This window comes from Schistosoma haematobium, chromosome 1, assembly GCF_000699445.3.
Source record: "Schistosoma haematobium chromosome 1, whole genome shotgun sequence".
Taxonomy (NCBI): domain Eukaryota; kingdom Metazoa; phylum Platyhelminthes; class Trematoda; order Strigeidida; family Schistosomatidae; genus Schistosoma; species Schistosoma haematobium.
Window position 1 is genome coordinate 2,709,770 of NC_067196.1, and position 144,179 is coordinate 2,853,948.

Consider the following 144,179-nt stretch of genomic DNA (forward strand, 5'->3'; position numbering starts at 1 on the left):
CAAGATGCACTCAGAGTCTTTTGTGACGATTCACTATGAAAAATTCAATATAATTGTCCTTACACAAATATCTTTTAAATTATGCTTCAGAAATACGAAATAACAGAAACAGTAGACACGTTTCAACTTTATTATTAAACATAGGTTTAACTGTAACAAATTTACGCAGTAATCAATATGGAGGGAATACGAACTGAGTTGGACAGTCGCCGAGGGAATGGCAGTCCACGTAATGATGTGTAAGATTGAAGCAAATCCTCACCTCTTCCAGGAGACGCACTCCACTCTGGAAAAATGAGAGAACGGCAGAGTTAAGCCAATATTTCACAATGATCGAAATCAAGTTCAGCTCTAAAGGTATCAATTAACATAAGTGTATTATAAACTTCATGTGTCGGAACGATTGTTTGTCTACCCATTTCATTATGACTAGATGTTGTGCATAATTCGTAAATGACAAATATCTAAAAATTGTTATTGAACATATAATGCGTAAGATTACTACAATTATCGCGTTCGCAATTAGCAATATCTGATTGTTATAAGCAAAGATGAATGCTGCCTGGTAGTGGACAAACGTTTCATCCTATTTAGGACTGCTCAGCTGGACGTACTTGTATCCCTGGGTTGATGTTCACTTCAAGACTCGAACCTTGTAGCCATCGCGACAATCACCATCACGTTATCCACCTAGTTACTGAATCCTAATAATCTTCTGTTTGTGCAATGGGGTGAAGTTTGATTCCACTTGCATTTGTTTGCATCCACTGTTAGTCACTATCAATATTTGCTTATAAAGCTTGTGAATTAAGACAATATCGAGATAGGTTTCTTGGTCCATATTTTCACTTCAAATCAGTTACAATATGCTTTCAACTTCACTTGTTGTCTAAGTAAATTCTTATTAACAATCCACTCAAATACCGTTTACCAGTTATATAACATTCTGAAAAGTCGAATGGTACGATAAGTAACCGTGTTTTATTTTTACATCCGTAAAGGAATCGATTAATGATTACTGATACACTCACCTGTCCGGTCACATCGGTGCACTTTAAGAAACCATGGTGACCGTATTCTTTCTTAAGCACATTCTGGAAAGCGTTTGCCTGCGAAAAATAGAACGAAAATTCATTTCTAATATGTATGAAATATAATGATTACAATGCTTTTGCAACAATATTTAAAAGTAATTGAGGTGGTAAACTAAATGACGCAACGTCAGACTCAAGTGCGAATAAAGTCGTGAAGATATGAGACACAAGTGAAGAGAGGTGGATATTTTCAAATGTGAAGTAGTAGTGGCACACAGAGGCGATCAGACGGGGAAACCATCCTCCACATATAAAGAAAACCACCACCACTACTACTACTATTGCTATCAGTAGTTGCTCACAAATCTCCTCCTGAAAAAGGCTACAGTTTACAAAATTACAATTCTGATGTGAACAGATTCACGTATCTTTCACTGTGTTGGGTGTGTAACTATCCAAGTGTACCTTGGTTCCTGAAATAATAGTCGTTTGTCTAGAGTAGCAAAACTTTTACTTTGCTTGCCTGTTAACTAATGGAGTTCTAAATCCTTGTTTTGTGAATTCTAATTGACGTCTACATTCGATTCATTCAGTGATCACACGAGTTTGGTATCACTGATCACACTGACAGATTTCATACAGCACTCGCATCACTTTAAATAGTTAGTAAGTATCTCTTGGAGTCAGCCAATTATGTTGAAATTTCCCCCTCAAGTTCAATGGAAATTCGTTATTTAACAACAAACGGTAACACGGTTGATTGTTCAATGAAATGTTCCTTTTAAATGAGTTCACACTCTTTCTGATCATGCATAATTATAGATGTGACCGACGTTTGAACTGGGTTAGATCCCAACCATTATTTTATCGAGCATATATGATGGTGCAGTCAAGAAAATTGATTTTTTCTCTAAGACTTACATCATATTTCATGAAAGCATGCGGTGTGATACCATGTTTTTTCAGATTACTAAAATAATAGAAAACAAATATAAACAAAGATATAAGATGCAATGGGCTAATTTAACAAGTATTCACTTACACAGTAATATTAGACATCCGGTTTTTACTCATCAGACATCGGTTGTTTAATCAACCGATACGCATGATCAAATTATATGCTCTTCTCAGTCGTATTACTGAAACCAACTGAAGAGCCTCAGTTCAGTCGAAAATGGACGTCCTAGATCCCACTTATAGGGCATAACACATCTGTTCATAGTCAACATGATTAGTTTGTTTCACAAGTTGAGGATGATCAGTATGGCTAAATACATGTTATCATAAATTTATTACAACATGGATCACTTACTTCAGTAGTCTCAGTTTTTTCATCTCGTCAATACCAAATTTAAAGTACCGATATTGATTACCGATTAGAGGGTCCTGTAGTGCACACCTGCCATGTATGTCAAATTCATATTTCCTATAAGTGGACACAGTTGAAAACATTTCATAAAGTAACCAAATGTAATTTAAAGAATACACGATAATGGCTTAAAACTGTCTTCGAAAAAGAACATCGTGATTTTATTACTTGCTGAAAGTTCCCTAATTTGAAACCTCTGAAAGTTGAAGATTCAGCATAAAGTGCTTTATCATTTGTAAGTTGATTTTTGTGTGATGTTTTACTCGCAAGACTTATACACAACTGAGATTTGCTCGACGACAAATCGGAAAAATGAGTGACAACACGATGGCTTCTAACAACGTCAATTCAATAAAACGATACAGGAAGTCTTTGTCGATTCTGTCGCATTCATCAGTCAACAAAGCATATCGTCAAGAGTTGTTCACTACTTGCAGATCATTCTGCTTTCGACAGAACACACATCGTCATCTGAAGTTCATTTTCCGAACCAAGATATCATCGCTGCACGGCTTCTCTACTCAAAAACACTTCAACTTAGTAACTATCGAGCGTTTTCATCCGCTCAATGATGTTCGCGTTTACAAAGTGTGGTTTAATTGCCGGTTACATTGTGGGACATGGCCAGAAAACTATATCGTCTAATCGACAGAGAACGTTGTTTAATCCCCGGAAGAAATATTCGGTGAGTGAAATATCATTAGGTCTCTTACCTAAATGCAGCTGAATAGCTGTAATTTTTCAAAAATGGCCACAGTTTTTTTAGATCGCTTAGTAGTCCCTGAAATAGAATGAGAGAATGAATTTAAAGAATGGCCTTAGTGAATTATTGCATCGGAAAATCTACTACGAACAAGCGAAATTAAACACTTTTGTTCGCAGCATCATTGTAAAATTCCAAGTTTATTCCAATCCGGTGATGAACATCGCTCGAGGATCGAAAATCGATCAAACTTTAGCATTATCTGCTTATAGAAAATAGCTATCAGCTCAATCATTACCAAGCAGTGGCTGATTCAAATGCAGTAGTTTGCTTGACATTCGATAATTTAATTAAAATGAGATAGTGTGAACATGATTAAAAATGGCTGAAATTTATATCTGACTAACCCGCAATTGTGCTATATCAAATTGTTCTTTCGATTTACACTTTGGATCTTTATGACGTGCAGTTTTAGGCCTTGAAAAAATGATATACATAATACATTACAGTTAACCAAATATTTACATCCATTCACTGAGTTGTATATTTTGGAAATTTGATTGCTTATATTTATCACTAAACAGCTATAATTTTAGTGCGAAACGCGTGTATCATTCGGGGTAATTACATCATAGTAGTTAAAAAGCGCACATGAGTGTGCTCATTTAAATCTTTTCACCGCCATTATACTTATTCATAGCATGCAGTATTGTTGTTACGGTGATCAGAAAACTTACTGTTCCTCTGTGAAACAGTGGAACTGAGACAATATAGTAATTTGATGCGGATCAATGGGCTCCACAATTTAAATTTACTCAGCCGCATGGACTCACTGAAAACTACAAGCCAACGGTCGGCACTCACCTCATAATTCAACACTATTTCATAAATAATAAGTTCAATGTTTTCAAGAATGCTGTTTGACATGAGTGTACAACACTGTAATGTTGAAACCTGTAGGCATTTCGGATAAGCTCTTATTATAAAATCGTACTAATGGTCATTGGATCTAACATAGCAGGTCGGAAGTTTACAGACATAGTGCCCAATGATTATCCATGACATTGTTTGTGTATATTCGACAATATTACAAAGCACATATTTCATAAATTAGATGTAATCTTACCACATCGCATGAATAGTAAAACCATCTAATTCTCTCGGCGGAGCACTCTAAAAAGGAGAATTTCAAATAATAATTACTCAGTTGAACAAAGATATGTGTGAATGTAGTATATGTTGATGCTTATCAAATGCAATTCAAGTGACTAGATAATTTTCTAAAGTGAAATAAGTTGTTTCGGCCATTTGCTTTCAAAACCTGACCCTTGATATACACTCGAAATAACCCATATCCAAGTTGACAGACCTGAACACTGGAAATGTCATTGTGTTCAATTTCAAGCAAGTGATGTGCCTGACTGTCCTGACTCAATTCAATCAATATACAGTTAAAAACTCCATCTCTGGTGGAATAAAGTATTGCCTCTACAAGATGAGCACAACCTGTCAATGAATATCACAATGATCAGTACTCGATCAGCGTATGACTCTAATCCATGTCCACGAACGGAAGAGAATCGTAACGACTGATTTCATTGTATATTAATCAATCAAATTCATCTGTGAAACGTGAATCGATAGATTGATAGTCTTCATTTCTCTCCATGTATGCTTCTAGTCGGATCCAATTCATTAAACCATCAACTATCTGATAATCAACGAAGAAATACTGCATTATCATTTGAGCGTTCTCATTTTGATGTTTCTTGTCTCTACGAAAGTTCACTCACTAGCACAAGCCATGTCACATGTTTCACTCAAACCATCAGTTATTATCTGACAGTTTCCAAGCTCATCATTATCACATATATCATCTCTTCATACAATAAAGAATGATTGTTCTGTATTGTGTTGACTGACCTTTAGTTTAAGGCTTTGTTCTTTGCATAAGTCCAACCATTCACGCTTGGTTAACCACAGATTCACACGTATCTTGTGTAGGGTGAAAAAAATACTACACTGAATAGACTGATTGATTCTTCAGCGAATTATCAACTAGATAATTATTTTGCCAACAGACACTGACAGAAATGTGAAATAACGACAATTCGATGTGAGAAATTCTCTTTTTCACGAAGTTTCTTACTCATTCACCTCGGTAGTGTTAGAAGTTGATTTCATCATAAATTGTTTTGCGGCCTCATAAGTATTAAAGTTGGTACTGTTAAATATTTGGTCGAGTAGTGAATTTAGATGATCGACTCATGGTTGAGTGAGACCTGACCAATATTGCTTCTGTACACAGGGTTCAGGTAGAAGACGGAGACTTGACGATGTCAATCTAGTCTATAAGACATTGGTTTGTGCTGGTTTCGAAAACAGTCGCTTGACTTCAAGAACGATTTTGAAGCACATCTGTGGTGGTGTGGTGTGACTAGAATTCCCTAGATGACACGATGCACATATTGCACATGCTTAACTTCCAAGTCATCCATAAAAACTAACGAAGGCGAGTTCAGAATTAGATCGCTCTGTAATAATATGAAAACTCGTTAGCTGACATTGATTGTCATTAACCGAATTGTTTTTTCGGACGAACAAGCAAATCTTTGAGCATCACTACACGCTGACATTCAACAATCACATGAGTATTGGTGCCACATTACTATATTTTATTATCGCGATTTGGTGCTATTATGAATTCAAATAATAGTCTTTCATTGAACGTAAGTGTGAAACAATGCACATGTTAATCGCTGGAAACAAAGCGTGAGTGTTTAGATCAGCATTGCTTTATTGACTAAGCTCTTGAGAGTTTGTCCATTACTCAGTCACTGGACATCCGATCGAGATTTCATCTGATGTAGATTCTGTCACGGATCAAAAACTGGTTTCTTTCAAATACCTTTGCTAAGTATGTTGTTGAGTACTTTCAGCATTCTGAATATTATCCACACGATGATGTGTATAGATCTTGCAGCCGACAGGTCTTAAGTGTCTAGCCAGCAGCTTCGGATATCTGTCAACTACTCCCATGTGTCAAATGGAATTGTACAGAGAGTGCGCGAAATGCGATCAAAAGCTTTAATCCAGGGTTAGGTTATGTACAGTGAAACGTGAGTATTCGGACTGGTAGAATAGGCCAATAAACTCTGAAAATTTTCGAAGTTACATATGTATGTGTGAATATCAAATCAAGACCATATGATGTGATAATTTATCTTCTGCTTGTTTCATAGACGATTTATTACAACATTAATTTGATAAAACGTTTTCAGACATCTCTATAACGTGATTGACTTGGCTGGTTTTATTTTCGTAACAACTTTGACATTTCATTACTTTGTCACACATATTTATCTCGTATTTTTCTTCAAGATGAAACTATATGTTGTTAACCTACAGTTATGTACTCGAATTTATTCATATTTTACCGTTTCTTAAGCGGATGATGCCTGGCGTCGTTCAAATTATGATGAAAAAATGTATCACTGATGTTTTCTTTCATTTTTCGTAGTCGGTTAATTTCCTAACTAGCGACTCACCTTTATGTAACAACAGCATCGCCTGTGTTTAATCGACAGCATGAGTTGCGTTTCATCATTTGTCTATTCCGCACTAGAAGAACCTCTCACGTAACATTATTCTATCTCCTCATTTACGATTCGACAAGAAGAGTATACACTGTACTTTAATTTTGGTGAATAATGAAAATGACAAGTTCATTATGATCAGGCTATTTATGGATTGCCACAGTTCATCAGATACTTTTGAATGAGAAGTTTTTTACGACGGCCAATGTATACTTATAGATTAAAGTTGTCACAAGTAGCGTTTGAATTTATCGAGAAAACAGTAGAGAGATTATACGAACACTAGTCGACATTTTTAACAAGCATTTTGTTGAAATAAGGTATTATGGATCAAAAGGATATTACTTACATTCGTTGTCGAGTCAGAAGCTGTAATTTATAAGTTAAAATGAGCTCATGGTAAGCTGTTTGAAGCTTCAAAGAAACATGGAACATTTCAATTGTTATATATGTTTTATGATGAATGAGTAAGAAACTTCGTGAAAAAGAGAATTTCTCACATCGAATTGTCGTTATTTCACATTTCTGTCAGTGTCTGTTGGCAAAATAATTATCTAGTTGATAATTCGCTGAAGAATCAATCAGTCTATTCAGTGTAGTATTTTTTTCACCCTACACAAGATACGTGTGAATCTGTGGTTAACCAAGCGTGAATGGTTGGACTTATGCAAAGAACAAAGCCTTAAACTAAAGGTCAGTCAACACAATACAGAACAATCATTCTTTATTGTATGAAGAGATGATATATGTGATAATGATGAGCTTGGAAACTGTCAGATAATAACTGATGGTTTGAGTGAAACATGTGACATGGCTTGTGCTAGTGAGTGAACTTTCGTAGAGACAAGAAACATCAAAATGAGAACGCTCAAATGATAATGCAGTATTTCTTCGTTGATTATCAGATAGTTGATGGTTTAATGAATTGGATCCGACTAGAAGCATACATGGAGAGAAATGAGGACTATCAATGAGCATCACGTGATGTGCTTCATGTAAACGTGTGAGGAAATCGTGTTTTTATAGAACTCAGCACGGTGAGTGAGATTATGTGAGATTATGAGATCAGTATTATTAACTGCAATATTTGTTCTGTGAACGTGCCACCTTCTTTCACTGGTAAAAATCGCGTAAAATTCAGTATGTATATAACAGTGTTGGAAAGGTTGTATACTCAGTTATCACAATACATCAGCTGATTTGGATTGGTGATGAGAGCACAGTGAGTTTAAGTCTTGTTTTCATTGCCTGTTTGACAAACACTATTATGTGCGAATCAGGTAAGAGTGACCAGCCATCATTTATTTTTGAAATGAGGAGCCAGTCGTTTATTCTCACAGACGAAATTGTCGAATACCCTAGATCACTTTTTTGTTTAATGACTTTGTTCTTCACTTCATTCAGTGCTTGACCGAATAAGTCTTTTATATGGGTTAAATGAGACACAGATATTTGCCAATTCTATTTTGTTTTCGAATTGATTTTAATAGGTAAGTAGCATTTTATGGATTGTTGAATAATGTCTGGCAGTGGAATGCATCATTCTCGTTCTCTCGTATTTCGTTAGTTTTTAACTTGATATTCGTTCATATCTGAGTTGATGTTTTCGCTGTGACTTATACTCAGTACCGTTCACGTGAAACGCATTGGCGCTATCACAGTTGTTCAGGCAATGAAGACCAGTTAAATCTACTAAAGTATGTATTCGTTAATTTTCACATTTCTATTGACAATCCGTGACTAGTAGAGCGAAATCGAATCAGGTTGGGCCAGTATCTAACTTAGACGATGAAAATGGTTGCGCAATTTTGTAGATTGGTTCATGTTAAACATTATTACTTTTAGATTTTGGCTGGACAGTCTAGAGTCTAAGCGTTCGCACGCGAGACCATATGTCTTGGGTTTGAAACCTGCGTTCGGCATCATGGATGCGCACTGCTCAATAGTCCTATACGAGCGGGAATCGGTGGTCTAGTGCTTCCGCGTTTCGCACGGACGCATGATCTTAATCAATTATTCACACACTGTGGTTCATCTCAATGATATATGTACTCCATGTTCTTTTTCAAAGTTTACATACACCTTTCTGCTCCAATTTAACGTAACATGTGAGTCAATACGGTGTTAACTCCAGTTTATCGTATTCGAGAAGTTCAAAAGGTTTGCAAAATAGCGATCGAGCTTGTGCACTGCTAACTATGATGATTTCCATCAATCATTTATTCACATTGTCGGCATGCAACTGGATCTTTCTACGTCTTCGTTGGCTTCTTTAACGGGGAGTCTGTAAGGGATGATGAATTGTTGTGACGAAAAGCTAATGGACATGAGAAAGGTTTAGAGTGGATCTGTAGAATTATGGTCTGCTATGATATTAGTACTGCTCTAATAATAGGCCTTATCTTAAAATTGTAGACTTGTCATGATATAACTACCTAATATATAAGATCTTACGTAGAAATCATACCATCGTCTACACCAACTCATCGTATCATAACAATCACCAATACACGATGTAGAACAAGCTTAATCTAAAGGTAAAACAATATGTTTAATATGAATAAAAGATATAAGGTAATATTCAGCAGAGACCTCGCCTGCCATTCGATCAACTCCAATAAATTCGATTCCTTTTTCGCGCCTTCTCCATCGTTCGGTGTTTCTCCGCGTTAAATATTGACTATCTGTCTTCCGAGTAGTCTCATGTTCAGCTTTGAGGATTGTGTGATTACTGTTCAATGCCACTACAGGTCTTCTGATGTCAATATATTTTCATTCATATTATTAAAGTTATTTAATGATTGTACCATATAATATTGATCAGAAAACTCAGAAAACTAATGAGGTTCCAAAAACTCACTATTTTCTGGTAGGTTGTTCCTGTAGTTAAACACGTCTGGTTGTTTCCGGACTCTTTCCGCTTTGGCTGATGCAAGACCTCGAAATTATGAGATCTCTTCGATATTTATCTTAGCATTTCCTCATAATGCACTTCCTGGGATTTTCATGAAGAATTTTCATCTGTCTTAGAAATGATGTTTATTGTTTTTATCAGTTAGTTTGTGTTGTCTGACGTCCTATTTCCAAGTTGAATGGATTGTGGAAAGCAGAGGAAGTTACCCCAATCTACACTATTGGATGAAATTCATATCGTAATGGGCGCGAAAGTAAGTACTCAGTTTTGACGTGATAGAGACGTTCACAGATGACTGCAATGGCTAAATTGTAGAAATCTGTGATCAGCTACGATGTGGATTGTGCTGGTTAAGCATTGATGATATTTTGCTTAAGACAAGTAATCCTCAAACTTTCAGTTTTTACCTCAGTCATTCGGTGCTAATGAAGCGATAGTCAATCATATTTCCATCCAGTCAGCTGGAAATAATTCTATTGAACTGAGCTGTATTAACCTGATTAACTGTCGTGCAGACTATGCTGATGAATAATACGGTGGATTTGATATTACCTGCTGTGGTGACTGTGTGAAAGGAGGTATTATTACTCGAAGTTTAAAAGAAGACTAAACTGGTTGTCAAACGTATGGATAATGTAAATGTTGGCACCATGTCGAAGAAAAATCCTTCTCATGTTAGGAATTGTTCTGCGAAGCTTCACATTGTAAACCAAGATCTAAAACTGTATATTCATTGAAAAATCTAAACAGTCAATGTAATATGAACATCTAATCATCATTTAGTATTCATGTTCTACATTCTCACTTATGAACAAAACTATCGATACATAAATTCCTAACTGAATAACATGTGGTTAATACTAATTTATCTTTTCAAAGACTATTTCTGAACTCTTGAAATTGATTGACTTTACCTGGAGCTTGATAACAATTAAGTGAGGATCTGATAAGTGGTTGAGTTATTATTGATTTATTTGTAAAGTCTGTCTAAGTTTAAATCCACTTTGTGTTGTTAACTTGAATCTTCCAAATGATGTTTAGGATTACGATAGGTAAGTCTCTTATTTGCATATATGCTTCCTGTGAGGATAGTCGCGATATCGCCTTGATTCACAAACATTATGAGAAAAGATGGTTGGCAGCTGGCAGTGGGATCAAGGACTCAAACCTCGAGTGAACATGTACTCTGGGATGCAGGTACATACAACCGATCTGTCCCAACACAAAGGAAACGCGCATCGTGGACTCCACTGTTAGCCACTGTCCATCTTTTCTTAGAATGATTGTGAATTAATGTGATATCAAGTCAATCCGCACAGAATAAACATATGCAAACAAAAGATTGATCAATTATAGTTCGAAACAAAATCGGGAAGATACAGGCAAACAACGCCAAGAGTATATCGTTAATAATTCATTAAAATGTAACAGATAGACTAGACATATGGGCAGTGTTAGTTTGAAGTTTTTAAAAAATATAAAATACGCAGCTTGAAAAAGAAATGCAAAGTGACGTTTTATAAATGGATGTATAATAACAGCGATACAAGAAACAAAATTAATAAATGTATGAAGTGATCACTAGTGTTTTGTTGCAAATTGTTTAGACTACCACCTAATAAATTTCAAAGTAGTATGAATCTAACATTGAAAAACATTTATGTCATTAGCATAAAATTAATGAATAATAATTAGCGTGGAATGATGAATGCTGTGAACGTGTTTTAATTCATCTGTCAGACAAAAGTTAGTGTTCGTATGAGACAATCAACTGATTGGTAAGAGATTTGTAGAGAATAATCAGTGACTGTTAATGGAGGACGTACGGTTATACACTGTTTGGAAGATTTCAATGGTTGTTTGATTTATATTGATTCGTGATGTCAACTAAATAGTCCAGCTGGATAGTTTTCTATTTCTACCGTGGTTGTAAGACAAATAATTCTGCGACACTGAATATGGACAGAATTTCTAGTGAAGAACACTCCAAGTACTATTGAGTGTGTAATTCACCAAAGTGAAACTTATCCGTGTTCTTGCTTAGTCAACTAATTTCTATTCGTTTTACAGAAGCTATGTTGTCAATGATATTTTGAAGAAACCTTTAAAATCCACTGACTCATAATAGTCTTATGAACGATTTATGCATTGATTTTTTGTTGAATTGAAACATGAGTCAAATGTACAGTTTGAAGTATTTAGGCAAAATAGTATGGGTTTTAAGACATTTCAAGAATAATGAAGGCATACCATTCACAGGAGTTCAAGGTCAGCGGAACAGATGGGCAGATTATCCAGCGGAAAGGTCGAGGAAACCATTTTGTTGAATCCAACAGACACCAAAGCATCACATGCAGACATCACTATAGAAGTCCCTCCATGAACGATCGAAGTAATCAGGATGGCCATCAGACAAGTCGAAAGTGGGAAAGCAGATGAACCTGAAAATATACCAGGCAAAGCACTTATGTCAGGCATAAAAGTAACTGCGAACATTTTTCACGTTCTTTTCAGGGCAATTTCGGAGGAGGGACAAGTGCCGACAACACTGAAAAATCAAGATCTTATCAAGATGTCAAGAAAGATTTGAGCAAATACGAGACTTAGAGAGATATCACATTATGGTCAATAAGAGGAAATTTTTAAAACAGAGTGTTTCTGGACTGGATAAATGATTCATCAGACGCTCAGCTTTGAGATTTGCACACTATATTCCTATGATGATTAGGGGTATTTAAATTATATTACAAATTAGGAATTCTAGAAATAACGTAATCGATGAAGAAGTCGTAGATAAGCACGAAAGAATGTACTGTATTTGAAATTCGAAATCAAGCATTCAACAAGTACAAATGAATCTTTAGATCATTCAAACACCACAATTCGGTAAGGATCAGTCGTGCACAGACCAATCAGCAATCAGTTAAATGGAACTCGTAAATATACATCAACATTTGACAGCGTCGATAGAAAGGCGTTATGGAAAATTCATCATTACTATGGTATATCTGGAAAGATCGTCTACATCATAAAGAATTCATACGACGGACTACAGTCCAAAGCGATGCATGAAGGACAGCTGATAGACGTATTCCAGGTAAGATCCCTCTTTCTAATGATTGTTTACTGGATCATGTAGTCCTCGACATCAGTGAGGAAACGTGGAATACAATCGCCAACTCTGAATCAGTTACAAGATTTGAAGTCCAAAGTTGCACCAATAGCCCTCTCACATACACAAGTGAAAAACCAAGATCCTCAAATACAACATGGAGAGCGCCAACTCAACCTCACTTGATGGAGGAACTCTGCTACAGTTGGAAGCACTCACGTATCTGGGTAGCGTCATCGATGAACAAGGAGAATCTGAAGCAGATGTAAAGGCGAGGACAGAATTCCTACACTTGATGAACTTACGAAACTCAGAACAACTCTCAACCGACATCGAATTCAGAATTTTCAATACAAACGTCAAGACAGTCGACTGTAAGGCGCTCAAAATAAGAGTACCACCACAACCATCATCAAGATGGTGCAAAGATTTATAAACAAATGTCTGTGTAAGATACTAGCCTCTTGCACAGTGTGCATATTTGTTGAACCGAAATGTTTTGAAAGCACAATGCGTTAAACTCACGGTCTCAGAATCGATGGTTGTACTTGTGATTTTAGAAAAAATTAAAATACTCCTTGAGATTTCTAATCAGGATGGTCAATTAAAACGAGCTTATATGAAGTTACAGACACGTGGATTCTCATTTCGATCGTACCAGTAATCATCAGTCTACCATATGGTTATCGTTTGTTCAACCATTGACAATAACTTGGTTGGTTTTACGGACTCAAGATCCTTGGTCGAGATTACAATTTTTAGCCAGCTTACGTGATGTATGTAGTGGTTTGAAAGGTAATGCATTAGCATCTAGAGTGTTTGCTTACGCACAGCCTGCAGACCGGGAAGTAACCTCAAATCAAGCTAATAAGATACTTGTCACCTGTAAATTGATCAGCCTTCTAATTCATAATTGTAGCAAACACAAAGCGTTGAAAATCATGAATTTATTCATCTTTCACGCTCGGAAAAGGTTAAATCAAGATTGGATCAATATTTATATCAATAATTTGATCAAACTAGTGAACAATTATTAGAAACATTGGCAAGATCTATAACACAATTTTCACTTTTAGGACAAGGCGATTTTATTCAACATCTTGTGAATTTGCTAGATTCTAATTTAATTAAACCATGTTCACGAAGACTGATTAGTCGATTAGGTGGTATACGCGATTCTAATGCACAGTATCAGTAACGGGAAGTCCCTAAACGTCTGGATATTCACTTACTGGATCTATCAGGAAGTCAAGATACTGGATGTGATATATTTCCGCTGGATTATCATGTCGATGTTGGATTAGCTACAATATATACTGATAGTTGTCGTTTGTCGCATCTATTATCGTTTAAAGCTTCTTATCAAATGTATTTGCAAGATGTCTATTAGATGCTTAATCGTGTCAACTTCTTGGTCAGTTACGAGCGATATTTATTTCAATCTTAGTTTATAATCGGTTACATAAAGACTTTAAATTCAACTGCTATTCATGAAAATGGTGAATGTGAGATATATGCACCAGAGACGTGCGTAATATTTGTTTATTAGAAGGAACAGACGATTGAGTAGTAGAGTGTAGGAAGATTTTTCAGTGTGACTGTGGATAGAGCAAGTTGTACCATTGTCGCATCTGAATGTCTTTACTCTAAATATACAATCAGTAAGAGTAAGGAAAGAGATACTCTCTCTAGGGAGGGGGCGATGTTATTGGTTAAGCTTTCGCTTATTGATAAAATGTTACCAAGTTTAGACACAGCTAACAGCTGTATTTTGCACTATCGGAGTCCTTTTAGTTCGGACATAAAGACGCGGTAAACGTCACGGACACCTTTCAAATTGAGATTTATAACTAATTTATGTACGCCATTCAATGAAGAACCTCGATTTTATACAAATAATTGCTTTGTGAACTTCGATTTTTCATGTATCTGAAATGAGTAATCTGGAAATTTCGATAAATTTATTATATTTATATTCACACTTCTGTTTCCAAAACTTTTCGTTTGACTTATTTTTCACCGTTACGCGATTTACCGTTCTTGACTTATTACCGAATTTTTAGTTATCATATCGCACACACAGCCACTAATGGCTTGGTCTTGTGTAATGATGACTATTTTTCTTTTATGGTATGATATGGTCTGTTCTGCTTGTGTATAAAGCACAATCGTCTAAATGATGCTACCCATACACCTGATATTTGTGCCCTAAACTCAACAGACTGAGGTAGCGGAAACACAATTATTTTGAGCACCAATAAGGACTCATAGTTGACACTCGTTGGCCGCTCGTGCTGCTCAACATGATTATTTGTAACAACGAGTACTCATCACTCTTACTACACCGAATAACTGCAACAAAGCATTGATAGTATCAATGCACTTTGTTGCCAACGTAGTATTTATATAAAATATTTGGGTAATATTTACAAGGGATACAACCCCTAAGTCAGGTTCTCAGAAGTCGGAAAATTGAAGATTTCACAAATGCAATAAATATGATTTCGGTGCTCTTGTATTTGTATTCCTACACGAAACAATGTGTTTTAAGCATTCTTTAGGCCTTAAAACTTCAGGCTATGCTATTTCGTTTAGTAGTTTACATATGTACTGTATGCAGTATAAGCTATATTGCTATGTAGAGCTGAAGGTCTCATATGAGACTGGAAGTTCGCCATCGAAAGTGTGGAAGGTTTGGCAATAGTTTGGCAAGTATTTCTGACTGTTCATTCACAAAATTGGTTTGCTGGTTAACTGATTTCATTCTCACTGGTGGTTACTTTTCAGTATCCTCGATGGCCATTTTCAATAGGACAATGTAAGGCATATCACCATTGCCAACATTAGTGAGTTTGACTGCCGTGTAAGTGGAATGTGTCAACTTTGGCATGTTTATGGTGTGTATAACTAATTTACGCGATCATTGTACATGTGATGCGAATGTGTATATGAATGATCCGAATGGTCCTCCAGGATGCTTTGTATCTGTGTGGTTGAGCCACAGTAATGAACTCTACTGTCCAGATTGTAGCTCTAAAGCCTATATAGTGCCTGGCTCTGCTGTGAATCAGAATTAAGCTTTACTGCTCGCGTTATAAAGTTTAGGCATGGATGGTGTCTAGTTCTTCTGCAAACGGGATTGGGCTGTACAGTTTAGGTATCCAGTTCTTCTGAAAACCATTATAACACTACCTCGTCCCATAAGGGTATAATAAATAACTGTAACATTTTGAAAAGATTACACGTTGTTATGACCTTGATCTGTCTACTCTAGATTAAGATCTTGAAGCAATAGGCTGGGCCGTCTAACCCCGAGGCTAGTACGCGTGAGTTCGAGGTAGGCTAGAGAGAAGAAAACTATTCTAGCACCTGACTGGCTGGTAAGCACGAAAATGTGAGAAGACAAGACAGTTGAAACACTACTGGCTGTATTGCGATAACCTGATTTCCTGTGAAATCTCTGAATTCAGATTAGTGCAAAAAGGTACATGAATAAATAGGTGATTTACCCGAACAGAACGTACAATAATTTGGAAAAACACAATTATGTCCAAAACTGGGAATTAGAGTAGAAAATAAAGCGCAAAATGAATTATCAGCATAAGCTTTACTACGCATTGAATTGGGATGACGTAGTCTAGCAGTAGTTCATTGAGAGTTACGTAATCGAGCAAAATAGACTTTTCCGTTAAAGGAGGAGTATTTTGGTAAGCTGTTTTCAAATTTCCGTTGGGTGTGAGGAAGCCTGCCACAATGTTAACATGCTCAACAACCATAGCTCAGGTTTCGGACATTTCAAAGTAATCCTCAAAAGCAAGTAGTGATAGGGACGGCAAACTTAGTTTGCAAATAGTTTTTGATATTATTTGCATTTATTTTGTTATTTTCTACAGTTTGTGCATTTACCACAAAATGACTGTAAAAGTTGTTAAAGTGCATGAACTTGCATTGCTTTGCTTTGCTGTGCCCTCATGAGAATTCAGTGATTTCAAACACCATTGAGATTTATATAATAATGGTTGACGAGTTGATCCATTTGCGAAGCATAACCACTATAATATGCAGAATATCTAATCGCACTCCACCAGCATTTGATTCTGAGCAATCTGTTGACCCCGAGATTACAACCCTTATATCCATTCATTGCACAGACGTATCGTTCAATGGTAAAAGTATAAGTGAAGCTATAAACTGTCGTAGGACTACAACAATTATATGAACCGACAATATTCCACTCATATTCGTTATTGATGAGGCGATAATACATTAAATATACTTCTTGGTGTGTGCGCTATGTCATACGATCAGGAGTGTAGCCGAATAACTAGATTAACAACTACATCATTACACAAAATGAAACTAAACACAGAGGTGAAGCTACAAATTACGGATCAATAAATATCATTTAAGTTGTTGTTCCATTTCACATAAAGGTTTTAATGTACGGTATCTCGCGTTATTTGCCAACTGCAAACCTTATTTCTATGTAATAGTTAGTCTATGCTAGTAACATGACGAGTTTTTGACTGCCCAGTACCCAACTTCTTCAAGTAACAATTGACATTTCAAATATTATTTCAAGTCAAAAACCACTTCAAACTAACTTCCGTTCTAATTATTTCAGTTCGCCCTTGTGCTGGAAAACTTGATTCTAGTATTTCAACCACATTTGCAAACCTTATTGTTAAATAGATGTTAGTGGCAAAGAGGAACAAATACTTGAATCCTACGTTCAATTGCGCATACTTAACTGGCATAACGTCGAATGATCCATAAATTTCGTGATCAAGCGAACCAAAATCACAATAGCATTTCAGTACAGAATTGTCTCAATTTAATCTGTACTAATAATCTTGTCTGTATTCTTAATTGAACTTTGTCTGCATTGGCAAACTAGACATAGTCACATGCACTTCCTATGTGAGTGAGATTTTTAAAGGTCAATTCAAAACGTGAATGGAAGTGAATAAAGTAATTGAATAAGATTTCGGATGAGATGACATGTTGAGACCTGGTTCTCAAACATAAGTTGATCTTCAATGCTCGTACGATGAGATCTCATTATTTGATTTACGTTTAATTGTAATCGCTTCGCCTGCTGGATTCGAAAACTCAGTTTCTCTTGTTCGTCTGCCTTCAAACACTAGATTGAGTGTGAAGTGACGGAGGGAAGGAAACATTCAGAAATCCAGACGAAACATTTCAAATAATCATCCACTCAGAAAATAAAGTGCAATCATGTGTTGTGTTTTATAACCTGGTATATATAAATAATTAGTACTAAAGCATTTTCAAGATGAGTGAAAATATTTCAGAATTCCTCTCAACAGTGACCGTCAACCAATTCAGTGTCTGAATCAATTCATTCAATTTACATGACATGTTGCTTCCAAATGAAATCGCAACTGAATGTCATTTCTAAGACGATTTGATCGTCAGCTGGTGGTAACAACATACTAAATTTAATGAATTTATGGATGGATGTAAGCCAGCGTTTGCCATATTCAACATTGACTAAGTGAAATTTCCCGTTGGAAAGCTTTACAGTGAGATGAGTCATCAATTCTCGTATATGATTTCACAATCTAACTCGTTAACACATTTGAAGCAATAACGATTAGTTTTCCTACGACCTATTCAGACAATCAATACTTTAGTCTATTTGCTTAGACTGTAGATTCATCAATACAAATAGGTGCATTTATTGTGGTTCATTTGTAAAGACATGAATATATTTCATAACACTTGCGAAACGTTTTCCAGAGTTTAAATCACTTTCAATTAAAGAAAAAACGCACTATATTCGAACAATTCTGACCACGTACTTCACAACATCTAATTTTAAAGTCCACTGATTCACTGATATTACGCTGCAACGAGTTAGCGAGCACTAAAACAGCAGATGTTATATAGCATAGCAGTCATCATAACTGAAGAGATACCAACTTTACTGAGTAAACTTATTTACGTTTGCTATTTCATTAGTGAATCATTTGTCGTGCGGTGATGACTGACATGTATGGTTACATGAACGGAATACATCCAACACAAATCTATTCGTTCTACGGTTCCAATACTTTCGGAGTCAGATGATCATTATGAGGTTGACTGAATAGGGTTAGTCAATCTAGAATATATATGCTGAAAATAATACGTGATGCTTCGAATATCCCACTCATCGACAGATGTTACAATGTAAGATCATTCTAAACAATAATTCGTCATTGTGAAGCAACAACTTACGTCATTTAGTATTTTTTCATTATGATGTGAACCAATTGTGTGATCTATGAACTACTGTTTGCAGGATGCATTCAAGGTTTTATGCAATTATTCAATATAAAACACTGAGTTTAATTGCCCTCACATTATTATCCCTCAATCTTTACGCCAGAAAAATTAGATAACAGAAACAATAGACATAAGTAAAGTTTACCAATAGCATCATTACATTTAACTGTTATAAATTTCTCACGTTTTGGGATATGGAGGAAAGAAGAACTTATCAGGACATTTATCAAGGACCGGGCAGTCCATGTAGTTGTGCGAAACATTCAAACAAATACGCACCTCTTCCAGGCGTCCCACTCCTTTCTACAAAAATGAGAAACCGGTAGATTTTAGACATTATTTGACAACATCCACTATCAAATTCAGCTCCAAAGATACATGTGTTAGAGAATCAACTACTGGTTAATTATACGCTTACCTTCCCTTTTATATCGGTGCACTTCAAGGAACCATTATAACCGAATTCTTTTTTCAAAACGCTCCTTAAATTGCATGTCTGTGAAAGTTAAAACAGGAGTTTATTTATGATGTTAATGAAGTGTGCTGATTCAAATGATTTCGTAACAATAGTTAAATGTAATAGAAGTGGTAAATAAAATGAAGTGCTGTTCGAAACAATTTTGAATAAAGTCATTGCGATATGATATAGAAGTGAAGAGAGATAGTTATATCTTCGAATGTAAAGTAGTAAAGGCATACAAAGGCGACCAGACATGAAAGCTCACACTCCACATATAGATTTCTACCTACTACTACTATTTGTAGTAGTGGTTCACAGCTAGCTTACTGTGAAAGACAAGAGCTGAGAAACTAACGACTCTGACATGAACAGATTGAAGTACACTTCATTCTGTCGGATATGTAAGTATTCAAGTGTACGTTGTTTCGTGAAGTAATAGTCAATTATCTAGAGTAGAAACAAATTTACTGTTGATGCTCGTTAATCAATGAAGTTCCCAACCGTTGTTTTGTTAAATTCAATTCATTCAGTCATCACCTGAGTTGAATATCTTTTATCACTGTGACAGACTTCACACAGCATTCGTATTACTTGGAGTCAGTTTAAAGACCTTTGAATTCAATAGAAATTCGTTATTTATTAGTGAACAATAATACGGTTGAACATTCAATGGCATATTCCTTTTAAATAAGTTCACATTCCTTCTGATCATGCACAATTGGAGATGTGGCTAATGTTCGTACTGACCTCTATATAGTCGAGCATACATAATAGTGCGATCATGAAAATTGATTTACTCTCTCAGACTATTTATCAGTTGGCGAGTAAACTTACTTCATATTGTTTAGAATCATGAGGTGTGATATTATTTTTCATCAGAGTCCTAAAATAATAGAAAACTATTAGAAGCAAAGATGCGAGATGAGATTGTTTCAGTTAAAAAATATTCGCTTGCACAGTAACATTAAGCATCAAGTTTTCACTCAAACAGACACTGGTTGTTTGATCGACCGATAGGCATGTCAATTTATTTGCTCTTTTCAACCTAATTGATGTAACCAACTGAAAAGCCTCAATTCAGTGGAAAAACGGCATTCTAGTTTCCACTTGCGGGCCACAACACTTCTGTCCATAATTAATATGATTAGTCTGTTTCACGGGTTGACTGGGATTGTGAGGGGGATCAATATGGCTAACTACATGTCTAATCGGTACTGATCTACACACTTTTCAAAGTTTTTGAAGACATTTAATCACTTACTCTAGTAGGTTCAGTTTCTTCATCAGATCAATACCAAATTTAAAGTACTGTGTTTGATTACCGATTAGAGGGTCCTGTAGTGCACATTTACCATGTTTGTCAAATTCATGTTTCCTATAATTGAATACAGTTCAAAATACTTCATACAACAAGCACATGTCATTGGAAGGATACACGATATTGGCTTAAAACTGTATTCCAAAACGAACATCGTGGTTTTATTATTTGTTGAAAGTTCATTAATTTGGAACATCTGAGAGTTAAATATTCAGCACAGTGTGATTTATCAATTATAGGTTGCATTTGGCGTCGTTTTTATCCACAAGATCTGCACACTTTTGACGTCTATTCGATGATACGTCGTAAATAGTAACGACAATATGATAGCTTCAAAAAAAGTCAATTTAAAGGTAGCCTTTGTCACTGTGATCGCACTTATCATTTAACAAAGCATATCGTCAAGAACTCATTACAATCTGCAGATCAATCTGTTTTCTACAGAAAACAGACTTTCATCTGGACTTCATTATACTGTATTATATTATATGATATCTTACCAAAATGTCTCTGGACTGCTGTAGTTACTCAAGCTTGGCCACAGACTTAATAGATCGCTTCGCAGACTCTGTAAAAATATGAGAATGAATTTAAAGATTGGTTTAGGTGAAGGTTTGTATTAAAACACGTAATACAAACAAGCGAGTTGTAAAATGTTTGATATGCAATCAATTTTTTGTTGTCAGCATTGTTGTAAATTTCTGAACTTATTTGCTTCATGTGACGTTGATCGCTCGAGGATACAACTTCAGCAGTATCTGCTTAGAGCAGAATAGCTTTCATGTCAATGACTATCAGTTAGCGGCTGCTTAAAAAACAGTCGTCCGCTTGATAAGTTTACTAGACGGTCGATCAATACACGAATTCTTACTGACAACTAGTAGGAGGTGGTGATAAAATATTAAACCAAACTGAACGTTGGATCTGACTCACATTCAATAGCGTAATATTGAACTGTTCTTTTGAGGTACAATTTGGTAGTTTTTCAGGGAGAATTTGAGGCCTGAAAATAATGATATGCATAATTAATTAATGAACCAAAGATTTACATGCATTCACGGACTTGTATATTTTGCACACATGATCACCCATATTTATCACCAAGCATCTATAATTTCATTGTGAAACGTGTGTATCATTTGAAGTAATTACATCATAGTAGTTGGAAGGCATACATGGAGATGATCATTTCGATACTGTCAACGAAATTACGCTGATTCACAGCTTGCAGTATTGTTCTTACCGTTAAAAAAAACGTTATGGTCTACCGTGAAGCAGTGGAACATGGACCATCTAGTTATGTGAAGCAGATCAATGAGTTCCACAATCTGAATTCAGCCAAAAACATGGGCGTACTGAAAACGATAAGTCAATGGTAAGTATCCATTTCTTAAATCAACACTGCTTTGTCAATAATAAATTCAATATTATCGAGAACGCTGTTTGAGATGGGTGTACAGCGATGAAATGTTAAAACCTGTAGGTGTTTCGGATCAGCTTTCATTGTGAAATCGTAGTGATATTCATTAGATGAATCACAGCAAATCAAAAGATGACACAGATAATGTTCGATAAATTTCCATGCTATGGTTTGTGTATAATCGGAAACATTTTTATGCACACAGTTCACAAATCAAATGTAATCTTACCACAATCCATGAATGGTTAAACCAGACAATCCCTTCGGTGGATCACGCTAAAAGAGAGAATTTCTAATGATCATTACTCAGTTGAACAAAGATGTATATGAAAACAATGTATTCTGACGCTTATCGAATGCGATTCAATTGAATAGATAGATTTCAGAGGTGAAATAAGTTGTTTCGATTAGTTGCCTTCAAAAGTTGACCTATAATATATACACTCAAATTAACTCATCTACAACCTAAACACTGGAAATGTGATTGCATGACCAATAAATTGACAGTAATTATGTTTAATTTTGAACAGTCTGTGAGAGCAATGTGCTGAATTGCCCTATTTCAATGTGAATGAAATCTCCGTGTTCGGTGAAATATAATAATGCTTTTACAATGTGATTACAAATCTGTGCATGAATATCACAATGATCAGCGAATGACCCTGATCCGTATGCATGAACTGAAGAGAATGCTAAACATTGATCTTTTTGTGTAGTACTTAAAAAAATCATCTGTTTAACGTGAATCAATAGATTTGCGTTCATGAAAAAAGGACCACATTTTATGTAAACGAAACGTTTCTTACTTTTTTAACTTGGTAAAACGATGGTGGCCATGTTGTAGAGAATAAGTAGTAGTCAAAATTAACCCTACTGCATCCAAAACGTAGGATGATTACAAGTGTTGATACAAGGAAAAACAGTGACCTGCAACTAATATACAATTAACATGATCGATGAAGTTTAAAACACATCCATAAGAAATCCGAAGACATTGAAAATCCCTAATTGACTGGAATATTTTTATACGCAACTTGACAAAATAAAATCATTCATTCAATGAATTGTCGATGAATAAATTTGACATTGCAAGCTGCAATCTACAATTTGGAGCATTATTGTTTGTAACATCGTTTTGAATGCAATTTTTTTCTCAAATTCAATCAGCGAAATACATCATCGCGCCTTCATGTCAATGAAATCAAGTGTACGTTATATGAAGAGATGAATGATGGCAAGCCGTAGAATCAAGGACGTGCATCTCGTCTTGTTTGGAACTTGTCAGCTGAATTTACTAAAACCCAGTTACGTTCGCTTGAAATGACATCACATTTTTCACATCGCTACTGAGTATGGATAGCCACAAACTTGTAAAATCGGAAATAGTTTAATTTCGTCTCGTGTCGGTAGTTTGAATCTTCACACTGATGTCAAACGCAGATAGCAATGATGCAGTGCAATTGCAACACTGTGAAATAATTATTGCCAATGTTTTTACGGGTCATAGAATCGAATTTTATCTCAAGTAATCTGTATTCTCTTAGTTTTTAATCTCACTAGTGGAATTAATATTTCCCATGACAAACATTCTGCTAACTTTTATGTAAAACTGCTATCACACACTTCAGTGATTTCCAATCCAACTGTTTACTTCTTCAGCTACGCAGTTATATACATCACCAATTTGTACTATGTTGGTTATGCAGATCGACCATTTACTTTCAAGTAACATGAATGATTTTACCAAGAATTAACCAACTAATAAACATTCGACCAACTATCTCATCTTAAAAGGAATGTCATTACAATGAAATAAAACTATTTTAAAGGGACCTGTCACAAAACTTTAACACAATCCGAGAGAAATTGCTATTTAATTGATATTCAATACAATCCGATATATCAGTAAATGAAAATTCCTAACACCTAACAGAATTAGCCAATATTTGTGTCTCACATTACCAGTATGAAAAATATGTTCAGACAGTTTTTTAATCAAGTGAGAAACGAAGTCATTAAATGTGGATACGTGATAAATAGTAATGAAGAATTTTATCTAAAATGAACAACGACTGGCTATGGATTTCAAAAAATAAAGAACGGTTCATCACTTTTACCTTATTCTCAGATAACAGTCAATTTCAAGCAGAAGATGAAAACAAAATTTCAACTCACTGTGCTCTCATCGTCACTCTAAATCTGTTGATGTATTTTGATATCTGAGTTTGCGATCATTCGAACACCGTTATATATACACTGCGTTTTACGTGATTTTAGTTAGTGAAAGAAGATAGCACGTTCATGGAACAAATATTGCAATTATTATTGCTGATTGCATAACCTCTCATAATCTCACTCACCATGCTGTGTTGCATAAAATCACAATTTCCTCACACGTTTACATGAAACATAGCACATATAACTCATTGATAGAATTAATTTTGCGTCATGCATATTTTTGTCGGATCCAATTTATTGAATCATCAACCATCTGATAATCAACGAAAACGACTGCATTACCAATTGGTTGTTACATGTTCCACTGAAATAATCAGCTATAACCTCACGGTTTCAAAGCTTATCATTATCAAATCTATCACTTCTTCATACAATAAAAAGTGTTTGCTTGTATTGTTTTGACGGAGGTGTGTTTATCTGATTCACGTTTGTCAATGATCGCTTCGCCTGCTGCATTCGAAAACTCAGTTTCTCTTGTTCGTCTGCCTTCAAACACTAGATTGAGTGTGAAGTGACGGAGGGAAGCAAACATTCAGACATCCAGACAAAACATGTCAAATAATCATCCACTCAGAAAATAGAGTGCAATAATGTGTTGTGTTTTATAACCTGGTATATATAAATAGTTAGTACTAAAGCATTTTCAAGATGAGTGAAAATATTTCAGAATTCCTCTCAACAGTGACCGTCAACTAATTCAGTGTCTGAATCAACTCATTCCGTTTACATGTTATGTACTATAATGTGGGAATAGAACATTTTATTTGGTAATTTGCCATTTACTCATAATTAACGATACTTCGATGTTTTAGATATATTTTTTGACTATTTACGTATATTAACGGACGTTCAATATCACAAATTGATCCTATCTCTGTCACCATTGAAAACCAGAGAGCGCTTTATATGTTTTATCTCAACATGGCAATTCTCATCCGCGAGCATTCAATAACTCACTGCTGGATTTTGAATTCACAGCATCCTGTATAGCGTTCAAACCCCTTACATTTCAAAAACAGAGACTACATAAAATGGTGACAACGTGTTAATTCAAGTAATGATCTTTTAGTGCCTGCAATGGACAACTGTTTCTTGCCAGACAACGCGGAGATTCACTAGTCGTGGCTGGCTCCTAAAATGTCAGTAATAGCAACTTGAAGCTATTTATTAGCGATCTCACTAGTATTATCAGTACATCGAACAACGATAGGCTGAATGTGATTTTTAATGTGTGTGTAAGGATATTTTCCGCTGAAACTTGTATCTCAAGTGCTAAATATTCCTTTTAAAAAAATTACTTTCATCACCGACAAAAACTCGCATACAAATACACATTTTATTTGTTTAATTTCGTGAATTTTCTGTTTAATGGTGTTTTATCAGCTATTTAAAGTGTCTACTAAATTAGTTCAACGTTTATAAAGACGTGAAGATCAAACATGTTGGTACGAATTTTTAAACGAACTGATTAAATATAATCAAACATAATTCATGCCTAATTCTGATTTTCCATAAAGGATTGAACATAAGTGTGATGTCTGTTGTGAGGCAGTGATTCACTGAAGGCAATGATGGAAGGTGGCGCAATTTTGGGAATAAGTTGAAGTTAAACACTAACTGTTATAAGCCGGGTCAGTTGTCTAGATGCCTTGGACATGAGTGTGAATGCGCACTGCTGAGGAGTCTCATTCTAAGGCGAATGGTGTTACGGGAGAACTGAAGACATTTGGCGGATTAAAACCTTTTATTGTACATTAATAAGTCACTGTATTTTTGGATGCAATTGTCTTACTTAACTTTTGAACTTGTTTGTTGATATCATTATTTCGGACATTTTGCTTTGTCTTTGGTTTGGTATTTTGGTGCTGTCTTTGCTTTTGGTTTGGTATTTGGAAGTTTTACTCCGGGAACCTACAAATTTGAAGGTTTGTTTTGTAATTGTTATAATTATTGTTGTTAGAACGACATTTGGTCGACTATTTGTGAATTACGAATAAATTTGGTATCTAAATTGGAACTTGGTTCTGTTGTTAATTTGGGTTCGTAATTTGCAAGTAGATCGATAGTCCGTACTTCAATAACTGGAACGAGCAAAACTTGGACGTAACAAATGGTCCATCACGTGCTTCCATGTTTTCAATGATGGTCTGGTTTTTTCACACTCATGAATTCAAATAATAAATGCAATGCCTTCTAATGAATTGAAACCACTCTCTTTCCCAAATATAAATGTGTCCAACGAATTCGATATCAATTGAAAGCAGTTACTCACAAAGTCGGTAGGTCATATTCCCGTATTTTCGTTCAAAGTAAGATCATTCTCTAACTTCAGTGAATGATGTAATTAATCAATGCCTATTACTCCTCTTTTGTTGTACACTACCGTTAAATATCCCTGAACGATTGCTTACGTGAATATAGATAACGCTTGGAGATGAAAACAAAACTGCTGAATACTCCTTGACCTTAGATTCGGAGGATAGTTTGTTGTAAAGGAAACTGAGACCGATAACAGCTGTTAGTTAGTCACATATTTTGATAGTAAATTTCATGAGGAAAATTTGACTAAAGATCGTTATGTTAACTTAGACTCACAATCTTCGAATGACAAATAATTTGAACGTAGTAACTTGTGAGATTGTTTGTTGTCAATGTATTCTCAATAAGATAGGTTGATCCGTATAAACATATCAACAGAAGAAGTTGACCGTTTCGTAAATCGGAATCTCCTTCAAATTATAAATTTGAATGACCTCAACGCAGAGGCAGACCTTATTATCAAGTGAGAAGATAAGGCCTCACAATTTATGTTGATTAGAGTTAACCGAACCTCTATGCTGACACCTAAATATTTCAACCAGTAATCTATAGATATTTGTAATTAGACCCGGATGAAACCATCAACGTTTTAAATAGTACCGATTTGGCTGCCCTGAGTGTTAAAAAATAGACTGCAGTGAGGAGAAAAAGAAATGAAAAGAAAAAAGCTGCAGGCAGTACGCGGGTTGTTAGCAAGTAAATGGTGACCTCCCATTCTGAGTCACAAAATACACTTACAAATTTAGATAGTAAGGTAGAACTCCAACCTGGCATGGCTGAGAAGAATTTAATCTCATCGAATAATATCGTGAGCATTTTGCTGGAGTCAAACGATCCCGGTCCCAAACCTAAACACGCCAATGTTTTGGAGAAGATAGGAGAATATATTAGTAGGATCTTGCCAGATAATTCTAAGGGCGTTCAGCTGGAACGATTGATCAGAATAGGTAAGGGGACCAATGACAATGTTGAACCTCAATCCTATAGACTGCTTGAGCTACTCCTAGGGTCATGATATTCTGTTAAGTTGCGCTCGTAGTCACGACAATACCAGCATTCGACTAAGACCTGATATTTCTCCTGAAGGTAGAATAGAAAAGAAAACAGCGCTAGCTGAACTAGATTCCTGTCGACAAAACGATGAGGAAAATTTCCAATTAGTGGATTTTCGGATAACAAGCTTTCGGAAGTGAATGTTAGCAAAGCCTGTTTGGATTGGCTGTTCTCCTATTAGTTTTATATGTCAACGCTCGTAGTAAATCCTATGAACTAGGAGCATTGATGGACAAATTAGTGCTACTCATTGTAGCAGAGAGAGAAATGTGTTTACTGCGTGACTTAGATATTATTACTCCAGAATTATTCGTATACCGCTACCTAAGGAGTGATAGATATTGATGTAGAAAACGAGGTGGCGCCCTTTTATACATAGCCAGTAATGTAAATATTCGCTCCTCTGCTAGCAAATTGCATGATAGCTGTACTTGAGAAGTAATTAGCCGTGAATTGGCCATCGATGTGATACATTTATACTCAGTGTCATCTATCGCATCCTAATCTACTTAGCCGGTGACTTCATTTTGGAGAAAATTGAGCTATGCAGTGCAATTAACAGATGCTTGATAATAGGAAACTTTATTGCACCTGATATTAGTTGGACTGAGATGATCACGGAAGTGTCTATAAACTTCTGTGATAATATGTTCCTGATAACAGTAATGGAGCATATATTAGTACAACATGTATCGAAGCCCACACGTTTTGGTGCGAACCAAGTTTCCCAAGCACAATCCTTGGTCTTTTCTTTTGACTTTATGTAAATGAATTAACGTTTTTAGCGAAATCATCCGTTCTGTTTTTCGCCAATGACATTTGTATGAGATTTGGAGACCCATGCACAGCATGTCAGATGGAATAGTATTACAGGATGATCACAACCCATTGGTGGCATGGATGGGCCGATGGTCACTTGAGGTGAGTCCTAACAGCAGTGTGGTCATGCAGTAAGACAACTATGATGGCTCTTATAACTTCGCAGTATGTGAATTCGTGTTATCCAAAGTAAAATCTATAGAGGTTTAGTAGTAATACCATGTAGTGATCTCAAAACCAACTTTCACTGTAAAACTGCTGCTGCAAGATGCTTTAGGTCATTTTGGTATATACGTAGGTGTTTCTAGTGTTTGGATGAAGAGAGTTTTAGTTTATTATATCCGACGTTCGTGCGACCACATTTAGAATATTGGATTCAAGAAGCGAGACATCGTTTCAAGTATGAAGCGGATATGCCAAAATAAGTCCAACAACGAAGGACTAAATTGGCAAAGGGTCTATCTGGCCTATCTTATGAAGACAGACTGGAACACCTTAACCTATTTTCGTTATCTTACCATGCAATACAGGGTGATCTAGTACTGAACGATGGCCTTGATATTAATATGTTCCATTTTTTCCTTCCGTCTAGGACTGAACATTTGAGAGGACATTCGGAGAAAGTTCAAAAAAACGAGATAAAATCGTCTACATCTGGAGTTCTGTTTCTCGTACTGAGTAGTGAATTACTGGTATTCCCTGCCTAAACACGTAAGGTCAGAATCTTCTGTTGACATTTTTGAGATGAGATTGGACCTCCACAGTGTTACAAACTACAACGATTAATATATATATATATATATATATATATATATATATATATATATATATATATATATTATTGAAGACTGAAGGCTGAGGACTAATACAACATTATGTCTATTAACCATCAACACATTCAGATGTGTTTGTGAAAAGTTTATGATCTTTCGCTGTACAAGTCACACAAGGCAATGTACACAGAAAACGATGTACATTATGGAATTGTCCATTCCTGAAGTCCTAATATTTTATTAGTGATAAGTTAGTACTCATCGTCATTGTCGATTAAGAAGTAAGAAACAGAAACTCTCCACAAATACTTTTTGCTGAGAATGTTTATAGTGCAACGATAATAGAATAATGAGCGCAGTCAATATTGTTATTAATACACACAATATTTCACATGAATAAGGATCTTCGATTATTATAACAAGATAAGTGTGTCAAATAAAATGTATTATTGGGAAGACACATTATTGTATCTGATGTGTCTACAGTTGATCAATTACATCTTATCACATGTTACAATTTTGTATATGAGTTTTATTACAAAATGTCATATCTCTGCGGTTTGACAAAGACTACCGTGTAATTGAAAATGTAGACGCTTTTGTGATCGATGTTTACACGAGTTTTGTGGAATCGATGGTTTTTTAGGCATATAAGCTTTAATTAATAATCGTTAATGGTAATAAAAATGTTTTATGGAAAAGTGCTTGTAAGTGTTTTTTAAAGATTCATGAGAGTGGACACGCATTTAAAAAAATAGCGAACAGATGCACTACCAGCTTACTCAAAACAGCGTTAATAACAGTTAACTGTCTACTGTTTTCGACAGTAACATGTAGGAATATTATCATTGTCGATATTTGTTGCCTGTCAATGAAAAGTATTTGATGCTTGAAGATTGTGTTTGCGTCGACATCTTTATTACTGAAAATGCTGAAACGGTTTACTATCGGTCACCCAGGAGTGAAACGAATGAAGCACATAGTCCAAAGCTATGCTTACTGGCCACTCAAGAAGCAAACTATCATGGACATTGTAAGCAGATGCACTCAGTATCAAACAAATTATTCTTCAACATGCAAGGCTAAAACCTGAGTACTTTGGTCCAGAAAACACAAGAGATTTACATGTCAAATCAACCATTTACAATCCAATATTGATGCGGTACGTTTTTGAGACACATTTAAAGGGGCTACACTTAAATCGAGAGGTAGGTAGATGTCAATCGAGTTACTATGATACTTCTTATTTCACAATTACGATGTTTTAAAACGGCAAAAATATGACACGTTATATTAGAAATAACAATGTTATATGTTCAAAATGATGAACGTTTGAACTTATTATGACATAAAAACTGTTAAACTATGTCATTTGTAAATGACATAGAACGTTGAGTAGAAGTCAAAAGTACCTGACACACATGACATTATTCACCACCCACCGATCAGTTGTACAGGTCAGAATGATTTGTAGCAAAGTGTCGATTAAGGATATTTTGTCATATGACTATTATTAAGAGAATGACCCTTCTAATTTGCAAAATGACATAATAACGAAGTATGTATGTCGTAACAGGTATAAACGTTCACCATTTTGGACATATAGCACTGTCAAATCAATTCATGTATACTTCACTGTGGCCTGTGTAATATATCACAATATTTATGGAATTGTAACTGCGAAGCCTCATGGTGACGGTATGGCAGAAACAATTTTGGGCCCAAATAGTCTTTAGCTTTTTGAATGTTTCACGATAGTGAAATTTTCTACGTGATCAGAGTCATATATTCATCGGGTCAACGTATTAAATTGGAACAGAAGTCTACTGAGGTGTGATAACACCTACTATGTTTAGGTAAAATATAGGAATTTAAAGAATCTTACATAAGTAGCAATAGAAAGAAATCAGAAAACAGTTCAAATAACATGAAAACATAAGTGGAGAATTCTAAAGAAAGATTTATAATGGCAAGTCGTTTAATCCAGGATGCACGTTGTGTCCTAGTTTCTTGGAATGCTTGTAAATTAAGGCAGAACGAGGCAATCCGCTTGAAATGCGCATATGTTTATAAAAGACTGATCAATTATAGTCCTAAAGAACAATGGAAAGATACAAGTAAACAACACCAAGTGAAATTGAACTTCACTAAATTGCACAAATGGGTGGCTGTCGGGTCTCAGTAGCTAAGTGGATAACGTGATGTTGTTTGACGTGAAAGTTACTAGGGTCCAGTCTGGAGGTGAACATCAACTCTGAGACGCTAGTATTTCTGACTTGGGAGTCAGAAATGGGACGAAACATGCGTCATGGATTTCACTATTAGCCACTTCCGTCTTTGTACATATAGATGTTTTATAAATGAAAACGTTGATAAAAATTTGATGAGTTAATTTTATAATGCAATATTCAGTTAGTGTTAGCTCTAAACAAAGTTATGAAAAGTTGAAGGTATCAGAAAGAAAGGGTTTCAACCATGTAACGATATCTAAGTAGAAATTCAGTTTTAATTTAAGAGCTAATTATTGATGTTATGAACTCCAATGACCTCTGATGCTTGTTTTATATTGCTAACATCTGGTATATATTCATTAGGAATTTATGTATGACGTGATCAGAATAAACTCAAAGGGAAGGTTCGCGCCCTTAGAAGTAGCTGAGTAATAAATGGTCTAACATTACTTCCAAATAAATGCATGTACAGATCAAAGGATATTTCATTACTCACCCGAAAGAACATAATGTAAACCGACTCAGAGGATATATTAGAGCAACTATCCTACAATCAATTTCGGTTACGGTTAATATTGGTTGAACCCTTTTATTAACATACCTAACATACAATGCTATTTGAATAATAACTTTTTTTTTGTACAGTTATCATCACTAGATCACATGACAGACTCCAACTAAAATGTTGATAATTCATTCTCTTCCTTAGTTATGCATGAACTCAAATCTTATTATTAGCCTTTGCTTTGCCTTGCTGTTGTCTTATGCGATTTCACTATAAATTTGCCTGTGTATTTGCTCGCACATGCACATTCGCCTCTCTGTCTCAAATTCGCTCGAAGTGTTTGTAGCTTTGTGATCTGCACTATTCAATAATTATTTTTAGTTACCACTTCTCATTGTCTGCTGATTTTAAAGTTTATCTTAAGCTATAAAACTACTTAGGATTGCTACAAGTATATGAGAAAAGAAAATAATTAGGAAAAAAGAAGTTATTATTCCAGTAAGATATGACGCTGGACTAGGTGTTGTGCAGTCGTAGTTTAGAGTGATGCTATGAAAGTCTCAATTAAGTGCAAAGTTAATCACATATCCTTGTGCATGAGACATATATAAAACGTGTCTGAAAAGTTAGTTTAAGTGTAACACAAGTTTTTGTCTTAGTTAAGAACTTTAAATGCTTAAGGATGAGATATATTCAGAGATAAAAGAGAGAGAGCAAAGAATTGAACATCTAGTGAAAGGGTTCAACCAAGATAATAATGATAATTGTGTAATGAATATCGACCTCTGAATTTCATGGCATATGGGGGCTGTATTATTCCGTACCTCAGGTTGTTTGTTATCAAAGAACCTGATTTCTTTATCATAATATGGTTTCTTAAAGGGTAGTCACACATAATCGTCTGGTGTATGGCATCTATAACCCTTTACTCTGCAGGCACAAATCATTCTTGGTTGATCGTTACCGAAAAAACTAAATTTAATTCAAATACATCACATGAAGGTTTTAATTTACGGTATCTCGCGTTATTTGCCAACTGCAAACCTTATTTCTATGTAATAGTTAGTCCATGCTAGTAACATGACGAGTTTTTGACTGCCCAGTACCCAACTTCTTCAAGGAACAATTGACATTTCAAATATTATTTCAAGTCAAAAACCACTTCAAACTAACTTCCGTTCTAATTATTTCAGTTCGCCCTTGTGCTGGAATACTTGATTCTAGTATTTCAACCACATTTGCAAACCTTATTGTTAAATAGATGTTAGCAGCAAAGAGGAACAAATACTTGAATCCTACGTTCAATTTCGCATGCTTAACTGTGGCGTATGAATGATCTTATGATCCTTTTGTGCTTGTTGAACGCTTGATTTCGAATTCTAAATAAAGTGAATTCGTTCGTGCTTGTCTAGTACTTCTTGATTCCATGGCGTTATTTCTGGGATTCTTTGTTCATACTATAAGTCAAATACTTCTTAATATCACATTAACTCACATTGTTTCAAGTGACACAGAAATTTCGAGATGAAGCCAACCAATATCACAACAGCATTTAATAACAGAATTGTCTCCATTTTATCTATCCTAATAATACTGTCTTTATTTTTGATTGAACGTTGTCTGAATTAGCAGACAAGACGTGGTCGCATGTGCTGTCTATGTAAGTGAAGTTGTTAATGACCAATTCAAAACTTGAATGAACGGAAATATCTCGAAATTCGTCTCAACAGCTGCCGTTAATTAGTTCCATGCGGTAGTAGGCCCACGTTTTTCGTGACACCTTGCTTTCAAAAGAATTCAAAACCCGATAACATTACTAAGCTCATTTGGTCATGAACTAGTTGTCACAGCTTATTCACGGATGAATTTAAAGAAGCGTTTACCATGTTAAAAGCTGTTTAAGTGAAGGTTTCCTTTCGAAAATCTCGCAATCAGATGATTTGTAAATTCTGATGTATAAATTCATCATGTAACTCGTTAACTTATTGGAAGTAATGATGATTAGTTATCCCACGACCTTTAGTCAATTTGCTTTGATCGTAGATTCAGAAATACAAATCGGTTCATTTATTGTGGTTCATTTGCAAAGACATGAATATATTTCATAACACTTCCGATGCGCTCTATAGAATTTTAATCACTTCGAATTACAGAACGATCGCACTATATTCGAACAACTTCGACTACGTAAGTCACGACGTCTCCATTTCAAGATGTTGGGATATTCAGGAAATATCCCAGAAATTATTCTGTTAAGTCTAACGCTATCCTTGGACTTGAGATGGTATCATTTTTCTTATTGGTCATTATTCATTTCACGTGTCGTTTTCCTACTGGTCAATATTGTACAATGTTATTTCCTATTTCACGGTACGATGTGGTCTGTTTGGTTTGTATATAAAGCTATTATGTTTGAAATACATGATTCATATCTCCGAGGCTGAAACTTGTATTCTGGACGCAACTTTCTGGGCTAGACAGGGAAGCGTGACCAACCAGAACCCTAGGTCGTTCTTACGTGTTTACGCGTCTTTGGTCCGATCGATAATTCGCTACCCTTTTAATCTGCCATTACAGTTATAGCACAAGAGTTCACTGATTTACCGATATTACACTGTGACGTGTTAGCGAGCAATAAAACAGCAAGTGATATACATCATTGTCGTCATTATAACTAAATTGATACAAACTCTATTGGGTATAATTACTTATGTCTTCTATTTAATTAGAAAATCATTCGTCGTACGCTGATCACTGACATGTATGGCTACATGAACTGAATCCATCTGTTACTACTCAATTCATTCTACAACTCGGATACTTTCAGGCTCAGGTGATCATTATGAAGTTAACTAAATAGGATTAGTCAATCTTAAATATTTGCGTTAAAAATAATGCGTGATCTTTCCATTATCCCATTCTCCGACAGATGTTACAATGTAAGATCATTCGACAGAATACTTCGTAATTGTGTAGCAACAACTGTCATCATTTAGTATTCTTCATAAATATTTGAACCACTTGTGCGATCTATCAACTACTGTTTGCTGGATGCATTCTGGGTTTCATGCAATTATTGATTATAAAACATTTATTATAATTGCCTTCACATTATTATCCCATAATCTTTACATCACAAACACTGAATAACAGAAACAGTGAACATAAATAGAGTTTATTATTAAACATCTTTAGATTGAACCGTTATTCCTCACTTTGATGAATTTAGAGGAAAGATGAACTTATTAAGACAATTACCAGGGGTCGGGCAGTCCGTGTAGTTGTGCGAAACATTCAAACAAATACGCACCTCTTCCAAACGTCTCACATTTGGCTACAAAAATGAGAGACCGGTAGATTTAAGACATTATTTGACAACGTCCACAATCAAATTCAGCTCCAAAGATACATGTGTTAGGAAATCAATTACTGGTTAATGATACACTTACCTTTTTTCTTATTTCAGTGCACTTTAAAGAACCATTATAACCGAATTCTTTTTTCAAAACGCTTTGTAAATTGGTTGTCTGCGAAAGTTAAAACAGAATTTTATTTATAATGTGAATGAAGTGTGCTGATTCAAATGCTTTCGTAACAATAGTTAAAAGTACTAGAAGTGGTAAATTAAATGAAGTGATGTTCGAAACAATTTTGAATAAAGTCATTGGGATATGATATGGAAGTGAAGAGAGATAGTTATATCTTCGGATGTAAAGCAGTAGAGGCATACAGAGGCGACCAAACATGGAAGCCCGCACTCCACTTAGAGAGTAAACTTCTTTTTCTTTTTCTCATACTACTACTTGTAGTGGTTCACAGCTAGCTTACTGTGAAAGACAACAGCTGAAAAATCAACGATTCTGACATGAAAAGATTGAAGTACACTTCATCGTGTCGAATATGTAAGTATTCAAGTGTGCGTTGTTTCATGAGGTAATAGTCAATTATCTAGAGTAGAAACGAATTTACTGTTGTTGCTCGTCAATCACTGAAGTTCTAAACCACTGTTTTGTCAAATTAAATTCATTCAGTGATCACCTGAGTTGAATATCTTTTTTCACTGTGACAGATTTTATACAGCATTCGTATTACTTGGAGTCAGTTTAAAGACCTTTGAATTCAATAGAAATTCGTTATTTATTAGTGAACAATAATATGGTTGAACATTCAATGGCTTATTCCTTTTAAATAAGTTCACATTCCTTCTGATCATGCACAATTGGAGATGTGGCTAATATTCGTACTGACCTCTATATAGTCGAGCATACATAATAGTGCGATCATGAAAATTGATTTACTCTCTCAGACTACTTATCAATTGGCGAGTAAACTTACTTCATATTGTTTAGAATCATGAGGTGTGATATTATTTTTCATCAGAGTCCTAAAATAATAGAAAACAAACAGAAACAAAGACTCGAGATGAATTGGTTTCATTTAACAAATATTTGCTTGCACAGTAACATTAAGCATCAAGTTTTTACTCATCAGACACTGGTTGTTTGATCAACCGATAGGCATGTCAATTTACATACTCTTTTCAACTTTATTAATGTAACCAACTGGAAGGCCTCAATTCAGTGGATAAGCGGCATTCTGTTTTCCACTTGTGAGCCACAACAATTCTGTTTATTATTAATATGATTAGTCTGTTTCACGGGTTGACTGGGATTGTGAGGGAGATCAATATGGCTAAGTACATTTCTAATCGGTACTGAGACACAATTTTAAAAGTTTTTGTAGAAATTTATTCATAAGTTTATTACAACAATAATCACTTACTCTAGTAGGTTCAGTTTCTTCATCAGATCAATACCAAATTTAAAGTAACCATGTTGGTTTTTAATTGCAGGATCCTCAGTTGCACACCTACCATGTTTTTCGAATTCATGTTTCCTAAAAATGAACATAGTTGAATACATTTCGTACAATAACCATGTGTTAATTGAAATATACATTAAAGTGGCTTAAAGCTGTCTTCGAAACCTAAAATCAAGATTTGATTATTTGTTGAATGTTTTCTACTTTGAATCATATGAGTGTTGAAGATTCTGCACAAAGTGCCTTGTTATTTGTAAGTTACATTTAGGGTGATGTTTGATTCATAACACCTGTAAACCATTAACGTCTGTTTGACGACACATTGAAAACGGGATAGGATAGCTTCTAAGAACGTCAATTCAAAGAAATGATACAGGAAGACTTTGTCACTGTGGTCAGACGTATCATTCATCGATGTATATCGTTGGTAATTGCTTTCTACATACAGATCATCCTGATTCCTGCGGAACACAGATTTTCATCTGGAGTACACTCAAACAAACTTCAACTTAGTAACCTTCAAACGTCGTCGTCCACTCAATGGTGCTTAGGTTCATGAAGTATGGTTTTGATACCAGTTACATTGGAGAATATGGCCGGAAATCTGTATCTTTAAATCGACACCAAACGTTGTAAAGTCACCGAAAAAATATTTGATGAATGAAATATTATTAGATCTCTTACCAAAACGATTCCGATTCATTGTAGTTACTCAAACTTGGCCACAACGTCTTTAGATCTTCTAGTATATCCTGAAATAGAATCAGATAATGAATTTGATGAATGGTTCCTTTCAATAATTGCATCGAAACAGGTAATACAAACAAGCAAGTTTAAAAAATTTTGATCCGCAAACAATCATTTGTCGGCATTATTGTGAACTTCCTAACCTATTACCACCATGTGATGATGATCGCTCGGCGATCCAAAATCGATTCAACTTCAGCAGTATCTGCTTAGAGCAGAATAGCTTTCAGTTCAATGACTGTCAGTCAGCATCTGCTTCAAATTCGGTCTTCCGCTTGATAATTTTACTAGACAGTAAATCAATACCTGAATTCTTACTGGCAACCAATAGAAGGTGGTGAGAAAATAATTAACATGGCTGAACTTTGGATCTGACTCACCTTCAATAGTGAGATATTAAACTGTTCCGTTCCGTTACACTTTGGTTGTGTTCCATTGAAATATTGGGGCCTGAAATAATGTTATGCATAATTCATTATTGAACTGAAGATATACACGCATTCACTGACTTGTATATTTTCAATATCTGATCACCCATATTTATCACTAAGCATCTATGATTTCATTGTGTAACGTGTGTATCATTTGGAGTAATTACATTACCGTAGTTGAGAGGCATACATAAAAGTGATCATTTCAACATGGTCAACGAAAATACACTGCTTCACAGCTCTCAGTACAGTTGTTAAGGTGATAAGATAACTTATTGGCCTACCGTGAAACAGTGGAACGTTGACCACCTAGTTATGTGAAGCAGATCAATGAGCTCTACAATTTGAATTCAGTCAACACCATGGGCGTAATGGAAACGATAAGTCAATGGTCAGTATCGATTTCACAATTAGACACTGCTTCGTAAATAATACATTCAATACTTTCAAGAACGCTGTTTGAGATGGGTGTACAGCGATGAAACGGTAAAAGCTGTAGGCGTTTCGGATGGGCTTTCATTGTGAAATCGTAATGTTAGTCATTAGACCATTCATAGCAAATCAAAAGGCCACACAGATAATGTTCGATAAACCTTCATGCTATTGTTTTTGTACATTCGGAAACATTTGCACGCACACATTTCATAAATCAAACGTAATCTTACCACATTCCATGAATGGTGAAATTGTTTGATACTTCAGGCGGTTGACTCTAAAGGAAAGAATTTCAAATAATTATTACTCAATGAAACAAAGATGTATATGAACACTATATTTTCTGTCACTTACAGAATGCGATTCAATTGAATAGATAAATTTCAGAGATGAAATAAGTTGTTTCGGTTAGTTGCCTTCAAAAACTGACCCATAATATACCTTGAAAATAACGCATCTACAACTTAAACACTGGAAATGTGATTGCATGACCAATAAATTGACAGTAATTATGTTTAATTTCGAACAATCTGTGAGAGCAATGTTCCGAATTGTCCCGTTTCAATGTGAATGACATACACTTGAAATCTCCATGTTTGGTGAAATATAATAATGGTTCACAATGTGAGTACAAACCTTTGCATGGATATCTTAATGATGAGTACTTGATCAGAGAATGACTGTGATCCATATGCACAAACGGAACAGAATGCTAAGCATTAATCTTTTTGTGCATTACTTAACGAAACTCATTTGTAAAACGTGGGTTAATAGATTTGCTTTCATGGAAAAGGAACCACATTTTATGTAAACGAAACATTTCTTACTTTTTTACCGTAATAATACGACGGTGGCCACGTCGTAGCGAATAAGTAGTAGTCAAAATTAGCCTTACTGTATCCAATACGCAGGATGATTACAAGTATTGATACAAGGAAAAACAGTGACCTGCAACCAATATACAAATAACATGATCGACGAAGTTTAAAACACATCCTTGAGAAATCCAAAGACATTGAAAATCCCTAATTGACTGGGATATTTTTTATGTAACTTGACAAAATAAAATCATTCATTCAATGAATTGTCGATGAATAAATTTGACATTGCAAGCTGCAATCTACAATTTGGAGCATTAGTGTTTGTAACATCGTTTTGAATGCAATTTTTTTCTCAAATTCAATCAGCGAAATACATCATCGCGCCTTCATGTCAATGAAAAGATGAGTGATGGCAGGCCGTAGAATCCAGGACGTGCGTTTCGTCTTATTTGGAACTTGTCAGCTGAATGTACTTTTATCACAGACACAAACCCAGTTACGTTCGCTTCAAATAACATCACATTTTCCGCAACGCTACTGAGTATGTGTAGCCAAAAACTTGTGAAATGGAATAAAGTTTAATTTCGTTTCGTATAGGTGATTTGAATCTTCACACAGGTTTTCAAACGCAGATAGCATTGTAATGATCCAGTGCAATTGCAACACTATTGTCAGTGTTTTTACGGGCCATGGAATCGAATGTTATCTCAAGTAATCTGTATTCTCTTAGTTTTCATCTCACTAGTGGAATTATTTTTCCCGATATTTGAGCTCAGACATTATGACGTTGCACATGACACACATTCTGCTAACTTTTATGTAAAACTGCTATCACACACTTCAGTGATTTCCAATCCAACTGTTTACTTCTTCAGCTACGCAGTTATATACATCACCAATTTGTACTATGTTGGTTATGCAGATCGACCATTTACTTTCAAGTAACATGAATGATTTTACCAAGAATTAACCAACTAATAAACATTCGACCAACTATCTCATCTTAAAAGGAATGTCATTACAATGAAATAAAACTATTTTAAAGGGACCTGTCACAAAACTTTAACACAATCCGAGAGAAATTGCTATTTAATTGATATTCAATACAATCCGATATATCAGTAAATGAAAATTCCTAACACCTAACAGAATTAGCCAATATTTGTGTCTCACATTACCAGTATAAAAAATATGTTTGGACAATTATTAAATGAAGTGAGAAACGAAGTCAATAAATGAGGAAACGCGATAGAGAGTATTCGAGAATTTTACCTAAAATGAACAACGACTGGCTATGGATTTCAAAAAATAAAGAACGGTTCATCACTTTTACCTTATTCTCAGATAACAGTCAATTTCAAGCAGAAGATGAAAACAAAATTTCAACTCACTGTGCTCTCATCGTCACTCTAAATCTGTTGATGTATTTTGATATCTGAGTTTGCGATCATTCGAACACCGTTATATATACACTGCGTTTTACGTGATTTTAGTTAGTGAAAGAAGATAGCACGTTCATGGAACAAATATTGCAATTATTATTGCTGATTGCATAACCTCTCATAATCTCACTCACCATGCTGTGTTGCATAAAATCACAATTTCCTCACACGTTTACATGAAACATAGCACATATAACTCATTGATAGAATTAATTTTGCGTCATGCATATTTTTGTCGGATCCAATTTATTGAATCATCAACCATCTGATAATCAACGAAAACGACTGCATTACCAATTGGTTGTTACATGTTCCACTGAAATAATCAGCTATAACCTCACGGTTTCAAAGCTTATCATTATCAAATCTATCACTTCTTCATACAATAAAAAGTGTTTGCTTGTATTGTTTTGACGGAGGTGTGTTTATCTGATTCACGTTTGTCAATGATCGCTTCGCCTGCTGCATTCGAAAACTCAGTTTCTCTTGTTCGTCTGCCTTCAAACACTAGATTGAGTGTGAAGTGACGGAGGGAAGCAAACATTCAGACATCCAGACAAAACATGTCAAATAATCATCCACTCAGAAAATAGAGTGCAATAATGTGTTGTGTTTTATAACCTGGTATATATAAATAGTTAGTACTAAAGCATTTTCAAGATGAGTGAAAATATTTCAGAATTCCTCTCAACAGTGACCGTCAACTAATTCAGTGTCTGAATCAACTCATTCCGTTTACATGTTATGTACTATAATGTGGGAATAGAACATTTTATTTGGTAATTTGCCATTTACTCATAATTAACGATACTTCGATGTTTTAGATATATTTTTTGACTATTTACGTATATTAACGGACGTTCAATATCACAAATTGATCCTATCTCTGTCACCATTGAAAACCAGAGAGCGCTTTGAATGTTTTATCTCAACATGGCAATTCTCAGCCGCGTGCATTCAAGAACTCACTGCTGGATTTTGAATTCACAGCATCCTGTATAACGTTCAAATCCCCTACATTTCAAAAACAGTGACTACATAAAATGGTGACAACATCTAGCTTTAAATAATGGTCTTTTAGTGCCTGCTTTTCACAACTGTTTCATGCCAGACAACGCGGGAATTCACTAGTTGTGGTTGACTCCAAAAATGTCAGTAATAGCAACTTGAAGCAATTTGATAGGGATCGCACTAGTATTATCAGTACATCGAACAAAAATAGACTGAATGTGAGTTTTAATGAGTGTGTGTGAGGATACTTTCTGCTGAAATTCGTATCACAAGTGCTAATTATTTTTTTTAAAATATTTACTTTCATCACTGACAAACACTCGCATACAAATACACATTTTATTTGTTTAATTTCGTGAATTTTCTTTTTAATGGTGTTTTATCAGCTATTTAAAGTGTCTACTAAATTAGTTCAACGTTTATAAAGACGTGAAGATCAAACATGTTGGTACGAATTTTTAAACGAACTGATTAAATATAATCAAACATAATTCATGCCTAATTCTGATTTTCCATAAAGGATTGAACATAAGTGTGATGTCTGTTGTGAGGCAGTGATTCACTGAATACAATGATGGAAGGTGGCGCAATTTTGGGAATAAGTTGAAGTTAAACACTAACTGTTGGGTGCCAGGTCTGCGGTCTGGATGCCTTGAACACGAGTGTGAATGCGCACTGCTGAGGAGTCTCATTATAAGACGAATGTTCCATCACGTGCTTTCATGTTTTCAATGATGGTCTAGTTTTAATACACTGATGAATTCAAATAATAAATGCAACGCTTCATAACAAATTATAACCACTCTTTTTCTTGTACATAAATGTGTCCAACGAATTCGATATCAACTGAAAGCAGTTACTCACAAAGCCGGTAGGTCATATTCCCGTATTTTCGTTCAAAGTAAGATCATTCTCTAACTTCAGTGATTAATGTTATTAGTTAAAGCCTATTACTCCTCTTTGATTGTACACTACTGTTAGATATCCCTGAACGATTGCTTACATGAATATAGTTAACGCTTGGAGATGAAAACAAAACTGCTGAATACTCCTTGACCTTAGATTCGGAGGATAGTTTGTTGTAAAGGAAACTGAGACCGATAACAGCTGTTAGTTAGTCACATATTTTGATAGTAAATTTCATGAGGAAAATTTGACTAAAGATCGTTATGTTAACTTAGACTCACAATCTTCGAATGACAAATAATTTGAACGTAGTAACTTGTGAGATTGTTTGTTGTCAATGTATTCTCAATAAGATAGGTTGATCCGTATAAACATATCAACAGAAGAAGTTGACCGTTTCGTAAATCGGAATCTCCTTCAAATTATAAATTTGAATGACCTCAACGCAGAGGCAGACCTTATTATCAAGTGAGAAGATAAGGCCTCACAATTTATGTTGATTAGAGTTAACCGAACCTCTATGCTGACACCTAAATATTTCAACCAGTAATCTATAGATATTTGTAATTAGACCCGGATGAAACCATCAACGTTTTAAATAGTACCGATTTGGCTGCCCTGAGTGTTAAAAAATAGACTGCAGTGAGGAGAAAAAGAAATGAAAAGAAAAAAGCTGCAGGCAATATGTGGGCTGTTAGTAAGTCATTGGTGAACTCCCATTCTGAGTCACAAAATATACTTACAAAGTCTGATAGTAAGATAGAACTTCAACGTGTCAGGACTGGAAAGAATTTAATCTCACTGAATAATATCGTGAGCATTTTGCTGGAGTCAGACGATCCTGATTCCAAACCTAGACACGCCTACGTTTTAGAGAAGATAGAATAATATATTAGTAGCATCTTGCCAGATAATTCTAATGGCGTTCAGCTGGAACGATTGATCAGAATAGGTAAGGGGACCAATGACAATGTTGAACCTCAATCCTATAGATTCCTTGAGCTACTCCTAGGGTCATGATATTCTGTTAAGTAGCGCTCGTAGTCACGACAATACCAGCATTCGACTAAGACCTGATAGTTCTCTTGAAGGCAGAATAGAAAAGAAAACAGCGCTAGCTGAACTAAATTCTCGTCGACAAAACGATGAGGAAAATTTCCAATTAGTGGATTTTCGGATAACAAGCTTTCGGAAGTGAATGTTAGCAAAGCCTGTTTGGATTGGCTGTTCTCCTATTAGTTTTATATGTCAACGCTCGTAGTAAATCCTATGAACTAGGAGCATTGATGGACAAATTAGTGCTACTCATTGTAGCAGAGAGAGAAATGTGTTTACTGCGTGACTTAGATATTATTACTCCAGAATTATTCGTATACCGCTACCTAAGGAGTGATAGATATTGATGTAGAAAACGAGGTGGCGCCCTTTTATACATAGCCAGTAATGTAAATATTCGCTCCTCTGCTAGCAAATTGCATGATAGCTGTACTTGAGAAGTAATTAGCCGTGAATTGGCCATCGATGTGATACATTTATACTCAGTGTCATCTATCGCATCCTAATCTACTTAGCCGGTGACTTCATTTTGGAGAAAATTGAGCTATGCAGTGCAATTAACAGATGCTTGATAATAGGAAACTTTATTGCACCTGATATTAGTTGGACTGAGATGATCACGGAAGTGTCTATAAACTTCTGTGATAATATGTTCCTGATAACAGTAATGGAGCATATATTAGTACAACATGTATCGAAGCCCACACGTTTTGGTGCGAACCAAGTTTCCCAAGCACAATCCTTGGTCTTTTCTTTTGACTTTATGTAAATGAATTAACGTTTTTAGCGAAATCATCCGTTCTGTTTTTCGCCAATGACATTTGTATGAGATTTGGAGACCCATGCACAGCATGTCAGATGGAATAGTATTACAGGATGATCACAACCCATTGGTGGCATGGATGGGCCGATGGTCACTTGAGGTGAGTCCTAACAGCAGTGTGGTCATGCAGTAAGACAACTATGATGGCTCTTATAACTTCGCAGTATGTGAATTCGTGTTATCCAAAGTAAAATCTATAGAGGTTTAGTAGTAATACCATGTAGTGATCTCAAAACCAACTTTCACTGTAAAACTGCTGCTGCAAGATGCTTTAGGTCATTTTGGTATATACGTAGGTGTTTCTAGTGTTTGGATGAAGAGAGTTTTAGTTTATTATATCCGACGTTCGTGCGACCACATTTAGAATATTGGATTCAAGAAGCGAGACATCGTTTCAAGTATGAAGCGGATATGCCAAAATAAGTCCAACAACGAAGGACTAAATTGGCAAAGGGTCTATCTGGCCTATCTTATGAAGACAGACTGGAACACCTTAACCTATTTTCGTTATCTTACCATGCAATACAGGGTGATCTAGTACTGAACGATGGCCTTGATATTAATGTGTCTCATTTTTTCCTGCCGTCTAGGACTGAACATTTGAGAGGACATTCGAAGAAAGTTAAAAAAACGAGATCAAACCGTCTATATCTGGGGTTTTCTTTCTCGTACTGAGTAGTGAATTACTGGTATTCCCTGTCTAAACACGTAGTATTAGAATCTTCTGTTGACATTTTTGAGATGAGATTGGACCTCCACAGTGTTACAAACTACAAGGATTAATATTGGTTGATAGACCCCTTATACATATTATTGAAGACTGAAAACTGAGGACTAATATATCATTATATCTATCAACCACCAACATATTCAAATGCGTTTGTGAAAAGTTTATGACCATTCGCTGAAGAAGTCACACACGGCCCAATCAGAGATACCGTGGTTGCTGGTAATGTACATCGAAAACAACGTATATTATGCAAACATCGATTTCCGAAGTACTAATAATTCATTAGCAATCAGTTAGTATTAATCGTCAATACCGATTAAAAAAATATGAAACAGAAACTCTCCACAAATACTTTTTGCTGAGAATGTTTATAGTGCAACGATAATAGAATAATGAGCGCAGTCAATATTGTTATTAATACACACAATATTTCACATGAATAAGGATCTTCGATTATTATAACAAGATAAGTGTGTCAAATAAGATGTATTGTTGGGAAGACACATTATCGTTTTTGATGTATCTATAGTTGATCAATTACATCTTATCACATGTTACAATTTTGTATATGAGTTTTTTTATTTACAAAATGTCATATCTCTGCGGTTTGACAAAGACCACCGTGTAATTGAAAATGTAGACGCTTTTATGATCGATGTTTACACGAGTTTTGTGGAATCGATGGTTTTTTAGGCATATAAGCTTTAATTAATAATCGTTAATGGTAATAAAAATGTTTTATGGAAAAGTGCTTGTAAGTGTTTTTTTAAAGATTCATGAGAGTGGACACGCATTTAAAAAAATAGCGAACAGATGCACTACCAGCTTACTCAAAACAGCGTTAATAACAGTTAACTGTCTACTGTTTTCGAGAGTAACATGCAGTAAATGTACCATTGTCGATATTTAATGTCTGTCAATGAAAAGTATTTGATGCTTGAAGATTGTGTTTGCGTCAATATCCTTCTTACTGAAAATGCTGAAACGGTTTATTATTGGTTACCCAGTAGCGGAACGAATGAAGCAAATAGCCCAAAGCTATGCTTACTGGCCACTCAAGAAGCAAACTATCATGGACATTGTAAGCAGATGCACTCAGTATCAAACAAATTATTCTTCAACATGCAAGGCTAAAACCTGAGTACTTTGGTCCAGAAAACACAAGAGATTTACATGTCAAATCAACCATTTACAATCCAATATTGATGCGGTACGTTTTTGAGACACATTTAAAGGGGCTACACTTAAATCGAGAGGTAGGTAGATGTCAATCAAGTTACTATGATACTTCTTATTTCACAATTACGATGTTTTAAAACGGCAAAAATATGACACGTTATATTAGAAATAACAATGTTATATGTTCAAAATGATGAACGTTTGAACTTATTATGACATAAAAACTGTTAAACTATGTCATTTGTAAATGACATAGAACGTTGAGTAGAAGTCAAAAGTACCTGACACACATGACATTATTCACCACCCACCGATCAGTTGTACAGGTCAGAATGATTTGTAGCAAAGTGTCGATTAAGGATATTTTGTCATATGACTATTATTAAGAGAATGACCCTTCTAATTTGCAAAATGACATAATAACGAAGTATGTATGTCGTAACAGGTATAAACGTTCACCATTTTGGACATATAGCACTGTCAAATCAATTCATGTATACTTCACTGTGGCCTGTGTAATATATCACAATATTTATGGAATTGTAACTGCGAAGCCTCATGGTGACGGTATGGCAGAAACAATTTTGGGCCCAAATAGTCTTTAGCTTTTTGAATGTTTCACGATAGTGAAATTTTCTACGTGATCAGAGTCATATATTCATCGGGTCAACGTATTAAATTGGAACAGAAGTCTACTGAGGTGTGATAACACCTACTATGTTTAGGTAAAATATAGGAATTTAAAGAATCTTACATAAGTAGCAATAGAAAGAAATCAGAAAACAGTTCAAATAACATGAAAACATAAGTGGAGAATTCTAAAGAAAGATTTATAATGGCAAGTCGTTTAATCCAGGATGCACGTTGTGTCCTAGTTTCTTGGAATGCTTGTAAATTAAGGCAGAACGAGGCAATCCGCTTGAAATGCGCATATGTTTATAAAAGACTGATCAATTATAGTCCTAAAGAACAATGGAAAGATACAAGTAAACAACACCAAGTGAAATTGAACTTCACTAAATTGCACAAATGGGTGGCTGTCGGGTCTCAGTAGCTAAGTGGATAACGTGATGTTGTTTGACGTGAAAGTTACTAGGGTCCAGTCTGGAGGTGAACATCAACTCTGAGACGCTAGTATTTCTGACTTGGGAGTCAGAAATGGGACGAAACATGCGTCATGGATTTCACTATTAGCCACTTCCGTCTTTGTACATATAGATGTTTTATAAATGAAAACGTTGATAAAAATTTGATGAGTTAATTTTATAATGCAATATTCAGTTAGTGTTAGCTCTAAACAAAGTTATGAAAAGTTGAAGGTATCAGAAAGAAAGGGTTTCAACTATGTAACGATATCTAAGTAGAAATTCAGTTTTAATTTAAGAGCTAATTATTGATGTTATGAACTCCAATGACCTCTGATGTTTGTTTTATATTGCTAACATCTGGTATATATTCATTAGGAATTTATGTATGACGTGATCAGAATAAACTCAAAGGGAAGGTTCGCGCCGTCAGAAGTAGCTGAGTAATAAATAGTCTAACATTACTTCCAAATAAATGCATGTACAGATCAAAGGATATTTCATTACTCACCCGAAAGAACATAATGTAAACCGACTCAGAGGATATATTAGAGCAACTATCCTACAACCAATCTCGATTGTGGTTGGCATACTTACATACAATGCTATTCGAATAATAACGATTATTTTGTACAGTTTTCATCGCTAGATCACATGACAGACCCCAAGTAAAATGTTGATAATTCATTCTCTTCCTTAGTTATGTATGAACTCAAATCTTATTATTAGCCTTTGCTTTGCCTTGCTGTTGTCTTATGCGATTTCACTATAAATTTGCCTGTGTATTTGCTCGCACATGCACATTCGCCTCTCTGTCTCAAATTCGCTCGAAGTGTTTGTAGCTTTGTGATCTGCACTATTCAATAATTATTTTTAGTTACCACTTCTCATTGTCTGCTGATTTTAAAGTTTATCTTAAGCTATAAAACTACTTAGGATTGCTACAAGTATATGAGAAAAGAAAATAATTAGGAAAAAAGAAGTTATTATTCCAGTAAGATATGACGCTGGACTAGGTGTTGTGCAGTCGTAGTTTAGAGTGATGCTATGAAAGTCTCAATTAAGTGCAAAGTTAATCACATATCCTTGTGCATGAGACATATATAAAACGTGTCTGAAAAGTTAGTTTAAGTGTAACACAAGTTTTTGTCTTAGTTAAGAACTTTAAATGCTTAAGGATGAGATATATTCAGAGATAAAAGAGAGAGAGCAAAGAATTGAACATCTAGTGAAAGGGTTCAACCAAGATAATAATGATAATTGTGTAATGAATATCGACCTCTGAATTTCATGGCATATGGGGGTTGTAATATTCCGTATCTCAGGTTGTTTGTCATCACGGAACCTAATTTCTATATCATAATATGGTTTCTTAAACGGTAGTCATACATAATCGTCTGGTGTATGGCATCCATTACGCTTTACTCCGCAGGCATAAATCATTCTTGGTTGATTGTTACCGAAAAAACTACTACAGGTATATGAACTGAGACAATTCCAGTCGTGTTTCTTGCTGATGGGATGATGATACACCTAACAAACGTCTCTGAGTATGCGCTATAAAATCCGATCAGGCGTGTTTTTGAATAACTGGATGAACAGCTACATTATCACGCAATTTTAAACTAAAGACGGAGAGAATGCTACTAAATACGGATCAATAAATATCATTTATTATTATTAATATTATTCACAAACATTTTATGTGGACATCAGTGTTGTGAAGAAACCATTTCGGGTTTCTTAAAAAGTGCAATAATACACAAGTTTCATTAATGTTAGCATTATACTTGCCATATTTGAGCAAAAAGAGTAACAATAATAGAATAATATTAATTCATGTGAGAAGAATACTGGATGGAGTTTAAAGAAGAAAAGGAAGAAAATAAGGGAATGGAAAAAAGGCGACATGAAATATTACTTACTTACTTACTTACTTACGCCTGTTACTCCTGGTGAAGGAGCATAGACAGCTCATCAGCATTATTTTTTCTAGCTTACGTTTTCTCTAGTGAATTCGTTTTCTACGGGATAAGGTCACTAACCCCATGCCCAACCTTCCTCCTTTACCCGTGTTTGAAGCCGGCAGTAGCTGTAGAGGTGCTGCAGACGGAATTAGACGTAAAATATGCAAATACTTTAATAAGCATGTTTATGAACACATGACAAGAATGAACGACTATGTATGTATCGCCAAATTAATAACAAAAATAAAATAGAAAATAATTGGGAAAAAATAACTACTTATTGCAGTAAGACATGACGATAGAAAAAGTGTTTGTGCATTCACAGTTTAAAGTGATGCTATGAAAGTCTCAATCAAGTGAAAAAGATAGTGAGATATCAATATATATGAGTCATATATGAGCAGTGAAGATAAAAAGAGTCTGAGAAGTTAATTTGAGTGCAACACAAGTTATTGTCTTAATTACAAACTTCGTAATCTTACGAACAATAATTATTTAGAAGGAAAAAATATGGAGAAAAGAAATAAACACCTAATGACAGAGTTCAACCAGGATAATAATAATAATAATTGTGTAATGAATATTTACCTCTGAAGTTTCATGGCACACGGGAGTTGCAATATTCCGTATCTCCGTTTGTTTGTCAACACGGGACCGTATCGTTAAATTGATGTTAGCAACAAGGAGAAACTAATACGTGAATGATACATTCGAATTCGTATACTCTGACTCGGATTACCTCAATTTCATCAGGGTTACATGATGTGGCGAACCAACATCACAAAAGGATTTAAACGTGGAATTTTCTCGCTTTTATTTATCCTAATAATAATATCGTCTGTATTCTTATTTGAAAGTTCTGTGTATTAGTAGGCAAGACGTGATCACATTTATTGGTTGTGTAAGTGAAATTGTTAAACATCAATTCAAAACGCTAGTAGAACTGAATAAAGTGAATGAATGCAATTTTGGATGGGATGACATGTTGAGACCTGGTTCTCAAACATAAGTTGCTCGTCAACACTGGTCCGATGAAACTTTCTTTTCGTTTTAATTCTCCTTACACTCGCCTCAGCTGGTAGGTTGGAAAATTCCGTTTCTCCTATTTGTCTGGTTTTAGACATTAGATTGAGTTTGTAGTGATGGAAAGAAGCAAACCTTCAATCGTCCACACAGAACGTGGCAAGTAATCTTCCACTAACACAATAAAGTACAATCATATGTAGTGTTTTATAATCTAGTATGTGTAAATATACAGTATAAACGTCTATCTATAGTAAACGAAAATATTTCAGAATTCGTCTCACCTTGCGACAACCTATGCATAAGTTAATCATAATAAACATGTTATCTTCATTATTCACTTACAGTAAGGTCCAACTCCGCCTGTAGCACTTCTATTGTTACTGCCGGTCCCAAGCCTGAGTAAAGGAGGAAGGTTGAGCATAGGGTTAGAGTCCCCATCTCGTACAAGACTAACTCGCTAAAAAATTGCTTACCAGAAAAAATAATTCAAACCATTTTAACTCTGCCCTGGGAGTTAGAAGGTCTTTATATAGAAGAATTATGACACATTATGGTGAGAGCCGAGTTAGTTCGGAAGCCACAAAGCCGATGTCCCTTGTAATAGCCACAGCAAAAAATTTTATAAGTAAGTGGAACTTTCGAACAATGTGGGAAACCGGGAAGACCAGTCAAATAGCAATGGAAATGAGGAGATACAATTTAGCAGTACTGGGAATCAGCGAAACCCACTGGACCCAAGCTGGACAGAAAAGGCTAGCTACGGGAGAGATGCCGCTATACTCCGGTCACTAGGAGGACAATGCTCCATACACTCAGGTAGTCGCCCTTATGCTGTCCAAACTAGCACGAAATACACTTGTAGGATGGGAATCTCACGGATCTAGAATCATCAAAGCATCATTCAAAACAAAGAAGGAGGGGATCTAAATGAATATTATCCAATGTTATGCACCCACCAATGATAGCAACGACGATATCAAAGATCAATCCTACGAGCGGTTGCAGTCAATCATAGAGAAGTGCACAAGAAACGACTTCACCATTCTGATGGAGATTTAAATGCCAAAGTCGGAATAGACAACACCGGATATGAAGATATTATGGGACGACATGGACTGGGAGAGAGAAACAATAATGGAGAAAGATTTGCAAATGTGTGCATTCAACAAATTGGTCATAGGCGGAACAGTATTTCCACACAAGCGTATACACAAAGCTACATGGATCTCACTGGATCACACTACAGAGAACCAGATAGATCATATTTGCATCAACAAAAAATTCCGAAGGACAATGGAAGATGTGAGAATCAGGAGATGTGCTGACGTAGCTTCAGATCACCACCTAGTTGTAGGCAATTTAAAACTGACGCCAAAAAAGAACTGGACAAGTGGACAAACAGCACTACAAAGGTTCAATACAGCCTTCCTTCGAGATACTGACAAACTCAGTGAATTCAAGATAGCTCTCAACAACAGGTTCCAAGCCTTACAAGATCTACTGAAAGAAGAAGAAACTGCTATGGAGGACAACTGGAAAGGCATCAAGGAAGCATTAACTTCAACGTGTCAAGAGGTTCTTAGCCTAAAAAACACCATTATAAAGAATGGATGTCTATAGAAACACTGGACAAGATTAAAGAAAGGAAGAACAAGCAGACAGCAATTAACAACAGCCGAACACGAGCGGAGAAAGTCCAAGCACGGGCTGAATACATAGAAGCAAACAAGCAAATGAAGAGGAGCATTAGAGTGGACAGGAAGAAATACGTGTAAGATGAAGCAACGATGGCAGAAAAAGCTGCAAGAGAAGGAAATATGAAACAGCTTCACGATACAACGAAGAACCTAGCAGGGAAATACAGTAAACCAGAGAGACCGGTCAAAAACAAAGAAGGCGAGCCAATTACTGAAATTCAACAACGGCGTAACAGATGGGTAGAATACTTCGAGGAACTCCTGAATAGGCCGGCTCCAATAAATCCACCGGACATCGAAACAGCACACACAGATCCTCCTATAGATGTCAACCCACCAACGATGGAAGAAATTAGAATGGCCGTCAGGCAAATAAGGAATGGGAAAGCAGCAGGACCCGACAACATACCAGCTGAAGCACTGACGTCAGACATCGAAGCAACCACAAACATGTTTCACCTTCTATTAAAAAAGATTTGGGAGGAGGAGCAAGTTCCGATGGACTGAAAAGAAGGAAACCTCGCCAAGATTCCAAAGAAACGAGATCTGAGCATATGTGAAAACTACAGAGGCATTACACTACTGTCAATACCAGGGAAAGTATTTAATAGAGTTTTGCTGAACCGGATGAAGGGTGCGGTAGATGCTCAACTTTGAGATCAACAAGCTGGATTCCGTAGGGATCGGTCGTGCACAGACCAAATTGCAACACTTCGAATCATCGTTGAACAATCAGTTGAGTGGAACTCGTCACTATACATCAACTTCATTGATTATGAAAAGGCATTCGACAGTGTAGATAGGAAGACATTATGGAAACTTCTTCGACACTACGGAGTTCCTGAGAAGATTGTCAATATTATCCGGAACTCATACGACGGACTACAGTGCAAAGTAGTGCATGGAGGATAGCTGACAGATGCATTCCAAGTAAGGACCGGAGTCAGACAAGGCAGTCTAGTATCTCCCTTTCTCTTTCTTCTGGTGGTCGACTGGATTATGAAGACCTCGACATCTGAAGGAAAACACGGAATACAATGGACAGCTCATAATCAATTAGACGATCTGGATTTCGCAGATGACCTAGCCCTCCTATCGCATACACACGAACAGATGCAGATGAAGTCAGGCAGTGTAGCAGCAGTCTCTGCATCAATAGGCCTCAGCATACACAAAGGGAAAACCAAGGTCCTCAAATGCTAAGCAGAGAACAGCAATCCAATCACTCTTGATGGCGAAACTCTGGAAGATGTAGAGTCCTTCACATACCTAGGAAGCATCATCGATGAACAAGGAGTTTGAGATGCAGACGTAAAGGCGAGGATCGGCAAAGCAAGGGTCGCATTCCTACAATTGAAGAACATGTGGAACTCAAAACAACTTTCAACCAATATCAAAGTGAGAATCTCCAATACGAATGTCAAGGCAGATCTACTGTATGGAGCTGAAAATTGGAGAACTACTACAACCACCATCAAGAAAGTACAAGTATTTATAAATAGCTGTCTACGCAAGATACTCAACATCCATTGGCCGGATGCCATCAGCAACAGCCTTTTGTGGGAGAGAACAAATGGCATCTAGAGGCAAGCCCTGTAGGGAAGCGTAAAAGGAAAAAGGCCAAAGAACACATTACGTCGGATAATAGAAACAGATGTGAGAAGGATGAGTTACAACTGGAAGGAGCTGGAATGGATTGCCCAGGACAGGGTTGGATAGATAGTGCTGGTGAGCGGCCTATGTTCCTTCACGAGGAGTAACAGGCGTAAGTAACCAAGTAAGTACTTACATTAAAGTCTAGCATACTGACGGGCTTAATACAACTATTCACATTAGGTATGTTCAGTTCACATCACCATAACAACTGAACCTAAATAAAACCACCTCCTAATATTCAGAATGGTAGCGTGACGAAAAGCACCTCAATGGTCATCACGAAAATGTGTCTCACAATATATACTTCACGGAGTGTTGTAGATGTAAACTCATGTAAGCGGATTTTAAATGAGCATTTACGAATGATGTTACGTGAGGGCTTCATTTGAAGCGGATTGGACAAATGATGAAAAGCCATTCATGCTGTCGATTAAACACGAGTGATACTGTTTTCCACGCTGAAGGTGTAAGATCCAATCTACGGTTTGGAGTGAAGGACAGCTGTCTGGATGAGTTAGATACGCGCCCTCGCCCCATTGAAACCAAAACAAAGTAATTGGGTAAGTTAACGGTTCTATAATTTATCATAAATTTAAGTGTACATTATTACCTAAACAAATATAATTACTTAGCTATCCAACCAATAATTGTTCAATTGATCAAATCTAAACTACAATAAATCAGACAGTTGATAAAGGATGCAAGAAAATTACCAATCACCACAAATAAATGTTATTCTATCCTGTCTGAATAGATCACGTACAGATTCGTTCAAAAGGTAATAATTGGTCGCTCTATAACACAGATCGTTTTCAATTTTGAAATAGTGCTTCAATTCACAACCAAAATGCACAATTCCAGTCAACACAGGTCAAGCAATCAAAAGCAGGAAGAAACCAAAATGGCTGCCGCCCAGACTTGGTCTAAAGTAAAACAACATAAGTACGGTTCGGGAAGAAACACGAAGGATTAGTGAAGGTGTAGTAAAAACAAAAACTATAATAAAATACAAATATTAACAATTCAAATGTAGCCAAAAAGTTAACAATGTACAACTAGGAGGATCAATAGGCAAAAAGTGCAAGTATATACAGGGGGGGATTTTCACAAACACACAAAGCGTTCAAAATGGATCTTACAGAACGTGAGCTGCTAATGAGAAAGTTAACTGACTAAGAGTAATCGACACAAGTGTCAGAAATTCAATCTTTTATTACAATATATGCGACACTTATCGTATCTCAGGTAATGGAGAGATACATGTGCTTGCATTGGAGTAGGTCAGTGAAGGATTTGTAAATGTAGAAGTTACGGTGTACAGAAACAAATGCGATCAATCTGTGTGGCAAAGTGGTGATCGTTTGTTAAGATCATAACGAAAATACACCAGGTCAGTTAGCTTCAACGTAGAACTGAGCACATATATACCTCATTAGAACTGCAAGTTGAACAACGCATTCATAGAACCAGTTAATTCAATGAAGCATATATACAAAAGAAGTATTTTTTAGGTATTTAGTACATGGAAAGAGAATTAAATAGAACAATTATGGTATGAAACGATTTCATTCTCATTTGGCTTAAAAAAGTATCTAGAAATAATTAACCAAATCGGTGTTGGATCAAATCGTCTGTGGAACAAGCAGAAGGAAAAGAATGACCTTGCATTGTTTTGATTATACATTTTCTATGACAACTATTATATGTGATTTGATTTGAAAAATTTTAGGAACTTCTCTGTATATTGTACGACTCCGGCTACTCACGTTTTACTGTAGATAAACCAGCTTTGGAATAAAGCATTTGATCGTATTTCGTGCACTCTCTTTACAGTTCCATTTGATGCATGAAAATAGTTGGCCGATAAAGAAGCTGTGTTGTAGACATTTTTAAAGTTGTTGACAGGAGGAATTAAACATATCACAATTCTGGAAGATCTCAATAAAACTTGGAAACGGTATTTGAATTAAATGGTTTTTTAAAATAACCGATTTTGATAATTGACAGAATCCAAAGCGGATAAAATCTCGGTCTGATGTCGAACGAGCAATTAAGGAACAAACTCCCAAGAGCTCAATCAATATAGCAAAGCACATCCAGCCGCTACGCTTATCTGACCTCTGACTCACATGTAATTTGTTTCACGCATGCATTAAATGGAAGTTTAATATTTGAATTCTTGATAGCGCTCTATCCCTATAATAATTGTGATCATGTAGCACAAACATTCATGTGAGCGTCGAATGTCAATATGTACTGACCTGGAAATAATTGCTTGATTGTCAGGAAGGGTGATGTGGCTAATGACTATCTATCGCATCAACTGAATCAATGTGAGCTAAAGAGGTAACTTTTCTTTCAGAACAATCTACTTCTGAACTTGCCTTCATGAGTTTCCATTGATTACTTGAAAATTCAAGATGTGCACAGTTCTGAAGATTATCATCGTGTCTGCTAGGGTACCGTGGACACACAACACCACCAAAATCATCCTTCAAATCGTTCTTGAGGTAAAGCGACTGTTCTCGAAGCGAACACAAATCAATAAATTGTAAGTTATATTGACATCACGAAGTCACCATCTTCAAATTTAACTCTATGTACCAAAGCATTACTGGTCGGGTCTCATTCTACCGTGAGTCGATCATTCAAATTTACTACTCGACCAAATATTTATCAGTACTATCTTTAGATATTTTGTAATTTCTCATTAATTTCAGATGAAATCAACATAAAAAACTTCCGAACTGGATGGGTAAGAAACTTCGTGAAGAAAAGAATTCCTTAAACCGAAATGCCGTTATTTCATATTCCTGTCAGTGTCTGTTGGTAAAATAATCATCTAGTTGATAAGTCGTTGAAGAATCGACCCTTCCGTTTGATGACTTACTTTCTTCATCCTACTTGATTTCAGAACTTGTGCATTTTAGTTGAACGTTACAAAGGCAAAAAACAGGGATTCTTACTACAATTTCAATTCAGACGTATCCAATGAACAACGCTTAAAATTAATGGTCTATATAAAACAAATATGGTAATGATGAGCATTGAATCTGTGATAGTATAACCGATCATTCTATTGAAACATGTGCCATGGCTGGTACTAGTGAGAGAACTGTCGTGGGGTCAAGGAGCATCGAAATGGGAACGCTCAGATGATAAAGAGGTAGTTCTTCGTCGATTGTCATATCGTTGATGATTCAATGAATTAGATCCGACAAAAAACATGCATGGAATATTTATACTCCGTCTCACTTCAAAAGTATCCTGACTAACAAAATGATTGTTTCACAGAAAACAGATCATTTGAAAATTCGTGAATTTGACAAATTATCATTTTCAAAATTCTTATAACGGTGAATCTGATTAGATTGTCATCGAGCAGAATAATTGCATTTCAGCATGTGTACGCAAACTCCTCGAATTCACCAATATGTTGTAAGCACACGACAACCAAGGTCAACGTGATGCTGAATTCTTTCGAGTGTATCACAGCACTTCATTTGTTATACACAAAAGCATATTTCACACTACTGACTTTATCAAAGATTACCGAATGGACCTGTAACACAGTGATATTCATTGATTCCTTTTTTACTTCTTTGTATATTAATGTGAAGCAAAACTGAGCCTAAACTCAACATTTGCATATCGTTCTTTGCTTATCATTGGTGATTTGGAGGATCGAATATGTTTCAGGCTTTTCTTGGACTACATAGGATCCATTCACACGTTGTAGAATACTGATCATTTCATAGTGTTCAACATTGTTACGAGTGCTTACGCTGTCATTACTTACCAGTATTGACGGTTTCTTATAGTTTCATTCATAAGATGTACCAAACGTTGTACCGTAAATAAATGAACTACTATCATTTATTGCATGTTTCCGATTTACATAAAATTCCATTTGACGAAACCGTATACATAACAATTTATTTAAACTCCACATATTATTAATGCAAACATCCATGCAATGTAATATATTCACTTTTGACTTGGCTCATAATACCATATAAATTCGTGATTTTTCACTGACGTTGGTCAATTGGATCGATTTTATAGTGTTTATTGATTTTCTATCATCTTGAATGTCGAACTATTGAAAATGTTCTTGAAATTAATTTCGTTTTATGGAAAGACAACAGGTTTCCAATCAAAGAGTTACGTAATAAGCGCGAAAATGATTAGCTTCAAGAGAGAAATGGGTGAAACTCAGAAAAATTTCAACGATGTATATAGAAAATTATTCGCTTATTTGAATCATGCGTTATTAACCATCTTGATGATAGAAAAGTCAGCCACCAGTTCATCGATACAAACAAGATTTCTAATAGTCTTGAAAAATTGCTGTGGATTGTCAACGCAATAATTGTAAGGCAGATTGTACCCTTTTGACGCTTGATAATATTTGTGGGGATTTCACGTGGACAACATTTTAGCACATATCATAAGTGGTATTGGTAGAGAAGCATTTCGCGTTTCGAAGAATCGACCAAATCTTGAACAATCCATTCTTCATTAGTATTTGACAACTTGAAGATAATTTTGGAAAACACATTATTGGAAACACATGAAACTGCATCATTCAACAAATTAGGTTACAACACACTATCTATGCGCATCAATGGCTGATAAGCGTTATCTTAGAACAGAAGTGAGAAAAACATTGATTAAGAATGGAAAAGTTTATTGCTAAACCGAATAGGAGGCTTAAGCTGCTAAATAGCTGAAAAACGACCTAATGGATATTTGTTTCGTGTGGAAAACTTTACTCTTGCAGGCCGCACAGTGTCACCGTTTATTTTTCACAAATAAATCGCTTCATCAGTCATCTGTGGCCATCAACTACCTAACATTCAGTGAAATGTTTTGATTTATCAGAAGAAATACCTTATGCATTATGTTACATACTGCTCCAGAACATCACTTTGGCGGTAAAATCTATATAAGAATATATTGTCTATATGCTTTTGTTATCACAAATAAATAATCACAGTAAGCACTTCGTTAACATAATTCTTCACGGAAATCTTGTTGAACCGTTAATTTGCAAAACTGACAAATATGTAAGCACACATTTCGCATACGTTAATTTATGTATTGACAAGATAAACAACTGATTCACATTTTAGCGATTCGATGAATTGCAATCTTGATATTTCCACTAAATTTTCGTCGGTTTTGTATTTTACGTGTGCATTTTGTGCAAGTTGCCACAATTATACCTACTATAACACAAGTCTATATTTGATCACAGTTGGTCAGGTTATCTACAACTAGGTATATCCAAAGGTCATTGTTCGTCTATTCATGTCGTTATCTTAATTGCTATTGAATTTTGTTCTCATTGCTTAATAACTGACTCATACCTTTCACATCAGTTCATATAAGTAGCACACACGAAAATTCCTTTATTACTGCTCTGACGATTAATCATACATATTGGGTTAAAAACTGTTACTATTGTTTTCATTAGTGCATGAAGAATGTAACCCCTGCTCATTCCATATTACCGTTAATTTGTGAAAAATAATGTCTTCTTAAATTACTCACACACTTCTGGTTGTGTAGTGTGTACTACTGATATGGACAAATATAAGTAGGATGCATCATAAATGGAATATAAAATGTCTGGAAGAGGGTTACGAAAATAGAAGGAAAGAGAACTAGAAAAGAAAATGATTGTTGTGGAAAAGAAGAAACGATCAAGTCTGAGACAATTGATTGATATTTTACGAATGAAGTATGTTCTGTATGGTTCTTAGATTTTATCAAGACATCCTGTAATTTTATATTCAAACACATTGTACAAGTCTCCCACTTTATTCTCATTGAATTACATTCCGTTGACCGCATTTGTTTTCTCGTTCACTGGAGTTGAACTTCTTTGTGCACAATTTATCTCATCATTAGTTATCAACATTTAATCAATCAATGTTTGCACGTTTAGGGAGAAGTAATACATTCCAGACTTTACTATTAGCAATCTTATAAATATTACCTGTCTAAATGAATGCATGGGGAATTTCCGTATGGACTCATTCAATGAAATTTTGTAGACAACAGTGAAGTAATTCGTCTAACATAATTCATCCGTTTGTCACCACGGTAATCTGGATGAACGTCCTGTAAATAATTGAATCGACGATGGAATCCGTATTTTGGCGATGAATGTGTTTTGACACGTTGTATGAAATTGGTTCAGTGTAGTGATCTGAATATCTATCTGAAATATACAAACTGCGATTGTATTTACACAAAGTACTTCTACTGACAACAATATCAGAACCCGCTTCAACAAATGTGATATAACTAAAATATTGTGAAACGAGACCGCAAATTACTGGATATTTAGTCATGTCCAGCTTTCTATTGGTTCATTGTATCATGTAATTTCAATACGGGGTTCTAGCTGGTCTGCAAAATGATCTTAAATGAAAAATAACAAAGTATTGTACTACTTCACATTGTGAATGTGTGCTTAGCTACTAATTTGAGGCATACGTGCGATCAAAAATACCACGTATTTTATTGAAATCAATTAAAATTAGATTTTAAGAAATTGTAGATGATTTCTTCTCGTTAGTGTAACAAATTATTTTTCACAAATGAAAGAACAAACATGGAGATATAGTTTTATATGCGTTCATTCACGTAAAACTTAATATCGGAAGAACTATCTGAATGTCGAATGTAAAGACTTCATAAACACTAAGTATTCAGGACTTAATCATTATTTTTAAGATTAGTGTTATGGTCAATGGCGGAGAGCAAAATAGTAATGTCAGCAATCAACCGTAGTAAATTTTGATTAGATATACTTGGAACTAAATAACCGTTAAATTCATTTAGTGTTGTTTGATTGTATCTTTCCATTGACTTCGGGACTGCAATTAATCAGTCTCTTGTTGGAATATGTGCATCCTGTGCAGTTTGCCGCGATATTGCTTTAATTCACAAGCACTATAAGCAAATATATGATGGTTTGCAGTGGAATCAAATTTGATGCGCCTTTTGTGTTTTTTGGGACTCGTCAGCAGAATTTTCGTTCATCGCAGAGATGATAATAATTCCGGTATTCAAACCTAGTACCGTTAGCCTTAAAAGACTTCCCGTTATCCAGTTATCTATTTAGTCTTGATTGTCACCTGCTTGGTCTGTAGGGTGAAGTTTAATTACATTTGTTATTTTTTACTAGAATCTTCCCATTCATCAATCCTGAAACCAGTCCTCAACGTCAGTGGAAAGATTCATATAAACAGATCCAAGTTGATATAAATCTACTTACTTCAAAATTAAATCTAGACGAATAGATTCCAGACATGAAGTTTCAGTCTAATTCAAGTCGGCATGTACACAATTTTTCTAGTGTTATGCTGGATAATGCTGAGTTGAAAGCGTTTCTACTGTGTCACAGGTTTTGTGACTTCAAGAAAACGGTTAATAAAATGGACGTTGAAATTCAATTTCCTTCAGATACTTAATTCATGGATATAATTTGAATGGGATCTCGACGAAGTAACATATGGAAACATTGAAAAACTTTAATGACAATCTGTTAATCACGATACCAGACAAAAGTTATGGTGTAGTGCTCGTGCATGAAAACAACTACATAAACAAAATGAAAGCTTTTTAAATGACAAACTTAAACTTTAGAAACCGGTTGGGAATAATGACATGGAAACAAGATTGATAAACAAGTAGTAGGCTCACTGAGGCAAATTGAACAACAAGGTTTTATTTCAGAGAATGTGTTCGAAATGTTGAAACCTTCAGGAACGATTACATCAAGGCTATATGGCCTGCCAAAAGTACGTAAAACTGGCCAGCCCCTACGAGTCGTTTTAGATTTGAATAACTCAGCGTATCATTATAAAGCAAAACGGTTGGTGCCAATTTTCAAATCATTGCATAAAGGAATTGTGAAGCACAGTGTCAAAGATGTATCGTAATTATTCACTTACATTCCCTTTTTTCAAAAACAGTGGATTTCACTTGCAAGGAAGTAACAGAATGGCGCATAGAAACCATCATTCCCGCTTTCACTATGAAACAGTTAACTCTTAGATGCATGATGAATGTCCGATCTCAATTTGACAACGAATACTATTGACAACATGATGTGGTAGCCATAATGTCACTATTGGGCCCTCTAGTGGTGGACATTTTCCTTGAAAAACTGGAATATGGATCACACAAAAAACACAATTAGCCATTTAATATCGTACTATCGCTATATAGATGATACCTTCTTAGTATGGTAAAAGATCATGAAAAAGACAATTTACATAATATATTTAATAACTTTCATCCATCAATTAATTTTACATCAGACGATGAACAGAACAATAGCATATCATTTCTCGGTGCCCAGCTAACTAGAAGAGCAGATGGATTTTTAAAAAGAGGGTCACACAGGATATCTGTAGCCGGAAAAAACACTCATTTCTAAAGTGCAGTACCAATCAGATACAAAATAACTTGATAAAGATCCTGACTCATCGTGCTGGAATGATTTGTTCGGATGACACTACTGTAGATCAATTGGTGAATACTCATAAGTTACTTAGTAGGAATCATTACTCGATGAAATTCATCGACAAGCACATGAGGAAAATGAAAAGAGGGGTAAAGATATACACCGTTCCGAAGAAAGTATTGAGAAGGAATTTCTTTGCTCGATCCGTTCCTTCTTTATTTGACAAATGTAAAACTGGGAATTTTCACTATATCAAATATTGTTAGTCATATTTTTCTACATGTTCCGTTCGACATACGGCTAAACTTCAAATCCTTTGGGAGACGGAAGAACTTGCTCAAGGGATTGTATAGCATATAGTCAATAGATATGCATTACATTACATTATATACCGTTTATATATATTTCTTCAGGTAATCAGAAAGGTAAAGTAATTTGAGTATTCTATGTTCACTGTATTGATCAAACATCTACTTTCTAGTGAAATTTTACTGATTGTTTGAACTTGAGCATATTTTTTTGAGATGACGAAACGATTTAATTTAGTCACCCATTGAAAACCTGCAGGTATTACATGATGATGTCAGCCTAATATGAATTTAGTGCAGTTAGTTACGAAAAGTACTGTACGTTTGACAAATGATTTGCAGGTGAAGAAATTGTGCGCATAGATAAAGGTGTTTGATTTATTTCTTGGAGGACGAATAATAGATTAAAATCCCACAATGGAAACTGGCCACAATTAATTGAGTACATCTAGCTCACTTGTCATTGAAAATGAACTAGTCACTAAATACCAACCAGTAGTGATAAGCAATGCATAAAAATGAGTTGGATTATAATATGACGTCTGTTCAATAGAAAATAACTCCACAGCATTTATTCCATCAGTTACCTATCATTTAAATCGCGATAAGGTTAAAGTGCATATTGTTTTATAAACACATGGTTACTCTTATTGTCAGATTTACCTTAATTGTGTGTCAATGGAAGAAAATGAATTACTGATCGCTTTGTGTTTAAGTGCAGTTTTATTTTCTGAGATGAGTGGTTTGGTCATGGTACTGTACTAATCTTCCACAATACTCTTTTAAAACAGACAGTTTTACATTCAACCTCAATATTTAATTTGCCTGCAACAGTGACATACGCAGACAAAGTGAGTCGATTTGAACATGATCTCCGTCTCACAATGTCCTACCACTTTATTAAATGACCAAGAGTGAGAACGATTGGACTATTTCAGTCGTCAGATTCTTATATTTCAGAATAAAATTGTTTGAATAACACATTCATAATTTGTGACGTGAATTTTGAAATAATTGACATTCTTTATCTACTTATTACCTACCATCCAGTCTAAGACTACAAGAGACAAGGATATGTACATCGCTTATATCCCTCATTGACTTTCTGAACACAGAAGAATATAGATCATTCAAGGTAGTTCATGTAGAGATGACAAATATCATATGGTCAGCTGAACAATATCATCGAATCATTTGAAAGATAGAAAAATTTCGTTCGTCTCTTATATTACTAAACAGATGGCAATAGTGATGATAACTGTAATAATATATGTAATGATGAAACATCTGATTCGCCTTTGAAAATTCATATTATAGCTACTATTATATTACTAATTTCGATTAAAAGTAATTTTGGCTAAACAATTTTATTAAATTACTCAACAGACACTGTTATTTGAATGGTAAGAAATCTTACCTTTCTTTATACTGTTATGTTCACTAGATGACGTGACAGACTTTAGATAAAATGTTGATAGCTTAAATATCCTTCGATGATTCATTATTTTCCTCCTGTACATATGAACTCAAATCTTATTATTATCCTTCACTTTCCCTTGCTGTGCTCTCATGCGATTTCATGATACATTCGCCTTTGTATTCGCTTGAATACACACATTAGTATCTTTGCCTCGAATTCACCCAATGTGCTTGTAAATTTACGAACAGCGCTGTCCGCTAATAAACTGTATTTGACGTTGCTAACTGTCTTTTCATTTTATATAGTGTTGAGGTTTATATGATAATGGTTATCGAGATGATTGAATAATGAACTCAATAAACTACAATCGGAATAAGCTTTTCATGTGACTACGCTTACAAGACCACGTGAATTAACAAAAATAGGATCTCCAGACGTACCGTTCCAGACAAACATATTACGATGGATCTGTAACATTCGGGTTGAACGAAATTATGATGTGGTCGGGCACCATTTCGCCTTTAGCGAGGAAAGGCGCATTTTATATTCACAGAAACTGAGACTGGATTTGGAAATCGTAAAACCGCTTCATGTTTCTATAGTACGTAAGCTTTACAATTTAGTCGCTTCCATCTACATCCACCGGTCCACTTATTCCTGTGGACAAAGGCGATAATGTCGTTAGCATCCTAAAGTTCATTTACAAACAGAAAACTCAATACAGACTAGTTTTCCCATGATTACTTCAAAGACGAATATATATTATTTTCTTCTTAAAATCCTAGAACTATCAGCACATGTACACCTCAGGCTATGAATGATGAACGATAAATATATAGAAATATGTCTTCACTTTGAGTTGAGATAATTTTGTTTCCGAAAATGATTCTGATATTGTCTTGATCTTTATTTGCCACTGATAATATAACATTTCATTTAAATAGTCCATTGTTTACATGCTTGCTTACTTACGCCTGTTACTCCCAATGGAATATGGACTGCGGACCAGCACTCTCCAACAAACTCTGTTCTGCGTCTTCCTTTCTAATTTTATCCAAATGCTGTCCATTCCTCTCATATCTGTCTCCTTTTTTCAACGCAATATGTTTTTGGCCTGGAAGATTCCAAGTGAGGGCTTGCCCTGTGACGCAGGTGGGTGCTTTCCTCGATGTGTTCTATCCACTTTCGGAGCTTCTTACTGATTTCAATCTCCGCTAGGATATTGTTTGTCCACTCACACAGAAGGTTGTTGCTGATCATGTCTGGTCAACGGATCCAAATTATTTTGCGTAGACAGTTGTTAATAAACATATGTATCTTCCGGATGATGGCTTTCATAGTTCTCCATTTTACCACCCCATACATTTGTGTTGAAAATTCTGAATTTGTTTTTGGTTGATAGTTGTTTCGAGTTCCAGATGTTATTCAGTTGTAGATATGCTGCACTTACCTTGACAATCCGTGTCTCTGTAACTGCACCAGATCCACGATATCCATCAATGATGCTGCCCAGACATGTAAAGGTTTTTAAATCTTCCGAATCTTCTCCGTCAAGTGTGAACACAGCCTGGAGTCCATCTGGGTCTACAGCCGATCCGAAGCTCAGATATAGCAGTAAGGTTTGGCATAGGGTTAGCGAACCTTTCACGCAGACAACTAACTTGCTTGAAAAATGCTAACCAGGAAATTATGTTTCACACAGGTAATGTGAAACTGTTCTCAATACCCTTCTATTAAATTTTCTCAGATCAAGAACACGTGATTAGCCTGACGAGAATGTTAGTACATTTTCGCACATAAAAACCGATAACGACTAACAACTATAGTGACAAGAGAGTACATAAAATATCTAAAGCCTATCAGACTACCTGCAAGTATGACTAAAAGAACAACCAATCATTATAATTCTCACCTACACGTCACCACTGAGACTATTTGGGTCTGTTTGGAGAAAATATCGTTTGTTTCTGTTTTCTTGATAACCACTAGTGAGCTCCTGATTTCAGCTCATTACTTTTTGCTTGAAAATGTGTTGATGGAATATTTGCATTGGCAGGGGCTAACGTTTCGATGGCTATTTTACATTTTTTCTATCTAGCATTTGATCTATTTGTCTGATAATTAGTGCATTTTCAGACATCATTCTCAAACATAAATAGCTCGTCAACACAGGTCTGATGGGACTTTTCTATTTGATGTACGTTTGTTTATGATTGCCTCGCTTGTTGGACTCGAAAATTCAGTTTCTCCTGTTCGTCTCCTTTTAAACACTAGATTGAATTCGAAGTGATGGAAAAAATCATTTATTCAAGCGTCCACATAGAACATGTCATTTGGTCATCCAATCAGACAGTTGAATACTGTCATATATAGTTTTTAATAATCTAGCCAGTACGATTGTCTCTCCATAATGAATGAAAATATTTCGGGATTCGCCTCAACAATGACTATCGATTAACTCCGTGTTTACCATATTCAGCGCTGTTTAAGTGAATGTTTCCTTTCGAAAACCTTACAATTAGGTGACCCGTCAATTCTTGTATACGAATTCATTATGTAACTCGATAACGCACTCGAAGCATTCATGATTAGTTATACTACAACCTTTTCAGACAATCATAACTTTAGTCTATTTGCTTAGACTGTTGATTCACAGATACAAATAGATGCATTTATTGTGGTTCGCTTGCACAAATATGAATATATTTCATAACACTTGCGACACGGTTTCCATAATTTTAATCACTTCTAATTACAGCACGATCCAACTACCTTTGAATAACTTTGATTATGTATTTCACCACATTTGCATTTCAGGATATCATTGATTTATTGATAGTAGTCTGTGAATAGAGAGTGAACAATCAAACAGCAGATGTTGTTCGGCATTGCAGTCATTATTATAAAAGACAAAGTAACTCAATTGAGTGAACTTATTCATGTTTGCTATTTTATCAACAATTGTTTTTCAAAAATTTGATTACAATATGACGTTGTGAATAACTCGTGGATGACGATTGTTTCCTGATAATTATTCAACTTAAAACGTGTAAGATTACTACAACTTCTGAATCCTGATAGCTGCTTGTTTGTGCAATGGAGTGAAGTTTAAATTCACTTGTTGTTGTGCGTATTCGTTCCTAGTCACTATCAATCTTTGCTTATGAAGCTTGTGAATTAAAACAATATCGAGGTAATCCCCACAGGATGCGTACATTCAGCCGTGAGAGATTGATCAGTTGAAGTACTTAACAACAACGGGAAGATATGAGCAAACAACACGATTTGAAAATCTAATTATTGTTTTGTAATGTTGCTCCATATTAAATAGGGAGGCCAAAACTTTCTCTGTCACAAACCACTGTTGAGTTTTTCTTGTTTACTTATGGCTTGAATGGCGTAAAGAGTCTCTAAAGATTGTGCTAGGGGTTGTGAAATTGTTTAGATTTGTTGATCAATCTTTTCACTTCATATAATTTAAAACTTTCTACCAATCTCACTTATTTTCTAACTACATTCTTGTTGACGACTTAAACAAATACCGTCTGAGATTTATGTAACATTCAGAAAATTCGAATGGTACGATGAGCAAACGTGTTATGTTTACATCATCACTGATCGTTTGATCAACCGATGGGCATATCAAGTTATATGCTCTTCTCAATTTAACAACTTTGACTAACTGAAATGCGTCAATTCAGTCAAACTAGGGCATCCTAACTTCCCCTAGTGGGGCACGACACATGTGTGCATAGTTCAGTCTGTTTCACGAATTGATAGATATTGTGAGTGATCTATGTAGCCAACAACATTTTGAATCGGAACTGAGATACATGACTTCACAATCATTTTATAGAAATGTAATTTTAAATTTATTACAACATGAATCACTTACTTTAGGAGCTACAACTTCTCCATCTGTTCAATAACAAATGTGAAGTAACCGAATATATTCACGACTAGAGGGTTCTCTAGTGCACACCTACCATGTATGTCGAATTCATACTTCCCGAATTTGAACAAAGTTGAAAACATTCGATACAATAACCATATGTCATTTGAAGAATGCGTGATAGTGGCTTAAAACTGTCTTCCAAAACTAACATCGTGATTTGATTATTTCTTGAAAGTTTTCTTAATTTGATACATCTGAAAGTTGACGATTCAGCACAAAGTGCCTTATAATTTTAAGTTGATTTTTGTGAGATGTTTCACTCACAAGACCTGTACACTACTGACATATGTTCGATGAGACACTGGAAACAGGAGCGACCATATGATAGATTCTAACAGTGTCAGTTCAATGAAACGGTGCAGGAAGTCTTCTGTCACTGTGGTCGCACTCACCAGTCAGCAAAGCATATCGGTTTCTACTTTCAGATCATACTGCTTCCTACAGAGCGCAGATTTTTACCCATGTTGACTTTCCGATCCACATTATTGTCACTGCACGATTTTCTCACTTAAACACATTTGAACTTGTCAACTACAAAAAAGTCTTCATCAGGTCAATGATGTTTGAGTTAACGCAGTGTGGTATTAATACCGGTTACATTGGAGAATATGGTCAGAAATCTATATAGTCTAATCGACGTCAAACATTTTGTGGTCTCCAAAAGAAATATTCGATAGATGGAATGTCATTAGATATCTTATGAAAATGAGGCTATAGTGCTGTACTTATTCAAACTTGATCACAGTTTTTCTACTTCCTAAAATAGAATCAGAGAATGAATTTAGACAAGAATTTCAGTGAATGACTGTATCGAAATATTTATTAAAAACAAGTGAGTCTATAAATTTTTCATCTACAAACAATTATTGTTGGTGGCATTCTTGTAAACTTCTGAACGAGTTTCGCCCAAGTGATGATGATCACTCGGGGATCCAAAATCGATCCACCTTCAGCAATATCTGCTTAGAACAACCGACTATCACCTCAATCACTACTAGTTAGTGGCTGATTCGAATGCAGTAGTATGCTTGACAAACTTACCGGACAGTCACCCAACACCCGAATTCATGCAGATAACCGATAGGAGGTGGTTAGAACATAATTAAAAAAGCCGAACTTTGCACCTGACTCACCTGCAATTGTTTAATATCAAACGGTACCTTTGATTTACAACTCAGATCTTTATGACGTGCAGTTTTAGGCCTGTAAACAATGATAAACATAACACATTACAATTAACCAAACATTACATCTACATACTGAGTTGTATATTATGGTGACGTGATCATACATATTTACCGCTAAACGGCTATAATTTCAGTATGAAACGTGTGTATCATTTGAAGTAATTACATCCTTGTAGTTGAGAGGCGTACATGAAGCTGTTCACTTAAATCTTATCAACGATAATATTCTGTTTCACAGCATGTGGTACTATTGATACGGTGGTCAGAAAAAATAATTTTCACTTGTGAAACAGGGAAATGTGGACCACATAGTAATTTGATGCAGATCAATGGGCTTCACAATCCTAATTCAGTCAGCCGCATGGGCTCACTGAAAACGATAAGCCAATGCTCATCATTAATTTCATAGTTCAACATGGCTTCGTAAAAGATAAATCAAATGTTTTCAAGGACGTTGTTTGAGATGAGTGCACAGCGATGAAATATTAAATCTTGTAGGTACCATGGATGAACTCGCATTGTGATATCGTGGCGATAGTCATTAGATCAATCATACCAAGTCGAAAGTTCACAAAGATATTGTTCAATAAATTTCCATGCTATTGTTGTGTATATTTGAAAACAATACGGACGCACATACTTCATAAATCAAGCGTAATCTTGCCACATTCCATGAATGGAGAATTCCTCCAATCCGGGAGGCAGAGGACGCTAAAAGTAAGAATTTCAAATAATTTTTACCCAATTGAACAAGGATATATGTGAACATAATATGTGCTGTAGCTTATCAAATGAGATTAAAGAGACTAGACGATTTTCAGAAGTGAAATAAGTCGTTTCGATTGGTTGCTTTTGAAAAACTGATTTCTGATAAACGCTTGAACTTTCCAATATTCAACATAATAGACCCGAACACTGAAAATGTGAGTGCACCACTTCTAAGTCGATTGAAAATATGTTTAATTTTAAGCAATGTGTAAAGTGACGTGTCGAAGTTTCTTGTTTCAATGTAAATAATATGCAGTTGTTATCTCCATGCTTGGTGAAATAAAGTAATGCCTTTACAAGTTGAGTGTAACCTGTCAATCAATATCAAAATGATAATTACTCGAATAACGAATGAATCTGATACATATCCACGGATGGAAAAGAATGATTTCTTTGTATATTACTTGATTAAGACCATCTGTAAAACGTGAATCGACAGATTTTAGTTCATGAAAGGTGACAAACGAAACATTTATTACTTTATTGGCGGCACAAAACGTTGGTGGCCAAGTCACAACAAATAAGTAGTATTGAAATTTAATTGCGCTGTATCCTATATGTAAGGTGCTTACAAGTGTTGACACAAGAAAACACAGCGATCTGTAAACACTAGACAAATAACATGATCGATTAAGTACAGAACACATTCTTAAGAAATACGAAGACCATGAAAATCCCTAATTGACTGAAATATTTTTATACGTATTTATATGCTCAGATAATAGTCTGTGGCAAAGACGTAATGAAAACGAAATTCCAACTCACTGCGCTTACATCACCAATTTAAAGCAGTGAATGTATTATGACAACTGAGTACACAATTTTTCGAGCACTGTTATATATACACTGTATTTAACGTGATTCTAATCAGTGATAGATGTCACGTTCACAGAACAAATAATACAATTAATAACGCTGATTTCATAATCTCACAGATTAAGTTGAGATGCATAGAAACTCAATTTCCTCACACGTTTACATGACGCATAGCACGTGATATACATTGATAGTTCATATTTTACTACATGTATTTCCTTTTTTGTCGAATCTAATTCATCAAACCATCCATGATCCGAAAATCAACAGAGAACTGCTGCATTATCATTCGAGCGTTCCCATTTTGATGTTCTTTTTCTCTATGACAGTCTTGTCACTAGTTCCAGTCACGTTACGTGCTTGGCTTGAATGACCAGTTATAATCTCACAGTTTCAAAGCTTATTATTATCAAATCTATCACTTTTTCATACAATATAGAATGTTCGTTTTGTATTGTGCTGACTGATAATTAGTTTGAAGCTTTGTTCTTTGGATAAGTTGGAAGTGAAATTGTAATAATAACGCATATTTCCTGCTTTTGTAACATTTAACTAGAATGCAAAAGGGCCTAAATCAAGTAGGATGAAGAAAGTAATTCATTGAATAGACAGGCTGATTCCTCAACAACTCATCAACTAGATGATAAATTTACCAACAGTCACTGACAGGAATATGAAATAACGGCATTTCGGTTTTAGAAATTCTCCTCTTCACGATGTTTCTTGCTCATCCAGCTCGAGAGTGTTATAACTTGATTTCATCTGAAATTGTTGTAGAATTTCATAAGCAACAAAAGAGAGTACCGGTGAATATTTGATCGAGTAGTGGACCTCATTTAGATGAAATGAGGTCCAAGCAATAATTCAAGTTGAAAGCAGTGACTCGGCGATATCAGTCTTATCCATGAGATATTGATTTGTGCTCCTCTCGAGCACAGTATTACTCGCGAAAGAGTGCTCATCTTCAGAATGTTGAGCCTTCCTTACTTCCGAGTCATCGTGGAAACTCACGAAAAATATATCAGAAATTGATCGTGCTGTAAAAATATGAGAACTTGTAAAATCACATTGACCTAGTCGAATGCGATATTTTCGATTAACCAAACTGTTCTCCCTGATATACAAAAACAACACTAATGTTTTCTTGATCAGTACATATTACCATTCGACGCTAACATGAGTGTTTGTGCTACATTAATACATTTTATTATCGCGATTGAGCGCTATTACGAATTCACTCACCATCGAGTCGTCCACAATTTTTTTGTTAAGAGGTGCGGTTATTCTGAGAGTAAAAGAGTTTCTTGAAATTGTTTGCGTAGCACCAGAAAACTTAATCAAACACGGGTGAATCCCTGATGTTTCAGAAAGCAAGAATGTACCAAAGATCAACTAACACAAGTTCAAACTGTTCAAGGTTCACAACGCACAGAGCCTATACGTAACTCACTCAACATCAAATGACATGCCGTTTCGTGATGAAGAAAACCAACATCACAATAGGATATAAATACAACATAGTCTCTGTTTTACATATCCTAATAATACTGTCCGTATTCTTGATTGATCGTTGTCTACATCAGCAGGCAATATGTCGTCACATGTACAGGTTATGTAAGTGACATTATTAAGGATGAATTCAAAACGTGAGTGAAACTGAATAAAGTAATTTAATGCGATTTTAGATGACATGAAATTTTGAGACCTAGTTCTCAAGTATTAATTGCTAGTCATCATTGGTGCGATGAGACTTCTTTGTTTGAATTACTTTTGTTCAGGATTCCCTCGCCTGCTGGATTCGAAAATTCATTTTCTCCTATTCGTCTCCTTTTAAACACTAGACTGAGTTCAGAGTGACGGAAAGAAGCAAACATTCAAGCGTCCACACAGAACATGTCATTCGCTCATCCAATCAAACAGTGGATTACAATCATATGCACAGTTTTATAATCTAGTGAGTATAAATAGCCAGTACAATTGTCTCTCCATAATGAATGAAAATATTTCAGGATCCGTCTCAACAATGATTGTCAACTAATTCCGTGTTTGTTAAACAAGGTCAGTTGTGAGATATCAGTTCAGTGAAGACAATGGTAGTGGTGGCGCAATTTCTTGGATTGGTTGAAGTTAGATATTAACACCGTTGGACGTCAGCTCAGCGAAATCTTTACGAAGTAATAGTTGGTTTAATGTTTACTAGTTGGTGAACTTTTAATAAAAACATTCATGTTTCTTCGAAGTATATGGTCGATCTGCATTAGTAACTTAGTATTAGCTCGTATTGTATGTAACTACTGAGCTCACACAATAAACCGTTAGATTGAAAATCCTTGATGAATGTAATAGTAGCTTTACGTAAAATTTATCAATAGCGTTCCATGTGTATGGTCATGAGATCGGAGCTGAAAAATCGAAAATATTAATTCCACTAATGACTTGAGAACTAAGAAAATGCTTACGTCAAGAAAACGTTCTGCAGATTATTTGAGATAAAATAAGATGCAGTTACCTGCAGAAACATTGACATTAGATTTCGCATTATAAAGCTACCCGCATTTGACATCAGTGTGAAGATTTAAGCCACCGATACAAAACGAAATTAAGCGTCACATCATTTAACAAGTTAGTGGCTATCCGTAGGCAGTGGCCAAGTGAATTATCTGATGACGTTCGAAAGAACGGTAGTAGACATGCAATCATATTTTCAGTGTTCAGGTCTATGATGTTGGATATGGGTAATTTCAACTATGTATAAGGATCAGTTTTTGAAGACAACTGGCCAAAACAACTGGTTTCATTTCTGAATATTATCGAGTCACTTGAATCACATTTGATGGTGGATCTGATATTACCTGCTGAGATGACTGGATGACAGAAAGTATTATTACTCAAAGTTTAAAAGAAGATCAAACTGGTTGTAAAACGTATAGATTCTTTGAATGTTAGCACCATGTCAAAGAAAAATTTTCACATGTTGAGAATTATTCTATGAAATTGCTGATTGTAAACCAAGTTCCAAAACTGTATATTCATTGAAAAATTTAAACAATCAAAGTAATATGAACATTTAATAATCATTTAGTATTCACGTTCTGCATTCTTACACATGAATAAATCTATCGATACATAAATTCTTAACTGAATAACATGTGGTTAATATTAATTCATCATTGTAAAAGACTATTTCTGAACTCTTGAAATTGATTGACTTTACCTGGATATTAATAACAATTAAGTGAGGATCTGATAAGGGGTGGAATTAGTATTGATTTATTTGTAAAGTCCGTCCAAGTTTAAATCCACTTCGTGTTGTTTACTTGAATCTTCCCAATGATATTTAGGAATACAATTGATCAGTCTCTTATTTGCACATGTGCTTCCTGTGGGGATTGCCGCGATATCGCTTCGATTTACAATCATTATGAGAAAAGATGGTTGGCAGTTGGCAGTGGAATCCAGGACTCGAACCCGGAGTGAACTTCACTAAAGTGAAATTTACTCGTGTTCTTTCTCAGTCACATAATTTCTATTCGTTTAGCAGGGACTATGTTGTCAATAGCGTTTTGAAGTAACCTTTTAGTTCAACCCAATCATACTGGTACCACGATTGCTTTATGAATTGGTTATTTATTGAATTGATACATAAGTCAAATGTACAGTTTGAAGTGGATGATCAAAATAGTATGAGGTTTGAAACATTTTGTCAGAACGGATGGACATGTTGATAATAATCACATCTGGAGTTGTCCACATCGAACAGAGTAGTGATGTGACCTTTAATAACATGCAAACCATCTCAAAAAACATTGAGTTTAAGGACGACATAAAACCTAACAATTTAAATATCAATTGAAATCATGAACCGATCAATTTAAGCCCCTATTTAAAACGTGGAAGCACTGAACAGCCATTTCGTTCTAGTATGGAACTCGTCATACACGTTTCCCCATGTGAGACATTCGGTGTTGCGCGTCAATGCTTGAATATCAATAAGTTCAGACTGTTATTTTTTAGTTATTATCTCAAAATGTATCCAATATTACTATGATGTTTGAGATTGTTAAATCAGAGTCATTTCTTAATTGATACAATACTTTCTATTTGTAGAATCATGTGTGTTACTTTGTAAATCAGAGAGACAGATCAACAATAAAGAAGGCATAACATTCACTCGTTTTCACTGTCAGCGGAACAGATGGAAAGAATATCCAGCGGAACAGATGAGTAAACCATTTTGTTGAATCCAATGGACATCGAAGCATCGCATACAGACATTCCTATTGATGTCCCTCCATGGGCGATCATAGTAATCAGGATGGCCATCAGACAAATCAGAAGCGGGAAAGCAGATGGACCTAAAAATATACCAGTCAAAGCACTTATCTCAGACTTGGAAGTAACTGCCAGCATTCTACACGTTGTGCTCTGGGAGATTTCGAAGGAGGAACAAGTGCAATCAACACTGAAAGAAGAATATCTCATCAAGATATCAAGGGAAGGGGATCTGAGCAAATACGAGAACCACAGAAATATCACACTACAGTCGAGGACAGGAAGTTTTTTAGAGCGTTGCTGAAGTGGATGAAAGATTGGCCAGATGCTCAGATTTCAGATTAGCACACCGGATTCCATAAGGACCAGTCGTGCACAGACCGGACGGCAGCACTACAGATAATCGTTGAACAATCAATTGAATGGAACTCTTAAATGTACATCAACTTTCTTTATCATAAGAAAACATTTGATAGTGTCGATAGAAGGAAGCTATGGAAACTTTCTCAACACTATGGTGTATCTCGAATGATCGTCAACATCATTAAGAATTCATACGACGGACTACAGTCCAAAGCGGTGCATGAAGTGCAGCCGACATGCATGTTCCAAGTATGATCCGGAGTAAGGCAAGCCTGTTTAATTAATCTCTTTCTTTCTTCTGATTGCTTACTGGAACACGAAGTCCCTGACATCTAAGAGGAAACCCTGGAATACAGTGGGCATTTCGGAATCAGTTAGAAGATTCGAACTTCGCAGATGACCCAGTTGTTCTATTTCATACGCGCGAATAAATGCAGATGAAGACAACTAGTGTAGCTGCATCCTCTACAGCAAAAGCCTTCTCACATACACAAAGGAAAAACCATGATCCTTAAATACAACATGTAGAGCACCAAATCAACCTCACTTGATGGGGGAACTCTGGAAGAGTTGCAAGCATTCATGTATCTGGATAACATCATCGATGGAGGAGGAGAATCTGATGCAAACGTAAAGACGAGGACAGAATTCTTACACTTGATGAACTTACGAAACTCAAAACAAATGTCAATCAACATCAAATTCAGAATCTTCAATACGAACGCCAAGGTGGTCCTACTGTAAGGAGCTGAAAATAAGAGTACGGACTCAAGATTCTTGGTAGATATTACAATCTTTAGCCAGCTTATGTGATGTATATCGTGGTTTAAGGAGTGGAGTATTAGTATATAATGTGTTTCATTACACACTTCATGCAGATCACAAAGTAACGTTAGTTATACGACATTTAATGTTCGATATTGACACCAGTTTTTCTAATCAATACTTTCAAGATATTCATCTAGACGATCCATATCAAGAATTCTTTGTTGATGCAGGTACGCCAGTGAAAAATGGTCGTTTGTTGTATGGTAAGTGTAACCTACTGTGGTATGATATGACTTAGAGGTTTTTTACCTCGACCAAGCCAATAAGGTTCTTCTCACTAGTAAATTGATCGACCTTTTATTCATATTTGTGGCAAACAGAAAGTGTTGAAAATTGTGAATTTATTCATCCTTGACGCTCTGAAAAGGTTGAATCAAGATTTCCATGGATAACTTGATCAAACTAGTCAACATTTATTAGAAACTTTGGCATGACGTTATAATTGTTTCTATATTTCAAGAGCTACAAGACAATTTTCATTTTTAGGACAAGGATGGTATCCGGCCCTCCTGAAAACCAATGAATCACTGCGCTGGCTCATGAGTGTATAATAAATAACTGTAACATTTTGAAACGATGACATGTACGCAATTGTTTGAGTAAAAGTGGACTCACCTGTGTCCTGCATTTGCATACAGACCATATGTCGGTTGTGTAGAGAAAGTACTAACATCTAGATTTTGAATCAAAAACTTTCCAACACTATCGTCCCTCACGAAATAATGTTGGTTCTTTATATCCTCAAGTTGTAAATGATGTAGCTGCATAAAACATATTTCGCACATTGACTTGAGTATTCATTAGAAGTGACTTCGTGATAAGGATAAACGATAGTGGATATGCAAGCATCCGAAAAGTAATCAAAATTGACCTCGTTTAAGACCCTCGCTTCGCACTGACATCAGAATTTCATTCTTCTGAAGTATTTTCCTCAAATTTATTAGGAATGGCATTAAGGATCGATGAATCTTGATAAAAATCGGCATCTATCAAAACTGTATCGTGATTTGATTCACTCAATGTACTTTCCTTAAATTTATAAGAAATTTTGTCAAAAATATGTGAATCATTAGGAAACCCATAGCCGTTACGATAACATGAGAAATCTGATAAGAATTCGGTTGATTAGAAACTTTTGTCTCACAATAAATCTGAGTTTCATTTTCCACTGGAGTGCTATGTGACTCTATAAAACTTTTATGAAGTCGTGGATAAAGATAAATGATCATTAGAATTACCCGACTTAATAGGATCACAATTACGCATTTTAGCATTATTTGCAGTGGAATGGACTGTAGTATTACAAGCTAACTGAATGTGTCCAATGTCACCACATTTAAAGTATTTAAAACTACGAAAAACACATGAATTAAATGAGTAGAACATGCCACAGGACTAACATGGATCAAACGTGTTTCCCGTCCTCGTGAACTGCATCGCAAATCCTCAAAGAATCATTCGCATAACATTTGGTACGCATTGGATTGGGATGACGTAGTCTAGCAGTAGTTCTTTGTGAGTTGCGTAATCTAGCAAAATAGACTTTTCTGGTAATGCCGGAGAATTTTATAAACTGTTTTCTGTTTTACGATGAATGTAAGGAAACGTGCCACAACGTTGACATGCTCAACATATTCCATAACCATAGTCCAGGTTACGGACATTTCAAGGTAATCCTCAAAAGCAAGTGGTGGTGGGACGACAAACGCAGTTTGCGAATAGATTTTGATATTATTTGAATTTATTTTGTTATTTTCTACAGTTTGTACATTTACGACAAAATGATTGTAATCGTTGTTAAGGTGGATGAACTTGAACTCACTCTCTTCAGTTTTGGATCACTCATAGCACGACACACGCCGTTAACTGCTCGAAATACACTATTACACACACGTCCCTCGTTCTCCATTGCCTAGTGTTATGAAAACTGTGAAATATCTATTATCGACATTTTTAGACATTTATAAACTCTATTCTACGCCTGACTGTATCTTGTAATTACAACATCCTCATTTGAATTAATAATTAATAATTAATTGTAATTGTGGGCTATGGTAACAAATGGATCTCGAACACGCATAAGCCTGCTGATTTAAGTAGCGTCCAGTAACTTTTCTTTGTGTTTATAAATTGTAATTTGTATACTATAACATTAACTCTTGAACTTAATAACTTTATTGTCATTTTCGAGTTAATATAATTTTTGGTCCACCACAGGCATTAAAATCTGAATGTATGTCCAACCATGCCATCACAGGCTCCTTTGTGACGCTAACGTGATGATTAAGAGTATTGAAATTAAAGTTTAAACTAACAACAAGTAATAGATGTACACGAACGAATGTATTGTATTTGGAATTTGAAATCAAGCAGTCAACAACTACAAATGAATCGTTAGTTCATAAAAACACCACATTAGGGTTAATCATTGCGCAGGTATGTTGTGTGCATGTTTTTTATATATTTTTAAATACTGTAACAGTTCAAAATTCTCCACTGCTAGATCCTAAAGGGTGTTTTCTTGATTTACCGCGTATAACTGAGCACTAGAACACCAAAACTCTTCCAAGTCTCAATAAGAAGACAGAAGACTGATGAAAGGAATATTATTCCAAACAGTGTCGATTATAGTAGATAAAGCTCTTAGTAAGAACTAAATCATCATTACAGCCCACCAATCCGCATACAGTGGGTTATTAGCGTTGTCCGATCAGGAAGCTTAACGTAGGAATTCTCGAATGGTCTACCAGAAGGTGATTGGGTGGAATATCTTCGGCTCCTTCTGAGCCTCCTACAATGTAAACGAGTTCAGCCGCTGTCCGTCGTCACATCCACTTCTAAATTTTAAATGAACTAGAATACACTGAACATATTTATAGTTCCGACTGATTATCAAACCTATAACTGATCTAAAGTAGTCATGTGTTAACTTAATCTCCAAGTTGTGATAATTTAACTAACTTTGTAAATCATGTAATTAGTAATTAAATAACCGAATAAGTCGGAATACACAATATTTATTTTACTGTAAACCTTTACTGTAGACCTTCTGTTTGCGGTTAACGTTAAATTCTAAGCATGCTACTCGGTACATTGTGGTCATAATCTCTTGACGGTCTACGCAATACGATCTGGATATACTACATAAGAGACAAATTAGTAATTGGATGACTGAAACCGTGACATACAAAACAGTTGTGTTCATTAGTTACAGCAACGAAATTTGAGATCTAACATAGAACTGTCCGCATTTGATGAAGATACTATGAAAGTTTATAGAGTTTACGGAGATTAGACTAGAGATTAGGCGCTCACATGCGAGATGGAATCCCACGAGAGGGATGGTGGGTGCGCACTGCTTAAAAGTGGCGTACTGGGACGAATCGGTCGTGTAGGCCTTCCAGGTTTTTCATGGTGGTCTAGCATTATATAATTCATAAACTCAAATAATAATTCCAATTGTTTGAACAAATGTATAAAAAGTCCTGGTATTGTTAAAATGACCATGATTCCTGATAATGGGGAGCAATTTAAATGATATTACGTACTTGGGACAATGTAAAAATGGAGCTGGGCAATATAATGAAACATTTATTAATTGACCAATGATTTTGATTCAAAAAGTACAGTATTATATAAAATTATCCGGTTTTCTTAGTTGCCTGGATTTTCACAATGACGTTTCATAATGCAGTTTATCCGCATCTTTTTTAGTTCACGTGCATCCTGTGCAAAGTGAATTGGTATAACAATTTGATAACGAACACTTTTTAATAAAAGACTAATCAACTGCAGTTTTAAACATCAATATGAAGTTTTTCACAACTGAAATACGTCCGTCATGTCAAACGAGGCAGTAGCTACGTTGAGTTGGTAGCTAAGTGTACGACGCAATGGCGTTCGAAGCAGAAGGCACTAGTTGTAGAACCTAGAGTGACCATTAACTCTGAGTTGCGGAAACGTTCAAGTGACAGGCCATAAATGGATCGGAGTGCTAAGGAAGCATTGCAGAGCATCAAATGTTGGTCGGTGGCGCCATTTTTTGAATACGTTGGAGTTAGACATCAACACTGTTGAATGGCGAGTCAGTGGGCTAGAGATTAAGTGATCGTCCACGGATTCTAAAGTCCTGAGTTTGAGCGCGGCGTGCTGAATCGTGGATGAACACTACTGAGGAGTCTCGTACTATGACGAATCGTCCATCCCGTGCTTCCATGTTTTTCATGGTGGTCTGGATTTATTAGACTAATGAATTTAACTTAATGAAGGTGATGCTACGTAACGAACTGAAATCACTCCACTTGTTTTGCGATAAAATGTTCCACGAAATCGCTATTAATTGGAAGCACTTGAGTTCGAAATCAGTCGATCAGATTCCCGTATTTTTGTTCATAGTATGAGTATGTAGAACTATGGTCTACTATGATATTAGTACTGCTCTAATAATAGACCTAATCCTAAAATTGTAGATTCGTCATGATATAACTGCCTAATCTCGAAGATCTTACGTGGAAGTCACACTATTGACTAAACCAACTCACTGTATCGCATCAGTTAGCAATACATGATGTAGAACAAGGTTAGGCCAGAGAAGGAACGATATATTAAATATGAATGGAAGATATAAGGTAATATTCAGCAGGGACCACAACTGCATAGCCGAGCCATTGGATATGATCAACTTCAATTATTCCAATACATTCCTCCCGCCTTTTCCATTGTTATGTACTTCTCCGCGTTAAATATAGAATATCTATTTTCCCAGTTGTCTCGTGTTCAGCTTTGAGGATTGTGTGGTCATGGTCCAATGCCACTACAAGTATTCTACAAAATCAGTGAATGATGTTTTTAAAGACAATTGTAATTAATCAAAGCCGATCATTTTGCTTTGAATGGACACTTCAGTGAAATATCCCTGTGTGGTTGTTTTGATGATTGGAGTTAACGTTTGAAGATGAAAACAAGATTACTGAGAACTCCTTGACTTTAAATTTGGAGAGTAGTTTGTCGTAAAGACTGATAACAGCTGGAAGTTAGATCAATGCAATACAGTATAAGAGTGACATATTCTGATAGTACATTTCTCGAGAATAATGTGACTCAAAATCTCAGAACCACAAATAGTTTAAACGTGGTAACTCATGAGATCATTTGTGGTCAACATATTCCGAGTATCATAAGCTGATCCATATAAAACAATCAACAGAACAAGCAGACGGTTTTATAAATCGAGACTTCCTTCAAAATTATAAAGTTCGAATGACTTCAACACGAGGAAGACATTATTATCTAGTAGGACAAACAACGACACACAATTTATATTGGTTTGAGTTAACTGAGCTTCTATGTTTACATTTCGTGAGAACATTTTGTTTGATCATTCAATGTATACAAAATTCAAGCTAACGGAGTAGAACGTTGACTTCAAAATTTCTCTTAACCGTTCATCGTAATGAACAATGAAATGACTATTACTTCAGGAGTATTTAGGGCAACCGACCAACCAATCATCCGCCTCCAAGTATATGAGATTAAGCTGATCGTCAAACTGTCAGTGTGGATTTTGAGACCATATAATTTGTTGTAACTCGATGAGCTCAAGATTTGGTCAGCTAGTTGTTAATGGCTGCTACCAGTTAGAACACAGTGAATTATCGACCAGACTTATAACATATAAAACTCGTAGGAGCAGTCTAGAATTCTCATCGGTACTTTCTACTACCTAGTCCTGACTATTGGGTCCAGAACAAAACTCTCGGCCTCTGCAATGTGAATCATGTATTTCAAACATGCTGGGTTTATATATAAATCAAGCAAGCAAGACCGCAGCAACAAATACAAAATAACATTAGTACAAGAGCTATCCAAAAGTGGCTGTGAATGTGGAAGACTGTAATTGATGGACTGGGTATAACTGAAGAACGGTAATTTGCATAAGAATAGTCTATGGGTCAGAACGTGACAAGTGATCGTCCACTCAGACAATAGTTTACAGTCATATGTAGTGTTTTATATTCTAGTAACTATAAATATCCAGTGCAATTATCTATCCATAATGAACGAAAATATTTCATAATTCGTCCCAAACTACTGCCGTTAATTAGTTCCATGTGGTGATAAGCCCATATTTTTGCGTGACACGTTGCCTTGAAACGAATTCAACACCTGATAACATTACTTAGCTTATTTGGTCATCAACTAGATGTAACAACTTAATCATGGATGAATTTAAGGCAGCGTTTACTATGTTAAGGGCTGTTCAAGTGAGAGCTTTCTTTACAAAATCTTGCAATTAGATGATTCGTAAATTCTCATATATGAATTCATTATGTAACTCCTTAGCGTATTAGTAGCAATAACGATTAGTTATTCTACGACTTTTCAGACAATGGTCTTTGACTGTAGATTCACAAATACAAATAAGTGCATTCATTGTGGTTCACTTGCAGAGACCAAATTTATTGACTAAACGTATTTACGTTTGCTACTTCATTAGTGAACCATTTGTCGTACGGTGATCACTGACACGTATGGCCATATGGACGGAATCCATCCACTCCAAATCTATTTGTTCTACGGTTCCAATACTTTCGGAGTCAGATAACCATTATGAAGTTGACTGAATAGGATTAGTCAATATTGAATATATATGGTGAAAATAATACGTGATCCTTCGAATATCTCACTCATCGACAGATGTTACAATGTTAGATCATTTGACACAGTAATTCTTGATTGTGTAGCAACAACAGTCATCATTTAGTATTTTTCCCTAAAATGTGAACCACTTGTGCGATCTATCAACTACTGTTAGCAGGATGTATTCTTGGTTTCGTTTAATTATTCATTATGAAACATTTAATATAATTGCCTTCACATTATTATCCCTTAATCTTTACATCACAAACACTGAATAACAGAAACAGTAAAAATAAATAAAGTTTATTATTAAACATCTTTAGATTTAACTGTTATAAATTTCTCACATTTCTGAAGAAAGAGGAAAGGTGAACTCATTAGGACACACGCCAAGGACCGGGCAGTCCATGTAGTTGTGCGAAACATTCAAACAAATACGCACCTCTTCCAGGCGTCCCACCCCTTTCTACAAAAATGAGAGACCGGTAGATTTTAGACATTATTTGACAACTTCCACAATCAAATTCAGCTCCAAATATATCAGTCAACATAAGCTTTTTGGTAAAATCCATATACACGAAACGATTGTTTGTTTACGCATAATTTGTAAGTGAAAAAACTCCACTAGTCGTTATTCAACATATAACGTGTAAGTTTACTGCAATTTTCGTATTTGAATTCAGGAATATCTGAATATTATAGACTAAGATGAATAGTGGCTATTATTGGAATGCAGAACGCGTGATTCTTCCTATTTGGGAGTCCTTAGTTGGAAATACGTGCATCTCAGAATTGATGTCCGATTCAGGTCGCGAACTTTGTGACTTTCACATTAAACGCCACCATGTTACCCACTTAACCACTAATCCATTGTGCTTGTGCATCGAGGTTATGTGTAAATTCACGTGCAGTTGTGTGCACCCACTAATCGTCACTATTGATGTTTGCTTATAAAGCTTGTAAATTAAGGCAACATCGAGGCATTCCGCATATGATACACATATGCCAAGGGGGAACTGATCAAGATCAGTCTTAAAAAACAATGGGAAGATACAAGAAAATAACATCAAGTGAAAATCTAATTACGATTTAAGGATGTCACTAGTGGCTGTTGAATATTACCCGTTTACCGATTGCTTTACTAGCATCAAGCGTCTTTCAAGATTGTGTTATGGTTTGTGGATGTGTTAAGGCTTGTTGGTCCATCTCGTCACTTCATATCATTCGGTATTTGGGATCAGTTTCAATTATTGTCTAACTACATTCTTACTAACAATTTACTCAAATACCATTTACCAGATATGTTTCATTTTGTTAAGTCGGGTGGCAAGATAAGTAAACGTGTTTTGTTTACATCTGTGAGGAAACTAATTACTGATTACTGATACACTTACCTTTCCTTTTATATCAGTACACTTTAAAGAACCGTTATAACCGAATTCTTTTTTCAAAACGCTTCGTAAATCGCTTGTCTGTGAAAGTTAAAACAGAGGTTTATTCATAATGTGAACGAAGTATGCTGATTCAAATGCTTTCGTAACAGTAGTTAAAAGTAACAGAAGTGGTAAGTAAAATGAAGTGATGTTCAAAACAATGTTGAATAAAGTCATTGGTGCAAGATATAGAAGTGAAGAGCGATGGATATACCTTCGAATTTAAAGTAGTAGAGGCATACAGAGGCGACCAGACATGAAAGCCCACACTTCACATATAGAGTAAACTTCTTCTTCTAATACTACTACTTGTAGTAGTGGTTCACAGCTAGCTTACTGTGAAAGACAAGAGCTGAAAAACTAACGATTCTGAAATGAAAAGATTGAAGTACACTTCATCATATCGGATATATAAGTATTCAAGTGTGCATTGTTTCATGAAGTAATAGTCAATTACCTAAAGTAGAAACAAAATTACTGTTGTTGCTCGTCAATCACTGAAGTTCCAAGCCGTTTTTCTGTTAAATTAAATTCATTCAGTGATCACCTGAGTTGAACATCTTTTAACGCTGTGACAGATTTCATACAGCATTCGTATTACTTGGAGTCAGTTTGAAGTGCAATGGAAATTCGTTATTAATTGGTGAACGATGACACAGTTTACCATTCAATGGCATATTCTATTTAAATATGTTTGCATCTTATCTGATCATGCATAATTAGAGATGTGGCCGACGTTCGAACTGACTGAGATTCCGACCTCTATATAATCGAGCATACATTGTAGTGTGGTCACGAAGTGTGATTTACATTCTAAGTCTATTTATCAGTTGGAGAGTAAACGTACCTCGTATTGCTTGGACTGATCTGGTTTGATCCCATTTTTAATTAGTTTCCTAAAATAAAATAAAAAATCAAAACAATGGCACGAGATGAAGTTGTGCAATTTAACAAATATTCGCTTGCACAGTAACATTAGGCATCCAGGTTTTACTCATCAGACACCGGTTGTTTGATCAACCGATAGGTATATCAATTTATATGCTCTTCTCAACTTAATTAATGCAACTAACTGAAAAGCCTCAATTCAGTCGAAAAACGGCATTCAATTTTCCACTTATGGGCTACAATACTTCTGCTCATAATTAATATGATTAGTATGTTTCACGGGTTTACTGGAATTGTGAGGGGGATCAATATGGTTAACTACATTTCTAATCGAAACTGAGACACAATCCTAAACCGTTTTATAGAAATTTATTTGTATGTTTATTACAACAATAATCACTTACTCAAATAGGTGCAGCTTCTTCATCAGATCAATACCAAATTTAAAGTAACCATGTTGATTAACAATCGCAGGATCCTCAGTTGCACACCTACCATGTCTGTTGAATTCATGTTTCCTAAAAAGGTGAACACAGTTGAAAACATTTCGTACGATAATCATATGTCAATCCAAATATACACGATAATGGCTTCAAACTGTCTTTGAAAACAAACATCGTGATTTAATTATTTTTTGAATGTTCCTTCCTTTGAAATATATGAGTGTTGAAGATTCAGCACAAAGTGCCTTACTATTTGTAAGTTGCATTTAGTGTGATGTTTTAATCACAACACCTGTAAACTATTGACGTCTGTTTGATGGCACACTGAAAATGGGATAAGGTAGCTTCTAACAATGTCAATTTAAAAAAATGACACAGGAAGACTTTTTCACTGTGGTCACACGCGTCATTCATCAATGTATATCGTTGATAATTGGTTACTACTTACAAGTCATTCTCATTCCTACGGAACACAGGTTTTACCTGGAGTACACTCAAACGAACTTCCACTTAGTAACTATTAAACGTCCTTGTCCGCTCAATGATTTTTAAACTTATGAAGTGTGGTTCTGATCCCTAATTCATCGAAGAATATGGTCGAAAATGTGCATCATTAAATCGACACCAAACGTTGTATATTCACAGAAAGAATATTCGATGAATTAAATATTATTAAATCTCTTACCGAAATGATTCTGGACTTTCGTAGTTACTCAAACTTGGCCATAGCTTTTTTAGATCGCTTAGTAGATTCTGAAATAGAATCAGATAATGAATTTAATGAATGGTTCTCGACAATGATTACATCGAACCAGGTAATACGAACAAGCAAGTTTAAAACATTTTGATCTGCAAACAATTTTATAGCATTATTGTAAACTCTAAGCCTATTACCACCAGGTGATGATGATCGCTCGGCGATTCAAAATCGATTTAACTTCAGCAGTATCTGCTTAGAGCAAATAGCCTTTTGGTCAATAACTATCAGTCAGCGGCTGCTTCTAATTAAGTCGTCCGCTTGATGATTTTACTAGACAGTGGATCAATACCCGAATTCTTACTGGCAACCAATAGTAGTTGATGAGAAAATAATTAACAAGGCCGAACTTTGGATCTGACTCACCTCCAATTTTTTAATATCAAACTGTTCCTTTACGGCACATTGAGGTTGTTTTTCAGGGAAATCTTTGGGCCTGAAAATAATGATGTGCATAAATAATCTATGAATCAAAGATTTACATCTATTCACTGACTTATATATTTTGGACACCTGATCGCCCATATTAATCACTAAGCATCTATAATCTCATTGTGAAACGTATCATTTGAAGTAATTACATCATGGTAGTTGAAAGGCATACATAAAGGTGATCATTTCAATATCGTCAACTAAATTAAACTGCTTCACAGCCTGCAGTATTGTTGTCATGGCTGTCAGAAAATTTTGGGTCCAGCTTTAAAACACCGGAACGTGGACCATATAGTAAAGAATAGACTCTACAATTTGAATTCAGCCAGCCGCATGGCTACAACGAAAACGATAAACCAATAATCAGCATTCACTTCATAGTTCAACACTACTTCGTTAATAACAAATTCAATGTTTTCAAGAACGTTGCTTGAGATGAGTGTACAGCGATGAAATATTAAAACTCGAAGGCGTTTCGGATGAGCGCTCATTGAGAAATCGTAGTGATAGTCATCAGATCAATCATAGCAACTCAAAAGATAATGTTCAATAAATTTCTATGCTATTGCTTGTGTACATTCGAAAACATTTGCACGCACACATTTGATAAATCAAAAGTAATCTTACCACAGTCCATGAATAGTGAAATCTTCAAATAGTTTAGGTGGTTTTTTCTAGAAGAAGGAATTTCAAATAATTATTACTTAATGAAACAAAGATGTATATGAACACAATATTTGCTGACACTTATCGATTGCAATTCAATTGAATAGATAAATTTCAGAGGTGAAATCAGTCGTTTCAGTTAGTTGTCTTCAGAAACTGACGCATGATACACACTCAAAATAAATGATCTACAACCTAAACACCGAAAATGTGATTGCCAGATTTATAGATTGACTGTAATTATGTTTTATTTCAAACAGTCTGTGAGAGTAATGTGCCGACGTTTCCTTTTTTAACGCAAATAATATGAAGTTAGAATCTCCGTGTTCAGCGAAATATAGTACTGCATTAACAAGATGAGCACAACCTGCCAATGAATATCACAGTGATGAGTACTTGATCAGCGAGTGACTCTGGTCCATATTCAAGAACGGAAGGGAATGCTGAACATTGATCTTTTTGTGTATTACTTAACAAAGTTCACCTGTAAAACGTGAATCGACAGATTCAAGCTTATGGAAAAAGGTCAACATTTTATGTAAACAAATTGTTTATTACTTTTTCAGCTTGATAATACGATGGTGGCCATGTCATAGCGAAAATGTAGTAATCAAAATGAACTACACTGTATCCATTACGTAGGTTGATTACAAGTGTTGATACAAGGAAAAACAGTGACCTGCAACCAATATACAATTAACATGATCGATGAATTTTAAAACCAATTCTTAAGAAATCCGATAACATTGAATATCCCTAATTGACTGGAATATTTTTATACGCAACTTGACAAAATAAAATCATCCATTCAATGAACTGTCGATGAATAAATTTGACATTGCAAGCTGCAATCTACAATTTGGAGGATCAATATTTCTAAAATCGTTTTGAACACAACTTTTTTCTCAAACTCAGTTAGCGAGATACATCATCGTGCCTTCATGTCAATGAAATCAAGTGTACATTTTACGAAGAGATAAATGTTGGCAAGCCGTAGAATCAAGGACGTGCATTTCATTTTGTTTGGAACTTGTCAGCTGAATTTACTAAAACCCAGTTACGTTCGCTTGAAATAACATCACATTTTTTCACAACGCTACTGAGTATGGATAGCCACAAACTTGTAAAATCGGAAATAGTTTAATTTCGTTTCGTGTCAATAGTTTGAATCTTCACACTGACGTCAAACGCAGATAACAATGATGCAGTGCAATTGCAACACTGTGAAATAACTATTGCTAATGTTATTACGAGTCATAGAATAGAATTTCATCTTAAGTAATCTGCATTCTCTTAGTTTTCATCTCACTAGTGGAATTAATATTTCCGATCTTTGATCTCAGATCTCATGACTTCATACATGACACACATTCTGCTAACTTTTATGTAAAACCATCAGATTCATCAATGATTTTCAATCCAACTGTTTACTGTTGGAGCTGAGCAGTTAAATACATCACCAATTTGTACTACGTTAGTTATGCAGATTGACCATTTACTTCCAAATAACATGAGTGATTTTATCGAGAGTTAACCAACTAATGAACATTTTACCAACCATTTCCTCTTGAAAGGAATTTCATTATACTGAAACGTTATCTAAATTGAAATATCATTATTTTGAAGGAACCTGTCACAAAACGTTAGCACAATCTGTGAGATAATGCCATTCAATCGATATTCAATTCAATCCGATATATATCAGTAAATGAAAATTCCCCTACACAAGACCAGAACATTTGCTACTACATTCAGGACCACTGCATGTTTGATGAAGTAGTTTGTGGTTTGGTGAGGACATGCCTCAACAGAATAGAATGTAAACAATTCACCGAATCGGCAAATATGTATCTCACATAAACAGTATGAAAAATATGTTCAGACAATTATTAAATCAAGTGAGAAACGATGTCAATAAATAAGAAAACGTGACAGAGATTATTCGAGAATTTTATCTTCAAGAAACAACGACTGACTATTCATTTCAGAAATAAGGGAAGGTTTATCTGTTTTACCTGATTCGCAGATAATAGGCTTTGTCAAACAGACAATGAAAACAAAATTTCAACTCACTGTGCTCTCATCGCAACTCTAAATCTGTTGGTGTATTTTGATAACTGAGTACACGATCTTTTGAACACCGTTATATATAAACTGTGTTTTACGTGATTTTCGTCAGTAGTAGAAGATGTCACGTTCACAGAACAAATATTACGATTAATAATACTGATTGCATAATCTCACTCATAATTCTGGAGTGCATAAAAACATGATTTTCTCACACGCTTAAATAAAGTACAGCACGTGATACTCATTGATAGACTTTATTTTACTTCATGCATGTTTTTTTGTCGAATCCAATTCATTAAAACATTAATCATTTGATGATCGATGAAGAACCACTGGATTATCATCTGAGTGTTCCCATTTTTCCCACTATTACAATCCATGTTACATGTTCCACTCAAATAATCAGTTGTAATCTCACAGTTTCGAAGCTTATTGTTATCAAATCTATCATTTATTCGTACAATGAAAATGTTTGCTTGTATTGTGTTGACTTGTCATTAGTTCTAAGGTTTGTTCTTTGCATAAGTCAGAAGTGACATTGTAATAAGAATGTATGTTTCACGCTTTCGTAACATTCAACTAAAGTGCACAAGTCTCGAAATTTAGGAGGATTAAGAAAAAGATTCATTGAACGGATAGATTGGTTCCTCGAAGATCTATTAATTATATGATTGTTTTATCAACAGACAATGACAGGTGTATGAAATAAAGAAAATTCGATGTGAGAAATTCTCTTTTTCATGGATTTTCTTACTCGTAAAGCTCGAAAGTGTTTAAAGTAGCATTCATCCGAAATTTGGTTGAATTTCATCAATGTTAATAGAAAGTACTGACAAGTATTTTGTAGGGTAGTGAATTTGAATGATCGACTCACGATGAAATGAGACTTGACCAATAATGCTTCCATACACAGAGTTAAAGTTGAAGACAGCGGCTTGGCGACGTCAATCTAATCTATAAGATATTGATCTGTGCTCGTTTAAACAACAGTAGCTTGACTTCAAGAACGATTTTGAGGCACTTCTGTGGCTGTGTAGTGTGACCAGAATTCCCTAGATGACACGATGCTTAACTTCTAAATGTTTCACATACTTAGTTTCCAAGTCATCCACGGAAATTCACAAACACGATTTCATAATTAGATCGCTCATTTATATCGAAAAAACTCACAAGCTAACATTGATTTATTCGAATGCGATGGTTTTCGTTGATCAGACTGTTCTTCCCGATCAGCACATATTGACATTCAACGCTCACATGTGTGTTCGTGCTACATTATAATATTTTATTATCGCGATTGAGCGCAATTAGGAATTCAAACAATAGACTTCCGTTTAACGTAAGAGTGAAACAAAATGCATGTGAATCGGTGGTTAACTAAGCGTCAGTGGCTGAATCAGTATTGTTTTATTGATTAAGCTCTTGGATGTTTGCTTCTTGCTTAATCGCCGTTCATCAGACCGAGATTTGGTATGTAGTGTGAATTCTCTCGAGGATCAACAACTGTTTTAAGCATACTGGGTTTATATATCCACCGGACAGACCACATAGTACCATAAAATAGAAAACATTATTCGTACAAGATTTGACCAAATGTTGCTGTGAACGTGGGTGGTAGTGAATAATAGACAAGGCATAATTCAAGAATGGTAAATCGTAAAACAATAGTCCATAGGTCAAAATAAAGCTCATAATAATAAGGACATGAATATGAACAGTTAAGTTATTAAACAATTATACGATAAAAATATACGCATAGAATTAGAGCATAAATGGATCCCGAAAGTTACCATTCATTATACTTATCGTGACATAACATTCAGACAACTTTTAAAACCATATTGATAAATAGATGTTAGCGATAAAAAGAAACAAATACTTGAATCTTACATTCATTTGCGTATAATGAACTCACATAACCTCAAATGACCCATAAGTTACGTGATGCAGCGAACCAATATCACAAGAGCATTTAAGTGCAGAAATGTCTCCATTTTATCTATCCCAATAATACTGTCTCTATTCGTAATTGGACGTTGTTTATGTAATTGAGACTGATAAGGATCAATTTAAAGCGTCAATGGAAGTGAATTAGGTAATTAAATAAGACCTTGAATAAAATGACATGTCGAGAGCTGGTTCTCAAACACAAGTTGCTCTTCAACGCCCGTACGATGAGAATTCTTCATTTGATTTACGTTTATTTGTAATCGCTTCGCCTGCTGGATTCGAAAACTCAGTTTCTCCTATTCGTCTGCCTTCAAACACTAGATTGAGTGTGAAGTGACGGAGGGAAGCAAACCTTCAACCATCCAGACAAAACATGTCAAATAATCACCTACTCGGAAAATAGAGTAAAATCATGTGTTGTGTTTTATAACCTGGTAGATATAAATAGTCAGTAATAAAGGATTTCTCTTATGAATGAAAATATTTCGGAATTCTTCCCAACAGTGACCGTCAACTAATTCAGTGTCTGAACCAACTCATTTAGTTTACATGACGTGTTGCTTCTAAATGAAATTGCAACTGAATATCATTGCTAAGATGATTTCATCGTTAGATGGTGGTAACAACATACTAAATGTAATGAATTTATGGATGGATGTAAACCAGCGTTTACCATATTCAACATTGACTAAGTGAAATTTCCCGTTGGAAATCCTTACAATTAGATGAGTCGACAATTCTAGTATAAGATTCCATGATGTAGCTCTTTAACGCATTGTAAGCAAAAATGATTAGTTATCTTACGACCTATTCAGACAATCATCACTTTAGTCTATTTGCTTTGACTGTAGATTCACAAATACAAATAGGTGCATTCATTGCGGTTCACTTGCAGAGACCAACTTTATTGACCAAACGTATTTACGTTTGCTACTTCATTAGTGAATCATTTATCGCACGGTGATCACTAACATGTATGGCTACATGCACGGAATCCATCCAATACAAATCTATTCGTTCTACGGTTCCAATACTTTCGGAGTCAGATAACCATTATGAAGTTGACTGAATAGGATTAGTCAATATTGAATATATATGGTGAAAATAATACGTGATACTTCGGATACCCTACTCATCGACAGATATTACAATGTTAGATCATTCGACCCAGTAATTCGTGATTGCGAAGCAGCAATAGTCATCATTTAGAACATTTCATTAAAATGTGGTTCTTCGTTGATCATCAAATGAATAATGTTTTAATGAATTGGATTCGACAAAAAAACATGCATGAAGTAAAATAAAGTCTATCAATGAGTATCACGTGCTGTACTTTATTTAAGCGTGTGAGAAAATCATGTTTTTATGCACTCCAGAATTATGAGTGAGATTATGCAATCAGTATTATTAATCGTAATATTTGTTCTGTGAACGTGACATCTTCTACTACTGACGAAAATCACGTAAAACACAGTTTATATATAACGGTGTTCAAAAGATCGTGTACTCAGTTATCAAAATACACCAACAGATTTAGAGTTGCGATGAGAGCACAGTGAGTTGAAATTTTGTTTTCATTGTCTGTTTGACAAAGCCTATTATCTGCGAATCAGGTAAAACAGATAAACCTTCCCTTATTTCTGAAATGAATAGTCAGTCGTTGTTTCTTGAAGATAAAATTCTCGAATACCCCCTTTCACGTTTCCTCAGTTTTTTCACTTTTGTCTCCAATTGATTCCATACTTGTCTGAATAAATTTTTTTTATTTGTTATGTGATACAGAAATATTTTTCACTTCGGTGTAGTCATCAATTCAAGTTTTTAACTTCAGTAGCGTTTTAAGGAAAGTTGAATATTTTCTAGCAGCGGAATGCAGTACGCGCGTTCTTTTTTATCACGTGACCTTTTTCTTGATTTATGTACATCTCTTATTTGATGTTTTCTCTGTGACTCATACTCAGTACTGTTCACTTCAAACGCATTTGCGTTATCCTGGTTATTCAGGTAAAGAAGACCAATCAAATCCGCTAATATATGTATCCGTTTATTTTAGCATTTCTAGTGACACTTGGTGACTAGTGTAGCTAAATCGTGTCAGGTAGAGCTAGTATCTACCCCAGACAAAGAAAGATGGTTGCGCATTTCCGTAGATTGGTTGATGTTAAACATTATTACTTTTAGATTCCGGCTAAACAATCTAGAGTCTAAGTCTTTGCACGTGGAATCAAATGTCCTGGGTTGGAAACCTGCGTTCAGGATCGTAGATGCGCACTGCTGAATAGTCACATACGAGCACTAATTGGCCGTCTAGTGCTTCCACGTTTTTCACGGACTCATCATCCTAATCAATTATTCACACACTATGGTTCATCTCAATTATATATGTACTCCATGTTCTTTTCAAAAGTTAACATACGCCTTTCTGCTTCGATTTAACGTAACATGTGAGTCAATACGGTGTTCACTTCAGTTTATCGTATTCGAGAAGGTCAAAGAGATTATTTTGGTAATGGTTTACAAAATAGCGATCAAGCTTGTGCATTAGATGTGATAGTGATTTCCACTAATCATTTCTTCACATTGTTGGCATGCAACTGGATCTTTCTACATCTTCGTTGACTTCTTTAATGGATAGTCTGTAAGGGATGATGAATTACTTTGTCGAAACACTAATGGGCATGAGAAAGGTTTAGAATGGACCATCTGATGTCAATATATTTTCGTTCATATTATTAAAATTATTTAACGATTGTACAATATTATGTTGATTATAAACCTAGAAAATAATGAATTTCCAAAAAGTCACTATTTTCTGGTAGGTTGTTCCTGTAAACAAACACGTGCAGTTGTTTCCTGACTCTTTCCTTTCAGACTGACAAAAAACTTCGAAATCATGAGATCTCTCCGACTTTTATCTTAACATTTTCTCATATTGTACTTCATGGAATTTTCATGGGGAATTTTCACCTGTCTTATAAATGACGTGCACTGTTTTTATTAGTTGGTTTGTGAGGTCTGACGTCATATTTTCAAGCTCAATGGATTGTTGAAAGCAGAAGAAGTTACCCCAATCCACACTACTTGATGAACGTAGGACTAAGCACATATTTGTGTCGGTTCAAGTTGCTATAACTCATTAGCACTAAAAATTGAACACCGCATTCATAGAAGCAGTTAATTTAATGAATAATATACATGCAAATGAAGTATTTTGCTTAGGTATTTAGTACAGGAGGAGAGAATTAGTTCAAAAAATTATGGTATGAAGCGAATTCAATCTCATTCAACAAATCGATGTTGGATTGAATATTCTATGGAACAAGCAGAAGGGAAGAATAAGCTTGCATTGTTTTGATTAGACATTTTCCATGACAACTATTATATGTGATGTGATTTGAAAACTTTTCGGAACTTCTCTGTATATTGTACTAGTCCCGGTACTCATATTAAACCAGCTTTGGAATAAAGCATTTGATCGTATTTCGTGCACTCTCTTTAGACTTCCGTTTGATGCATGTAATTAGATGTCTGATATGAGATTCAATGAGGTATTTTGCATGATAAACCAGCATTAATACCTTAAATGTTAAGTGTTGAAGCGATAGATATGTTCACAATTGATTGAAATGGCCAAATTGTAGAAATCTTTGATCAGCTACGATTTGGTTTGTGTTGTCCAATAATTGGTGATATTTTACTTATATCAAGTAATCTTAAAGTTCTCAATTTTGGCCTCAGTCGTTCGGTGTTATTGAAGAGATAATTCATCATATTTACATCCACTGATAGTGAAATCATTCTGTTGAACTGAGCTGTGTTAACTTGATATTGTGTCGTGCAGAATGTGCTGATGATTATTACGGTGGATCTGATATTACCTACTGAGATGACTGGGTGACAGAATGTATTATTACTAGAAGTTTATAAGAAGATCAAACTGGTTGTAAAACGTATGGATTCTTTGAATGTTAGCACCATGTCAAAGAAAAATCTTTCACATGTTGAGAATTAACCTATGAAAATGCTCATCTGATCTAGCCACCATGACCTAGAAGGCCATCATAGTTTGATCGCTGTTATTTCACGACATTCATTCTGTCATTTTAACTTATAAATTTTGAAAACGCTTAGCAAGCTTCTTAACACTTAATGTTTTTGAAATTCTTTTTCAATTGAACAGTGTGATTTATATTCTCTTAACTGTCATAGATCCAATAATTAGAAAGATGGCTTTTCAATACGATGTATCTGACGGATGTTTGATTAGCTGGAGACGATGTTTGTCCGTCGAAATATGTAAACATTGCTCAATGCTGGTTGCTTTTTTGTCATCAAATACGTTAACATTGTGAGTTCTAGTGATTACGTGAAGATGAAGATATCCTGAACTATAATGTAGGAATAAAATAATTTGTTTGGTAATTTGACAGTAACTCAGAATTGACGATAATTTGTTTTATATCACAAATTGATCTTATCTCTGTCACCATTGAATACCAGAGAGCTCTTCATCTGTTCTATTCCAATATGGCAATTTTCAGACGTGTGCATTGAGTTATGGTCTTTTAGTGTCTGCAATGGACAAATGATTAACACCAAGCAACGCTGAGAATCACCAGTCGCGTCTGACTCCTAAAATGTCAGTAATAGCAACTTGAAGCTATTTATTAGCAATCTCACTAGTTCTATCAGTACATTGGACAACGATGGACTGAATATGATTCTCAATGTGTGTAAGGATATTTTCCGCTGAAACTCGTATCTCAAGTGCTAATTATTCCTTTTAAAAAATTCACCTTCATCACTGACAAACACTTGCGTACAAATACACATTTTATTTGTTAAGATTCGTGAACTTTTCTGTTTAATGTCATTTTATCAGCTACCTAAAGTGTCTACTGAATTAGCTCAACAGTTATCATAACGTGAAGATCAAACATGTTGGTACGAATTTTTAAACGGACTGATTAAACATAATCAATGACAATTCATGTTTAATTCTGATCTTTCATAACGGATTGAACAAGAGTGTGATGTCTCGTGAGGCAGTGATTCATTGAAGACAATGATGGAAGGTGGCGCAATTTTGTGAATTAGTTGAAGTTAAACATTAACTGTTAGATGCCGAGTCGGTGGTCTAGATGCCTTAGACACGACTGTGAATTCGTACTGCTGAGGAGTCTCATACTAAGACGAATGGTTTATCACTAGCTTCCATATTTTTCATGATGGTCTAGTTTTAATACACTTATGAATTCAAATCATAAATACGACGCTTCATAATCAATTAAAATCACTCCATTTCCTTTACATAAATGTGTCCAACGAATTCGATATTATGTGAGAGCAGTTAATCACAAAACCGGTAGGTCAAATTCCCGTATTTCTGTTCATAGTATAATTATTCTCTAACATCAGTGAATGATGTAATTAGTCAAATCCGATTACACCGCTTTGATTGTACACCACTGTTAAATATCCCTGAACAATTGCTTACATGAATATAGTTGACGTCTGTACATAAGAACAGAATTACTGAATACTCCTTGACCTTAAATTTGGAGGATAGTTTGTTGTAAAGGGAAGTGAGACCGGTAACAGCTATAAGATAGAGCTACATATTCTGATATTAACATTTATGAGAAAAATGTCACTAAAGATCGTTATGTTAACATGGAATCACAAAATCACTGAATGACAAATAATTTGAACTGTAACTTGTGAGATTGTTTGTAGTCAATGTATTCTCAAGAAGATATGTTGATCCGTATAAACATATTAACAGAACAAGTTGACCGTTTCATGAATCGGAGTCTTCTTCAAAATTATGAAGTTTGAATGACCTTGTGGAAATATGACTGGCAAGCTCATTTTGTAAATAGTTTTTAATATTATTTGTGTTTGTTTTGTCAATTTTTCACTGTATGTACATTTATCATTAATTGACTGTACGTGTTGTTTTAGTCAACGACCTTGAACACTTTTTCCGTTGTGATTCCAACATAGCGTGACATATTCTTTCTGGCTAACAAATACATTACTACTCACACACCCCTCGTTCTATTTTCGTTTGTGATTGAGTTAGCTGAAGTCTAAATCGAACATTGTCATTATTTATAGACTGTAATTGGAATATATCACATTCTACGTGGGATTATATCACTAGAGAGTTCGCCAACCTGCTCAGAATCATCAAACATTTATAATTGTGGATTTACATTATCGGACCTAATCAGAACACGCAACGTTTGGTCAATTTAAGTAACGTCCTTAATTTTTATTGTATTTGTAACATTTAACTTGTATATATTAATATGACTATTGATTGTTATTAACTTTGTTGATACCTTTTGCGTTTATATATTGTCTGGTCCACCACAACCTCAATGCAGAGGCAGACTTTATTATCAAGTGTAAAGTTAAGGTGACACAACTTATGTTGGTTAACTGAACCTCTATGTTGACGCCTAAATATTTCAACAAGTAATCTATAGACATTGGTAATCATGCATCTCTAGTGGAAATTGAAGACCCGGATATAACGATCAACGTTCTAAATAGTCCCGGGTGTTAAAAAATAGACTGCAGTGTGGAGAAAGAGAAATGAAAAGAAAAAAGCTGAAGTCAATAGGCAGGTTGCTAACAAGTCGTTGGTGAACTCCCATTCTGAGTCATAAAATACACTTAGAAAGTCTGATAGTAAGATAGAACTCCAACTTGGCCTGACTGAGAAGAATTTAATCTCGTCGAATAATATTACGAGTAATTTGTTGGAGTCAAACGATCCTGATCCCAACACTAGACACGCCTATGTTTTGGAGAAGCTAGGAGAATATATCAGTAGCATTTTACCAGATAGTTCTAAGAGGCGTTCAGGTCAAACGACTGGCTAGAAGAGATAGGGAGACCGATGACAGTGTTGAGAAGTAATAAGCTGTGAACTGGCTATCGGTGTGATACATTTATACTCGGTGTCATCTATCGCATCCCAATCTGTTTAGCTGATGACTCATTTTGCAGAAAATTGAGCTGTGGAGTGCAATTAACAGATGCTCGATAACAGGATACCTTAATGCACCTGATATTAACTGGACTGAGATGACCATGGAATGGTGTATAAACTCCCTTGATAATATGTTCCTTATAACAGTATTGGAGCATGTATTAGTACAGCATATATCGAAACCCACACGTTTTGTTGCAAATCAAGCTTCTACTCTGTTGGACGTGGTGATCACTTATGCAACTGATCATATTACCAATCTAAATACTTATCTACCGTTAGTAAATGGCAAACACGCTGTTTTGTAATTCACATTTAGAGCTAGTAACATGACGTGTGCCCATGGTAATCCTAGCACAAATGTATGTAGCACTAACATGTCAGCCATTTGTGAATGCGCTGCTGAGATAGGTTGGTCGATAAATGTAAGCCCATCAGTTGAAGAAGCATGGTCTATATTTAAAAGCAAGTTTACTTCAGTTACGTTCTCGTTCATACAATACCTGGTACCAGGTAGACCGAATAACAGTCCACTATGGATAGCTAAAGAAGTCAAAAAACGTCTTATATGTAGAATCAAGCGTTGGAATCTCTTCATGTCTACTGGCCTAGAACAGTACATCTGTTAAAAAATATTTTGAAGAGCACAATATTTAATGCAGCGAACAACATGGTTATCGGAAACACTTATCACTCATCTAAAACCTTCTCGTTGCAAGTGAAGATTGGACTGCTGCGAAAGATCGACATATTCCTGTAGATGTGGTTTTCCTAGATCTAAGTAGTCTTTGATAAGTTTCCCCATTTTTATCTCAAATTGAAACTGGAAAGCTTTGGAATCTTTTATGAAGTTATAAAGTGGATAAGTGACCGTTTACATGACGGAAGGCAAAGGTTCCTGTTAACTAGTGCTTTCTCATCGTGAGTTCCTGCGAATGTGCAGTTCTCGAGTGCAATCATCGGTCCTCTTCTCTTTTGACTTTATGTAAACGAATTAACGTTTTTAGCGAAACCACCCGTTCTATTTTTCGCTGATGACATTTGGACGAGATTTGGAGACCCATTCACAGCACTACAGATGGAATAGTATGGATGGGCCGATGGTCACTTGAAGTGAGTCTGTAACAGCTCAGGTTCGCTGGTTAAGAGTTGACCCCAAACAACCAAGCATATGCTAAAACAGTATTGTTCAAGTATTCATTCACTTCCTTATTTTTTATAAGCGTTATATTCCCTATTATCTTATATTGAATGTTGAGAGCCTTCGTTTGTCTGAACAGATAATCCCACGCTCCACTGTGACTGCGCGAAGATCGAAATAAAGACCTATTCACTACTTCTCTGGTTTCTTCTATCAATAGCACGAGGGTTACCTTAAGGTACGAAAGTGGTGATCCCTTTTTGAACACAAATTTAACCTCATTTTTGTTATTAACTTTTTTTTTACCTAATCGTAAAAGTAGACCTGATTATCCGTAAACTAAGTTGAGTATATAACCAGTTTATTCCGTATTATCTTAAGTTATTCGTGTTATAGTAACCATTTTTCGTGCTAACTTTATTGCTATATTTGTCACATACTCCATGTCAAACTCAATAGAAACACATAATCTGGAGGATTCGTCACCAGTGGAGATAGACACTGTTATGACTACGAAATCCCGACTTCCAGAATTTGATCGTAGTGATCCTGAGTTGTGGTTTGCTCAACTAGAGAATTATTTCACGAGACACAATATCAAATCTGAAGGGATTCGCTATAGAGACTTGTGTTCTATCCTTCCTCCTTCAGTCGCCAAAGAAGTCCGTGACTTGATTTTAGATCCACCATCACCACAACCATACACCATCTTAAGACGAGAGATAATGAACCGTTTATCATTATCAGATAGTCAAAGAATCCAAAGACTTTTTCAAGGTGAAACACTAGGTGATCGGTCGCCTTCACAGTTTTCACGTCACCTCCAAGTCTTAGTGGGTGATAACACAGTGGGTAAAGCAGTCCTAAAACAAGGATGGATACAAGCTCTCCCATGCTACGTCCAACACTGTTTGGGTGCACAAGATCCTGAAACCTCATTATCTCATTTAGCGCGTATAGCCGATAGAATAATGGAAAGAGGTCCTCCAACTGGATCAGGCACAATAAATCACACACAAAAAGTAGAATCAGCAAACGACCCCGTCATAGGACTCATTGCGAGTGTTAAGAGTCTCACTGAGGCTGTCACCAGAATGCAAATGGGTCATAGAAACAGGGGCAGGTCACCACAACGACCACGATCCATGTCAAAAAACAGGTCACAAATGTCCAGACAATCTGGGCAGTTTTGTTGGTACCACTGGAAGTTTGGTGTCAACTCAACCAAGTGCATTCAACCATGCGCCTGGCCTAAGCATAATTCTAAGACAGCGGGAAACGAGTAACCCCTCCCCAGGTCGCGACGACTGAGGAGGGGCGCCTAAACAGTCGCTTGTTTTATGTTAGAGACAGAAACTCTGGCTTGAATTTCTTGGTGGATACTGGCGCTGCTCTTAGCATCATCCCTCAAAATAAAACTGAGATTAGTCGAGAAACATCACCAATTACACTTCAAGCTGCAAATAAAACTAAAATTGCGACATTTGGGCAGAAAAATTTAACCCTAGATTTGGGGTTCAGGAGGCAATTCCCTTGGGTTTTCACGGTAGCCGACTTATATCTGGCAATACTGGGGATGGACTTTCTAGAGAGATACGAATTTCTATTTGACACCAAGAAACGGCGCTTAACACTTAAAGAAACTTCGTATTACACAAAAGGCAGAGAAAGTCACATCAGCTCTCTTAACTTGATTCAAACTCCTCCAGCAACAACAGCGAAATTCCAAGATATACTCGCGGAATTTCCAAACTTAACTAAACCAAACCCACAGCCTTCCAAAGACAAACTAAAAGTAAGTCACACTATCAAAACCGAAGGTGCACCGGTTTTTACAAAACCCAGGAGACTAGCACCAGATAAGCTCAAAATCGCTAGGGCCGAGTTTGATTATATGGTACAACTGGGTATTATCCGTCCCTCTGATAGTCATTGGGCATCCCCTTTGCATATGGTCCCAAAGAAGAATGAAGGTGACTGGCGACCGTGCGGGGATTACAGAGCCCTCAACCGTCAAACCGTACCAGATAGGTACCCAATACCGCATATCCAAGATTTCACAAACGGTTTACAGGGTATGAACATATTCACTAAATTTGACTTAGTCAGGGCATATCAAAATATCCCAGTGGCTGATGAAGATATTCCCAAGACAGCTATTACAACACCCTTTGGCTTATTCGAGTTTGTACGCATGCCATTCGGCCTGAGAAATGCGGCACAGACATTTCAAAGATTCATAGACAACCTACTTCGAGATATGCCATTTGCGCAGGGGTATATAGACGACTTGTTAATTGCCAGCCCCGATTTGCAATCACACGAACAGCATGTACAAACAGTGTTGAAAAGACTGGATGAACATGGAATAAACATACATCAAAGTAAGTGTGTTTTTGGTGTTCAAACTTTAGAATTTCTCGGTCACACAATAAGCCCAGAAGGGATTAAACCGATCGAAAAAGAAGTAGACACCATCAAACAATACACCATACCTAGTTCTCTAACACAACTGAGAAGTTTTCTAGGTCTAATTAACTTTTATCGCAGACTCATACCAGGTTGTGCACAATTAATGCAACCTTTGACAGATTCACTCAAAGGAAAACCAAAAGAATTCAAACTGTCTTCTGACGCCGTCGAAGCTATTAAACAGCTTAAAGATAAATTAGCTCAAGCAACTACGTTGATGTATCCGAATTCTCTTTCCCCACTTGCTTTGATGGTGGATGCTTCAGATAAAGCAGTAGGCGGTACCCTTAACCAACTGGTTAAAAACGCCTGAAAAACAATTGCTTTCTTCTCAAAAAGACTCGCTCCAGCAGAGACAAGGTATTCTACCTTCGGGCGAGAACGTCTTGCAATCTACCTAACCATTAAACACTTCCGACACATGTTAGAAGGCAGGGAATTTATAGTCTTTACGGATCACAAACCACTAACGAATGCACTAAGAGCGAGAGCTGATAAATACTCACCTCGAGAAGTCCGACACCTTGACTATATATCACAGTTCACAAGCGATATCCGACATGTCAAAGGTCAGGACAATCAGGCGGCAGATGCTTTATCTAGGCTAGAAATGAACGTGCTACAGCAGTCCACAGTAAACTTCGAGACGTTGAGAAACGAACAGGAGCAGGATCTAGAATTACAAAACCTGCTTAAAACAAACAATTCAAGTCTTAATTTAAAACAGTTCCCATCACCTGTCGATGGTATTCTAATCTACTGTGACACGACCAAGGCAATTCCGCGACCTTTCGTTCCCAAAAGTATGCGAAAGTTGATATATAATAACTTTCATTCTTTGTCTCATCCTGGCGCAAAAGCTTCAACAAAACTAATCAACGCCAGATATATATGGCCGAATTTACAGAAGGATGTACACAAATGGGTTAGAGAGTGTTCAGCATGTCAACAATCAAAGATTAATCGTCACACAAATTCACCCATAGGTGTTTTCTCGCAACCAGATGCACGTTTTGCCCATGTGCATATCGACTTGGTAGGTCTTTTACCACGTTCAAACGGTTTTAATTATCTGTTTACATGCATAGAACGATTTACCAGATTCCCTATAGCCATCCCGATAGCGGACATCACAGCGGAAACAGTAGCCAAAGTTTTCATGCAGAACTGGGTAAACATTTTTGGTACACCCATAACAATGACGACGGATAGAGGAGCGCAATTCGAATCCGAACTATTTAATAACTTGGCTAAACTTCTAGGCTCCAATAGGATACGCTGCACTGCATATCATCCTCAGGCTAATGGGATGGTAGAACGTTTTCACCGTCAGCTAAAAACAGCCCTTATATCTCACTAAAACCCCAATCAGTGGACAGAATTCCTACCATTAGTTATGTTGGGAATACGAACATCTGTCAAAACTGACGCACAGTGTTCAGCTGCGGAACTGGTTTTTGGAACAACTCTGAGACTACCCGGTGAATTTGTTAACCCTAATACTAACAGTCAAAAACTTAATTTAGAAAATTATGTAGATCAACTACGGGACCACATGTCTAAACTTAAGCCGATTAATACTCGTGAACAATCGCGCGCCGTATATATACCTAAAGACCTGAACAATTGCACGCACGTCTGGATAAGATGTGACAAAATAAAAGCACCACTCAGTCCTCCATTTGAAGGTCCTTTCAAAGTCGTCTCAAGAAAATCTAAATATTTCGTGATAGAAAAACATGGAAACATCGACACAGTAAGTATTGATAGGCTAAAGCCGGCTTATCTAGATCATGAACCACCATATGTGTTGTTAGATCGTTTAACTGACAAATCCATCACGGAATCGAAATGTAAAGATGATAAATCTTTACAAATGACTAAAACGGTTCGCTGGGCACATCCAACTAGTCAGTCAAGGATGTTGACAGTTTCGGCTGCAGGACAAAATCTAACCACGTAGCTAATCACACCCCGCATCTACTTAGAAAGAATTGTTTTCCTCATTCCGCCTCACCAACAACTCTCCAGACCTTTTACCTTTGATATATAAGTGTTATGTTTTTTTTTTAAATACTGGACACATAAGCTAGGTATTCCGAAGCGATGGCTGAGGATTTTAATCAAACTCATACAACTAACACTGGCAAATACAACGAATTCAAAAAGCAACCCAGGCGAGTTTTATAATTTCTTTTTCTGGTTAATTAACTATGTTGGCTGTACTTCTTATATATTTATATACATTTTTCACGTAGACTGGCTATACATATATACCATATGAACTACTTCTAAAAGTTTTCGGTTGAGGATATGTTTAGTAGCTTGATACGATTAATACTACTATTAATAAGTGGTTTTTTAGACAAGACATTTTGGATTAAACCATGGTCAAGTACTTATTAAAGTTCTCTTTTTTTCATGTTTAGGAAACTTACGTAATGACTTAACCAGTTTTCCTGCAGCATGCTTTTTAGTGTGATCATATAACCCATCTTTATTGGCAACATTCAGATTTTTTTTTAATTTCTGACATTTAAGAATCAATAACCGTGAAGATATAGTACAGTGCGTTACTGTAAGGTTACTATGTTAGCCGCATTGATTCCACATACCTAATTTTAAACACAACTTATAAGGGAACTGTTTAGTAATCATAACATTGAACTGACGATATGAATATCACGACTATGCTAACGTTAAACCAATTATTATTAGTGGCCCATACAAAGTCCTGGGACTTAACATTAGCGTAATAAAAAAGACATTTTATGTCAATAACAGATATATATATATATTCATTGGTTTAAATATAATGTAAAATGGAAATTTACTAAACTTGTAGTTTTTTTTCTATAGTAATAATATTAATGTAAACAAAGAACCTATACTTTTCCAATATGGCACTTTGATATATCAATCTGTCCTCTTGTCATTTTTTCTCTCATATGTGAGCGACTTACGGGCAACAAACATCGTATTGAAGGTGGGTCTGGTGAACAAAAACGCAGGCCCCACACGCACTCGAACCTCTGCCCTCCTGAATGATAGACCGCGTGCTTAGCCGTTAAGCCACATCAGACCACGGAGGAAGTGACTTCAATATTTCCTTACACCAATTAATCACTCATAATACTAATGAGTAATAGGACTTACACACTTCTGAGGTGCAAACCAATTCGTTACTTGGATGAATTGACGAAATATTGCTTCAATATATCATGCATACTTAAATCAAACCAGAAAAGGGTATTTGACACAACTGTACTTGATCCGCATACTCTACACAATTTTTTTTGCTTCTTAACCGTATATTTTTATCCGTTTTGTGGAGTATTCTGATGCACCCTTGGTTACGCACCTAGTTATAAAAGGCGGTCACCACAGGCTCAAGGTCATGCATTTGATCGATTTTGTCGAAGAGTCCAACTTCTAGCAAGTTCACCCTTTTACATATATGCATTACAAAAGAGTATTTTTTTGTTTTCATGGTTTTTCGTGCACAAGATATCTACACTATACCTATTTCCTTCCAGAATGCCAGTCCGTTCTGGAGGCCAAGCACTTACATGGAACCGAACAATTATCAATTACATTTATGTATTTCCATTTTGTATCTTATTATTTTATGCAGGCAGTGGAGCAGTTCTTCAGGTTTGCTTGATTTTCACCATTACCTTTGAAGTAGATTCTTCTTTACCTTTTACTTGAGGGCGACTCAAGAGGCAGGTGAGTAAACACCTGATAGCCGGTCTGAGCATGAAAAAAACGTACCTCACCAACATGGTGTTGGGAAGCCCGCTCGCGGCACTTCCTCAGATATTCTTATTCCACATTCTCACACTTTCTCTTGCAAGGATGCAGCAAACCGTCAGCGATAGTTGTAGAAGAGATCATATGCTACAAAATAAGATGACAAGCTAGTAAATGAAGAGACATCCATGGTCTATCGTTGACAGCGTTAGTCGTAACTGATTGTAAGTCAAATAGTGAGCGAGTTGATAATTTTCCCTTGGGATGAGAAATAGAACTAAGGTGTTTTCGATAGATAGGTTAATCGAACCGACGTTCCTACGGAAGTCGATTCTAGGGGGAAGCTAATGTAACAGCTCAGGTTGGTTGGTTAAGAGTTGACCCCAAACAACCAAGCATATGCTAAAACAGTATTGTTCAAGTATTCATTCACTTCCTTATTTTTTATAAGCGTTATATTCCCTATTATCTTATATTGAATGTTGAGAGCCTTCGTTTGTCTGAACAGATAATCCCACGCTCCACTGTGACTGCGCGAAGATCGAAATAAAGACCTATTCACTACTTCTCTGGTTTCTTCTATCAATAGCACGAGGGTTACCTTAAGGCACGAAAGGACCTCCATTAACAGTCACTGATTATTCTCCTGAAATCCCTTGCCAATCAGTTGATCGTATCATAAGAACACAAAATTGTGTCTGACAGACGACGTAAAACACGTTCACAGCATTCGTCGCGTCATGTGAATTATCACTCATCAATTTTATGCTAATGGCATACACGATTTTCAATTTTAGGTTTGTACTACTGTGAAATGTATTAAGTATTAGTCTGAACAAATTGCAACAAAACACTCGTGATCTCCTCATACATTTATTAATTTTGTTTCTTGTATCGCTACTATTGCACATCCATTCATAAAACTTTGCATTTCCTTTTCAAGCTGCATATTTTACATTTCCAAGAAACTTCAAACTAACACTTCCTATATGTTTAGTCTATCTGTTACATTTTAATGAATTATCTCAGAAATAATAACGATAAACCCTTGGTGTTGTTTGCCTGTGTCTTCCCAATTTTTTGTGGGACTGCAATTGATCAATCTCTTGTTTGCATATAAGTATTCTGTGCGGATTGCCTCGATATCACATTAATTCACAAGCATTCTAAGGAAAGATGGACAGTGGGTAACAGTGGAATCCACGATGCGCGTTTCGTTTTTTGTTGAGATTCATCGATTGTATGTACCTGCATCCCATAATACAAGTTCACTCCGGGTTCGTGTCCTGGATTCCACTGCCAGCCGTCAACCATCTCTTCTCATAATGCTTTTGAATCAAGGTGATATCGTGGCAATCCTCACAGGAAGCATATATGCAAATAAGAGACTGACGAATTATAATACTTAACATCACTGGGAAGATTCAAGTAAAAAACAAAAAGTGGATTTATACTTGGACAGACTTTACAAAAAAATCAGTAATAATTCAACCCATTATCAGATCCTCACTTAATTGTTATTAAGGTCCAGGCAAAGTCAATCAATTTCAAGAGTTCAGAAATAGTCTTTTACAAAGATAAATTAGTATTAACTTTGCTATTCAGTTAAGAATTTATGTATCGATAGTTTTATTCATAAGTGAGAATATAGAACATGAATACTAAATGATTATTAAGTGTTCATATTACTTTGACTGTTTAGATTTTTCAATGAATATACAGTTTTAGATCTTGGATTACAATGAGCAATTTCACAGAACAATTCTCAACATGTGAAGGATTTTTTCTTTGACATGATGCTAATGTTCAAAGAATCCATACGTTTGACAACCAGTTTAATCTTCTTTTGAACTTTGAGTAATAATACTCTCTTCCACCCAATCATCTCAGCGGAGAACAACAGATCCACCATATTAATCACCAGCACATTCTGCACAACAGCTAATCAGATTTAAAACGCTCAGTTCAACAGAATTATTTCCAGCTGACTGGATGCAAATATGATTGATTATCGCTTCAATAGCACTGAATGACTGAGGTAAAAACTGAAAGTTTGAGGATTACTTGTCTTAAGCAAAATATTAGCAATTTATTAGACAATCAATCCACATCGTAGCTGATCACAGATTTCTACGACTTATCCATTTCAGTCAATTGTGAACATCTCTATCGCTTCAACACTGGATGCTTACTTTTGCGCCCATTACGATATGAATTTCATCCAGTAGTGTGGATTGGGGTAACTTCCTCTGCTTTCCACAATCCATTCAACTTGGAAATTGGACGTTAGGCACCACAAACTAACTGATAGAAACAATGAACATCATTTCTAAGACAGAAGAAAATCTCGGTAAGTACAATATGAGAAAATGCTAAGATGAACGTCGAAGAGATCTCATGATTTTGAAGTTTTGCATCAGCCAAAGCGGAAAGAGTCCGGAATCAACTACGCGTGTATAACTGCAGGACCAACCTACCAGGAAGTAGTGATTTTTTGGAAATTCATTAGTTTTCCGAGTTTTCTGATCAATATCATATGGTACAATCGTTGAACAATATTAACAATACGAATGAAAGTATAGTGACATCAGAAGATCCATCCTAAAATTTTCTCATGCACATTGGTTTTTCGACAAATTAATCCATCATCCCTAACAGACTGTGCATTAAACAAGTCAACGAAGATGTAGAAAGATCCAGTTGCATTCCGACAATGTCGAGAAATGATTGGTGGAGATCATAATCATTCCTAATACGCAAGCTTGACGGCTATTTTTTAAACCAATAGCAAAATGATCTCTTTGATCGGAGCGAACACCATGTTGACTCAGATGCTACGTTAAATCGAAGCAAAAAGGCGTAAGTAAACATTTAAAAAGCACAAGCAGTACATATATCATTGAGATGGACCATAGTGTGTGAATAATTGAATAAAATCACCAGTACATGAAAAACTTGGAAGCCCTATACGACCAATTCGTGCTCCTATAGAACTACTCAGCAATGTGCATCCACGATCCCGAATGCGGTTTTCAAACCCAGAACATCACATCTCGAATGAGAACGCTTAGACCCCAGACTGTCAAGCCAGTATCTAAAAGTATTAATGTTCAAAATCAACAAATCTACGAAACTGCACAACCACCTTTCAGCTTTTGAGTTAGGAACTGACTCTACCTGAAACGTGTTTGCTCCACTGGTCACGGATTATCACTAGAAATGAGAAAATAAACGAATACATATATTAGTCGATTTAATTGGTATTCTTTACCTGAATAACTAGGATAACGCGAATGCATTTGAAGCAAACGGTACTGATTTTGAGTGAAAGAGAGAACATCAATTCAGATATGCAGGCACATCAAGATAAATAGTTCGGATAGGAGAACGAACGCGCACGATGCATTCTACTGACAGACAATATTCAGCTTTTTCCTAAAATGTTGATGAAGTTTAAAAATCGAATCAAAGACGTCAACGTATTGGCAAATATATGCGTCATATTCGGTCAAGCACTGAATCAAGTGAAGAACAAAGTCAATAAATGAAAAAAACGAGATTCAGAGCATTCGACAATTTTGTCTGTGAGAAGAAACGACTAGCTCCTCATTCCAAAAATAAAGAATGGTTTATCACTCTTACCTGATTCGTAGATAACAGTAATTGTCAAACAGGCAATAAAAACAAGACCTCAACTCACTGTACTCTCATCATCAATTCAAATCTGCTGATGTATTGTGATAACTGAGCACACAATCTTTCCAACACTGTTATATATACACTGAAATTTACATGATTTTAACCAGTGAAAGAAGATGGCACGTTTGCAGAACACATAATGTAATTATTAATACTGATCTCATAATCTCATATAATCCCACTCACCGTGCTGAGTTCCATAAAAACACGATTTCCTCACACGTTTACATGAAGCATATCACGTGATACTCATTGATAGACTCTATTTTTCTCGATGTATGTGTCTAGTCGGATCCATTTCAATAAACCACAAACCATCTGATATACAAAGAAGAATTCTCCTTTTCCCGAAGTTTCTTATTCATTCACCTCGGGAGTGCTCAAAGTTGATTTCATCCTGAATTGTTTTGCAGCCTCATAAGTATTAAAATTTGGTACTGATAATTATTTGGTCGAGTAGTGAATTTAGATGATCGACTCATTGTCGAATGAGGCCTGACCAATAATGCTTCTGCACACAGGTTTCAGTTAAAGGACGGAGACTTGACGATGTCAATCTAGTCTATAAAACATTGGTTTGTGCTGGTTTCGAGAACAGTCGATTGACTTCAAGAACCGTTTTGAAGCACATCTGTGGTTGCGTGGTGTGACCAGAAATCCCTAGACAACACGATGCACATATTGCACATGCTTAACTTCCAAGTCATCCATAAAAACTAACGAAGGCGAGTTCAGAATTAGATCGCTCTGTAATAATATGAAAACTCGTAAGCTGAAATTGATTGTCATTAACCCAATTGTTTTTCCGACGAACAAGCAAATCCTTGAGCATCACTACACCTTGACATTTAACGATCACGTGGGTAATCGTGCCATATTACGATATTTTATTATCGCGATTTGGCGCTATTATGGATTCAAATAATAGTCTTTCATTTAACGTAAGTGTGAAACAATGTACATGTTAATCGCTGGTAACGAAGCGTGAGTTGTTGGATCAGCATCGCTTTATTGATTAAGCTGTTGAGAGTTTTGTCAATTACTCAATCGCTGGTCATCCAACCGAGATTTAATCTAACGTAGATCCTGTCGCGGATCAAAAACTGGTTTCTTTCAAATACCTTTACTAAGTATGTTGTTGAGTACTTTCAGCATTCTGAATAATATTCACACGATGATGTGTATAAGTCTTTCAGTCGAAGTGTTTTTATTATCCAGCCAGTAGCTTCGGATATCAGTCAACTACTCCCATGCGTCTAATGGAATTCTACAAGGAGCGAGCGAAATGCGATTAAAAGTTTTAATCCAGAGTTAGGCTATGTACAGTGAAACGTAAGTATTCGGACTGATAGAATAGGTTAAGAAACTCTGAAAATTTTCGAAATTACATATGTATATGTGAATATCAAATGGAAACCATATAGGGTGATAAGTTGTCTTCTTGTTTCACAGATATTTTATTGAAACTCTCTATAATCGATTCGGTCATTCTGGTTCGTCTGCTTTTAAGCACATTGAGTTCGAAGTGATGGTGAGAAACAAACATTCAAGCGTCCACACAGATCATGTCAATTGATCATTCAATCAGACAATGAAGTACAATCATATACAGTGTTTGATGATCTAGTAAGTCTGAATAGCCATTTCAATAGTCTTGTAGTTTGTGCAGCAGCAATAAAACGAGATGGACATATCGTGTAAGAAGTATCAAGTCCAAACTAATCCTATGCCCGTTCTAAGTCGTATGCAGCAACCTGTGATTATATTTTGAAGTGGATGATATTCCAGTGTCTGAATGTTATATTATTATAGACCTTGAATTTTGGATGTTTACCTGACTTCAATTTTTCAACACATAACACTTAAGTTAGATCGACAGCACATGTGGGCTTCGTATCTTGCCATTTCCATGACAGTGAGTCTCTACTAGTAACATAGACAGTTTGTGTCTTCCCAACGCTAAGCTTCTTCAAAAGAAAACCTAACATTTTAAGTGTTATGTAAAGTCGAAAACAATTGCGTAGTACATCTGTTCCTAATTATTTCAGTTCGCCTATGTGCTCAAGGTGCCGATTTCAGTAGTTCACATCACACTTAGATGCTAGCAATAAAAAGAAACAAATACTGGTCCCTTGAAACTTCTTTCTATGTGTTAGGTTTTTATATTATCATCGTTGGTACTAGATTCGAAAATCCAGTGTCTTTGATTCGTCTGCGATTTTCATTGTCTTCGTATTTTTCAAAGATGTGTTTTGCACTTCATCGACCATGTTAATTGTCTATTGTTTGCAGGTCACTGTGTTTCCTTGTGTCAACACTTGTTATCATCCTACATGTAGGATACGGTCAAGTCAACTTTGAATACTACCTGTTTGCTGTGACTTGGCCACCATCGTATTATCTGGCGCAAAAAGTAATAAAACTTCCGTTTACTTGAAATGTTATCCTTTAACATGAACTTGAATCTATCGATTCACGTTTCACAGATGAATTTTATTGATTAATATACAATGAAATCAATCTGTACGATTCTCTTCCGTTCGTGGATATGGACCAGAGTCATTCGCTGATCGAGTACTGATCATTGTGATATTCATTGACAGGTTACGCTCACATTGTAGAGGTAATACTTTATTTCACCAAACATGGGGATTCTAACTGTATATTGATTGGATTGAATCAGGACAATTAGGCACATCACTGCCAAAGATTGCTTGAAACTGAACACAATGACATTTCCAGTGTTTAGGTCTGTCAGCTTGGGTATGGGTTATTTCGAGTGTATATCAAGGATCAGCTTTTGAAGGCAAATGGCCGAAGCAACTTATTTCACTTTGAAAAATTATCTAGTCACTTGAATCGCATTTGATAAGCTTCAACACATATTATATTCACATACATCGTTGTTCAACTGAGTAATAATTATTTGAAATTCTTCCTTTTAGAGTGCTCCACCGAAAGAATTAGATGGTTTTACTATTCATGGAATGTGGTAAGATTACATCTAATTTATGAAATATGTGCTTTGTAATGTTGTCGAATATACACAAGCAATGTCATGGATAATCATTGGGCACTATGTCCGTAAACTTCCGACCTGCTATGTTAGATCCAATGACCATTAGTACGATTTTATAATAAGAGCTTATCCGAAATGCCTACAGGTTTCAACATTACATTGTTGTACACTCATGTCAAACAGCATTCTTGAAAACATTGAACTTATTATTTATGAAATAGTGTTGAATGATGAGGTGAGTGCCTAGCATTGACTTGTCGTTTTCAGCGCGTCCGTGCGACGGAGTAAATTTAAATTGTGGAGTTCATCGATCAGCATCAAATTACTATTGGTCTCAGTTCCACTGTTTCACTAAGGAACAGTAAGTTTTCTGACCACCGTAACAACAATAATGCATGCTGTGAATCAATATAATGGCGTTGAATAGATTTAAGTGGACACACTCATATACGCTTTGCAACTACTATGATTTAATTATTCCGAATGATACACACATTTTACACTGAAATTATAGCTGTTTATTGATAAATATAAGCAATCACATTTCCAAAATATACAACTCAGTGAATGGATGTAGATATTTGGTTAACTGTAATGTATTTTGTATATCATTTTTTAAGGCCCGAAATTGCACGTCATAAAGATCCAAAGTGTAAATCGAAAGAACAATTTGATATAGCACAATTGCAGGTTAGTCAGATATAAATTTCAGCCATTTTTAATCATATTCACACTATCTCATTTTAATTAACTTATCGAATGTCAAGCAAACTACTGGATTTGTATCAGCCACTGCTCGGTAGTGATTGAGCTAATTGCTATTTTCTATAAGCAGACAATGCTAAAGTTTGATCGATTTTTGATCCTCGAGCGGTGTTCATCACCGGATGAGAACAAACGTGGAATTTTACAATGATGCTGCGAACGAAAGTGTTTAATTTCGCTTGTTCGTAGTAGATTTTCCGATGCAGTAATTCACTAAGGCTATTCTTTAAATTTATTCTCTCATTCTATTTCAGGGACTACTAAGCGATCTAAAAAACTGTGGCCATTTTTGAAAAATTACAGCTATCCAGCTGTATTTTGGTAAGAGATCTGATAATATTTCATTAACCGAATATTTCTTCCGGGGATTAAACAACGTTCTCTGTCGATTAGACGATATAGTTTTCTGGTCATGATCCCCAATGTAACTGGCAATTGAACCACACTCCGTAAACGCAAACATCATTGAGCAGATGAGAACGTTTGATAGTTACTAAGTTGAAGTGGTTTTGTGTAAAGAAGCCATGCAGTGATGATATTTTGGCTCGGAAAATGAACTTCAGATGAAGATGTGTGTTCTGTCGAAAGCAGAATGATCTGCAAATGGAAATCAACCCTCGACGATATGCTTTGTTGACTGATGAATGTGACAGAATTGACAAAGACTTCCTGTATTGTTTCATTGAATTGACGTTGTTAGAAGCCATCGTGTTGTCACTCATATTTCCGATTTGTCGTCGAACAAATTTCAATTATGTATAAGTCTTGTGGGTAAAACATCACAGAAAAATCAACTTAAAAATGATAAGGCACTTTATGCTGAATCTTCAACTTTCAGATGTTTCAAACTAGGGGTCTTTCAACAAACAATAAACTCATGATGTTCGTTTTCGAAGACAGTTTAGGCCATTATCGTGTACTTTTCAAATTACATTTGGTTACTTTATGAAATATTTTCAACTGTGTCCACTTATAGGAAATATGAATTTGACATACATGGCAGGTGTGCACTACAGGACCCTCTAATCGGTAATCAATATCGGTACTTCAAATTTGGTATTGACGAGATGAAAAAACTGAAGCTACTGGAGTAAGTGATCCATGTTGTAATAAATTTATGATAACATATAGTTAGCCATATTGATCATCCTCATATCCGTGATCGACTTGTGAAACAAACTAATCATACTGACTATGAACAGATGTGTTATGTCCTATAAGTGGGATTGAGGACGCCCATTTTCGACTGAAATGAGGCTCTTCAGTTGTTTTCAGTAATACGACTGAGAAGAGCATATAATTTGATCATGCGTATCGGTTGATTAAACAACCGATGTCTGATGAGTAAAAACCGGATGTCTAATGTTACTGTGTAAGTGAATACTTGTTAAATTAGCCAATTACATCTTATATCTTTGTTTATATTTGTTTTCTATTATTTTAGTAATCTGAAAAAACACGGTATCACACCGCATGCTTCCATGAAATATGATGTAAGTCTTAGAGAATAAATCAATTTTCATGACTGCACCATCATATATGCTCGATAAAATAATGGTTGGGATCTAACCCAGTTCAAACGTCGGTCACATCTATAATTATGCATGATCAGAAAGAGTGTGAACTCATTTAAAAGGAACATTTCATTGAACAATCAACCGTGTTACCGTTTGTTGTTAAATAACGAATTTCCATTGAATTTGAGGGGGATATTTTAACATAATTGGCCGACTCCAAGAGATACCTACTAACTATTCAAAGTGATGCGAATGTTGTACGAAATCTGTCAGTGTGATCACTGATACTAAACTAGTGTGATGGCTTCATGAACCGAATGTCGACGTCAGTTAGAACTGACAAAACAAGGATTAAGAACTTCAATGGTTAACAGGCAAAAACAGTAAATGTTTTGCTACTCTAGATAAACGACTATTATTTCACGAAACAAGGTACACTTGGATAATCACATATCCAACACAGTGAAAGGTACGTGAATCCGTTCACATCAGAATTGAGATTTTGTAAGCTGTAGCTTTTTTCAGTAAGAAAACTGTGAGCAAATACTACTACTACCACTATTATTATTATTATTATTATTACTAGTAGTAGTGGTTTTCTTTATATGTAGAAGATGGTTTCCCCAGTCTGGTCGCCTCTGTGTGCCTCTACTACTTCACATTTGAAAATATCCACCTCTCTTCACTTGTGTCTCATATCTTCACGACTTTATTCGCACTTGAGTCTGACGTTGCGTCATTTAGTTTACCACCTCAATTACTTTTAAATATTGTTGCAAAAGCATTGTAATCATTATATTTCATACATATTAGAAATGAATTTTCGTTCTATTTTTCGCAGGCAAACGCTTTCCAGAATGTGCTTAAGAAAGAATACGGTCACCATGGTTTCTTAAAGTGCACCAACGTAATCGGACAGGTGAGTGTATCAGTAATCAGTAATCGATTCCTTTACGAATGTAAAAATAAAACACGTTTTTTTATCGTACCATTCGACTTTCCAGAATGTTATATAACTGGTAAACGGTATTTCAGCAAACTGTTAATAAGAATGTAGTTAGACAATAAGTGAAGTTGAAAGCATATTGTAACTGATTTGAAGTGAAAATATGAACCAACAAACCTGCCTCGATATTGTCTTAATTCACGAGCTTTATAAGCAGATATTGATTGTGACTAACAGTGGATGCGAACAAATGCAAGTGGAATCAAACTTCACCCCATTGCACAAACAGGTGGCTATCAGGATTCAGTAACTAGGTGGATAACGTGATGGTGATTGGCGCGATAGCTACAAGGTTCGAGTCTTGAAGTGAACATCAACCCAGGGATGCAAGTACGTCCAGCTGAGCAGTCCTAAATAGGATGAAACGTGTGTCCACTACCAGGCAGTATTCATCTTCGCTTATAACAATCAGATATTGCTAAATGCGAATGCGATAATTGTAGTAATCTTACACATTATATGTTTAATAACAATTCGTGGACATTTGTCATTTACGAATTATGCACAACATCTAGTCATAATGAAATGGGTAGACAAACAATCGTCCCGACACATGGAGTTCAGAACAAACTTGTGTTAATTGATACCTTTAGAGCCGGATTTGATTTTGAGCGTTGTGAAATATTGGCTTAACTCTACCGTTCTCTCATTTTTCCAGAGTGGAGTGCGTCTCCTGGAAGAGGTGAGGATTTGCTTCAATCTTACACATCATTACATGGACTGCCATTCCCTCGGCAACTGTCCAAGTCAGTTCGTATTTCCTCCATATTAATTACTGCGTGAATTTGCTACAGTTAAGCCTATGTTTAATAATAAAGTTGGAACATGTTTACTGCTTCTGTTATTTCGTATTTTTGAAGTATAATTTCAAGGGTATTTATGTAAGGGCAATAATATTGAATTTTTCATAGTGAATCGTCACAAAAGACTCTGAGTGCATCTTGCAAACAATCGTTGATAGATCCCACTAGTTGTTCACATCTTATTGCAAGATTGTTCACTCGTTAGTTACAGACTACTAACGGTAAATCGGTGAACTCTTGAAAAGTAGATGTCGTGAAGCACATGGTCAAATTTGTTCATAGATGATGCAATGGTTCTGTAATTAAAAGTGATTTGAATTCTGGAAATCGTGTCGAAAGTTATATGAAATATATTCATGTCTTTGGAGGTGAACCACAATAAATGTTCTTATTTGTATCTCTGGATATCCAATGAAAGTAAATGGACTAAATAATAATAATAATAATTTTTATATTCTGAAAAATAATAATTACAGAATTCACGCCAGTTTACAGGCATGATCAATTTGATGTAAATAATAACGTTAGACGTGCAGAACAAACATGTGATAAGAGAAAGTTTTAAGTATACTAGTTCAGTAGTTGTTTAAGTAGTACATATATTACAGCGATCCAATGCATCAGCCGGGAATTTTTAATATTTCTTAAATGGACAGCCTGTTGATTTATGAACGGTGTAATTAAGGTCAATTCGTGTGCCAGATCGAAATAATGATAATTATCTACAACTGGAGAAATTAAAACGAAAAGAGAGAGCACGAAACAACAAAAAAGTAATTACCAAAATATATCAATCAGGTCTACCTAAATGCGTGTGTCATGTGACACAGTGATATACTGTTTATGTTGTTCAAATTAGTTAAAGTTGCTAGGGGAGGTGTTAACATATTGACAGCAAGTGGGTGGTTTAACTAAGAGAATTCACTAATAAAGATGGCTAAACATTTAAGGTTCCTAAAATATCACTTGTAGAATGAGATACACTTGAAGGCGCTAGACCATTCAATGCATTTTCAGAGGAGCAGTATAAATCGATGCAGCGAACAAATAATGGGAGTGATTTTATCGTGCGGATAGATTGTGGTAGGTTTTCAGAGTTTCTTAACCTATTCTACCAGTCCGAATACTTACGTTTCACTGTACATAACCTAACTCTGGATTAAATCTTTTGATCGCATTTCACTCACTCTCTGTAGAATTCCGTTAGACGCATGGGAGTAGTTGACTGATATCCGAAGCTACTGGCTGGATAATAAAAACCCTTCGACTGAAAGACTTATACACATCATCGTGCGAATAATATTCAGAATGCTGAAAGTACTCAACAACATACTCAATTTCAGCTTACGAGTTTTCATATTATTACAGAACGATCTAATTTTGAACTCGCCTTCGTGAGTTTTCATGGATGGACGATATCAGAAGCTGTTCGCTGCAGGGTACGTCTTAGTCCTGATGTAAAAATCAGAAGTGTTTTATATTTCACCTTCGTAGCATATTTACGGTTCCTTCATTTCTTCAGAATACAATGATGTCTTTTCTAAGTTACCTCAGCTACAGATGCTGTCAACGTTTATTACGTCTATTACATTCCCTTGAATAACCCAACTATTTTTTCTTTTAAATTCTGATGCATTTGAGTTTGTTAACGATCATCCAAGAATGATTAAAGCTAGCAGAGTAAAAGCCGTATATTCCATGTAGTTTATGATTTATCATGCTGTGTGATACATCACCGAATGACTTGAATATACCAGACGACTTTGTGCGACTACCTTCTAGAAAACCATGTTGTGGTTCAGGAATAAGGCATTCAGTTGACAAACAACTTGAGACACCGTATATAACAACCTCCATGTGTTATGGGATTACTGGAATGATATTTATTGATCTGTAGTTAGTAGCGTCACTTCGGCCTTCAGCCTCATACTGTGTGGTAATGTAGCCGTTCATCCAGTTATTCGGATGCACGCCTGATCAGATGATATAGCGCATATACTAAGAAGTATATTTGGTGTATTGTCGCCACATTACTAAGGAATATGAGGGTGATACCGTTGGTTCATATAATTGTTGCAGTTCAACGGCATTTTATAGCATAACATATAGTTTTAGCTTCGAACGATACGCCCAAGAGTTGTAATTTCTAGGTCAACAGATTGCTCCTAATTAAATGCTGGTAGAGTGGTACTAATTATTCTACATATTATAGTGGTTATTCTTCGTTCATCGATCACCTCGATGATCGTTATTATATTAATCTCAACAGTATTTGAAATCAGAGGTCGATGAGCAGCTGCAACTACAGTTTATTAGCGGATAACGCAGGTTACAAAGCTGTGAGCGCATCAGTGGAATTTCAGGTTGAGAGGCGAATGTATGTGTGCGAGCAAATGCCAAAAGTAATTATTGCAAAATCGCATAAGGTCACAACAAGGCAAGGACTTGAGTCCACATATATATGAGGGAGCGAATGAATATTCGATTGATATTTAAGCGATGAACAATTCAGTTAGAGTCTATCATGTGATCCAATGATCATATCAATGCAAAGGAAAAGACGAATTAATACTATTCAAATAACATTGTATTTTAAGCAAGTTATTCAATGAGATCAACCAAAACTACTCAATACTGAAATCCTTTGTTGGAAAGATGCTCTAAAATATTCCCTGAGTCGGTTTACATTATGTTCGGCCGGATGAGTGATGAAATATCGCTCAATCTACACATGCATTTATTTGTAAGTTATGTTGGACTACTTATTACAGAGCTACTTCTGGGGGAGTGAACATTCCCTTTGCTTTTATTCTCAACATGTCAGTTCTACATTTCGACTGAATATACTATACGGTAGTAATATATAACAAACACCAGAAGGTATACATAACATCAATATTCAGATTTTAAATGAAAATTGGATTTCTCCCTAGATATCGTTACATGGTTGAAAACCTTTCTTTCGAACACTTCCGACTTTTTATAACTTTGATTAAAACTAACGCAATTACCGAATATTGCATTGCAAAATGAACTCATCATATTTTTGCCCCCTACTTCGTTTGTGTAACATTTATACATACAAAGATTGATAGTGGAATCGACGACTTACGTTTCACCCTATATGTGACTTATAAGCTGGAAATACTTGCATATAAGAGCTGATGTTTAGTTCGGGATCCGAACCTTGTACCTTTTGTGTCAAACGCCACCACGTTATACACTTAGCTACTGATTCCTGATAGCCACCTGTTCGAACATTGGAGTGAAGTTAAATTCACTTGATATTGCTTACTACAATCTTTCCATTGTTGTTTAGGACAGTAATTAGTCAGTCTTTCATTGGCACACGTGCACACTATGCGGACTGTCTCGATTTGGCCTTAATTCACAAGCATTTTAAGCAAAAAAGACGAAAATTTATTCCTCGGTCGATTTCTTTCTTGAGGATTAAGTCGTGTTTGTATGTGCCTTGCATCTGTGACGTTGACAATGCATTAGTGCACAGTTTACATGTAGGCCTACTGAGGCTTCTTAACCGATGTTATGTTCGAGTTGGTTTCTGAATTTTAACGGAACCCATTTTACGAATATGAATTTGCGGGTCCTGCAACGATTTTGTTTGAACATACAAGGTCGCAACTAGACGTTGAAATTGTTTAGCAATATCACTCAGCTAGTTTTGGCTCGTGGTCCAAACGAAAAAGTATCTATGTCTTTATGAAACTAAACGTCTGTGATTGTATGCTGATGATGAGAATCAGTACTACAAACTGATCTTCTGTGAATGCCTTCGGCTAGAAACGTTCAAATTCACGGTTTAAGACGGTTACACGCGTAAGTAATTCAGCGTCCGCATACATCGCCAGCTTCAAACACAGATAATGTGTATTTGAAAATGATTAGTTATTTAAAATCTGTTGGCCTGGTGACTGGACAGTTTGAACAAACGAGCGTTTATGTGAGGTCTGTAGCATTAGTAAATATCAGCGTCACAATAGCTCATTTTGTCCCGATTTATGAAGTAGCGATCATACCTGCATTGGATCACTTTAATTTGCAAAATCAGAGTTAAACAGATCCTCCTTAAGCCAAATTTAATTATTAAAATTAACATCAGCATCACAATCGCAATGAAAATTAACAATACTCTTTACGATGCCATCAACTGACAGAGTGGAAATAGAAATTGACGAGCGAATCTGAGGAGTAAACGCATTTTTCATATCTGTCAGCATCTGGATAAATTGAAGTTGCTGTTGCAACAGCTGTTGCTCCTTAGCTACATGACCTAAGCATGCTCCTGGTTCGTATTGACTTCTTTGTTCGACAAACTAATAAGAGAATCTGTAGTAGCTCGACTGGCTTTAAAAGATCGTATAGCTTATTCCTGTTATTGCGTTGATGTTTTTCGTCCCGTTTGTCTGTTCAAGGTGACATCTTCATTTCTCAAACATAGCAGTATATATGTATTCATCTTGTCCACTGTCTTTATCACTACGTACATCACTGGTCGTCCTTTCCGAGTATTACAAACACATTTGACCACTAATAATCTGATTAAACTAGTAGTGATCTGTTTGCTGCGTGTCCACTTGCATGAATATTTCAAGTTAACGCATTCGAAACACTTTTCCATAAAAATATTTTATTATCATTAGCATCAACGACAATTTATTAAAACTTATCTCCCTTAACAAGCCGTTAGACAATTATTACTATCGCTTATAAAGATATCTATATTTTCAATAATACAGTAATCTTTTTCAGTTCGCAGAGATATACCATTTTGTGGAAGATCCCCATACAAAATTGTAACATGTGATATGATGTGCTTTATCGACCGTAAATGCATGAGGTACAATATTATGTGCCCCTCAATATTCTATAATATTTGATATACTTATCTTGGTTTAACAATCGTAGATTCTTTCTGTTGTGAATAATTATGAGTATTATTATAAACAATAATGGCTTTATTTAATATTCTGTTTTTGATACAATGTGGAATTCTCAGCACAAAGTATTTTCAGTGAGTTTTGTTTTCTCATTTCATGATGGATAATGACGACGAATATTGACTGATCGCCTATCAGCTGTTTGCAGTTCAGGAATCGACACCTTAATATTGTACATTCTTTCCTATACGCACTGCAAGAATCCACGGTATCGTTAATTGGGCCTTTTTTAACTTCTACAGCGGAAGCTCGTTAACTTTTCACAACCGCGCCTGAATAGGTTGGCGGTTGATAGACATAACAGTGTATTGAAGTACACAAAAGTAGACAACTTGTTGAGATTTCCAGATGGCAAAAACAGTTAGTCCACATATTCGGGCATCCGTCTCGTTTTTTCAACCAATGGATAGATGCAGTGACGCTATACATCTTCGAAATTGTTGGAATTAAGCATTTTACTTGACATGAAAGCCTACTATTGAAGCGCTCATATTTAGCGTGGATTGTTAAGTAGTGAGTACGGTAAAATGCGTGCTTGAAAGTAATTGACGAAATTGTTCAATTATTATTTTATTAAACTATCAAATGTTGTTTTAATTTTAATTAACAGTTACATCTTCATAAGGAATAAGAATGAGAACAGTTGGGATCTGTTTATGGAATAATATCATACATGTTTTGTATTGAATACTTGTTTGGCAACTACACTATAGATATTCATGTTCTTCGTATTACAAGCTTTATTTTGACACAGACAATTTTTATACAATTTACCGTTCTTCAGTTATGTCAAGTCCGTCAATTACAGTTTCCCACATTCACAGCCACTTTTGGCTAGATCTTGTACAAATGTAATTTTCTATTTTATGGTGCGATGTCGTTTTTTTGACTTGTATATAAACCCAGAATGTTTGAAATACATGATTCATCATGCTGAGGCTCGGATTTGTGTTCTAGACTCAACAGTCATGACTAGGTAGGTGGCAGATTCAGTAAAGACTCTAGATTGCACTAGAGGGTTTTATGCTTTGTTGTTGTGGTCGATAATTCACTGTTGTCTTATTGGTGGTATCATTACTTCATATATTGATAGGGGCACAAGACCACAAGTTAGAACAAATAGTGAAAGGTTTACTTTCATTTATGAATTAAATAGCAATGGACTTCAATTTTTAGACAGTAATCAATGCAATGAATAAGAAAATCGAACAATTAACGAACCAAGTCTTGAGCACACTAAGTTACTGCAGATTAGATTGTCCCAGAATCCATACTCACAAAATGAGCAGTTTCCAAAATTTCATGTCATGGTATTTTCACTGTTTATTAAGATGAATAGTTAAGAGAAATGTTGAAATCAACTTTCTATTCGATTAGCCTGAATTTTGTATAAATTAAACACTCATACAAAGCATTTCCACGAAATGTTCACATAGAGGTTCAGTCTACTCTAACCAACATGAGTTATGTGGCTTTATTTGTCCTACTTGATAATAAAGTCCACATTTGAGTTCAAATCATTTGAACTTCAAAGTTTGGAAAGAAACCTTCATTTATGAAACAGTCAGTTTGTTCTGTTAATATGTTTATAAACACCAACTTACTATATTGAGAATACGTTGACCACAAACAATCTCACAAGTTACTACTTTCTAACTATTTGTCATTCTAAGTTTGCGAAACGCTCAAAGCAGTGTTGAAAATCTAAGCTTCGTAATTTCTGAGTAAATGCCTAATAACCAAGCATAAAGTTTTGTTCTTTCATTATCTTTGGAGATATATACATCTTCAAGGTAACATTGGAACCATAAACGTTAACGCGCCTAAAGAGAAAATGTCAACCTGCAGTATCCATGATGAACCACAGCGCTTCCATAGCACTCCAACCTATTTATTGTCTGTTACTTTGACACTTCAATAAATGAACCGTGTCCATCAAGTGAAATCAAAAGTCGGAAGTCAGTAGATTTGAAGATATATTTGACAGACAATCAATCCATCGAGAAGTGACTCATCTGAACTTTCTAGAGATTGCAGGAGAATTTAGGCACGGCGTTCTCATTCGTGATCTGATACGGATGCATGACCGAGCACCTTCATCTAGGTGGGTCCATTATGACTAATGTGATCAGCATCCAATGTCGAAGACTTACAGAGCCACTGATATCGGTGATTTATTTACTACTGCAAGCGTTTCTATGAACTAATGATTCCTATTTACTTGTTGGCTGCTTCGTTTCGAATCTCAAGTAAAATAAGTCTATATGTCCTCATCTCATACTTCTCGGTTAAATTGCATTATATCTAGGATTCTTAGTTTGTACTATAATTCAAATACTTATAATCGGTACACCTAATCAAAACATTTGTAGTTGAAGAACGTTACCTATAAAAATAACAACAGAACTGAATACTAGTTTGGTTAGAATCATTATGGGATACAGAAAAATTTGTAAGCAAGGATGGATGGTTCTAAACAATAATTAGAAGTTAAAATCAAAGATACATAGTGAATTCAACAGGTCAAGATGTTTCATTAAGAAAGATTTTTTTAGAAAATGATTTAAGCTAAGAATGTATTAGGAATCTCTTAGTTCATCAAATAATTCAAGTAAAGTAAAATTATCCAAAAACATTTTTTTTAATCCACATGCATACTTTGATATATACGTTTTTGTAGATAATATTTAATCATCAAATATAGTGTTCTTACTACTTCTGAACGGTTATAGAAGCATGCAAAGTTCCAGCGAATAATTTCAAAAGATACCACTCCAGAAAACGGCCCCTAAACGTCTTAATACGGCAGAGAATCCATGCTCTCTGCCGTTTTGCAGCATTACTGTTGTTTATGAAATTTAGAGAGCGAAAAGCTAATTCTCAGCGCTTTAAACGGGTTGATGGATATAGTTTGTCCACCTGAGGGAGTTGGTAAACCCTGATTCTACACCAACGATACAAAAGACTCCAGGATCCTGAAAAGAAAAATGACGTATGTACCTATTAATAGTCACCGACTGCCATGGGAATGCATCTCTTAAAGTTGTTCCCTGCACTGTGGATTAGACCTGTAAATCAAGGGTTTGGAAAGCTGCCCTCGAAGTTAACCACCTGTTTAGGTTTGCACGTCCGAGCATTATTTCAGCCTTTACACAAATTGCATGAAGTGTGGCGCATAAATATTTGTTGCCACTTCGCATTAATATTTATTTGTTCAAATAAATAATAGAATAAACTCAACAAAATAAACGTTTCTGTGTCGTGTAGTAATATTAAACTTGCTTGTATTAATCAGAACAACATTCAAAGCACAGTAGTTGGACAGTTTTAGTACGAGAATTTGATTCACACTTGAGTATCATTTGATTTTATCCACTGCATCATACTTAAATGAAGAATGAGGTAAGTCAACACAATGCAGATTGGTGATTCTTTTGAGATTTGTTTGCTTGTTAATTTTAATTATCATTTTATGTTACAAGACATAATCACCATTTAGTTCATCAATCGCACTGCATGCGTTTTATATTCCAGTATCAATGAATACATGACATTTTGATAAGCTTGGGTATGAGTCTGTCAAATGTGGCATGGAGATTGCAAACAAAAAGACTGTCGACCAAGAAGTCGACACGATTCAGCATCTAATAGAAATCTTGTAAATACATTTGATAAGAATGTTTGATTAGCCTTTAACGAAAATAGATACGTCAACCGACAACTACAAGTAAATATTGTAGCTAATGTACCTCGATATTATAATCCAACGAAGGTATATCCATCCAGTAACCTGACCTGCTGACATATCCAGTAAACAAACATCGAGACGTTGAGGGATTTCCGATTGCTTATGCTCTTCATTAGAATCGCATATAGCTGTCTTCGACATACTACCTAATAGACTAATTAGTGTTCGTGAACATTGTTAACTGAAGTTAGAATCTAACAAATACACAACATGGTGATTGAAATCTTTTTATCTTAGGAGTAAAAAGTGTATTGGAGCTCTTAAATGATGTTAAATATTATAACGACCTAACAATTTTTCTAATAAATGTTGAATAGTTTGTTTACATACGGTAGATATCATTCGATCTAAATCTTCATGCAACCTTGATTTAACGTTTACTGAACCTGTACGATGAATAAATTCACTATTGTTAACCCTTTGTGTTTTCAACAAACATGAACTTAAATGCTGATCAATTTACTAGTGACAAAGATCTTGTAAGCTTGATTTGAAGTGATTAACCTTGAAATTATATTATAGTGCAGTGAGTTACATTTATCATACCATAAACGACCCATTTTCATTGACGTACCTATATCAACAAATAATTCGTGATATGGATCGTCTAGATGACTATCACAAATCCGTTGATTAGTAAAGCACAACAAAATAGAGACAATACTGAACATTAAACGTTGCATAATCAACGTCACTATGTCGTCTTCATGATTCGCATTAGCAAACACTCTAGGTGCTAATGCTTTACCTTTCAAACCACTACATACATCACGTAAGCTGGCTAAAAATTGTAATCTCGACCAAGGATCTTGAGTCCGTAAAACCAACCAAGTTATTGTCAATGGTTGAACAAACGATAACCATATGGTAGACTGATGATTACTGGTACGATCGAAATGAGAATCCACGTGTCTGTAACTTCATATAAGCTCGTTTTAATTGACCATCCTGATTAGAAATCTCAAGGAGTATTTTAATTTTTTCTAAAATCACAAGTACAACCATCGATTCTGAGACCGTGAGTTTAACGCATTGTGCTTTCAAAACATTTCGGTTCAACAAATATGCACACTGTGCAAGAGGCTAGTATCTTACACAGACATTTGTTTATAAATCTTTGCACCATCTTGATGATGGTTGTGGTGGTACTCTTATTTTGAGCGCCTTACAGTCGACTGTCTTGACGTTTGTATTGAAAATTCTGAATTCGATGTCGGTTGAGAGTTGTTCTGAGTTTCGTAAGTTCATCAAGTGTAGGAATTCTGTCCTCGCCTTTACATCTGCTTCAGATTCTCCTTGTTCATCGAATACGCTACCCAGATACGTGAATGCTCCCAACTCTTCCAGAGTTCCTCCATCAAGTGAGGTTGAGTTGGCGCTCTCCATGTTTTATTTGAGGATCTTGGTTTTTCGTTTGTGTATGTGAGAGGGCTATTGGTGCAGGGGATGCGGCTACACTAGTTGTCTTCATCTGCATTTGTTAGCGCGTATAGGATAGAAAAGCTAGGTCATTTGGGAAGTTCAAATCTTCTAATTGATTCGGAGTTGCTCATTGTATTTCACGTTTTTTTGCAGATGTTGAGGACTACATGATCCAGTAAACCACCAGAAGAAAGAAAGAGAGAGATTAAACGGGCTTGCCTCACTCTGGATCTTACTTGCTATACGTCTGTCAGCTGTCCTTCATTCACCGCTTTGGACTGTAGTCCGTCGTATGAATTCCTTATGATGCTGAAGATCTTCCTAGGTACACCATAGTGTTGAAGAAGTTTCCATAAGGTCTTTCTTTTCATACTGTCTAACGCTTTCTCATAATCAAGAAATTTAATGTATGATGACGAGTTTCATTGATTTTTCAACGATTATCCGTAGTGTCGCGATTTGGTGATCTCAGAGCTGAGAGTCTGTCGAACCTTTCATCCAGTTCAACAACACTCTATTGTAAAAATTTCCTTGTATCGACAGAAGTGTGGTGTCTCTGTAGTTCTCACATTTGGGTAGACATTCTTCACTTGTCATCTTAATGATATATTCTTCTTTCAGTGTTGTCGGTACTTGTTCCACCTCCCAAGTCACCGTGAACAGAATGTGGAAAACGTTAGCATTTACTTCTATGTCTGATTTTAGTGCTTCGGCTGGTATTATGTCAGGTCCATCTGCTTTCCCACACTTGATTTATCTGATGGCCAAGCTGATTATTTCGATCGTTAGTAGAGTGACATCTATATGAATGTCTATACGTGGTGGTTCGATGTCCGGTGGATTCAACAAAGCTGGTCTATTCAAGATGTATTCTCGATGTATTCTACCCATCTGTTCATCTGTCCTTGAACTCTAGTGATCGACATTCTTTCTTTGCACTTGTCCTGTCTCTCTGATTACTATATTTCATTGCCAGTTTCTTCGCTATATCATATAATGTTTCATATCTCCTCTTTCAGCTTATTCTGCTGTCGTTGCTAGTTCTTCCACATATTTCTGCTTTTCCACTCCAAACCTACTCTTATCTTGCTTGTTTGCTTCAGTGTACTCAGCCTGCTCCTTGACGTTGTGTGTTATTAGTCGGCTGTCGTTAATTTCCGTTTTATTGTTCTTCCTTCCCTCAATTTTTCCAGTGTTTCGACTGAGATCCGTTCCTGATGATGATGCTGTAATAAGCAAGAACACATGCGGTAATAACCGAATGTATTTCACAACAACATTACAGAATCGCTTAGTAAAATCTGAGAGCCATACAGTAAATAATTCATTTATGAAATACCAATCGAGCGTTTCAGAATTCATTGTTATTGTGCTTCTACACCAATCACCTTCTGTCCTCATTCTCTCTTTTGATCTTCTTAACCTTCTGCAACCAAAGCTTTCGATTTCTACTCGTGATACATACTTCTTATACCTGTCGACATCAGTAGCACAAATCAGAATGCTACATTGAGTAACAGCGTTTAAAACACAGGATTCTATAAATAGCTAGCACTGTATCAATGGAGAAATACATTTGATGTAATGATGTCAGAGATTATAATGTTATTAGGCTACATATTGAGATAATAGCCAGAAAAAAGCAGTCTGTATTTATTGATCTTCGGGAACTGACGCGAAAGACTGAAGGCCTTCGGTTCGAGTTTCATATGCAGGATCGTTCATGCGCAGGGTTGAGAAGTTCCATACTAGCACAAAATGGCTATCCAGTGATCCCAGGTTCTCAATGGCGGTCTGTAGTTGATAAGTTCATGATTTTAGTTGATACTGAATTTGTTAGGTTTCATGTTCTCTTTAAACTCAAATGGCCTATTTTGAAAAACATGGATATGAATAAGACCTTACAGCGACAGACAATATCTAATACATGAATATGTGCGTTTTCTCATTTCAACAAAATTTTCAGTATTTTTTAGATGATTGTATGTTATGAAATGTCACATCACTACTCTGTTTGATATGGACTACTCCAGATGTGATTATTGTCAGTGTCCATCCGTTTTGGTAAAATGACCCTAAACTCATACTGTTTTGCCTACCTAATTGAAATTGTACATTTGACTTAGGTGTCAACTCAATAAAATACCAACTCATAAATCATCCGTGAGACTTATGATTGAGTTGACGTAGAAGGTTTCTTGAGGACATTGACAACATAGGTTTTGTTAAACAAATAAAAATTAGGTGACTAAACAAGAACTCGAATACATTTTACTTCAGTAAATTACACACTCAATAGTACTTGGGTGTTCTTCACTAGAAATTCTGTCCATATTTAGTCTATCAGAATTATTTGTCTTACAACTACGGTTGAAATAGAAAACCATCCAGCTGAACTATTTAGTTGACATCACGAATCGATATAAATCCGACAACCATTGAAATCTTTCAACCAATGTACAGTTGTAAGTCCACCACTAATAGTCACTGATTATTCACCGGACTTCCATTTCGTGCTAGTACGGAACTCCTCAGCAGTACGCATACACGATCCCGAACGCAGGATTTGAACCAAGAACTTTCGGTCTAGCACGCGAAAGCTTAAGCTGTTGACCATTGAGCAAACGTCTAAAAGACTTATTGTCTAAATGTGACCGGTCTCCAAAATGCCGTGACCATCTAACACTTTCTGAGGTAGATACTTCTCTCTACCCTACAGGGATTGAAATTCAGTCGTCACGGCTTCTCAACAAAACTCCAGAAATCATCTTGGAGTCCAAATGAGGTATCTGTAGTGGCACTGGACCATAACCACACAATCCTCAAAGCTGAACACAAGACAACTCGGAAAATAGATATTCAACATTTAACGCGGTGAAATACCTAACGATGGAGAAGGCGGGAGGAAGGAGTTGAATGAATTGGAGTTGACTGAGTGGCAAGCCTCGACCATGCAGGCGTGGTCCCTACTAAATGTTACCTTATATATTTTATTCATACTAAATATATTGTTCTACCTCTAGCCTAAGCTTGTTCTTCATCATGTATTGGTGATTGTTACGATACGATGAGTTGGTGTAGACGATGGTATGACTTGTACGTAAGATCTTATAGATTAGGCAGTTATATCATGACAAGTCTACAATTTTAGGATTAGGTCTATTATTAGCTCAGTACTAATATCATAGTAGACCTTAATTCTACATATCTACCTAAGACATCGGATGAATGATTGCGCAGCTATTCATGGATCGAATGAAGGTAAACATTAACACCTTTGGATGCCAACTCAGTGGTCTACAGTCCGAAGGTCCTGGGTTCGGGTCCCGCGAGCAGGGTTATGAATACGCACCACTGAGGAGTCCCATATTACTACGAAACGCATATCCTGTAGTTCTATGTTTTTAATGATGATCTACTTTATATTGACTCATGAATTCAACCATTAAAAGATTACTACAATCTCCATAAAACCATCCCTTTCTGATCATAACAAAATGAATCAGTTAATTAATTTCAAAAAAAATTGATGAACAATGGTTTCTGTGAATATATTTTGCTGATCATCACTGAAGATTTAACAGAACAAATAAAGATTATCTTACATAAACTAAAATAGACTTATCTCTATAATCAACTATATGTATCAGTGTTCAAATAAACAAATGAATATGACACAATCAAAGTGATTTCAAATACACACACATAGTAACTATATTAGTTCATATGTACTTTGTATTGATTCCAAAATACATGAAACATAATTGAAGCGAGACTGCAATTAATGGACGAACTTTGAACGAGGATGTTCACCTCTTAACTAAGACCATATGAAGGTTATAAAGCAGTTGGCAGAATCAGAAATATGATTTACATTTGATGGTTAGGAATTAGATTCAAGGTTTTTATAGAGAACTGTTATCAGCTTTAATGCCAAAACGCTGTTTAACCGTATAAGTGGATAAATGAATTTCGCACCGAAATCCAAGATCTGTTATCTTAAATTTGATTGATTCGTAGATAAATTAGAGTTTTGCCGCTTTATTTGCAAATCTTCCGTCAGTTGTCCTTTAGATTCTGTCCGATTCTTCCGATTCACAGTTCCTTCCTGTCTTTTTTAAATCTATCTTCATGGCCTTCGGCTCCAGCTATTTTACCTTTGAATTGTGTTACATACAACTTGTGTCTGCCGATGTCAGAAGCGAACACCACATATATAACAAAGAATTCGAACTATTATGATTATTAATAATATTACTATTATTATTTTATTAACCATATTTTCGTCTCTCATTTAATTTCGGTGAACAATTTTTCAAGTTATAAACAGGTATGTTCTTGATTCAAAATGTTAATAATCTCAAATCTTTAATTTGCTTTTCACTGGTCGTTCTGGTTTGCGGCGATTTCCAGATAGTTTCTTTATTATGTCATACAGTTCTCGCATATTTCCTTCTCTTGCAGCCTTTTCCGCCGTCGTTGCTAAATCTTCCACATATTTACGTTTGTCAATCCTTGTGCTCCTCTTCACTTGTTTGTTTACTTCTGTGTATTCAGCTTGTGCCTTGACTTTCTCTGCTCTTGTTCGGCTGGTATTGATCGCTGCCTTCTTGTTCCTCCTTTCTTGAATCTCATCCAGTGTATCAACCTTGATCCATTCCATGTGATGGTGTTCCTTGTGGCCCAGGACCTCATGATATGTTGAAGTGATTATCTCTTTGATCCCCTTCCAGTTGCTCTCCATAGTAGCTCTTTCTCCATTGAGTAGATCATGAAAGGCCTGGAACTTGTTGCTGAGGACTATCTTGAATTTGTTGAGTTTGTTAGTATCCTGAAGAAAGGCCGTATTGAACTTTTGTGATATTGTCCGCCCCGTTGTCCAGTGTTTCTTGAGTTTCAATTTCATCTTGGCGACCAACAAGTGATGTTCTGATGCTATATCAGCTCCTCTCTCGATTCGAACGACTTCCATCGTCCTCCTGAAGGTTTTGTCGATGCAAATATGGTCGATTTGGTTTTGTGTAAAGTGATCCGGTGAAGTCCATGTGGTTTTGTGTATGCGTTTATGTGGGAATATGGTGCCGCCTATGACCAGTTTATTGAAGGCACATAGGTTTGCAAATCTCCCACCATTTTCGTTCCTTTCTACTAGTCCGTGTCGTCCCATGATATCTTCATATCCAGTGTTGTCCGTTCCAACCTTGGCATTGAAATCTCCCATCAGAATGGTCAGGTCCTTTGTTGGGCACTTCTCGACGATTGACTACAGCCTATTGTAGAATTGATCTTTAGCGTCTTCATTGTAGTCGTTGGTAGGCTCATAGCATTGAATGATGTTCATTGAAATGCCCTCTTTCTTTGTTTTGAAGGAGGCTTTGATGATCCTTGGTCCATGAGATTCCCATCCTATAAGTGCATTTTGTGCTCGTTTGGACAGCATCAATCCAACTCTTCGTGTGTGTGGAGCATTTTCTTCTTCATGGCCGGAGTATAACATAAGGTCTCCTGAAGTTAGTCGTTGTTGTCCAACTTGCGTCCAATGTGTTTCACTGATCCCAAGTACCTTTAGGTAGTATCTCCTCATTTCTGCAGCAATTTGGAAGTCTCTCCCGGTGTCCCACATTGTACGAACATTCCATGTACCTAAATAAATGGTTGCTCTGGTTGTCAAAATGGGCATCGACCTCGTAACTTCCGAAGGAACTCAGCATTCATAATGAGGCGTCATAGTTCTTCTAAATGAAGACCTTCTGATTCCCAGGGCAGAGTTTAAAAGGTTCGAATAATTTTTTCTGGTTAGCGTTTTTTAGCGAGTTAGTTTTCTACGGGATGGGGTCGCTAACCCTATGCCCAACCCTCCTTCTTTATCCGAGCTTGGGACCGGCAGTAGCCCCCGGAGGGACTCCAGGCTTATGTCTTGAATTTCTATTGGTTATCAGTAATGCACAAATGCTCTGTAATTCTTAGTACATGACGTCTTTTGTCAGCAACAAGAAAACACTTGTTTAAAGCAAGTACCAACCGGTTTATATTAGTTTAAATTGCAAGATTGTCGTAGTTTTGGACATTTATGAGAATCACATTACTTACGCCTGTTAGCCTACGTCGAAGAGTATAGGCTGCCAACTAACATTCTCCATCAAACTCTGTTCTGAACATTGTTTTGATATCCGCTTCCGATTCCTGAAACAATGTGTTCTATGATCTTCCTCTTTTTCTTTTCTGTTATCGCTTAAAGCCGTTAATCAGACGCAGCGAACTATCGACCGAACCAAGGACGCGTAAAACACGTGGGAGCAGCCTAGGGTCCTTATCGGTCCTGCTTCCTCCCTAGCTCAGCCTGTTAAGTCCAAAACACCAATTCCAGCCTCTGCGATATGAATCATGTATTTCAAACATACTGAGTTTACATACCAATCAAACAGACCACAGCGTACCAATAAAATATGAAGCAACATTTGTACAAGAATTAGCCAGATGTGGCTGTGAATGAGGGAGGCAGTGACTGATAGACAGGGTATAATTCAAGAATGGAAAATCGTATAATAACAGTTTATAAGTTAAAATAAAGCTTATGATAAGAAAGATATGAATATGAATAGATAATTAACAATTATACGGTAAAAATGTACTGGTCCACAAATGGATCCCAAAAATTACCACTCATTATTCTTACCGGGGCATAACATTTTCCCTTGACGGTTCCAAGTTACATCTTGTATCATGATGCAATTTGTTGATGTCCGTGATGTATGTCCCATCGACTACCATCGTAACTGCCTAATTTATTTTCAGCTTTAGCTTGTTTGTAGCTCTTCCAAAGCTACTGCCGGTCCTAAGCCCGTGTCAAGGAGGAGGGTTATGTGTAGGGTCAGCATCACCGTCTCATAGAAAATAATCTTGCTAAAAAACGCATACCACCTACGTAACACCACATTGTAATAACTTCTCAGTAATAAAGCATTTTCTACAATCGTTTTAATGGATTCTATCAACTGTGTTTGTAATATCGGGGCGAGATCACGTCCGAAACGTCAAAAGCGCCAGCTCTGTTCTATTACTGATTACCCACAATACAAGCATATCAAACAGTTGAAGTAGGGAATACATTCACAATTGTTGATTAATCAAAATACAACCCACTGTCATCACGTTACGGTTTAGTATTTAGTGATAATAATTCACTCTATGTGTATTAACAGCAGTAAATAGAAAACTCTATGGTTACCAGATTTGACTCAAGAGACTAAAACTACTGAATACATTTAAAAATCCAACAACATTTTAAACAAAGATGAATAGTGGCAGGCGCGTTTCTTTCTGTTTGGGATTCATCAGATGGATGTAGCTGAACCTCAGAGTTGATATCTAATCTGCGACTTGAACTCAGCATTGTTCGCTTCAAACCCACTCGTGTTATACAAATTACTCAAGTAAACAAGACCAAGTGAATCCAGTAATATAAGTTTTTATTTATTCTTGGATTTCCAGTGACAAATCGTGACCAGTGGAGCGAATCCAATTTCGTGGATTCGGCGAGATTAAACAATAACGCATGACGTTGAACTTTGCATTTGACTAACCTCCAGAAGTGTAATATCAAAATGGGACGGGACACCACATTTCAGTTCTTCATTAGGTCGAGTTTTAGGCCTCGAAATAATCACATACGTAATACATTACAACTAACCAAACATTGATATTCATTCAATAACTTATATACTTTGGAAAAGTGATCACCCATATTTATCACTAAACAGCTATAAATTCAGTGCGTAACGTGTGCATCACTTGAAATAATTAGATCATGGTAGTTGAAAGGCATACATAAAGGTACTCAATTTAATCCTATCAACAATATTACACTGTTTCACAGCATACAGTATCGTCGTTACGGTGGTCAGAAAACACAGTGTTCAGCTGTGAAACAGTGAAACGTAGACCATATGGTAATGTGCTGAGGATTAATCATCTCCACAATCTGAATCCAGTCAGCCACATAGGCTCACTAAGAACGATAAGCAAATGGTCAGCATTCACTTGATGATTCTACACCGCTACGTAAACAGGAAATTCAATGTTTTCAATTTTGTTGTTTGAGATGAGTGTACAGCGATGTAATGTTGAAACCTGTAGGCATTTCGGATAAGCTCTTATTATGATATCGTAGTGATAGTCACTAGATCAATCATAGCAAGTCGAAAATTCACAGAGATAATGTTCATTCGCTTTCCATGTTATTGTTTGTGTCTTTTAGAAAACATTACATATTTCATAAATCACAAATGATCTTACCACAATCTATGAGTGGTGAAATCATTCAATCCTGGAGGTAGAGGATGCTAGAAGAGAGAATTTTAAATAAATGTTACTCAGTTGAAGCTTATAATCAAATGCGGTTAAAGCGACTAGATAATTTTCAGAAGTGAGACAAGTCGTCTCGGCCAGTTAACCTCAAAAACTGACCCTTTTATGTACAATTAAAATTACCCATATCCAACATAATGGACCTGAACACTGGAAGTGTTTAAACGCCATAAAACTATCAACATGGCTACTGCGTACAAATATCCAATATTCTGTACATAATGCCTTTGCTACTTGTGGGAAACTTGTTCAATGAGAAGCACCTGTACTAAACGAGCTCGATTTTGACTAAAATTGGGATGGTTTCATATTAACTGCTGTTCATCCTTATCATGAAGTCACTTCTAATAAATACTGTAGTCGATGTGCGAAATATGTTTTAAATAAAGTCACAACATTCATCATTTGGGAATATGAAGATCCTACATTATTTCATGGGAGGGGGAGTTTTAGAATATCTTTGTTTTGAATTCTAGATATCAATGGTTTCAGTACACAACCGACAAGGTGATTGTATACAATTCCAGGACCCAAATGATCTCGTTGCAGTTTCAGTTGTTAATCTTAATACTAAAGAGTACATTCTAGATCATACAGAGTCTACATCCAATACATGGTCGGACAGACACGATGGACCTACGAAGGACAGGCCTAAGTCATTGCTGAAATTCGGAATCTTATTTAAGCTATGGCGGATGTGGTGCTTGTATGAGCTAATGATTCCTATGTACTTGTCGACTGCTTGACTTCGAATTTCAAATACAATACGTTAGTTTGTGTTCATCTAAAACTTCTTGGTTAGATTGCGTTACTTCTACGTATCTTAGTTTGTAGTATAATTCAAATAGTTGTAATCCTCAAAACTAATCAAAACATTTCTAATTGAACTATGATATGTATCGTACTAACAACAGAACAGAATATTGTTTGGATACAAGCATTTTGAAGTTCAGAAAAATCCATAAGCAAAGATGGATGGTGGCCAGCAGTGGAATCCAGGACGCGCGTTCCGGCCTGTTTAGGTTTCGTCAGCTGAATGTACTTGCATCTCATGACTCAAACCAGTCAAATTTAGCGCTCTTATTACTTTTGAACGGTTATAGAAGCATGTGAAGTTTCAGCGAATGACTCCGAATGATTCGACTCAACAAGATGGCCCCCAAATGCCCTGGTACGACCGAGTGTGGGGAGAGTTAGCTTTCCCTCTCGAAATGCTCTCACATGGCCACGTGCAACAACTGTCAGAAAAGTCCTGCTTACTGCCTTCTCGCAGCGTTACTGTTGTTTACGAAATTGAGGGGATGAAAATCGACTTATCAGCGCTTTAAACGGGTCAATGAATACGGATGATCCACATAGGGAAGTTAGCAAACACTGATTCCAAATTAATGGTGCGTAGATGCTCCAGGATACTGAGGGAACAAATGACGAATGAATCTATTAATGGTCACTGGCTACCATGGCACTGCATCTCTCAAAGTTGTTCCACTACATTGCGGATTAGATTTGTAGATTAGAGATTCGGGGAGTTGCCCCCCGAAGTACACCGACTGCTTTGGTTTGTGTGCCCGGGCAGTATTTCAGCCCTCGCACAAATTGGATGTTGAAGTATGGTGCATATATGTTATCCCTTTGTACCGACATTTATTTGTTAAAATATATAATGAAATAAACTCAACAAAATATACGTTTCCGCGTCATTTTGTAGTATCAAACTTGCTTGTATTAATCTGAACAATATTTACGGCACAGTGTTTAGACAGTTTTACTACCAAAACAAATAACAATAAAAGAAGGATTTTGTGGAGATTGTAGGAATTTAATATTTGAATTGATGATTCATGAACATTCACTGCTTATGAGTCCCGCGCTGGGATGAAACATCCGTTCAGTGCTTCTGGGTTTCCTATGGTGGTCTACCTTTAAAAAATTCATGAATTCAACTATTTAACTACTTATTAAATGTTCAGTGATCGAACGTATGAGCACTTGACTTCATTTCACTTTTCCTACATTCCACCTTAATAAGGAATTAATCCAATTTCATTAAAAGCAATTGGGTCTATGTAATCGTTTCTAAACATCACAGTTATATAATATACCCTTATGGGCTGGGTTATTGTATATTGGTTCCCAGGAAAACCAGATACCATCCAGACGTTCACGTGAAAACCCAAACAGAACAGCTCAATCTCGTTAAATGAGAGAGCCAGACACCATCCAGGCTCAAACTTTATAACCAAAGCAGTAAAGCTCAGTCCTGCTTCACAGAAGGACCAGAAACTGTATAGTCTTTAAGGCTGCAAGTTGAATAAAACAACTCAGACCTGTGGCGCAAACCCACAAGTACCAAGCACCCTGGTTATTTATTTATTTATTTGAGCACATAAATATTGGTACAAGAGAGCGCCAATATATATGCGCCACACAAAACAATGAGAGTTCGGAGAAATAGAAAAAAAAAAGAACAATAACGAAGAGATTGGTGTAAGGCAGTGTGGTAGTAACGAGGGAACGCGAAGGTACAATCGGAAGAAATCTTTCAGGTAAGGGAGACACAACCACTTTTCATGAAGAAAGTAAAAGAAGATTACAGCAGGATTGCCACTGGCTTCTATTCTGAGCCATATCTGATAACGTCTCTAGCCACTGTGTAGTACCATCTCTCAAACCCCAACCAGGGAGTCGTGAAGGACCGACAGAAGCCAGTCCTTTGCAGCTTTCTTTCATACCACGACACCATGTCATGCACTGACCACCTCTCCGCTTTCTCCAACCAGTCCCAGAGTCGGCAAATAATGCACGACGTGGAATTCTCTGGGACGACATTCGGAGAACATGTCCAAGCCACCGAAGTCGGTGTTTCAAGATGGTGACATCAATTGAATTATCATCTCTGTGCCCGAACACACGATGCCGAACCTCTGCATTACTGACATGGTGTTGCCACTGAATGTCAGCAATCCTTCGGAGACAGCGATGATCGAACACAGAGAGTCGTCTAACGTCCTCAACTCGGAGAGACCAGGTTTCACAAGCATAGAGCAAAACTGCTCTCACCGACGCGTTGTAGATCCGACCTTTTACAGCCAGACTAACATCACGAAGGCGCCAAAGGTGGCCCAGATTGGCATAAGCCGCTCTGGCTTTCACTATTCGTGCATTGATCTCATCACTCACACCCCCACCAGCACTTATGCAGCTACCCAGATGCACGAACTTCTCGACTACTTCTATCTGCTCATCATCTAGGGTGAGTACAGGATTGGAATCCTGCTAGTTTTGCAGAAGTACTTTGCGCTTCGAAGGTGCAAAGCACATACCATACCTACGGACACTGATTGTCAACTGATTGCATGCCTTGGGCGTTATCGCACAGTAAGACAATATTGTCCGCATACTCAAGGTCGAGAAGTCTTTCCCCAGGCAACAGGTCCACACCACCATTACTTACATTCATCAGAGCTGTTTCTAGAATGTCATCGATGGCAAAGTTGAAGAGGAATGGTGAGATTGGGCAACCCTGCCCAACCCCACTGCTCGAATGGAACAATGGGGAAAAGTGGTTGTATGCCCTCACTCTGCCTGAGGTGTTTGTATATAGGGCTTTTATGATGTTAATAAACTTCTCAGGCACACCCTTCTTCAACAGACAATCCCAGAGAACAGTCCTGTCCAACGAATCGAAGGCAGCCCTGATGTCAAGAAACGCTACGATTGTCGGCCTTTGATAAATATGACGGTGTTCTAACATTTGACGGAGGGTGAAGATATGATCAATACATCCTCGACCAGAACGAAACCCAGCCTGCTCCTCGCGAGTCAATCTTTCTCGGGTTTTGAACAACCTACGAAGTATGACGGAAGCCAATAGCTTGGACGCAATCGGAAGTAGACTGATCCCCCGATAGTTGTTGCAGGAACGACGTGAACCCTTTTTAAAGATAGGGACAACTATCGACTCATTCCATGACGTTGGTACACTCTCTAATTCCCAAACCCTTGTAAACAACGTCGTCAATTCTTTAGTCAAAAAGTCACCACCATCTTTAAAAAGAGCGGTAGGTAAGTCATCTGGGCCAGGTGATTTGTAACGCTTCAAGAGTTGGAGTTCCTTGCGGACTTCCTCCTCGTTTGATGGATCAGTCGTCACCGGCCATGGAGGGCAGGGCAATCTGACCGATGTTGCCGGAGCAGCAGGCCAGTTGAACTGCCCTTCAAAAAAATTCTGCCCATCGTCCAAGACGTCGATGGATGTTAGTGATTGGCATCCCATCATCCTCGCAGATTGTTTCACTCACACCAGACTTCTTGCTGCCAGTGGCTCGGATGAGCTGGAAGAGCTTCCGGTAGTTACCAGATGCAGCTGCTGCTTCCAGCTCATTAGCACGCTTCGACCACCAGGCTTCTCAGTCCTTAAGCAAGCTATGCCCAATTTCCTTACGTAACATCCTTCGTTTGTGGTCAAACTCACGGTCACCCGGAGTAGACCGACGGGCTTCAATGAGTTGTAAGGAGCCTGAAGAAACCCAGTGTTTATAAGCGAGGAGTTTCGCGAACCCACAACTGACTGTACCCGCCATTTTCATGGCGTCATGCAATTGTAATCAATGCTCATCTATAATTTTCGGTGGAGTGGTAGCTAGCCTAGAGGCCAGCTCGGTTCGATACTTACTTGCAACAGAAGTTGCAGCCAGCTTGCTGAAATCAATCCGTTGATGGCGGTCACTTCGTTGTCCACTGAAAAGTAAGGCAAGATTGACGCAGACCAAGGCATTGTCAGAGTCCAGATAGGTACTCCAAAAGGAGCGGCAGTCTTGTACACAACCACGCCAGCGGTAGCTGAACGTGATGTGATCAATCTGAGTCCAGGCTTGAGATGCAGAGGGAGGACGCCTGGTGGCACATCGGCGATGACTGTCTCGAAAGTTAGTGCTAGCCAGAAACGGGTTGTGGTCTGTGCACAGTTGCAGTAAACGGTCCCCGTTATCTGACCTGCGACCAACGAGTCCCCATCGGCCACCTAAACGACTCTCTTCTGTGCCTAGACGCCCGACCTGAGCATTCAAGTCTCCGGCTAGTACCACAATATCTGTCGAACGCACTTTCTGGAGAAGAACAGATAACTGGTGGTAAAACTCAACCTTGATTGTATCCGGGCTGCAATCTGTCGGGGCATAGGCGGAGATGACGAAAAGACATCGTTTCTCACGCCGATTTCTTCTCACTTTGATGGAACTTTCTATTTTAACAGCACATAACCGACTGTTAATGGGGATCCAATCGACTAGTGCTGCCTCAGCTCTAGCGCTTAGTGCAATACCAACGCCAGAAAGACCGGACGAAGATGCCACAGGGTCCCCGGATAAGCGCACGTAAAACAAGCTTTTCGAAGAGACAGATTGAGAGCGAATCTGTAGTACTTCACCAGAGTCTTGAATACGGGTCTCGGATAGACAACAAACATCAATATTAAGACTATACAAAGACATAGCCAGCCCTATCTGTTGTCCGACCTGCATAAATGTGCGAACGTTGAAGGCAGCCAGTTTGAATGATGCACGTGGTTTCAGAAAAACTGCTTCAGTCCTCGTATTCGGTGGTAACATACAATTTTCAACCAAGCAGTGACTCGAGAACGTTTAGATACAGTCGAATTTCCACCAAAGACGAGCCGCTGTATAAGTATAAAAGAGGGTGAATAATGTAGAAAATAATAATAATAGTATAATAACAATAATAACAATAATGACAATAATAGTAGTAGTAATAATAATAGTATTATTAATGACAATAATTGTAATGATAATAATTTGAATCAATTGATTGATTTTCGAAGCGAGAAAAGTAATTTCCATAGGCATAGAGAGTTCATCATTTGTGTGTGGGCTGTGATACTGCCCGGGTGCCCAAACCGAAGCAGGTGGTTATCTTAGGGGGCCACTCCCCGAGCCTTTGACCTAAAGGTCTAACCCACAAGACAGTGGAGCATCGTAAGGAGATGCAATCACATGGTAGCCGGTGGCCAACGATTGGTTCATACGCCATTTGTCCCCACAGGATACTGGAGCCAACCCATGTGCACCATTGATTTGTGATCCGGTTAAAGCGCCGGACATTCGCTTTTCGTCCTCTCATTCTCGTAAAGAACACCCTCGCCACGAGAAGGCCATGAGTAGGACTTCCCTGGCAGAGGCTGTATACGCGTGGCCGTGTGAGAGTATTTCGAGAGGGAGAGCGGACCTTCCCCACTCTCGACCGTACCAGGGCATTCGGGGGCAAGCACCCTGGTGGACCATTCGGATCATTCATATACACATTCACATCACATGTACAATTATTCTGATCAACGATCGCGTGAATCAATTATGCAATGCACAAACAGGCCAAAGTTGGCCTATTACACTTACACGATAGTGAAACTGGTTATTGTTAGCAATGGCGACATGCGTTACGATGTACCACTGGCAATGGTCATCGAGAACGCTGAAAAGCAACCACCAGTATGAATGAAATCAGTTGACCAGCAAACTAATTTTGTGAATGAACAGTCAGCAAAACTTGCCAATGTAATACTTAAACTACCACAATATCAATGCGAACCTCCAGTCTCATATGGGACCATCAACTTTACATAGTAATATAGCTTATACTGCATACAACACATGTGTGGGATAGTTAACGATATAGCCCAGCCTGAAGCATGAGGGTATATAATGAAGGCTTAAAACCCATTGTCTCGTGTCTGCTGTGCTGAATGTTATATATGTTGAGACTACATTCCCATGACTTTTGCCCATGTCATATGTCGTGTGACACAATCGCTGATCGAAACTCTGACTTATATGACTTTGACCCTGCGCTTAACTAGTGAGGAGTTAAACAGCACGAGCGGCCGAACAGAGTCAACTAAGAGTCCTTATTGGTCCTCAAAATAGTAATGACTTTTGAGTTCATGATACATATCAGCTGTATAAATGGTATATTTTAGATAATTGTGCTTCACACACAAGCAAACCAGACCGTATCACACCATAAAAAGTAAAATAATCATTATTACACAAGACCAAGCCAATAGTGGTTGTGTGTGCGATATGATAACTAATAATTCGAAAATGAGTCAAGAATGGCAAATCATATAACAGTGGACAATACGGCAAACGAAATCTTTCCACATAATAAATGTGAATATATATATAAAATCCATCCAGATTACTCAATTGTGATATATGAAAAATCGAAGTTCACAAAGCAAAGATGTGTTCAAAAAAGACGGTCCTTTATTGAATGATATACACAAATTAGTTATAAAACTCAACTTGTGAGATGTCCGTGACGTTCGCCGCGTCTTTCTGCCTGAAATAAAAAGACTCCGATAGTGCAAATGACAGTTGTTAGCTGTGTCTAAACTTAGTAATAGTTTACCGATAAGCAAAAGCTTAACCAATAGCAAATATACATGGGAACCATTGCGTTTAAATAAAAGTTAGACAAATGCACATAATTAGGAATAACTGTTACAATGATTGAGATAAAGCAATTATAATGATGAATATAATAAATATGATAAGTATATATTTCAGAATATTATACAACAAACTTGCGCTACAATATAAATATAAAAATTATTAGAAATACAACTATTTACTGAATATTGATAAGTAGTATAAAGCAACACACAAAAACGTCGAAGGGAAGTGAATAAGAAAGCATGTCTTTCCTATATTCTTACTGATTGAATATTAAGGGTAAAGATATTCAGATAAGACAATAATATGATTTGCCCTAGCCACAGTCACTCTGAGAAATCTTTCTACACTCTACTGAGTAATCGTTTGTTCAATGCTTCCAGGTTTTTAATAGTGGTCAAAAATTCATTGGTTCATGATTTCATGTGATATTGAAGTCGTTAGGTCTCATGTCCTCTTTAAACTCAACTGACATATTTTGAGAAACATGAATATGAATAAGACGTTATAGTGTTAGGCAATATCAAATACCTGAATATGTGTGTTTTCTCATTTCAACTGAGTTTCCAATGTTTTTTGAGATGATTTTTATGTTATTAATGATCATATCACCAGTATGTTCGATCTTTTTAAATCTTTTACCGACCATTCCAGATGTGATTATTTTCAATGTGTTTATCCGTTCTGGCAAAATGTCCCAAACCTCATGCCGTTTTGCCTAAATACTTCAAACTGAACATTTAACATCTGTTTTAATTCAACAAATAACCAGTGCGTAAATCATCTCTGGTACTGTTATGATTGAGTTGAACTCAAAGGTTTCTTCAAAATACCACTGACAACATAGTTTCTGTGAAACGAATAGAAATTAGATGACCTTAGTGAATTACACATTAACTAGTACTTGGATTGTTCTTCACTAGAAATTCTGTCCATATTTAGTCTATCAGAATTATTTGTCTTACAACTACGGTTGAAATAGAAAACCATCCAGCTCAACTATTTAGTTGACATCACGAATCCATATAAATCCAACGACCATTGAAATCTTTCAGTTAGTATACAACTGTAAGTCCTCCATTAACAGTCACTGATTATTCTCTTGAAGGCTCTTACCAATCAGTTGATTATCTCATAAGAACACTAAATTATATCTGACAGACGACTTAAAACACGTTCACAGCATTCGTCACATCATGTGATTTATTACTCACCAATTTTATGGTAATGTCATAAAGTTTTCAATTTTAGACTTATACTACTGTGAAATGTATTAAGTAGTAGTCTGAACAAATTGCAACAAAACACTCATGATCACTTCATACATTCAATAATTTTGTTTCTTGTATCGCTCTCATTATAAATCCAC

At 36.1% G+C, this 144,179-nt stretch overlaps 2 protein-coding genes across 2 annotated transcripts; both read right to left on the reverse strand.

Annotated features, from left to right (window-relative positions):
- Positions 1 to 311: 311 nt before the first annotated feature.
- Positions 312 to 37,077, reverse strand: MS3_00010005 (uncharacterized protein; the record flags this gene model as incomplete). The annotated part of the gene is made up of 8 exons (XM_012944444.3): positions 312 to 464; positions 3,514 to 3,583; positions 4,233 to 4,279; positions 19,299 to 19,322; positions 35,466 to 35,489; positions 35,605 to 35,682; positions 36,491 to 36,539; positions 36,938 to 37,077. 8 exons carry the CDS (start codon positions 37,075 to 37,077, stop codon positions 312 to 314), a joined length of 585 nt encoding a protein of 194 aa, XP_012799898.3.
- Positions 37,078 to 63,215: 26,138 nt separating this feature from the next.
- On the reverse strand, positions 63,216 to 88,242 carry RNASET2_7 (Ribonuclease T2; the record flags this gene model as incomplete). The annotated part of the gene is made up of 8 exons (XM_035730477.2): positions 63,216 to 63,368; positions 84,424 to 84,501; positions 85,310 to 85,358; positions 85,755 to 85,868; positions 86,479 to 86,546; positions 86,917 to 86,986; positions 87,610 to 87,656; positions 88,207 to 88,242. The coding sequence occupies 8 exons, from the start codon at positions 88,240 to 88,242 to the stop codon at positions 63,216 to 63,218; spliced, it is 615 nt and encodes a 204-aa protein (XP_035589424.2).
- Between the last annotated feature and the right edge of the window lie 55,937 nt (positions 88,243 to 144,179).